General features: G+C 42.6%; 1 protein-coding gene across 1 annotated transcript; it reads left to right on the top strand.

Moving 5' to 3' along the window:
* The first annotated feature begins 3,166 nt into the window (after positions 1 to 3,166).
* LOC134608036 (intraflagellar transport protein 70A) lies at positions 3,167 to 65,430 on the top strand. Its single transcript, XM_063450665.1, has 19 exons — positions 3,167 to 3,260; positions 4,902 to 4,967; positions 7,555 to 7,764; positions 9,591 to 9,647; positions 11,217 to 11,352; positions 13,110 to 13,214; positions 21,194 to 21,322; positions 25,038 to 25,087; positions 27,294 to 27,446; positions 28,121 to 28,186; positions 29,724 to 29,777; positions 30,092 to 30,157; positions 32,965 to 33,041; positions 33,561 to 33,771; positions 52,188 to 52,259; positions 55,978 to 56,081; positions 58,120 to 58,198; positions 59,323 to 59,452; positions 65,259 to 65,430. The coding sequence occupies exons 1-19, from the start codon at positions 3,207 to 3,209 to the stop codon at positions 65,393 to 65,395; spliced, it is 1,956 nt and encodes a 651-aa protein (XP_063306735.1). The 5' UTR covers positions 3,167 to 3,206; the 3' UTR covers positions 65,396 to 65,430.
* The last annotated feature ends 66,593 nt before the right edge of the window (positions 65,431 to 132,023 follow it).

Genomic DNA, 132,023 nt, shown 5'->3' on the forward strand with positions numbered 1-132,023 from the left:
TTAACTTCCATTCCTCTCTCTTTAAAGGGGCACTATAGTCACCAGTGCAACTACATGCAGTGGCGTACACACAACCCATGGTGCCCCGGTGCTTACTCTGCGCGGGCTGGGGCCGCAACACATGGCGGCGGGCACCTGGTCGCAGGGCTGCGACCCATGCGACCGCGGTATGTTAGCCAGTGCATGCATAAACACATACACTTAAAGGACCACTACAGACACCCAGATCACATCAGCTCAATGAAGTGGTCTGGGTGCCAGGTCCCTCTAGTTTTAACCCTGCAGCTGAAAACATAGCAGTTTCAGAGAAACTGCTATGTTTCACTGAGGGTTAATCCAGCCTCTAGTGGCTGTCTCATTGACAGCCGCTAGAGGATTTTCTGCGATTCTCACTGTGAAAATCACAGTGAGAAGACGCTGAACGTCCATAGGAAAGCATTGAGTAATGCTTTCCTATGGGCGGTTTGAATGCGCGCGTGGCTCTTGCCACGCATGCGCATTCGGAGCTGAGAGGCGGATCAAGGCGGAGAGATCCCCAGCGCCAAGTGAGTCCGGCGCTGGAGAAAGGTAAGTGCTTAAGACACACACACACTCTCTCATGAACAGACGCACACATTTACTGACAGACACACACTCAGTGACAGACATACATACACACTCACTGACAGACACACACTCACTATCAGACGCACACAAACATACTCAGTAACAGACACACTCTAACACTAACACACACTCTAACACTAACACACACACACTAACACACTCACACACACACACACTAACATACACTCACACACACACACTAACACACACTCACACATTTTTTTTTTTATTATTTTTAATTTAATCCCCCCAGCCTCCTTACCTGTGGGAGAGCTTAGGGGATTCCCTGGGGTCCAGTGGTGTTGCTGGCCCTACTGTCACCCGGCTGGCGGGCGCGCGAGGGAGCACTCTCCCTGGCTTAGTGCTTCCTCTTCAGCTCCTTCGCACGCACGTCATCTTCCAGCTCCGGCATCAGTACGGTGCGCGAGGGAGCTGAAGAGAAAGCACTCAGCCAGGGAGAGTGCTCCCTCGCGCGCCCGCCCGCCAGCCAGCCGGGTGACAGCAGGGCCAGCCCCTGAGGTGGCCGGCTCCTGGACCCCCCAGGAGAAGAGGCTGGCCCAGTGACATACATACCTGGGACGCAGGGCGGCCGGGCCCCCTGGTGGGCCGGGCCCGGTCGCAGCCGCAACCCCTGCGACCCCGGTATGTACGCCACTGACTACATGTATTCCTGACCCTATAGTGTTAACACGACCATCTAGCCCCCCTGGGCCCCTCATGCCTCCATAAATATAATAAAAATCTTACTGTATTCAAGCCAGAAGCTGTAAATCTGCATGCTGTTAGACTCAGGAAAAACAAGCAGTATGCTGACATGTGATAGCCTGATTCAATCACAGTGCTTCCCCATAGGATTGGCTGAGACTGACAAGGAGGCAGATCAGGGATAGAGCCAGCATGATTCAAACACAGCCCTGGCCAATAAGCATATCCTCATAGAGATGAATTGAATCAGTGAATCTCTATGAGGAAAGTTCAGTGTCTGCATGCAGTGGGAGGATATACTGAATCACAGGATGCTCGTGCACAGCAGATCTGAGTGGATGGAGGCATATTATGCCTCCATCAACTCAGAAGTCCCTCTGGTTCACTCTGAGTGACTGCAACTGGAGGTGTTCCTAGCTTTCAATGTAAACACTGTATTTTCTCAGAAAATACAGCGTTTACATGAGAAAGGCTGCAGGGAGCTATAGTTCTCTATAGTTGTTCAGGTAACTATAGTGTCCCTTTAATTATTCAAGGCAAGCATTTATTGTCTCCATAATATGGATGTCAAAGGAACACTCCAAACACCATAACCTCTACAGACTTACCTCGAGTCCACCATGTGCCGGTCGCAGCCTCCTGAGCTAAACCCTGGAGACGACTCATTGGCTGATAGTGCCGGCTGGGCACTGTGGCTGTCCCTTTGTGTGATAGAAACCGATCATCTTCCTTGGAGCTAAAGGATGCCTCCTTCCTCAGTCACATTGATAATGCATTTAATATATCGCCATTATTAAAGGAACACTGCAGTCACCATAACCACTACACTGTAATGATAATGGTACCAGCAGTGCCCTGTCACCTGTTCTTTCCAGGGGTCTACTGGGTGATGGTCACTTCCACCAGCAAGCACTGGAAGCTCCTGCTATGAGCTTACATTAGCTGTCCTGAACTAAGCCCTGCAGTGCTGAACCCTCTTATTGCTGAGAACGTCATCTTATCGCTCTCAGCCAATGAGCTAAGCAATGCACCGTCTGACATAGTGCTTCTGGCTCTCATATAGGCAGTGACCCCATGTAAGAAGTCTAATTGATGTAGTGATTATGGTGCTTGGAGTTTTTTTTTAATGGTAAATTGTGTCCAACTTGGATTAAATAAACTGGCAATGAGTGCTGGACTGATTATCCACTAACCCTCTCAATATAATGCAGTGGCTTATACTCAATCTTCAGTTTCTTTAAAATCATTCCTAATTGGTTTGATATTAAATGGCACTAAGTGACTCTTCTGACTAAAGTGAATTTAAAATTCTAGAAACTAGAAAAAGCTATATATTTTTTTTCCACTACTGCAAATTTAGCCTAAAATGTGACATTCACATTTCACTCACATAAATTCCCTCTTTAGTACTTACAGCTTAGACTATAAAAGGACTGTCCATAAAACCACACATGCCAAGGATTGATGAGAGATATATATATATACATATATATATATTTTATTTTTTATACAGCTTAGGCCAAAATAACAATAGTCTCCCATCACTATTTTGGCTATTTTGCCTTAATATGAGCTATTAAATGTCTCCACATGCATTGAAATCTAGGAAAGGTGAAGTTCTGTTTTGACATCCGGATTGGTTGTCAAGACCAGTAGTAACATGAGTCGTACAGCGATCATACTGTGTGAGTTTATCCGTGTACGTTGTACAATAAAGTTGTTAAAAAAAAAAAAAAAAGAGCGACAGCATCCTAAGGCGTTCTAGTGAGCAGTATGGCGCCCGGATGCACGGAAAAGGCGTGGCTTAATATGACAGTATCCGTCTCGGTTACTATGGTAACTGCTAAGCGGCCTTAGTTACAGCAGACGTATAGCGGAGCGGTTATTTTATCAACATGGCTGCTTTGCAGATCAAGGATGGGGAGTACACGGCCACCATCTACAGACTGGTGAGCTCTCATTTAATATAGTGGGAGGGGGATTGGATTGGCTGGCTCGGTGTAAATGCAGAGTTTATCTGTGAAATAAAGAACAGACCTGACGGTGGTTTTCTGGCTGCCTGATCAGGGAGGGACAGACCCCAATCTTGTATAGGGGGATCATTAAAGGTGCACTATAGTTACCAGATCACGTGATCTTATTGAGTTGGTCCTGGTTCACTGTCCCCCTGCCCATTCCTCCTGCAATGTAAAGTACTGCAGGTTTGGAGAAACGGCAGCGTTCACATTGCAGGACTAGCACAGCTTCTAGAGGCATTTCCTGGATTGTTTTGCAGCTTGTGATTATACTTTTTATTGAACCTAAATGCAATAAAACCAAAACATTTAGATAGTGAATATTGGTCAGTATGGTTTTTTTTTACATGTTTTTTCACTGAACGGAAATCGCTATGTTATATGTTTTCAGCTCAGCTTTATAGGTCTAAAATGTGAATTCACACCAATCATACTTTAGTTATCCTTGTCAGGCTTTTTTTTTTGAGTTTTAAATACAAATTCTTAAATGCAAATGCAAGAAATGCATGACATATATGGGGGTTATTCAACGAACACCTAATGCAGTTAGTTGTAAACCGGATTGCAAAATATAGACCAGGAATGGCTTATTAGGAGATATTTGCAGCTCCTCTACAATCACAGTTTGGCTATTTTAACTTAAAGTTTGCAATTCATTTTTTCAGTTTGCTGTTTAGCAAAGAAACCCCTATATTTTTTATTTAAATAGTGAAACTGCACCTGTACCTGGCATCATTGTCCGACAATAAGGGAAGATTTTAGTGTTAGGAATGCAAAGATGTATTTCTGCCCACACCCCACCCCCACGTCCATCCATGAAAGGGTTAAAAAAAACTTTCATTCATTTACCTGATTCTGGTGCCGAGCTCCTCCGCCCCCACGGCAGCCTATGAGGGGATTTAATGTGCATGCGCGGTGAGTGCGCAATAGGCCTTTCACATAGGAAAGCATTGAATCAAGACATCCAACAGGGTCAGTCTTAGAGTTTCTCTAAAACTGCAGTGTTTTACATTGCAGGGCTAAGGGGGACAGGGACACTGCACCCAGACCACTTCAATGAGATGACGTGGTCAAGGTGCCTATACTGTCAATTTAAATGAAATATAATTGATAACACAAAATATTGCTTGTAGAAAAAAAAATGGTGGTATAGAAAAAGGTGTTTTTTAGAGGCATGTGATGGCATATTACCATGGACTTAGATTTTGATTTTACAAGGATATGATGGTATTCAGTAAAAGGGTGACCCAGTTAATCTAACCAAGCAAAACTTAATCTTGTCAACTAATGTTAATGTAACTGAATGGAGGTCATTTAAACACATTTAACACATTTTGCTGGTAGTTGTACTCCCAACACCACCTCTAAGTAGATCAATCAAGTAGAATGATTTTTTCCATGTTTAGTCAATAATGGGATGATAATACTTATTGGCCAATACCAATACTGCCTTACATTCTGCTCTAAAATGGTCATGTCATCCTCAGAGTGCACCACAATGATACAGTTTTAAATTTATATGATTTCATAACTTGCTTGATAGCATATACTATGATCAACATTTTTGTTCTGCAGATAAAAGAAGGAAGATATGGTGAAGCAATCCAAATACTTAGTCATGAACTTCAGAAACAGTACAGGGTAATTAAATGTTATTCAGTTGTTCTGGATTAAATTATCGAGATTGTCTACCTGTTTGTCTCTGTCTTTTGTTTAGTAATCTCTTTTTAAATCTCCACACAAAGATCTTAGATATACGCTTTCCAGAAGCCTAACTACTACTATTGCAGTCATTATTGTGCTTGGAGTGTTCCTTTAAACAGTATGACCGCTTACCGTCAAGTCACCTCAGGTGGCTCCTTGCGCCATAACTATTACATTGCACTGAGGTGGTTATGGTTCTTAGAGTTTCCCTTAAATCCTATTAAATAGGAATTTGTGGATGTAGGCAGGATTGGCTTCCTGCTCAAGATATTTGCAAAGATTGATAACTTAAAGGGACACTTCAGGAACCCAGACCACTTCTGCCCATTGGAGTGGTCTGGGTGCCAACTCCCACTACTCCTAACCCTGCAAGTGTAATTATTGCAGTTTTTTATAAACTGCAATAATTACCTTGCAGGGTTAACTCCACCTCTAGTGGCTGTCTATTAGACAGCCACTAGAGGTCACTTCCTGCTCTATAGCACAGGAAACCTGTGCTAGAGCGTCGCTGGACGTCCTCACGCTGTGCGAGGACCTCCAGCGTCGCTCAAATCCCCATAGGAAAGTATTGAAATTATTTTTCAATGCTTTCCTATGGGGAGCGCTAATGCGCATGCGCGGCCTTGCCGCGCATGCGCATTAGGTCTCCTCGGCTGGTGGGCGGGATCAGTCTCGCCCACCGGCCGGCGCAATGGAGAGGAGGAGCGGCGAGGGACATCGCCGTTGCCTCAGGTAAGTGACTGAAGGGGTTTTCACCCCTTCAGTACCTGGGGATTGGGGGGTGGGAGGGAGAGGGACCCTCCAGTGCCAGGAAAACGGATTGTTTTCCTGGCACTGGAGATTCCCTTTAACGAAAAGAGAAGCATTGGCTGGAATGTGGGAGATATTAGCCTATGACATTAATCGATTAATGCAAACAACAACAAAACAAACAGAAGAATACATCCACACAGCAGAAACACTAAATGAAGTCTCAATTTACAGCCAGCTATCCAGTATATCCAAAGTTAATTCTGAAACTCTGAAAATTTGCATATTATTTGTGTCAATTCAATAATAATTCAGCTTTTGGTTTTTTTATTTCTTCTTTTAAATTGTAGTAAAATTAGTGTTAATAATTCTACTGAATTTGTTTGTGCCTCTTTTTAGCCTTTAATAAACTACTTATCTCATCATCTTGCATGAGGTGATTTTTTACCTAATGTTGTTGTGAAGAAAAGATCCTTTTAATTTTAGAGTTTTATGGCCATTCGTGACCATTCGTGGCTCATTATCTACAAAGGGAACTGTGGATTGAGCGCTCTCTCTGGGTGGCCGCCGTTCGTATAGCCGAACGCCACGTGTGAGAGAAAATGGTGCCATCTTGTTTGCACGAAAGGAGGCATCGGGACTTGGTCGTCGAGTGTCTGGAACTAAAATCGGACACTTGACTTCCGGAATACTGGTAAAAACATATGAACGCCTGCTTCCTTTTCTCGAACAGCTAGGAGAGCGCTGTTCGGTAGTTTTGTTCCCACGATCAAGGGGAACAATCGCTCCTATGAGCCAGGGGGCTCAGTTTGTCCTTTTGTTTGTTTATTTGACTTTTTTTTTCTTCGAAATAGACCGACCACACAGCCTAAACACATGGAACTGTTTCTGGCAGGAGCCTCGTGTGCGATCGGTAAAATGGGACTTCCATAGAATTCGAAAACCCCTGAACTGATCTGGGTGATTTTTCGATATGTTGGTCACCCAGATCAGGGCCATCAGGGGATATTTATTATACTATGTGTTTTAGGGTACTTTTTCAAGTTTTGGGGAAAATATGTTTTTTCTGCCTGGAGATAACTGGGTTATCTTTTAGCTGACTCAGTTATCTCACAGGCAGAGAGGAGGGGATTGTCTGTTTACAGTGGGAGTTTTCATCTTTGTCACTGAACTATTATTGGTTGTAACCTTTGTGTCCCTGTGCCCCACAAGGTCCATGTGGAAGGTTCCCTTGCATGGGGACTTGCATAAAATCCTGTGTGGCATCAATAAAGATTCATTCATGTTGTACCCTTCATGAAGTCTAGGCTCATGTTTGGGTAGCTATCTACTTGCTGGGGAGAAACTACTTGGATGTTGCATTTGTCTGGAACTATTCCAATCTACACCCGAACTGCAACTATAGTCACTAAGGCTTAGCAGTTCGGGAGGAATAGGTGAACAAGGTACTTAAGATACCAGCTTTCGTAAGAGTTGTATTGATATTTATTGATCTTAAAGCAACACTCCAAGAAGTCAAACCGTTTTTGAACAATTGCAGGTCTTCTCTCAGGAGAGCTAAAGAAAGTTCATGCTAAGGAACTTCCGGTTCTCTAGCATCGATAGTAGAGATGGAGAGTGGTGACTAGCCGACTTCAGGTAAGAAGTCAAACGGTTCAAAACGGTTTTACTCCTTACTAGCTGTAGTGGTTATGGTGACTGGATTGTTTCTTAATAGTGAATGTATATCCGGTGCTGAAAACAACCTAACGTTCTGTTACATATGTCTTCTTAGTCAAGAGCTGGCTTGTCTCTTCTGGGCTATTGTTATTATCAAATGCAAGACTTTGTCAATGCTGCAGACTGCTATGAGCAACTTATTCAAATAAGCCCAGAAGTAGAAGAATACAAACAATATTATGCACAGTCTCTATACAAGGCATGTATGTATCCAGAAGCCATGAAAGCAACATTTCTTTTGGAAAGCCCTGAATACCAAAGCAAGGTAAATAATTTAATATAATACTTTTCTACATGCTTATATTGACATGTTGTTAAAATGTGTCAAAGTTGTAATCATGTAAGTTCTTATAATGCAATCTGTATACAGATTTAGTTTTTTTTAGACAACAATGAACTCATTTACTGCAAATACAGAAGTATATTGTAGAACAGAGATTGAATCACACGTTTTTCTTACACTGAATGTTGTATTTTTAAATCGTCTTATCACTCAGGAGACAGAAAACTATGGTGGCTGTGAATAAAATCTGAAAAGTGCTGCAAACATGGAAATCACCAGTGTAATGTTCCTGCTGGTTAAACTGGTTTTCATGGCGACTGCATCCACTTGTAGTAGTCTAGATCCCTTTTCAGAATATGACACTGTATATGTATAAAAAAAATCTCACAAAAGTGAGTACACCCCTCACATTTTTGTAAATATTTTATTATATCTTTTCATGTGACAACACTGAAGAAATGGCACTCTGCTACAATGTAAAGTAGTAAGTGTACAGCCTGTATAACAGTGTAAATTGGCTGTCCTCTCAAAATAACTCCACACAGCCATTAATGTCTAAATCGTTGGCAACAAAAGTGAGTACACCCCTAAGTGGAAATGTCCAAATTGGGTCCAAAGTGTCAATATTTTGCGTGGCAACCATTATTTTTCAGCACTGCCTTAACCCTCATCGGCATGGAGTTCACCAGAGTTTTACAGGTTGCCACTGGAGTCCTCTTCCACTCCTCCATGACGACATCACGGAGCTGGTGGATGTTAGAGACCTTGCGCTCCCCCACCTTCCGTTTGAGGATGCCCCACAGATGCTTAATAGGGCTTAGGTCTGGAGACATGCTTGGCCAGTCCATCACCTTTACCTTCAGATTCTTTAGCAAGGCAGTGGTCGTCTTGAAGGTGTGTTTGGGGTCGTTATCATGTTGGAATAGTGTGCTTCGGCCCAGTCTCCGAAGGGAGGGGATCATGCTCTGCTTCAGTATGTCACAGTACATGTTGGCATTCATGGTTCCCTCAATGTCTTCAGTAAACTGTCTGCGGGCTTTCTTGTGCATTATCTTTAGAAGAGGCTTCCTTCTGGGACTACCGCCATGCAGACCAATTTGATGCAGCGTATGGTCTGAGCACTGACAGGCTAACCCCCACCCCTTCAACCTCTGCTGCAATGCTGGCAGCACTTATACGTCTTTTTCCCCAAAACAACCTCTGGATATGACGCTGAGCACGTGCACTCAACTTCTTTGGTCGACCATGACAAGGCCTGTTCTGAGTTGAACTTGTCCTGTGAAACCGCTGTATGGTCTTGCCCACCGTGCTGCAGCTCAGTTTCAGGGTCTTGGCAACCTTCTTATTGCCCAGGCCATCTTTATGTAGAGCAACAATTCTTTTTTTCAAATCCTCAGGGAGTTCTTTGCCATGAGGTGCCATGTTGAACTTCCAGTGACCAGTATGAGAGAGTGTGAGAGCGATAACACCAAATTTAACACACCTGCTCCCCATTCCCACCTGAGACCTTGTAACACTAACAAGTCACATGACCCTGGGGAGGGAAAATGGCTAATCTGGCCCAATTTGGACATTTCCACTTTTGTTGCCAACGGTTTAGACATTAACATACTAGAAGTGGTATATATCATTATAATTATTATCCTGTCCAATTTGAGATGGAAGAAGCCATCCTGAGAGTAGTGCTGCCATGGCGCATCAATAGGAAAGAAACATTTTGGGAAGTATGAAGTAATATTCCACTTATTCATGACGTTTTAAAATTTTTCTTTAATTACTATTTCTTTTTGGTTTTGGCTAAATTTTAGGTGCTGAAATTACAAGCTTCTATTAAATACGGGGAAGAAGACCTTTCAGGAGCTAAGGTAAAGGGGCAATCTTCTGTAGAAATGTCTGCTTTCCCAACACTTAACTCATTGCACTAAAATGTAAATGTTATTTTTAACATTACTAGTGGTTCTGTAATTCATTTAATCTTGACATACATTTGAACTTTTAGACATTCTGCTTTTTATGAGTGCTTTTTTTTCATTACCATCACTGAAATGTCCATATCAATTGAATGAGAAACCATCAGAAATTATGAAATAATGGCCAGACATTGATCCATTTAATTGCTGAGGACTTTGGAAAACCAAGACTGGTCCTTTTGATGATAACCTGTTGTCCCATTCTCTCCAATTTGAGTTTGCACATTCACCCCTTACCATGTATACCCTATCAATGCCACCATTCCTAATACACTTACTTTATTTCCCTTTTTCCTTGTACTCGTGTTTTTCTTTCCTTTATGTAATTCAGTACAGGCTATACAGTTTGTTTTCCATTCTCCTTTTTTATGCTTGTGTCTCTCCCTCGAGGCATTTTTAATCCCTTTGCTCCCCCTTCTTCATCCATATTCTATTCCTCTCTTTGGCTTCTTTTCTTTTTTTTTGTTTATTTCATCAGGTGTTTTGTCTTTTTCCTCTAGCTCCACTCTAATTTGTATATACTTTTTCACTTCATTTTCTCTCTCTCTCGATCGAAACTTCAGCTCATGTCTCCTCTATATCTTCTCCCTTAACTCCTTTAACCTCTAACCATTTATTATGTCTTGCTCTATGCATAAAGCACCCCCAACAGCTCATCTTTTTTTCTTTTTTTATTCTGCGTTTCCCTCTGCTCTTGATGATCTAGGGTAGAAGAAACTTGTATGATGATTTTCTATTGCTCAAATATATTACTGCTCCCATTACTACAGCATCTTTTACAATAGTGGAAGCTGAGCTGGGAAATTTGTACTACGTCATCCCTCCCTGCCATCTATAAGAGGAGTATTCCTCCTACCCAGTAATATGTATATCTGCTCAATTTTTCTTTTTTAGAGGTGTGATAGCATATCATTTTGCACAAATGATTCACATCCCTTTCATGTTAAAAATATTTTTAAAATGCAAACATAAATTCAATGCAATTAGTGTATTAATCTTTTAAAAATACACTTTTTTTTTACAAGTTAACATTTAAGAGTTGACGATTTCTGGATAATATGTAGAAATGTACCCCACCTCCCAAAATTCTCACATCCAACATGACTTTCCTGGTTCATGACCCTTGTCCTGCTGTCCTGGGTTTTTACTACATTTGCAACTGCACATGGCCCTGGATAGGGATTTCTGCCCTGTCAACTGTCAAGAGTGACTCAGCAGCATTCTGTCCAATCCATGCCTGTTTGAATTTGTGGCAAAAAGATCATGTCAACTGTACATTGAACTCTGGGTTTACATATCTCCTTTGCAGTCATGTCTTCTAAGTTCTACCTCACACCCGCACATTGAAACATTTGCTTACTCTCATCATCATGCCCAAATTCTGGGAGGTTTATAATGTATGCTCAAACATACAGGCTCAGTAAAGAGTAATTTACAGTTTTGCTATTTCCTTTCTCATTTCAGAGCTTAGTAGAACAGATACCTTCAGATGATCCAGACAGTGAGATTAACATGGGATGCTTATTGTACAAGGAAGGACAATTCGAAGAAGCTTGCAAAAAATTCATCACTGTAATGCAAGTCACTGGCTACAAACAAGGTCTGATCACTAAACTGTATGTTGTAATAGGTTGTCATTTGTCAATATAATAACAAAATAATTATATGAACGTACACAATATTAATTATATGCACATGCTTTCACAAATGTCCAAGTATATCTTGAGTGAAAACGAAAACAACAGCGCTCTGAAAAATTGTTTTTATTACAATAAACAAAAATATACTTGCTGTGCAATATAGAGGAAGCATCACCAAACTTATTTTGGATATATAATCGGAGTGCATTTGTTGGCATTCTTTTTATTTTACTTTATTATTATTATTTTTTTTTTTTTATAAAGAATAGTCAGGGTTCTTCCATTTAGAATGCTGTAGGTGTGTGGGATTTTTTAGGTATTGTTTTTATTACCAACCTAAAGAAAAACTCCTATAGCATTTCTGCTTGCTGAAGTACTTTGGGAATTAACAGAGATTTTCCCCTTTCTCACTTCATAAAAGTATTGATTTCAAGCGATATCTGCAATAGGAATGGTGCTCTGACTGCATTGCTGCCTAGTACAAAGCGGAAGTAATGCTTCTCTATAAGACGCATTCAGATGCATCTCTGCATGCACCCTGCCTCGCAATGATTTCCCATGAAAAGCATTGGATTACCTGGGCGAATATTAGTAGTGGTGAGACCCTTTTGCTACTGGCAGCAGGTGGAATTATTAAGTTTATTAAAAATGTTTCTGTTTTTAACTTCCTTTAATCCTTTATGTATTTGAAGGTTTTTGCTGTTTCCACACTCCCTTTATGTTTTATACATATTGTGAAGCTTTTTCTGTTACTGAAAAATGTATATTGTAATTTTCCTACTGCTTGCTTATGCTTAAAGGAACACTATAGTGTCAGGAACACAAACATGTATTCCTGACACTACAGTGTTAAAAAACAGTTAACCAATTTTAGGTGGCTGCCCCCCTTTATCCCTGGGGCCAGCTACCTAAAATTGGTAAACTGGTTTTATTCCAGCGCTGCGTGGGTCTGCTGCGATTGACTCTGCCCCCACCCATCCACACCTCCTTGGCTGAGATAATCAAATTAGATGACCTCAACCTATCCAATGAAACGCATTGGAAGGCTATTGCGCATGCGGAGCAAAACGCAGCGCCGATAAGCACATCCTCATAGAGATACATTGAATCAATTAATCTCTCTGAGAAATGTTCAGTGCCTCCATGCAGAGCATGAAGACATTGAATATCAGTGCTGATTTAGGAAGCCCCTCTAGTGGTCGTATAAGTGACTGCCACTAGAGGTGTTTCTAGGCAGCAATGTAAGCACTGCCTTTTTTCTAAACTAGCAGTGTTTACATTAAAATTCCTGCGGGATTGACTATACTCACCAGAACAACTACATTATAGCCATTCTTTTTAGGTAGTGTTTACATTTTCATTTATCGGAAAGTTACATTGATAATTTTGATGCCATATGTATTCAGAATACACAGGACACTCTTGCTTGATGCAGGCTGTTTACAGAACAACAGTTTGTGCTTTCTATGTCCCATTTAGGTGTGGCAGTGAAATAGACAGATGTTACTGTATTATAGCTTATACTAAAAACTATCAGGACAGCAATTCTGCAGAGAGATTCCTCATTGCAGAATTCAATGTTATTTTATGTACCTCTTTGTAGCGTGCAAATACATAATGTTGTCTTTTAAATGTTTGTTCAGCAGTTTTATGTATTTATAATTTTGTGGAATTGTATTTATAATGCAGCTGTTTCCTCTATTTCTTGCTTTTACAGATTTATCTTATAACATTGCCTTGTGTTACTATAGTATGAAGCAGTATGCACTTGCTTTAAAGCACATTGCAGATATAATTGAACGTGGAATAAGAGAACATCCAGGTAAGTTCTAATTATAAAAGAAATGTATTCACAAGATTTAAACTGACAATTATATTATAGATGAATATTAGGTTGTCTTAAAATCCTACTTTACAAGAACTTGTAATCGTTTATTTTAAGCTATATAAATGATGTATAACTTATTTCAACCACGGTTCTATTTACTACCCTCCAGATGCAAAGATAATTCCTAGCAAATTTCAGGTATGCCCAGCCTTAAAGAAACATTCCCAGCCAGCACGATAGCACTATAGTTGTTATGGTGCTAGGAGTGCCCTGATTTACCCCGTTCCCTGTTTGTTTTGCAACTTACTTGTTGGGCACACTTGAGAGCTTGAAATTCTCTACTCTGAGCGATCAGATGATACTCTTAGGCAATTAACTGGCTCTGCATGGCAGGGCTTTGCTTAGGACAGCTATGGAAGCTCTGTGCATAGCTTGGCAGTCCTGGCATCATAACAACCACAGCTTGCTATAGTGGTTATGGTGCTAGGAGTGTTCTGTAACGAACCGCCTGTACCCAGTGTGGTACGTTCGTCTGAAGCTCTCCCGAATTCCTGCAAGGTTTGTGTGAATATAGCTCTCTCTCTATCGCATACCTAAACCAGTCGAGACTTGGTTTATTATGGCCAAGTTGCCTGTTTATATACACAGACCCCCAGCATTGGGGTCTCCAGCAAAAACATAGGTAAGCCCGCCCAGGTGTCTGTGTCTGGGAGATAAGTGAGTTTGCTTTTGCTTAAACTATTTATATCCCAGGCACTCGAGGTAAGGTACATAACACATAAATCACCCCAAAACACATACAATATAGCCTGGATCGGAGCACCCAAGTTGTCCAAATAGCGCTCAGATCCATGTAGTAATGCTGAATAACTACCGGTGTAAAGTTTTTACTGACCGCACACGTGGCTGCTGCCCAAAATAGTTCCATAAGAAAAGATGTAATGGCCAGTCAATTTTTGGGAGTTCCTATATGAATACAAACGAATGTTTACCCTGGCTCGTGGGGAGCAGGGCCGGACTGGGAAAAAAATTAGGCCCGGGCATTTTTCAATCAGAGCGGCCCCCTAAGTAGGGGGCGGGGCCAGAGAGGGTGTGTTTTGTCATCACTAATGACAAGCACGCCCCCCTCAAAGTGAGCATGTTGGTTCAATGCGCAGAGCCCCGCTAAAGAGCTCTAGCATTAGAAAAAGGCCCTGAATTTGTTCTGCGCAGCGCAAGCAAATTTAATAACATGCTTGCACTGAGTTGGCTTTTAAATTGTCTCTGGTGTCTCCACAAGTGGGATACCAGAGGACAAAAGGGCCAGGAAAGTGTATGGTGCATGTGTTTGTAGCCTGCTTGTGGGATTGCGTGTGTGTAGAGTGTGGTGTGGTATTGTGTAAATAGGTCAATTTCATTTGTGTTTGTGGTCTAATATGTGTGGCTAGGGGCTGTACAGAGTGTGTGTATATTAGGCATAGTGTTATAGGGGATGTAGCGAGTGTGTGCATACGGGCTGTAGTGTGTCTGTATAGGTGACGTAGTGTGTGTAAGGGTTGTAGAGAGGGTGTGTTTAGAGAATGTAGTATGTGTTTGCTGACAAGGAATGTATTGTGTGTTTAGGTGGTGCAGTGTGTGTGTGTGTGTAGGAGATCTAGTGTGTAAAGGACCCAGAGTGTGTATAGGAGATTGTGTGTGTGTAGAGGATTAAGAGTGCATATAGGGTAAGGGATCTAGCGTGTATCTGGAGTGTAATGTATGTAGTTGTGCTGTGTGAGGGGTGCTGTAGTGTGTGTGTGTGTGTGTGTATGGATGTATGTATGTATGCAGGGGCGGACTGACAACTTATAGGGCCCTCGGTCAATAGGAGATCAAGGGCCCCCCTCCTGGTGCAAGGTCTTTGTGCAGCTGTCATACAGATATGTGCGCGCTACCCAGCATGGCTGTGTGAGTCATGGCGTCCCCCAAACAGGGCCAGATATACTTTAAAGGGTTAATCCAACCAAAAACAGTGTTTTCATAAAACATTGTTTTTGAGTGGAGTACCCCTTAATAGCTTGCCTTACGCCCCCCCCCCCCCCTCATTAAAATAAAGACATAAAGCAAATTTAATTAAACACTTCCTCTGTGTTTGTTGGTGACATCACAAGCAGCATCCCCCACATGTTCAACCATACAAGCAGCCTCCAAACACATGTGTTTGGAGGCTACTTGTGTGGGATGCTGCTTGTGTTCCTGTATGTCAACATGTTGAATAAGAATTAATTGTTTGACTTGTTTTACTTATTGTACTGCGCTGCAGAATATGTTGGTGCTATATAAGTAATTGCAATAATTGCGTTTGTATGTATAAGGAGGATGTATGCAGTATTGCCATGCTGAGGATGCCTGTTGTGATGTTTGTGTGGGAATGCTGTTTGTGGGATTACGTGCATACAGTGAGGTTCCTTGTGGGTTTGTGTGTGTGTATGGAGCTGTTTGCAGTGTCGTATGTTAGTGGAGAGGGCTGGTTGTGTTGCAGAGAGTGTGTGGATAGGGGCTGTTGTGTGTGTGTGTGGGATAGGGGGTTTAGTAGGCAGCTGGCGGATACTTGGACTGTAGTGTATGTTTGTATGATACTAGAGGCTCTACTGTGTGGGGGAGATACAGAGGCTGCAGTATGTGTGTGGATAGTTACTGCAGTGCATGAAGAGGGATATGGGCTATAGTAGGTGCAGGGGGCATACGGACGGTGGGGGGATAGCGGCTGCAGTGGGAGCAGTGAGGGATAGGGGCTGTAGTGAGTGCAGGGAGGGATAGGGATGAGTGATGAGGACTGTAGTGGGTGCAGGAAGGCATAGGGGTGAGGTGGGTACAGGGAGAGAGAGAGGCTGAGGAGTGTACAAGAAGGCAAAGAGGCTGTGGTGGGTACAGGGAAGGATAGGAATGAGAGTGATAGGGCTGTAGTGGGTGAAGGGGGAGTGGGATCTGGGATGGTAAAGGGGCATAGGGGCTGTGGTGGGTGAAGGAGCATAGGGGCTCAGATGGATAAAGAGGGCAGAGGGGCTGTGAAAGGGGGCTCAGATGGATACAGGGGCATAGTGACTGGGATGGGTGAAGGGGGCACAGGTGGTGTTATGGGTGAAGGGGGCACAGGGCCTGGGATGGGTAAAGGGGGCACAGGGCCTGGGATGGGTAAAGGGGGCACAGGGGCTGGGATAGGAAAAGGTGGGCACAGGGGCTGGGATAGGAAAAGGTGGGTACAGGGGCTGGGATGGATAAAGGAGTACAGGGGCTGGGATGGATAAAGGGGGCACAGGGGCTGGGATGGGTGAAGGTGGCACAGGGGCTGGGTGAAAGGGGCACAGGGGCTGGGATGGGTAAAGGGAGCACAAGGGCTGGTATGGATGAAGGGGGCACAGGTGCTGGGCTGGGTGGGGGTGGCACTGGGGCTGGGATGGCTAAAGGGGCACAGGGGCTGGGATGGGTCAAAGGGGCAAAGGGGCTGGGATGGGTGAAAGGGGGCACAGGGTCTGGGATGGGTGAAAGGGGGCACAGGGCTGGGATGGGTGAAGGGGGGCACAGGGCTGGGATGGGTGAAGGGGGGCACAGGGCTGGGATGGGTGAAGGGGGCACAGGGGCTGGGATGGGTGAAGGGGGGCACTGGGGCTGGGCAAAGGGGGGCACAGGGCTGGGGTGGGTTAAGGGGGTACAGGTGCTGGGATGGGTGAAGGGGGTACAGGTGCTGGGATGGGTGAAGGGGGCACAGGGCTGGGATAGGTGAAGGGGGCACAGGGCTGGGATAGGTGAAGGGGGCACAGGGCTGGGATAGGTGAAAGGGGCACTGGGGCTGAGATGGGTGAAGGGGGCACTGGGTGGGTGAAGGGGGCACAGGACTGGGAAGGGTGAAGGGGGGCACAGGGCTGAGATGGGTGAAGGGGGCACTGGGTGGGTGAAGGGGGCACAGGACTGGGAAGGGTGAAGGGGGGCACAGGGCTGAGATGGGTGAAGGGGGCACTGGGTGGGTGAAGGGGGTACAGGTGCTGGGATGGGTGAAGGGGGGCACTGGGGCTGGTCTGGGTGAAGGGGGGCACAGGGCTGGGATGGGTGTAGGGGGCGCTGGGGTGGGTTAAGGGGGTACAGGTGCTGGGATGGGTGAAGGGGGCACAGGGCTGGGATAGATTAAAGGGGCACTGGGGCTGAGATGGGTGAAGGGGGCACTGGGTGGGTGAAGGGGGGCACAGGACTGGGAAGGGTGAAGGGGGCACAGGGCTGAGATGGGTGAAGGGGGCACAGGGCTGAGATGGGTGAAGGGGGGCACAGGGCTGAGATGGGTGAAGGGGGGCACAGGGCTGAGATGGGTGAAGGGGGGCACAGGGCTGAGATGGGTGAAGGGGGGCACAGGGCTGAGATGGGTGAAGGGGGCACAGGGCTGGGATGGGTGAAGGGGGCACAGAGCTGGGATGGGTGAAGGGGGCGCTGGGGTGGGTTAAGGGGGTACAGGTGCTGGGATGGGTGAAGGGGGCACAGGGCTGGGATGGGTGAAGGGGGCACAGGGCTGGGATGGGTGAAGGGGGCACAGGGCTGGGATAGGTGAAAGGGGCACTGGGGCTGAGATGGGTGAAGGGGGCACTGGGTGGGTGAAGGGGGGCACAGGGCTGAGATGGGTGAAGGGGGGCACAGGGCTGGGATGGGTGAAGGGGGATATTAGCTTTAAAAGAAATAATATTTACTTACCTGCTGTCTGCCAGGGTTCAGCAGATTCTGCAGGACAGGAAGTGATGTAACTTCCCCTCTTTCGGCCCCGCCTCTTCCCCTCACACGGGGCTCCGCAGACATTGCATGGAGGAGACCTGGCAGGAGCAGCAGGATCACTGCCAGGTCTCAGAAGGTGGGAGTGGAGGGGGGAAACAGAGAGGTATAGGAAGCAGGAGCAACCTATCCCTAGAATATGTTTGTTTCTGGCTGGGGAGATCTGTGATCTGATCTCTCCAGCCAGAGCATGGCTGTGCAACCTGCCGGGCCCCTGACTGCCTCGGGCCCTCGGTCCATGACCGATCTGCCCGAGTGGTCAGTCCGCCCCTGTATGTATGTATGTATGTATGTATGTATATATATATATATATATATATATATATATATATATATATATATATATATATATATATATATGGAAGTATTGTGTGTGAGGGTGTTTTTATCTGCCGTCACATTCTAGGTTTCTAATTTTCCTTGTCTTTTAACTCACTGAGGGTTATTTTATATATTATATAAATGTGTGCGCTGTGTGTCTGGGGGTGCTGTGGGGGGGGTTCCGTGCTGCCATGCTTCCTTCCCTGGTGGTCCAGTGGTGAGAGTGAGTTCAACCGCGGCAACGCTCAGACCTCGCGAGAGGACCCGGCGGAGCTGCTGGCTAGAGCTCCGCCGGTCCTCTCCTCCCTCCCACGCCGGCGGCCGCATCTTAGTGTCTCTGGGCCGGTGAGGGAGATCTTTGATCTCCCCACCGGCCCCCCAGGGAGGCACTATGCAGGGCCGGCACACTGATAGCGCTGGCCCTGCAGGGGCTGGCAGGGGAGATTCTGTGATCTCCCCTGCCGGCTTCGGCCCCACGGCCATCGCGGCCCACCGGGCGTTTGCCCGGTATGCCCGATGGCCAGTCCGGGCCTGGTGGGGAGCGAATGTTCCCCTCATTCAGGAGTGTCTTTTCCCTGAACAGCGGTCTCTGCTTTACCTAGGGTTCGCGAGGTAAGGCGTCCAACTTAGAGTTCCACACACTTGACAACCAAGTACTGCTGTCTGCACAAAATGGCCGCCATTTACTAGAGCACATATGTTCGGTTATACAAATGGCGGCCATCCAGAGAGACCACTTAAGTTAGTGGTTTCTTTGACGTTAACGAGCCAGGGGGGTGGTTGGTGTTCGGTTGTTTGAAAGTACCGAACTAGGGGAAATATATTGGATTTTATAAAATGGGGAAAGTTCTTCACATGTTCCTTTAAGGCTGGCATGGCATCATGTGGGTGTAGTTACATAGGCCTTGACTTAATTTCCAAACAATTTAATATTGTTAGAAAAGTTTCCAAAATCCATGATTTAGCTGCAAAAATTATCATAGACTTTGCTGGGTACACCTGTAGATAAATTATTTGGAAACTTTTCTCACTGTGTTGGATCAGTTGAAAATGGTCTCTCTTTAATAAGCTTTCCATTTTGTACAACAAGTTGGATATTAGGAAATGTGCAAGGGATAGTTTAAACAGGAGTAACGACTAGGAGGAAAAAGGCTGATAGAGGGGGGAAATGTAGGGAAATATGGGGAACAAAAAGAACAAGGATAAAGAGAGAATAAAAACAGAAAGAAACGAAGACTGAACAAATGGAGAAAGGATGCAGAAATATTTGGACCTCAAAGACTTCCTTTAACTCTGACTTGTCTGAATGGAACTAGGATGGAACTTTGCCTAGGTGTTCATACAGAGCTATCTCATAAAAATATATGATGAGGCCAGTGATTGCCTTGGGCCTTCAGGTACCCTGTGCAAAATGTAGTAATGCTCCTCTCCTATCATTGCTTATCATTGGTTATTTATTGTAAATTTGTAATACATCATGTAAACATACACTTTCTTTGTTGAGGGCTTACAAAATGAGGAAGTAGCTAAAAAATATCAGTCAATTCTAGTTTTTTCATTACTTCAAAACAGAGTGCTGAGCATATCCCATAAATCTCTGGCCAGCAGGGGTTTGAGTGGTTTGTGTAGTTCAACAATTGTCAGCAGTTTTGCTTATCAGATTGAGGGGTGTCCTCCGTTCATCAATGGTAAATTAATCTGGGAGAGGAGCTGGTGGGTACTGTTTTTTAGAGATGTGGGCAGCCGTCGCTAAGGGTTCTGTCTCTAAGATACAAATGTATAATATTTTGTCTAAATGACACTACCCCAGTGCAATTGTATTTCATGGGCATAACTCCTATCGACCTCTGTTGGAGAGGCTGTGTGCACCAAGGGTCATATATTCACATATGGTAGGGCTAGTGGAGGGAGATAGGGGATCTCTTAAGTGTGGTTTTATTCCTGTGCTTTTATTCCTTCCCATCATTATATAATGGACAAACTCAGTGTTGATGACTTGCTCCCATCCTTCCTTAAAGTGACACTGTCATGCCACACTTACCTTTGTCCTATTGTTTCCTCTTCCCTTCCTCTCTCAAAATCTGTTCTTTTCTTCCTATCTGATTTAGTTTTCTTTAAAATATAAGATAAAGTAGTGACTACTTTTGTCTTATGTATTTTTCCTACGCTTGACCTTGACCAAAGGAGGAGTTTAAGTCCGCTCCATTTCCTGTGTCAAGGTGAAGGGTGAGTACTTTCCTTGACACAGGAAATAAAGCTGACTTAAACTCCTCCTTTGATCAAAGAAGGTCAAGCATAGGAAAACACACAAGACAAAGTAGTCTCTACTTTGTCTTATGTTTTAAAGAAAACTAGATCCGATAGAAAGAAAGGAAGAACATATTCTGATAGAGGAAGAGAAGATGAAACCATAGAAGAAAGGTACGTTTGATGTGACAGTGCCACTTTAAGACATGGTACACATTGCTGGTTTACACCTCTGGCTAAGTACTATTAACTTTTCTACTTTTCAGAATAATTATCCTCTTTGGCTTTCCGCAACAGCCGACTATTTCCTCTCACTCTTTCTTCTCATGTTTTCCTTTCTCTCTTGCAGTTTATACTATATTTTGTGTACTTGATTTCTTTTTAATTGTATAAATAAAAATCAGTCAATATCTTACTGAAGCTCTGCGTGTACAGACTTCTTGCACCATAACCACTTCAAATCACTAGATTGGTTATGGTGCTTGGAGTAATCCTTTAACATACTATCAGTGTCTAGAAATCAAAGTGCACTTATGTGTAGTTCTTATTGTATCATTAAGTTATTTTTAGTTGCTTTTTAGTGCTGCAAACAATGTAACAAGTTCCTAGTGTTGTATTTTTCTTTTTATGTATAGAGCTTGGAGTTGGTATGGGAACAGATGGCATTGATGTCCGCAGTGTTGGAAACACTCTGGTGTTGCATGAAACTGCGTTAATTGAAGCATTTAACCTCAAGGCTGCTATTGAATACCAGTTAAAGAACTGTAAGTCATATCATTCTATGATCTGACAATAGTTAAAAAGGTCGTTTTTTTTTTGTTTTTGTTTTTTAAAGCACCATAGGAATTTCGTTTGATTACTCTGTTTATGGTACAGAGAGTACCCTGCAAACACTCTATGCCTAGTGATTTATAACTGCAGCAATTTGTAAAAAATATCTGCAGCTTTCTATCCCCATGTCCAAGAAAGCGTGTCCACTCTGATACAGCCTGTGTTGCATGCGAACACCATACATATACAATAATTCAGAAATTAATTACTAATGCATGTTTACTGAAGAGAATGTACTTTATTACATATAATGTTGATGGTGCCTTTTGGCATGTACTCTTCTGGTGGCCTAGTCAAGTAATATGAAATTAGTTTTTTTTAGTCTGGTACAGTACAATATAGTTAGTAGTTTTAAAAAATAAGGACCCATTTTTCAGACAAAATATCAGGAAAATTTGACAATTTACATCAGCTTAAAGCGGCACTGTCATGCCGAACTTACCTTTCCTCAATCTCTTCCTCTTCTCCCCCTCTCTCAGGATTTGTTATTCTTTTCTTCCTGTCTTCTTTAGTTTTCTTTAAAATCATAAGACAAAGTAGGGACTCTGTCTTATGGAGGATTCCTCCGCTTGACCAGCTCTGACCAGCGGAGGAGCAAAGTGTGCTTCATTTCCGCTGGTCAGAGCAATTTTCCCATGATCCCTAGCTTTCCTCCCAGTTCCCACAATGCTTCCTGTCAGTATTGCCGAACGTCCTGTCACTTAGACAGAATGCCGGCAAAACTGCCGAATTGCATCCTAACAGAATGAGAAGAGTTTCTCCATTGGTGTTAGGATGCAATTCGGTACTTTGTTCGGATCGGAATTTCATTCTGATGAATGAAACCCCGATCCTATTCATTGCTGTGGCTGCATCTTGCAGCCGCTTAGTAGATAACTCCCTAATTCCCACGGTATCAGGGAGCTATCTACTAAAAGGCTGAAAGACCTAAACTGGTCTTTCAGCCAACTTTACTAATACTAAGTAAAAATGAATAGTAAATAATATGCCCCTACTCGCTATACCGCGAGTAGGGGCATGTCTAGTAAGCAGTGAGCAGCCTGTGGCTGCTCACTGTAAAAAAAAAATAAATAAATAAAATATTGCCCCCCACCCCTAAACGAGATAATGAGGGGGGGAGGACCTACAGTCCTCCCCCCCCCCCGGCCCCCACCCCTGGGCGGCGGGTGGGGGCCATAATGGTAATAAGAGGGGGGGACCTACTGTCCTCCCCCCCCCCCGGCCCCCACCCCTGGGCGGCGGGTGGGGGCCATAATAGTAGTAGGGGGGGGGACCTACTGTCCTCCCCCCCGGCCCCCACCCCTGGCCGGCGGGTGGGGGCCATAATGGTAATAAGAGGGGGGGGGACCTACTGTCCTCCCCCCCCCGGCCCCCACCCCTGGGGGTCGGGTGGAGGCCATAACAGTAGTAGGGGGGGGGGGGACCTACTGTCCTACCCCCCCAGGTCCCCACCCCTGGGCGGCGGGTGGGGGCCATAATAGTAGTAGGGGGGGGGGACCTACTGTCCTCCCCCCCGGCCCCCACCCCTGGCCGGCGGGTGGGGACCATAATGGTAATAAGAGGGGGGGGGGACCTACTGTCCTCCCCCCCCCGGCCCCCACCCCTGGGCGGCGGGTGGGGGCCATCATAGTAATAAGGAGGGGGGGGGGCCTACTGCCCCCCCCCAGCCCCCACCCCTGGGCGGCGGGTGGGGGCACTAAGTAAATTCCCCCCCCCCCCATCAAGGTGACTAGGGGTGCCCAAGCCCCTAGTCACCCACCCCCCACCCAAATAAAAAATGCCCCTACCTACCCCCCTCACCCTAAAAAATAGTGAGGGGGGAATAAAATTGCTAACCTGTAAAGTAAAATTAAACTTGCCATTCGACGTCTTCTTTTTTCTAAAATCTTCATTTTTCAGCCCCAAAAAAGGCCAAATAAAAAACCATCATAGCCGTCGAACTAAAAATAAAATAAAAAACCCGAGCGCAAAAAAAAAAACCCGACGAAAAAGAAAAAACCCGAGCGCACATAAAAATAATCCATCTTCACCCATGGAGGGCTCCGCGCAGACTGAGCTCCGCAGGGCGGGGCAAGGCTTATAAAGCCTTGCCCCGCCCTGCAATTAGCCTAAGAACACTCTGATTGGTGGGTTTAAGCCAATCAGAGTGCTCTTTGTAATTTTACAAGCGTGGGAAAGTTCTTTGGAATTTTCCCACGCTTGTAAAATGACACAGAGCACTGTGATTGGATGGCTTGAAATCCATCCAATCACAGTGCTCTGTGTCATTTTACAAGCGTGGGAAAGTTCTTTGGAATTTTCCCACGCTTGTAAAATGACACAGAGCACTGTGATTGGATGGCTTGAAATCCATCCAATCACAGTGCTCTGTGTCATTTTACAAGCGTGGGAAAGTTCTTTGGAATTTTCCCACGCTTGTAAAATGACACAGAGCACTGTGATTGGATGGATTTCAAGCCATCCAATCACAGTGCTCTGTGTCATTTTACAAGCGTGGGAAAGTTCTTTGGAATTTTCCCACGCTTGTAAAATGACACAGAGCACTGTGATTGGATGGATTTCAAGCCATCCAATCACAGTGCTCTGTGTCATTTTACAAGCGTGGGAAAGTTCTTTGGAATTATTAATATTATGGCCCCCACCCGCCGCCCAGGGGTGGGGGCCGGGGGGTGGAGGACAGTAGGTCCCCCCCCCCTTATTACTATTATGGCCCCCCTCATGGTCCCCCCTCATTCCCATTATGGCCCCCACCCGCCGCCCAGGGGTGGGGGCCTGAGGGGAGGACAGTAGGTCCCCCCTCATTCCCATTATGGCCCCCACCCGCCGCCCAGGGGTGGGGGCCTGAGGGGAGGACAGTAGGTCCCCCCTCATTCCCATTATGGCCCCCACCCGCCGTCCAGGGGTGGGGGCCGGCGGGGGAGGACAGTAGGTCCCCCGTCCCCCCCTTATTACCCTTTTTTTTTTTTTTTTTTACAGTGAGCAGCCACAGGCTGCTCACTGTTTAGTGGACATGCCCCTACTCGCGGTATAGCGAATAGGGGCATTGGGGAGATTTTAATCTCCCTTGTGCTATTATGGGGGTCATATTGACCCCCATAGAGTGAGGAGGGGACCTGGGGGGGCTTATGAAGTGGTGGGGAGCACTGCTCCCTGCCGCTTCTGTCTTTACATATTGCAAGGAGGGAGCTGCACGCCGGTAGCTCCCTCCTTGTAATAAACCGAACAAACAAACGAACACTGATACACAGTGTTAGTTTGTTCGTCTGATTTTTTCTATTCATTCATTCGTCTGTCTGATGAATGAATGAATAGGTGAAATTCCCGTTCGCATGTCCAGATGTTTCACTGGGCATGTGCGGGAATCTCAGGGCTATCTAGTGTGGGAAGATGACGTGTCCCACAGGGACTTCACCTACCCACACAAAGATGGCGGCGCCCTGAATATAGATCGGGGCAGAAAATAAAGAATAAAAAATAGGTAATGTGGGGGGCATAGGGGCATTTGGGGGTGACTAGGGGGTCGATTGGATGTAGTTGAGGCGGGAGGGGGGTTAAAAAAAAAAACGGAATTCGGCATGACAGTGCCGCTTTAAACCATGGATGCCATATGAAGACATGTACCATAATTTACTCATTTATTGTTTTCAGATGAAGCAGCACAAGATGCTTTGACAGACATGCCTCCACGATCTGAAGAGGTAAGGAACATTGATTCAACTTAAGTGTGTTGATGGTCTATCATTATCACCTATCTAGCAGAGCTTGCTTCATGACCCTCATTACAGAAACACTGAATTACTTTTCATTATATTATTTTGAGATATGGTTTGAGGGTGGTCAGATTTTTAAAATGCATGCACAAAGTTGTGTTTTATGCTACATTAGTTAAAACAAGCAACGTATCACACTTCTTTTTGCAATTATGCAGCACGAGCAATAAATGTAAAATGTAATGGTAGGTTTCTCTGAAAAATTATATTATGATATATTATATGCTATTCTGTGATGTAGCCAGAGCCCGTTAGTTTAAAAGAAGGCTAGTGTTTTTATTGCCTTCTTTTGATGACATTACTTTAACCCCTTAAGGACCAAACTTCTGGAATAAAAGGGAATCATGACATGTCACACATGTCATGTGTCCTTAAGGGGTTAATCAGAGAGACAGAAATACTGGACGTGTTTAAATCTTAAAGGATCACTATAGTGTCAGGAAAACAAGCTCGTTTTCCTGGCACTACACTGTCATTAGGGCCCCCTTCCCGCTGGGCTGAAGGGGTTAAAACCCCTATAGCCACTTACCTTTATCCAGCGCCGGGCTCCCTCGGCACTGGTGACCTCTCCTCCCCCTCCGACGTCAGCTCCCGAGTGGAGGCGAATAAACACCCATAGGAAAGCATTTCTCAATGCTTTCCTACGGACGTTCTGCGTGCTCAATGTGATTTTCGCATTGAGCGTCGGGGAAGCACCTCTAGCAGCTGTCAAGAAGACAGCCACTAGAGACTGGATTAACCCTCAATGTGAACATAGCAGTTTCTTTGAAACTGCTATGTTTACATCTGAAGTGTTAAAACCTGGGAAACCTGCCACCCAGACCACCACATTGAGCTGAAGTGGTCTGGGTGACTATAGTGGTCCTTTAATTCTGACTAATTTTACTGAAGTAACACCATTCTAAGCTTTCTGCAAAGAGAATACATTGGGAATTACATATGTGGACCACATCCTTCTTTAAATTAGAAAATCCAGAAAAAAAGTTTGTTTTGATCTTCCTTATGCAGTATATTATAAAGTGCTGTAATAGTCTGTGTAAATAGTAACGTTATATTGCATCACACTGACGGAAATGCCATTTTCCAGAGTTATTGCATCATTTTAAGCGCTAGTGTATTAAAGTCACATTAAATACATGTAAGCCCCTAAAACTCGGTTTTTATGCCATTACTTGTAAACATTCAGTAAGAAAGGGTCAGTATCCCATCCTCTGTGTAGTGCACATCAGCTGCTGCCTATGTTCCAGACATTGGCTTAGTAACCTTTTCTGTAGAATACTTAGGAAACTAAGCCCCTCCATTACCCTTTTTTATAAGAAACAAGTTAGCCTGCTCATTGCCTCCACATCCCAAAATGTCACTCTTAAAGAGTTACTCCAACCATAAACCAGTGGTTTGGGCTAGAGTAACCCTTCATATCCTGGTTTCCCCTAGTCAAAGTTAAAAAAAAAAAAAAAAGTAAGAAAGCGAAAACCGATGACACTTCTCCAATATGCACAGAATTACATTAGCCAGGCTTGATGCTTGTGCAGAAAAGGGGTAAACACTGTATGTGCAGTGTTTACTAGTGAAACCCTGCACATACAGATTCTAATCACCATGACCACTTTAAATCACTGAAGTGGCCCTGGTGCTTGGAGTACCCTTTATTGGATATAATGCCACCAAAACTGACAACAGAAGCAATTTATAGTACATGTCATGGTGGCTACCAAGCTTAGTATTGTGCAAGTATGGAAACAGACTGAAGCTGTAGGAGTTCACCTATCAGCCCCCAAAGAACCCTTGGTTTATATCCGATTATACAATGCATATCTAGAAACCGTTTGACACAGAACCAGAGGACAGTATTGTGTATGCTGGCACCATAGCATCTACAGCAAGATGTACTGTCCCTTTAAATACTGTGGCTCCTTCAGAGTGGTCAATTTAAATACTGTTCCCGTTTAAAAAGTTGTCAATTTGTGTTGCACTACCTTATGTATACCAAGTTGTCCTGCTGGCGGTTAGAAGAGTGTGAAGTTGGTTGTTCACCCAGGGCTCTGCTCTTTCTGTGCAACAATTCTGCATGTGATATTAGAAGGCTTATATGTTTTAAATATCAGTTAACAAGGATTCACCTATTCATTCACAGGAGCTTGACCCAGTTACTCTTCATAACCAAGCTTTGATTAACATGGACGCCAAACCAACTGAAGGGTTCGAGAAACTTCAGTTCTTGTTGCAGCAAAATCCCTTCCCTCCAGAAACATTTGCCAACCTTTTACTTTTATACTGCAAATATGAGGTATTGTGATTGTAATCGAATGTCTATATTTTTTTAAGACTAATTTTAATATTTCCAAGTGGAATTGTTATAAACCTGACCATTAGGAAAATTTATGATCAAGCTAGCAGAATTTTTATAGTGTAATTCCAAAATGTAATTTGTTGAATGAAACATAAAACCAGACACTATATCTTACTGTAGGCTTGTAGTACAAGGGCTCAGATTTTTGTTAAACTATTTTCAAGACTTTTTTGAAAATAGTTAAAAAACAAACAAACAAACAAAATAAATAACATTGTAGCTCCAAATTGACACATGCTGTTTGTGATACAGTAGCTCTATGTTTCACTTTGGTGGAGCAGATGAGGTTAACAAATACAAATGTAACAATAATTTATATTGCACTGTGTAGAATGTCTGCATATGATATTGCAAGATGAGGGAATGGTCTTTAAGCAGCCTGTGACTGCCACACATATTAATAATCAATAAATGAATACTTTAAGGATATTGCAGTATTTCACATTTTCCCATAAGGTGTAAAAGTAATGAATATAAAATGCTGTTTTACTATACTCCTATATGCCTAGCACTTTGTGTATACAATATTGTTTTCACACTTCACATTAGGTAGCTTTAAACATTAAAAATGTACCAGCATTATTGGATTTCTCTTTCTGTTTTCCGTCCAGTACTATGATCTTGCAGCAGATGTGCTTGCTGAAAATGCTCATCTGACCTACAAATTTCTCACTCCTGTAAGTTTTTTCTTTTCTTTTTTTTTTTCTCTTAACTTTGTTTCATCAGAATATGACGTAAAATAGGTTTTTAGAACGCAATTATCCAGACTTTGTTATTGATTTCTTTACCAAGTTAAATGACATTAAAAAACACCTTCAATATTAAGGGGAAAAAATGCTAGTATAGAAAACCAAATGAATTGCCCCAGGGGTCAAGTCCTGGGGAATAAAGTGTGGGAACTCACCAAAGATGCCCCCCCCCCCACCCCTCCAAAAAAAACAAATATACTACATTCACAGACACTCACAGAAACACACAAATTCTTCATATTTTTTTTAAATTTAAAAAAAGTCCACCCAGCCTCCCTACCTGGAGAGCTGGCGTGGACCTGTCCCTGAGGTTCAGTGAGGCGGGTGCCTGTCTACCGGTCAGACGGGCTGTCTATTGATGCCCGGAGCCGGAATATGATGTCATATTCCGGCTCCCGGCATCAGCAAACGGCGAGCGAGGGAGAAGATCAGAGAGAACACAGCTCCCTCACCACGTCTGACCAGTAGACAGGCGCCTGCCGGGGGGGTCCACCAGATGGCCGTCAGGCCACCTCTTGGGCCACCCCATGACAGAGGGTACACGGGGGGGCGTTTGGGGGGGCATTTTATGCCGCTCCCTGAGTGCCTGCAGGAGCAATGGGAACTGCGTTCCTGCTGTGAAAAAAGTGCAGCAACGCCGTTCTTACGAGTTCCTGCAGGACTCAAGCCCTGAATTGCCCCCGCTTGCTGGTAGCATACAGGAGTTAAAGGCTGCAATCTCACTACACCATCCTTCTGCTCATATCTCAATGATGGAGGTTCCAAGTTTAAAAGATGTCACTCATCACAACTTGGAACAGCTTCCATCTGTCAAAACCATATTTTGCATGTGTCACATGACTAGGACCACCATGTGTGCATAAAAAAGGCAGTTAGTTTGTACTGCCCCCAGGCCAAAATTTACCAGACGTGCCTTGGAAAACTATATATGATCATTTTAGATATTCACTAACGAACCTTTTCACTGCCTATCGGCATGACTTGCCAGCATCAGCTATCTCAGTCTCACTTAGTATGCATCACAACATTCAGTATCTCCACCCTCTGCATGCATACACTGAACTTTCCTCATAGAGATTCATGGATTCAATTAATTTCTATCAGGAGATGCTGATTGGCCAGGGCTGTGTTTGAATTGTGCTGACTCTGCCCCTGATCTGCCTCCTTGACAGTCTCAGCCAATCCTTGACAGTCTCAGAACAACAATTCTGATGATGTCAGCAGACAGCTTGCAGGTCTGAGGCAGACAGTGGCAGAGCCAGTAGCTTCAGGCTTGAATACAAGTCAGATTTTACTATATTTAGGGAGGCAAGCGAGGACCAGGAGCGCTAGATGGCTTTAACACTATATGGTCAGAAATATATGTTTGTGTTTCTGACCCTATAGTGCTCCTTTAAGTGCTTTAGAAGAATATTGCGTCTGTGATTGTAAAAACTGTTGTGTGAACTTTGAATTTGTCTTTCAGTACTTGTATGATTTTCTGGATGCCATGATAACCTGCCAGACAGCACCAGAGGAGGTATGTGTAATTTATGTTTCTTGTGATAATATAAACTAGCTCTCTGAAATAAGTTATTATATTTTCCTTTACTAATAGATATGCTAAGCATAATTAAGAAACATACTCTTAATACAAACAGTGGTTCTGTTTGTACTGTTAATGGTAAAGAAATATAAAATGTGCATTCTAATTGCCTTTAGTGAATACCTGCCTTGCCATTTTGGATATTTTTCATGAATTTTGCAGTTTGGTAGAGAGCACTGTTTCATTTGTCATTTTACTAGAACTCCTCACTTCAATCTGCTAATATAATAATATTTTCATACCTGCAGGCTTTTATTAAATTGGATGAGCTTGCTGGAATGCTCATCGAACAACTGAGAAAATTAACAAAACAAGTATGTATAAAAAAATTATAAGGAATCACTATTTGACTTTTTTATTTAAAATATAGTTTTAATTGTTCTTGCTGTGGCATTCCCCAGTCCCCTCCTTTTTTGTTGTTGTTGTTTTTTTTTTGTTCTTTCTTTGTTCTTTTTAGATGTTTTCATCTACTGCTTTTGTTAACTTAATCAAACACAGAAGGTTCCCAAAAGCTCTAGCAGGCTATTAAGTTAAGCAATTCTTAATTAAACAAACTGTGCAATAAAGGAAGTTTAAACTTCTCTCTTAACAGGAAATGTGTAGGTCACATGCAGGGAAGGTGTAACTAGGGCTTGAAAGTGATTTCACTTCTAAGTAATACAGTTATTTAACTTCTACATGGCAGAGAATTGAGCAGTTAGACTGCAGGTACGTGCTATACATCAAAACCACTTAAGTAAGCTAAAGTTGTTTTGGTGCTTATAGTGTTACTTTAAATGCTACATATCTACATGTCTGTTTCTACCTGGCTCCTAAATAAACAATGTAAAAAAACAAAATAACTATATATATATATATATATATATATATGTGTGTGTGTGTGTGTGTGTGTGTGTGTGTATATATATATATATTCATTCTTAAAATACAGATAGATTCAGTATATTCTATAAAAAGATAAAAATGGGCTGCGCCAATAGACAATATAAAAAAGAAAATAGATTTTTGGAACAAACAAGAAATAAGTCAATGTGATAGTCCTCACAGATAATAGTCTCTTGATAGTAGACATTTTAGTCTTTAGTACAGCAAGGACTTTTCTTTGGGTAGGGAAGCTGTCTTTTTTTTCTTGTTGATGTATATAGAAAGACAAAAGCAGAAAGGGTGGAAGTAGTGTAATACGTCAAATCTAGTTATGTAATAAAAAAAAATGGCAGTATCACACTCACATTTTATAGAGTCTTAGCCTGCTCTAGCGTGTATAGTGTGCAGTGGTATAATCCCCACATTTAAGACCTATTGGAGGTGAAGACTAAAACGTCTACTATCAAGAGACTATTATTTGTGAGGACTATCACATTGACTTATTTCTTGTTTGTTCCAAAAATCTATTTATGTTTTTATATTGTCTATTGGCCCAGCCATTTTTTATCTTTTTATTTCTGTATATTCTCTAAAGGGTTTAGAGGGATTCACCTTTTAGGGTTGCTGCCCTTTTCTGTTAATTAGCGCTGAACCATTTTTTTTGTATTCTATTCAGGATATTCTATGTTAATCTTTTCACTGCTGTGTATAAACCTTTGAAACTAGCTGCTTTTTTGGTATGTAGATAGGTATATAGGTAGACATATATCTATCTCTACAAAGGTAACTTAAAATGATACTACTAAATAATGCACCAAAGACTTGTAAATATACAAGGGAATGGAAAACAAAAATATATTTACCCCTAGCAGCTGAATATCAATGTAGTTTGCCCATTAACAGATTCAATTTACAAGTGCACAAGTACATATAATATAAGAGTAATTCATCCATTGCTGTGCCACACTAATCCACACAAAAAATGCAGGTTGACTACATGATTAATGTAATAGGTTTACAGGTTTACTATTACATTAATCATATAATCAACAGATTGACTTCTGGACTGTAATAGCCTGCGAGCAGTCATAAAGTATGCTTTTTTTAAAATTTATTTTTTAAATATTATTTTATTGTATTAGTGTCTACCTCAAAAATGAAATTCTTATCTGGCAAACAATTACAACTAGTAAATCAATTTAACTAGTACTATGTACACATCATAAGTAAGAAGAATAAAATGTGAAGTTTATAAGCAGCTGATGAAGGCTAACAGATAAGTAAATAAAAATGTGCTTTGGAAAACTTTGTTCCATTGAAGTGTGACTAAATGCCTATTTGCCCATGATAGGTACCAATGGCTAATTTGCTGTTGATAATAGACTTGTGCACAATTGTGTTTCAGGTGAGTCGAACAAATCAAATACTTTTAATTCTATGTCCAAATGAATTGATGCGTCCAAGTTTTACCTTTGGAGTCTTTTTCATTGAATAAGACTCCAAAGGTAAATCCTGGATGAAACGACTCGTTCAAGCGTAGAGTAAAAATAATTTAATTTGTTCAACCTACCTGAAACACCTTTGTGCACAAGTTAAGTTGATAATACATTTGGTATAATATTATGTCATGGCCAAACTCTTAAAGAAAGTTGCTTCTTAAAGGGACACTCCAGTGCCCAAATACAAAATAGATTGAAAAATTACTGTTTAGTAGATATTCCCTAAATGAAAACTTACACAAAGTTAATTATATATATTTTTTTTCATTGGGGATGCAGCTTTTGCAAGCTCTCCCCTTCTAACCCCTCCCAGACTTTCTGTGGCTGTCCAATCACAGGCTTCCTAGTACAGCTCATTGAGAAGTCTTTGTAAGTCAGGTGCTCTAGACAATTGCTGCCTCTTGAGGTCAGCTGCATTGAGCTAACAAAACCAGGAAATTACAGGACCTGTTGTCTGCTTGAAAGCCAGGAGGTGTAACCAGGTTAATTTAGAAAAGTGTCAATTTGTATTAAAAACTGCACTTTTTGCAGAATAAAAAAAGAAGACACACTCTTCACACAAAGTCTTTCAGCAAGCTAAAGTTGTTTAGCGGGGGTCTGGAGTGACCCTTTAAACAGTTGTCTTGGATTAGTATATTGTTTGTTAAATAAATTTTACTTGTAAGGAATGCATGCTAAAAACTCCAGTCTCTGTTTTTATTAAGCTCACAATCTGTAATAGCATCTCTTTCTTTCATTGATGTCTTTGTTAAATAAAGGTACAAGAAGCAAGACATAACAGAGATGATGAAGTTCTTAAGAAAGCCGTGAACGAATATGATGAAGCCCTGGAAAAGTGAGTATAATATATTATGGTTTTGTTCTCTAATATTTGGCATTAGAATATTTCTTACATAACAAATCTACTGATTCAAATAAATTGTAATACTGTCATATACATAAGTATCTATATATATAGTGTGTGTGATTGCACTTAAGGAAATGTTTTTAACTTGCTGATGCTGATGAAATCAGTTCTAGAGATAACGTTTGTTTTTTTTAGCATTTACCTGAATAGCAGATTCTAGTTCCAGACATTTCACCTTTCCAAAGACCAATAATTGAAAAATACATGGCCTGTCCACAGAGCACCTAGGGACTAAGGAGGTTAAACACAGACTCGCCAATTAATACCTGGCAGTTTTTACGAAGTCATTATTTTACTTTTTTTTTTTAAGAGAGAGAGAATTAATGTTGTTTATCAGTACTAGTTTTGATGTAGTATTTTGTACCACATTTTTAGTTGGATAATGCAATAAATATAAATTTTCCATATATATATAATTATATTATTGACATACCCATTCATCTACAGATACATCCCTGTTTTGATGGCCCAAGCAAAAATTTACTGGAACATGGAGAACTACCAGATGGTGGAAAAGATCTTCCGTAAATCAGTAGAGTTTTGCAATGAACACGATGTCTGGAAACTGAACGTGGCTCATGTACTTTTCATGCAGGAAAGCAAATACAAGGAGGCCATTGGATTCTATGAACCTATAGTAAAAAAACACTATGATAACGTAAGTGAATTTCATATACATGTATTGTTTTCTCAAGAGCAGTGTTATGGAGTAGATGTATTTATATAAAGACATTATCCGTGATGCATATTGGCTTTGTTAAACTTTAGGTAAAAGTTAGGTAGATAAGTCCTGCTTTCTAATCTGTCCTGCCTTCTCTCCTTGCTGATGTGTTCAATTGCAATTACATAGAAACCTAGAATGTGACGGCAGATAAGAACCATTCGGCCCACCTCGTCTGCCCAATTTTCTAAATACTTTCATTAATCCCTGGCCTTATCTTATAGTTAGGATAGCCTTATGCCTATCCCACGCATGCTTAAACTCCTTTCCTGTGTTAATCTCTACCACTTCAGCTGGGAGGCTATTCCATGCATCCACTACCCTCTCAGTAAAGTAAAGTAACACTTCCTGATATTATTTTTAAACCTTTGTCCCTCTAATTTAAGACTGTCCTCTTGTTGTGGTAGTTTTTCTTCTTTTAAATATAGTCTCCTCCTTTACTATGTTGATTCCCTTTATGTATTTAAATGTTTCTATCATATTCCCCCTGTCTCGTCTTTCCTCCAAGCTATACATGTTAAGATCCTTTAACCTTTCCTGGTAAGTATTATCCTGCAATCCATGAACCAGTCTAGTAGCCCTTCTCTGAACTCTCTCTAAGGTATCAATATCCTTCTGAAGATACGGTCTCCAGTACTGCGTACAATACTCCAAGTGAGGTCTCACCAGTGTTCTGTACAATGGCATGAGCACTTCCCTCTTTCTACTGCTAATACCTTTCCCTATACAACCAAGCATTCTGCTAGCATTTCCTGCTGCTCTATTACATTGTCTGCCTACCTTTAAGTCATCAGAAATAATCACCCCTAAATCCCTTTCCTCAGATGTTGAGGTTAGGACTCTATCAAATATTCTGTACTCTGCCCTTGGGTTTTTACGTCCAAGATGCATTATCTTGCACTTATCCACATTAAATGTCAGTTGCCACAACTCTGAACATTTTTCTAGTTTACCTAAATCATTAGCCATTTGGGTTATCCCTCCTGGAACATCAACCCTGTTACATATCTTAGTATCATCAGCAAAAAGACATACCTTACCTTCAAGACATTCTGCAATATCACTAATATAAATATTAAAGATAATGGGTCCAAATACAGATCCCTGAGGTACCCCACTGGTGACAAGCCCAAGCTTCGAATATACTCCATTGACTACAACCCTCTGTTGCCTGTCACTCAGCCACTGCCTTACCCATTCAACAATATTGGAATCCAAACTTAAATATTGCAGTTTATTGAGAAGCCTTCTATGTGCAACAGTGTCAAAAGCCTTACTGAAATCTAGGTAAGCAATGTCTACTGCACCATCCTGATCTATTATTTTAGTTACCCAATCAAAAAAATCAATAAGATTAGTTTGGCATGATCTCCCTGAAGTAAACCGATGTTGTCTCTGATCTTGAAATCCATGTGTTTTTAGATGTTCAACAATCCTATCCTTTAACATGGTGTACGATTAATTAATATCCAGATTATTCACCAAACAAAAGTGGGTAATAGTGGTTAAATCCTTGGTTACTTTATTGTATAATTAAAAGTGCAATGCCGTGGAGTGACACAATACAGGGGAAAATAGAGAAACACCATACATGTTTCAAGCTACACTACTCTTATTCATAGACCTTTGAATAAAGAACAATATAGCTCTTTATCGCGTTCCACGTTTTTTTCACGTTTATTTTAAATCTTTCTATTTTTTTTCTATAAATCCTGTATTGTGGCCCTTACATTGTGCTCCGCATTTTATTATGCTATAAAGTAACCAAAGGTTTTAACCACTTTTTAAATGGCAGTATATATGTCCTGGATATTATCTCAGTACAGCCATATGATTCATATCTCTTGCTATTCAGAGAGGGGAATACCCCCATCCAGCGTGCACATGGTAAGACCTGCCATTTTATTAATCTGTCTTTAATTGGCTCTTGGTTATTGTAAGGAGTTAGTTAACATGGGTTCGCTTGTTACGGGTGATGGATAGGATTGCAGATTTAAACTTTGTATACATTAAATAATCCGTGGAAAAGTACCCATTTGGTGCAGGACATCAAAGTGTGACATCTGAATGCCTCTGGAGCAAATATTCCCAAGTTAGGTAGCCCCTGTTAAAAAATTAATTAGAACTGCCCCTTTTGCACGAATCCCCCATTTGTTGCTCTGAAGAAACCTTTACTCCCCCAGTGGGAAACATTTCTGAGGCAGAGGCTAGTGATCTGACATGAACTCTCTGCTTGTACTTTATAAACTGTTCAATAGTATTTTTCAGATAACTGACAGATTCTTAAATTCACTTCTGGCTATAATTCTGACATCTACCACTCATCCTTCCTGATTTTGTCAGGATATATCCTATAGACCGTTAACTGTTTTTGTTTATTTGTGCCCATGGTATTAGCTGGTGTGCTGAATTGTGGTGTAGCTTGGTGCAGTCGATAGAGTATGTAGTCTATCTAGATGCCCCATTATTTAGGGATATAGTATATAGAAATAGATATAACAGTAAAGAGGTGAAAGAGGTAGAAAACATACAAATTATGTGAGAAAGGAGAATGTCTTGTTGATTAAGGAAATGACTTACAGCATATAACAATTTCATGTTTATCTTTCTGTCTGCCTGTCCTTCTGAAGATACGGTCTCCAGTCAAGATCACAAAAATGTATTCCTGACCCTATAGTGTTAAAACCACCTTTTAGGTGGCTTGCCCCTCCTTGCTCTCCTCAAAATGTAAGAAGACGTACCTTATTTCCAGCGCCGTGTATGTCTGCTGATGCTGGCTTCGCCCCAATCCACCTCCTTGGTTTACATCATCAGAATTCCTATAGGAAAACCATTGGGTTGGCTGAGATCATTAAAGAGGTGGGGGCAGGGCAGTGTTTTTACAGCAAAAAGCCTGCAGGAACAGACTATACTCACCACAACAACTACATTCAACTGTAGTTGTTCTGGTGATTATAGTGTCCCTTTAAGTAAGATATAGAGGCCCTCATACATTACCTAAAGGCATCTGCCCTCTAGCAAAAAAGCTGGCTATGTGTTTTTTTTATGTGAAACAAATTTGCTAATCTAAAATAGATTACTCATTACAAAATATGAAAACATTTTTACAGTAAGAGATTGTGTGCCATTTACTGAAAATGGCTCTATTGCAGTTCTAAATTACATTCTAAACACAAATAATTTATTTTACTAGAATTTTAATGTTCTACATTAAAGAGCAGGATTGCAAGTTTGTCCTTGAACACTCTAACTCTAAAATATTTATTTTAATTGTTAGTGTTCCTGAGATGTAGATTATGCCCCCGTTCTTTTTAAATAAACAAAAATTTCCTTAAGTGGCTCTCTGCTTAACAGCAAACTGTAGTTGATGGTGTTTGGAGTGTTCCTTTGAGCACTCCTTTTTTTCTCATTAGTCACTATGTGCGTATGACTACTGGCTGACATCAAACTCAACTCAATCAAATTTACAGCACAAATGCCAAATTAGCATTCTTCATGACGTAAATTCCATGATTTTAAATGGTCTCTACATTTACACCAGGACCCGGACTGGGAAATAAATTTGGCCCGGGCATTTTTTAATCACAACGGCCCACTAAGGATGGGGTTGGGCAGAGAGGGTGTGTTTTGTCATCACCAATGACAAGCACGCCCCCTCTCAAAGTGAGCATGTTGGTTTAATGCTCTTGCCATGGCAACGCTCCAGATCTCACGAGAGGAACCTGGTGGAGCTGCAAGATAGAGCTCTGCCGGGTCCTCTTTCCCTCCCTCCCCAGGCAGAGGCCGCTTGTTAGTGATAGTAGGCTGATCATGGAATGAAGCAGGGCCAGCGCTCGGATAGCACGGGCCCTGTATGGACCAGCAGGGGAGATCCTGTGATTTCCCTTGACGGCTTCGGCCCATGGCCATCGTGCCCACTGGGCATTTGCACAAAAAATTTGGTCAGATTTTGTTAATGTTTTAAATATTCTAAATACAAAAAAACAATACTAATCCACTTTAAGTATTTAAATATGACAAAATGATGTTAGAAAAAGGAAAATAAACCTGTTACAGTTGATTTAATTTAAAAGGTGTGATACTTTATCACTGAAACAGTATAGTGCAATTCTTAAAGGTTTACTACAACTAATTTTTCCGTTTGGAATAATGCCCTATTAAGCAGTATTCTTTGGCCCCTCCCCTACTCCCCCACCTGGGAGCCTTTGATTGGACCATTTAATCAGCTTAGAGCAGATGTGCTCACTCTGGGCTGGAGAAGGGAAGAGAAGAGGAATTGGGGAGGAAAGTAAGAAGGGTGGTCAGGAGGAAAAAAAATAGCGAGGGGATAGCGAGGGCTGCAGTTAAGGAGAAATTGTAGAAACAAACTTTGTCTCGCAGGCGCTGCCTGTAATGGGAGAAGCAGATGTCTGTCGCCAGAACGTAGTGCTAGCTGACGACAGATGTAAAATATGCACAGAACTGACTTTAGGAAGTCTGGTACAGATTTCTGGGCTGCTTAAGTCACATGTGACTGGGTTGTATGTAACTAGGCCCCGGCACACAATTGCCAATAATTATGGACACTTCTAAAAGCATCTCTTTTGTATACCACTACTACAGCTCACTTTTTCACTAACCAGTAGGAAAAAAATAGATGTATGCCTGATTGTGTGGCACATGGACAGCCTCACCGTCTCAAATCTACATTCAATAAGTAGTGTGCACACCATTCATTTTGCAAAAGCTGGATTTATCCCTATATTAGCCCTGGTACTAATTATAATGATCCTTTCTTTTGTGTTTAAATATGGGTTTTGTTGTCATACAACAACAGAACTCAATGAACACAGATAACAGACTGTAGTGATTGTTATACATACAATATGAAGAGTTTAGGAGGAGAAATGGCCAAAGGGCAGTGGGTCCTATAGGACAGACCAGGGGTTAACCCTAAATAGTAAAGGAATTGGAAGAGAAGAACACAGTCTGTCCACACGTGTATGCGTACATACATCAATATCAAAGCAACAGTCTAGAAAAAATAAATAATAACTTTATTAAGTAACACAAAAATTGAACTATGTACAGAAAAAGTGGGGGAATGGGAGAGAGACATAAATATATCTGATGCAAAAGCACCTGGGTGGTTAAAATTATATATAGAAATAGAGCTATATATAAGTGCAACAGGTTTCTTAAATCATAGAAACCGCTAGCTGGGGCGCTCCAATAGAGACAAGGGCTACTATTGTGAGGGGTACCCACACTCCACGCAGAGGGGCTACGTACACACTATAGTGGCCGAGCACACGAGGGTGTTGAGACAAGTAGTGCACAAACAATGCCCAACCTTATGTCACAACTTATGATCTGCTTAGTAATACAGAATTGGTATTGTGTGACTAGGTAGGGTAAGCAGCTACATGCAGGCCCCCTATAATAAAACGAATATAGCTATGATAAGCTTACTGTACGGTGCCCTTACTTCTAACCGAGGGAGAGAGGGTTAATGGACTTGGTAATAAGTCTAAGTCAACTAAAGAGGATGTATAACTCCTCGGTACAATAAATTCTTGCCGAGAGAGAGAAAGTAAGTCTCCTCTGTCAGGGTGATGCGTACATCAATAAGTAGAGTCTGACTGAAAAAAACCCTTCTTAGTCTCCTAGGTTGTCAGTGATTTAAATGGAGTGGTAGTAGCACAGAATTACTTGTAATGATAATCGATTTCTGCAATATACGTTGGAGCAATATAGCTCAAGTTTTCCCCGAAAATCCTCCTCGGAGCAATGAAATTCTTGCCGGGAGAGAAAGGAGAAAAAATACTTGTTGGATACACTGAGCGGTCCACATAATATCTGTGAGCTCAGTAGCTACAAAGTAGGTTAAGCAGTTAACAAAGTATTAAGACTGTGAACTGCAGGGAATACAATGTCCCCGCCCTCCAGAATGTGAGCACTCCGTGCAGTGGGCCTAGTCAGTTTAAAACATCCGTCTTTAAGCTCTTCCTGATAGTAGTCAACCTGACGGGGATTACTCAATAGGGAAGAGTGTGTTCGTTAGTACACCTCCACTTGACACCATGCTGCTTTGGTCATATCCTAAGCCCAGAATGGTGTAGAGAAATGACTAGGGTATCGTATGTAACCGTATGGTAGTTAATGGTGTGGTAAGAGGCCAAAATCATTCCTCGTCATGTGATGAGGTGTAAAATGCAGTAGTGGAGGAAAAGGAAAAGTACCTTCTTGGGTACCCGGTATAGTAGAGAGGAGACCATAGAGGACATAGAAAGAAGTGTGTGTCCTGAAGTTTTTTGCAATCGTGCCCATGTAGTGCTCAAAACAGTACTGTATGGTTACGCCTTGGTCGGCAACAGCATCCTGTGAGTCAGTGCTAGCTTGTATATAATCGGGTAATGGGCTATCCGATCAAGATAAATGTTTAAATAACACGAGCCCAACTAACGTATTAGTAGAGCGAAAGGTCTGGACACCCAAGGGCCGGTGTCAGACGGTAACGTATGGGTAAGGTCACTCCAGCGTCTTGTCCAGGGTCTGAACAGCCAGAAGCAGGTGTCAGACGGTGACGTTTAGATAGGATCTCTCCAGCGTCTTGCCCGACGCGCGTTTCGCCTGGGAGAATGCCAGGCTCGTCAGGGGAAAAGAATTCCTGGGTGAATTCATTTTAAATAGCCCACCTCGTCCCCTGATTGGTTCCAGGGAATCTAAGGGGGAGGAGTTCGATTACGGTGGCCGGAAAGGCTCATTTCGTTAAGCAAAACCGTTTTCCAACTCGGGATAGGTAATCAGAGCCTTGTCTGGGTTGTCAGGATGAGATTAATTCTCCAACAGTTGTGGAGTGTAAATTTTTCAGGGTGCCGTAAGCATTAGCCTGATAGATGCCCATGGGTAGAGAAAGATAGTTTGGTGAAGATCTCTTATTGAGAAAAAAGGGGGGTTGTTCAAGAGGACATAGGACGGTCAACATCAATGGAGTGTAGCACGGTAGATGCCTGTGTGGGCTCCATGATAAAATTAGTTGTCACAACAGTTAAATATGTCATTATGGGGGCCGGGAGAGAAATGAGACATACTCTCAGCTCCATCAATATCAGAGGTATCCAGAGAAATGGCTGAGTGCCATTCAGAAGAGACGGAGAAAAATGTATGAATAAACATAAATAAATAGTTAAAAGAATTATAAATGTCATAGTTGAGGGAGAAGTTTAATGGATAAATGGGGTGTAATTAAACTCCTCATTAAGTCCATGGGGGGAAAGAGTCTTGAATGAGAAGATCCATTCAGATTCTTTCCGTAGTAGCACCTTATTGAAATCCCCTTTCCTCGGGTTAGGGAGTAGTTGCTCAATGGCTTGAAATCTGAGATTCTCAGGGTTCCCCTCGTGAAAATTTTGGATATGTCTGGCCACTGGTGTTGGTGTAACCTTGTTCCTTACTGAGGTTATATGTTGCAGGATTCTCCGTTTAAACTGTTAGAAGGTTTTTCCAATATACTGCATCCTGCAACTGCAGGTAATAAGATATATTATTTTTGTGGAGCTGCAGTTGACTAAGGTGTTGGTTTCGACGGAGACCTGAGTCTGAGTAGATGTAGCGAATTTGGAGGGGAGGATGTACTGACAGGCCTTACAATGTCCGCATCTATAAGTGCCTTTGGTCTCTGTTAGCCAATTCCTAGCTGATGGAAGAGGTGCCAGATGACTGCGAACGAGTTGATCTTGAAGATTACTCGGCCTCCGGGCTGTCAGTGGTGGATGTTCTGGTAGTACCTGGGAGAGCACCGGATTGTGTAGGAGTATTGGCCAGTGGTTTTTGAGAATCTTAGACATGGGAGACCACCCCTGGTCAAATGTGGCAATACAGCGAGGTGATTTCAGTTCCTCTTTTGGTCTGTTCAGTGTCAAAGTGGACTTCCTTTCCATAGCGCAGACTTTGTGGAAGGCATGTTTCAAAACCCTATTGGGGTACCCGAGTTCTTTGAAACGAGACCTTAATATTCTGCACTCACTGTAGAAAGTTTCATCTACTGTGCAGTTACGTCTCGCTCGCAGATATTGGCCATAGGGGATGGAGGCCTTAAGTTTGAAGGGGTGATGGCTCTCCCAATGTAGTAGACTGTTCGTAGAGGTTTCCTTTCTGAACAATTCAGTTTCAATTGTGCCATCCAGTTGTAACAGAATTTTTAGGTCTAGAAATACAAGTTCGTGTTCGTCAATGACACAGGTTAATTTGAGATTTATGTCATTGACGTTAAGTGCCTTCACGAACTCCTGAAAAAGGCTGACAGATCCTGACCACATTAATAGTATATCATCTATATACCTATGCCAACTTACAATGAAGTCCTGGAAGTGGCGAAACTGTGGCGTTGTAACCACACACTGCTCCCACCACCCCAGGAACAAGTTGGCATAGGTGGGCGCACAGGCCGTCCCCATAGCTGTCCCGGAGACCTGTAGAAAGAATTGCCCATTGAAGATGAAATAATTATGGGTAAGGATGAACTCGAGGATGGTCAGAATGAAATCAGTCTGGCACTTCGTGTATGCTGTGCCCTCCAAGAAGTGCCTACAGGCCCGAATGCCTTTGTCGTGGGGGATATTGGTGTACAATGCTACGACATCAAGGCTTGCTAGCTGGGTGTATGGAGGGACTATGAGGTCTTGGAGTTTAAGCAAGGTGGACTTAGTATCCTGTAGATAGGATGGTAATGTGGTTACCAGAGGGTGGAGGATTTTTTCTATGAACCTGCTTGGTGCTTCTGTTAGACAGTTGTTACCGGAGACAATTGGTCTCCCTGGAGGTGGGCTGGTGCCCTTGTGGATTTTCGGCAGGCAATAAAAAGTCGCAATAGTAGGACTCTTGTGAGGTAGGAGGAACCGTAACTCGTCTTTAGTGATAATCTGATCGTTCAGGGCATCGTTGAGGAGTATATTGAGCTCATCAATAAATGCCTTAGTGGGATCAGAGGGAAGAGCTCTGTAGTATTGATGATCATTGAGATGTACCATACACATCTCCACACAATCTACCCGGTTCATGATGACGATGTTCCCACCTTTGTCAGCTGGTTTGATGACAATCGTGGGTTGTTGTTTCAGGTCTTTTAGTGCCTGCCGTTCCATTCGGTTCAGATTGTTCAGAACTGGTGCTTGGTTTGGTATGGTTTCTAACTCTTTAAGTGTCATTTGTAAAAAGAGGTCCACATGCGGAGTGTCCACAAAATTGGGGGTGAAATAACTTGAGGGTTTGCAATCCGTAAGTGGTCTAGAGAGGTCATTATCGATTAAAAGTGCATCCAAAGTTTTGGAGAGTTCAAAGTCCTTTAAGGTGAGGCCCATATCATTGGCCGTTGCTTGGTCTTTTTTGGCGTGGAAGATATTCAGAGCCAGCTTGCGGCCAAACAAGTTAAGATCCTTTGACCAGTTAAACATGTCACAACTAGGAGTGGGCACAAAGGACAACCCTCGGTTCAATAGCGTTAAGTGGTGTTGTTCAAGATGAAAATTAGAGAGGTTAATTACTTTGTTAGAACTCATTATCTTTGGGTACGGTTCTGGGTTTTGTATGCCCAGCGATCCCTGTCTCTTAGACGCCCCCGTTGGTGGCGGGGCTGGTCCTGATCTAAAAAAGGATTCAGCGATGGATTGGTAGTTGCCTGGGAATTTGAGGTATCTGTGGGTATCGGAATGTCCAGAAAGGAAACAATTTTGGCAGTTGTTTTCAGGATACTCTTATTAGTCGTGTTTCTGTGTGCGCTTGTGTCTCGTGGACGGTCAAAGTTCCGATTAGATGGAGATTTCCGTCTATTCAAGGGTAGTGGGTCCTGGTCGGACCAATCGGTCTCACCTGAGGAGGAGCCTCGTCGGTTATTTTGTCGTCTCTGATACCTGGTGGTTTGTCTGAAAATTCTACCGTCTTTAAAGTCCTTAAAGTCTCTCTGAAATTTATTATGTTTTTTAAGTTTGAGATGGTTTCTGAAATTGTTGATATTCAGTTGGAGTTTATTCTCCATCTGAGTGTATAAACTGTCAGTTTTGTAGTTCTTAATCACTACAATGTCTTCTTTAAGTTTCGAATTGATTGATTCAAAGTTAACGGATTCCAGTTTCACCAAAAAGTCCATCAGTCTGGAGGAGCAGTCAAGGAGAATGGAGTTCCACTCGGCTAGCTGCTCCTCCGTCTGGACCTTATCTGGTAATAGGATCTCCGGGCGAAGACCTCTGGGGACCAGTTTCTGTGCTAAATATTGTTTCAAGCTAGTCAGTTCCCAGAGGCTTCTAATCTGATCCTGATACGTTTTTTGTATACTGAAAAAGGCAGTATTGATGTTGTCACTTGTCAATTCATTACTTGTCAGTGGGTTTGTTGAAAAGACATTCGTGATTTCATCATGACCTAAGTTGTGGTCACTTAATTGTTCTAGGAGGTCAGTCATTCAAATAGGATGGCAGCACCGTAGTGTCAGTAGGTGTTACAATGACTGTTATTTAAATAGGAATGATATCCAAAGTATTAGTAATGGCCTAGTGGTATTGAAACCTTGAAATAATATGAGTATAGGAGGAGAAATGGCCAAAGGGCAGTGGGTCCTATAGGACAGACCAGGGGTTAACCCTAAATAGTAAAGGAATTGGAAGAGAAGAACACAGTCTGTCCACACGTGTATGCGTACATACATCAATATCAAAGCAACAGTCTAGAAAAAATAAATAATAACTTTATTAAGTAACACAAAAATTGAACTATGTACAGAAAAAGTGGGGGAATGGGAGAGAGACATAAATATATCTGATGCAAAAGCACCTGGGTGGTTAAAATTATATATAGAAATAGAGCTATATATAAGTGCAACAGGTTTCTTAAATCATAGAAACCGCTAGCTGGGGCGCTCCAATAGAGACAAGGGCTACTATTGTGAGGGGTACCCACACTCCACGCAGAGGGGCTACGTACACACTATAGTGGCCGAGCACACGAGGGTGTTGAGACAAGTAGTGCACAAACAATGCCTAACCTTATGTCACAACTTATGATCTGCTTAGTAATACAGAATTGGTATTGTGTGACTAGGTAGGGTAAGCAGCTACATGCAGGCCCCCTATAATAAAACGAATATAGCTATGATAAGCTTACTGTACGGTGCCCTTACTTCTAACCGAGGGAGAGAGGGTTAATGGACTTGGTAATAAGTCTAAGTCAACTAAAGAGGATGTATAACTCCTCGGTACAATAAATTCTTGCCGAGAGAGAGAAAGTAAGTCTCCTCTGTCAGGGTGATGCGTACATCAATAAGTAGAGTCTGACTGAAAAAAACCCTTCTTAGTCTCCTAGGTTGTCAGTGATTTAAATGGAGTGGTAGTAGCACAGAATTACTTGTAATGATAATCGATTTCTGCAATATACGTTGGAGCAATATAGCTCAAGTTTTCCCCGAAAATCCTCCTCGGAGCAATGAAATTCTTGCCGGGAGAGAAAGGAGAAAAAATACTTGTTAGATACACTGAGCGGTCCACATAATATCTGTGAGCTCAGTAGCTACAAAGTAGGTTAAGCAGTTAACAAAGTATTAAGACTGTGAACTGCAGGGAATACAATGTCCCCGCCCTCCAGAATGTGAGCACTCCGTGCAGTGGGCCTAGTCAGTTTAAAACATCCGTCTTTAAGCTCTTCCTGATAGTAGTCAACCTGACGGGGATTACTCAATAGGGAAGAGTGTGTTCGTTAGTACACCTCCACTTGACACCATGCTGCTTTGGTCATATCCTAAGCCCAGAATGGTGTAGAGAAATGACTAGGGTATCGTATGTAACCGTATGGTAGTTAATGGTGTGGTAAGAGGCCAAAATCATTCCTCGTCATGTGATGAGGTGTAAAATGCAGTAGTGGAGGAAAAGGAAAAGTACCTTCTTGGGTACCCGGTATAGTAGAGAGGAGACAATAGAGGACATAGAAAGAAGTGTGTGTCCTGAAGTTTTTTGCAATCGTGCCCATGTAGTGCTCAAAACAGTACTGTATGGTTACGCCTTGGTCGGCAACAGCATCCTGTGAGTCAGTGCTAGCTTGTATATAATCGGGTAATGGGCTATCCGATCAAGATAAATGTTTAAATAACACGAGCCCAACTAACGTATTAGTAGAGCGAAAGGTCTGGACACCCAAGGGCCGGTGTCAGACGGTAACGTATGGGTAAGGTCACTCCAGCGTCTTGTCCAGGGTCTGAACAGCCAGAAGCAGGTGTCAGACGGTGACGTTTAGATAGGATCTCTCCAGCGTTTCGCCTGGGAGAATGCCAGGCTCGTCAGGGGAGACGGATGTTTTAAACTGACTAGGCCCACTGCACGGAGTGCTCACATTCTGGAGGGCGGGGACATTGTATTCCCTGCAGTTCACAGTCTTAATACTTTGTTAACTGCTTAACCTACTTTGTAGCTACTGAGCTCACAGATATTATGTGGACCGCTCAGTGTATCTAACAAGTATTTTTTCTCCTTTCTCTCCCGGCAAGAATTTCATTGCTCCGAGGAGGATTTTCGGGGAAAACTTGAGCTATATTGCTCCAACGTATATTGCAGAAATCGATTATCATTACAAGTAATTCTGTGCTACTACCACTCCATTTAAATCACTGACAACCTAGGAGACTAAGAAGGGTTTTTTTCAGTCAGACTCTACTTATTGATGTACGCATCACCCTGACAGAGGAGACTTACTTTCTCTCTCTCGGCAAGAATTTATTGTACCGAGGAGTTATACATCCTCTTTAGTTGACTTAGACTTATTACCAAGTCCATTAACCCTCTCTCCCTCGGTTAGAAGTAAGGGCACCGTACAGTAAGCTTATCATAGCTATATTCGTTTTATTATAGGGGGCCTGCATGTAGCTGCTTACCCTACCTAGTCACACAATACCAATTCTGTATTACTAAGCAGATCATAAGTTGTGACATAAAGTTAGGCATTGTTTGTGCACTACTTGTCTCAACACCCTCGTGTGCTCGGCCACTATAGTGTGTACGTAGCCCCTCTGCGTGGAGTGTGGGTACCCCTCACAATAGTAGCCCTTGTCTCTATTGGAGCGCCCCAGCTAGCGGTTTCTATGATTTAAGAAACCTGTTGCACTTATATATAGCTCTATTTCTATATATAATTTTAACCACCCAGGTGCTTTTGCATCAGATATATTTATGTCTCTCTCCCATTCCCCCACTTTTTCTGTACATAGTTCAATTTTTGTGTTACTTAATAAAGTTATTATTTATTTTTTCTAGACTGTTGCTTTGATATTGATGTATGTACGCATACACGTGTGGACAGACTGTGTTCTTCTCTTCCAATTCCAATATGAAGAGTTTACTCATTTTCACTGTTAGAAAACATTAGAGTGTAAGATTACGTGTCTCTCTAATTGGACTGTGGCATGCCATAAAATCATAATACAGTACTCAGGATACACTAGAGACCAAGGGGAGTGGACCGGCTTGTATGTGTGGGACACTGTATATATTGGGATGACTAATACACTTGCCAAGCATACTAATGGACTCTTACTATAAAGAACTTGTTACTCATTAAGAGTTCTAGGAGTTTAGAAAACATGTCTTGTTCTATGCAATTTAGGTATTTATCATATTAACTTCATTAAAAAAATCGAGTTAGAGCGAGATCTAGCCTTAAATGTATGATGAAGTATATAAGCCCATCAAGGCCGGGAATGATGCATAAACTCTATAGCAATACTGGGAAACCCATTACACATTGTGAGTAGTGAGGTGACCATAAAATTAGGTATTCTATTCATTTTCTGTAGTGGAGTAGTTTGCAATAGATGACTGCATACTATCTATGTGATGCAGTTTTCCCCGGGAGTTAATAGTACGGCATATTCTGTTGTTCAAATAGCATTCCAGATTTGTTTTAGGAAATTAGTGTTAAATAGATCAGTATTAAAAGGGAAAGGTACATATCCACCAATTTGCTTTCTTACAGTTTGGTGAATAGCCATGTGTGATCCGTATTTGTTAATTCATCCATTTTGCTTGAGAAAACTGCTTAAAGACAGAATGCATCTTTTTTTCAGGTATGCATGAAACATTCAGTAAAAATGCCCAAAGTCAATGCCAATGACTTAAAAAGAATTGTAAAGTTGTTAAATTCCTGGATCTACTGGGCAAAATTAAAGCTGTTGATCTTTGAAGTTGCCAGTCTTCCACGCATGATAGTCCAATGTATGTCTGCAGTATAACTCTTTACTTGCCTTCATAATAAAAGCCAACTGCCTGCCGTATAGATTGTCTGTCTGTCTGTCTGTCTGTCTGTCTGTCTGTCTGTCTGTCTGTCTGTCTGACTGTCTGTGAGGTCCAAAGTTATTTCATACTTTCTTCAAATATCTTTAAAGCAAAATTGGCCGAGTGTTTTTAAATAGTGGCGCTCTATCATAAAATCTACCGTGGAAAGCTTATTTTTGATAAAGGTGTGAAGAAATGTACATATTGTTTTCAAGATTGCCTTTAATGTGATATCAATGGCATATAAGCATTCTCCCAGTGTTGTCATTCATGGCTTGTTCAGTGCTAAAGTCAAATGATTTATTTGGCCAATGTTAAACAGTTAACTCATTATACACTCTGCAGTAAGGTAATTTGTTTTCATGGGCAATCACTGCCTTTAATATGTTTCTTGTTATATGGCTTTATTATCTCTAAGTTTATAAATTACTTCATTACTATTAACAAACATACTTAGTGACTGTATTTTTATAGTTTTCGATTCTGTGTTTTTCTTGTGTGCTTCATAGCTGGGACAGTGTAACATTGAGGAATGTGCTTGCAAGATGAGAGTTTCGGTAAAGAGAGAGTTTATTCCCAGTTTGTTGTTATTCCTCATTGCTTTGGTATTGCATGGAGTTGGTGTTACAATGCAGGAGAACTGTTACATTGCTTGCGTGTGTATTCAGTTGTTGAGTTGTCTCTCCGGAGTATGACTCCATCCATGGTTGTGCTAAATGTGTGAAAAAAGAAGCTAATTGCATGACTTCATTTGTATATCTTTTATACAGTTTCGTTTTATTTCTGCACTGTGTGCTTATACATTTTTTTTTCTTTTTGAACACTGATATTTCTAAAATGGGATATACAGTGAAGATTATGAGTTCATATGAATGAAGTATTGTTATGGGCAAATGCAAACATTACAAGTTTTAGAATGAAATGTTGTATTTCTGAAACTGTGTACTTTGTCTTTAAGAGATATTGCAAACGGACAAGGTGTTAGAAATGGAACATATTGTTTTTCATAGATGTTTCTTTAAGCAATAACCTCTTACCTATCTTCAGTGCATAATATGTTTGCGCCATCTTGTCCCAAATGAATTACAATAACAATAATGCATAAACAAGCTTCAAGGCTATGCTATGACTCTTTCAGTACACAATATACTGTGGTAACCTTAAGTAGATAAGGATGTTCAGACTTTAAGATGCCATCTTGACCTAAGTCAGGAAAATTTCCATGACGTATACACCCTTCAGTTATGGACTTGTATTTTTGCCAAGTTAAGGGAGGACCTAAAATGAATAAAGTGAAAAGGTAACTTTTTCATATATGAACTACGATGACCCTAAAATGACTACACCTAAGGTATAAATAGGTGTACTTTTAAATGTTATGGAACAGAGGAGAGACTTGGAGACAGACGCTGCTCCATCTTAAAACGACAGAGAGGCTGACATGATGACATGTTCAGAAAGGTATGTTAACCTATTAATGATATTTGCAAGCATTTAGTTTAATCTTATAAACTCTGCTATATGGATTTTATATGTCTTTATTTATATTTTTATATAATAAATATCTAAAAGACAAAACTTTATTTCTTCCAAGACAATCCTTATTTTATATTGTATTCTCAATTATTTATCTATGTTAAATAGAGGATCTCTTACTAACTATATAAAATTATGGCTAAGATATCTGTATGGTTAGCCCTATTAAGTTCTATGCTTTAAGACGTTATAGTGGTAAATAAGGGAACCGCGGTTACAATTGGCAACCACGAAGGGACATTGTACTTGGAAGCTTTAATTATAAAATAATAAATAACTACGTAACCTCTTATACGTAAGAGAAGACACAATACTTTGTCATGGCACAAGTCTTGAAATATCAAGAATCTATTGAGCTATTTGTAGCCCAGACTCAGAGAGAGATCATCATTAGAGATGATTTTAATGTGAACTTATACAAGGCATTTTGAGTTCAGGTGCCAAGTACATTATAATTAGCATACAATGCTGAAATTGTGGATCTTAATATCATAAGAGAACAAATATACATATTTGATAAACTCCCTAATGTGCCTAATACACCAGCATAGCATGGTCCATTAGTTCCAGGACAGTGGATTGCAGGCAGGGGGGGTATGTTCTCTTTGTAGCTACTTACTATGCATGCGCAGGAAAAAGATTAATGCAAGATGTTGTTAAAAGAAAAGTGATAAGACCGAGCAATGAAAGACTTGCTATTATATTACTAATAGATTTCAAAGTCTAATTCCAAGAATGCAAAGAAAATTGCATTATGGCTTAATGAAAACATTCATGACACAGAAGCGACAGACAGTACACTATATAAGAAAAGTTTTATAAAACAGTGATAATTTCCATATTGTCAGTTACACTAGCTGTTGATTAAAAATCAGGAATTATAACAGCATAACTATTTTTGGAGTCTGGAGTTTCCAGCCGCGGTAAAAGTATCACTTGGCTATTAGAATAACAATGAGGTTATCACTATATATTTCTATTATATACAAATCGTTTGAATAAAAAAAAGAAAAGACTTGCTAGTAATGACTAAAATCATTTGTAATCTATTTGCACATCTTGTACTAGTATTATCTTTGTCTAAAGTGGATATGTTTTTTTTTCTTATCTCCATAATGCAATTCTTCATAATGTTTCATTCATAAAATATCATGTTTTTAAGTTACAGCTTGCTGTAGTGGTTATGGTTAAGTCAGCCTTTGAATGACGTCCCATCTATTGTATGTCAAACCATTTTCAAGTGATGTGATAAAAACCCAGGCTTTCCTGGCACCCCAAACCCCATTGCCTACCTCACCCTCTAGCCCACACCTGCACATGTAAGCCAATCATAGCCGTCTAAGGTTTGATGGGTCATGAACACTTTTTTTTAAACTACTCAAACTATTTGACAAAAAAGGTCTAAGGAACGGTACTCAAAGATTGCTTTGCTTTTATCATATCCACTTCAAAAAGCTATATTAGTTATGATGCTTGGAGCATCCATTTAACATTCTGTCACTTTATTCAGGAGTTTAAGCTTATAATTGTACATTTTCCCTATTTTTGCACAATTAGAAAGGATGACAAAGATTGAATATAATTTATTATGGCAATAATAACCAAGGCAGATCTGCTGTAATGCTACAGTGTTGTTCCATTGACACGAGATACAAAACCTTACATTGCAACAGTATTCAGTGACACTAGATAGTATGTTATATTGACCGCAGTGACTAATTTTACAGAATTGTGATATTTAAATGGTTTGCTTCAAGCATCATAATCACTACAGGCTGTAGTTGTCATGATGCCAGGTTCCCTGGTAATGCGGCAAGCAGTTTTCCCTCTTACCTGGGTCCCCACTGGGCTTTGAGGCTCCTCTCCTCCTGGAGTGACACGATTCAGGCTTCTGCAGAGCTGAGTGAGCCACACTATTAAAGTAACACTATAACGTTATAGTGCGCTTCCCTCCTACCGGGTCACTTAAATTTGGCGCCCCCCGTGTCGGTGCGCCCTAGGTGACTGCCTTAGTCGCCTATAGGTCGCGCTGGCCCTGCTAGGAAGTGCCTATAGTGGCTGTCCGATTGAAAGCCACTAGAAACAGTCTTAATCTTGCAATGTAATTATTGCAGTTTCTTAAAAACTCCAAGGATTTACATTGCAGGACTAAGGGGGACAGGGACACTGCACCCAGACCACTTCAATGAGCATATTGGGTATAGTGTTCCTATAGATGTAATATTGGCCAAATAATGATTTATAGGTTTGTTCACTTTTGCAAACAATTTACTATCGGAGCAGACAGAAAATGTACATATAATACCCAATCCACAATTGTATGAAAACCCAAAATAACATCACAAATTAGACTGGTTAAGACACTAAAACATAAGTTATCTGTATGTGTATTCTACAATACATTTATTTTTTTTAGTGTACATCTAAGAAACTATAGCAGTTTTGTGTTTTTTTTTTTTTTTTGTAATGCTTACATAATTTATTAATCACAATAACTGATAATATTTTGTCTAATTCCCCTTTTTCTAGATCTTGAATGTCAGTGCTATTGTTCTGGCTAACTTGTGTGTTTCCTACATCATGACCAATCAAAATGAAGAGGTAAGTCTTCTCTGAATCAGTGCACATACTGTACTTGAGAACAATAGAATTTCGTGATTCTTGCATTTTCCAGTGAGTAGTCTGTGTTCTGATTATGCTTGTTTGGGTCATATATAACAGAGCTGTAAAGAAGTAGAAATTGAGCAATTATCTAACACAGGGGTGCCCACAAGGTAGATCCCCAGATGTTGCAAAACTACAACTCCCACGATGCTGTGCATCATGGAAGCTGTAGTTTTAATACATCTGGGGATCTACCTTTTGGGCAACCCTGATAGAACAGATCTAAACAGTAAAAGCATACTTAATATGTGTACTTTGCTAAACAACATTGAAAGCATTAAGATTGATAGGCCTGAATAAAATTGATATGCAAATGTTTAACTATTTCACTCCGTTTGACCGTTTGACATGTTCTTTATACATGTCTTAAGTTGTAACTTACAGTTTAACCACAGCCTTAAGTTTTATGCTTTAAACTGCCAACTCCTCTATTTCTCTGCCAACTCCTCTATGTCTTCAAAAATATTGCAGTTATCTCTGTTTGAAGTACGTGTACTAATTGCTATTGGTTGATATTACTGTTAATTGTATACACCCCTAGACAAGCTGTATTTTATATATACAATGTACTTCATTAAACCCATTGAATACTTATTTGATACCACATCTGAATGGTGTGATTCTTTGAGTAATCCCAGCTGGTTGGGGAGACATAACTGAGAGCAGAAACATTTTCGTTCGTGCAAAAGTCCATGGCAGTTACCTGGGTCCAGTTACACTGAGGTGTTTTCTGCCTGACAAACATCAATTAAGCTTTATCAGTTTAAAGGGACACTGTAGGCACCCAGACCACTTTAGCTTATTGCAGTGGTTTGGGTGCAGGGCCGGACTGGCCCACCGGGATACCGGGAAATTTCCCGGTGGGCCGCGGCACCTGGGGGGCTGGAGGGAGAGAGGGAGCCCTGCTCCCTATATTTTAATAATATTGCGGCCGCCGGCCGCATTGTCGGTGCCGCCGGGTGGCCAGTCCGGCGGCACACTCTGAGGATTTATACTTACCTTGCAGCCGGCGGCCCCATCTCCTGTGCTGACAGCTGTACCTGCTGTCAGTATCAGTGAGTGTGCTGGGCGGCCGCCCAAGCGATCCGGCGGCACACTCACTGATACTGACAGCAGCATAGCTGTCAGCACAGGAGGACTGAGGGAGGGGGCGGAGCTAACTACCAAGCTCCCTCGCGGTTCCCATAATCCCCAGCTCAGCCACATCATAGAGTAATCACTACTCTATGATGTGTAGATGCTAGGAATTATGGGGACCGCGAGGGAGCATGGTCGTTAGCTCCGCCCCCTCCCTCAGTCCTCCTGTGACAAGTTAAGCAGGCACACGGAAGGGGGGGCAAATAGAGGGGAAGGAGGGGGGGGGGCAAATAGAGGGGAAGATAAATAGAGGGGAAGGGGGGGCAAATAGAGGGGAAGGAGGGGGGGGGAATAAAGGGGAAGATAAATAGAGGGGAAGGGGGGGAGACACATAGAGGGGAAGGGGGTTAAATAGAGGGGAAGGGAGGTAAATAGAGGAGAAGGGGAGAGGCAAATAGAGGGGAAGGGGGTAGACAAATAGAGGGGAAGGGGGTAGACAAATAGAGGGGAAGGGGGAGACAAATAGAGGGGGAGGGGAGAGGCAATAGAGGGGAAGGGGGGAGACAGAGGGGAAGGGGGGGTAAATAGAAGAGAAGGGGGAGACAAATAGAGGGGAAGGGGGGTAAATAGAGGAGATGGGGTAGGAAAATAGAGGGGAGGGGGGAGACAAATAGAGGAGAAGGGGGAGACAAATAGAGGAGAAGGGGGAGACAAATAGAGGAGAAGGGGGAGACAAATAGAGGAGAAGGGGGAGACAAATAGAGGAGAAGGGGGAGACAAATAGAGGGGAAGGGGAGAGGCAAATGGAGGGAAAGGGGGAGACAAATAGAGGGGAAGGGGAGAGGCAAATAGAGGAGATGGGGTAGGAAAATAGAGGGGAGGGGGGAGACAAATAGAGGAATAATAGAAACACAGGGAGAGGGGGGGGGACACAGAGACTGAGGGGTAATAGAGACATAGGGCAAGGGGGGACAAAGAGACAGAGGGGTAATAGAGAAACAGGGGATGGGGGGACAAATAGAGGGGTAATAGAGAGACACAGGAGAAGGGGGTACAAAGAGACAGAGGGGTAAGAGAGAGAGACACAGGGAGGAGATGGGGAAGAGAGACACACAGAAGGTTTGTTGGGGTGACAAAGAGACATACAGTAGGGAAGGGGGACAAAGTGACACAAGATTTGTGGGAGGCAACGCTGGGCTGGGGAAAAAGAGACAGAGAGTAGCTGGGAGAAGAGAAAGAGGCACACAGAGTATGGAGTTAGAAAGAGACACACAGATGAGATTTGGAAGGGGAGAAAGAGACAAAGTGTCTGGGGCTAAGAACAACACAAAAGGGGCTGGGGGAAAGAGAAATACAGAGGCTGGATAAGGGTAAAAAGAAACACACATGGACTGGGATGAAGTAAAAGATGCACAAGGGTCGCTGTAAGAGAAAAAAAAGGAGACAATTGGAGACAAGATACACTAAACGAGGAAAAGGTAATAGAAGTAAATTGATGTGATCCTGACAGTAATACACACATAAATATGCATGTATATTAATGTGTGTATTAGTAACATAATTAAGCCTATAATATTTACACATATAGTAATATACATTTAAATATGCATAATACACACATAAATGTCATTAATATATGTGTGTGTGTGTGTGTGTAATGAGCACGTATTGGCCCAGTCTTGTTGCTAGTTGCATACTCATGCACAATAACATATTCAAAGTGAAGAGCGCACCCATAGAACTTCAAAATTAACCAGATCCCTTTATTTTTTTAGTTGTGCAACTGCAGACATTCAGCATTTCAGTACCATTACTAAAATGTCCTTAATAGGCCAAAGTAGTTGTACTGAAACATTGATTACATGCAAATGTACGTCTACTTAAAATAAAGGCGCTCTTTTGTTTATTTTGAAGCCCTATATGCGTTCCTTCGTTGGAGTAAGCGCTTTCAATTTCAAGTTATTTTTTCACCCTCTATATCAGCACACTATGCTGTTGCGACGCATTATTGGGCTGGTATAGAATTTTTTTCCAGGGCTGATTTTAGTTCCCAGTCCGGCCCTGTTTGGGTGCTGTCCTTTTTGCACTTAATGCTGCAATGTAAAACATTGCAGTTCCAGAGGCTGACGTCGGTGGGGAAGTAGAATGGGTGGAGCCTGACCCAGTGCCGATATTCCTTTCGTACTTCATTCATTTTGGGATTTTATAGATTTGGCTGGAGTTAAAAGCACCATGGCATGAATGATGGAGAAGCGAGTATGTCAAATGCATGTTGGCACATATTTGATTTACCTGTGGATGCTGAATGTGCTCTGCATGTGATGTTGGCATTATCATGTACAATATATGTCTTATGGCTGCTAGATATCCTAGAGTTTCAGTATGCATGTGTAATGGCTGCAGAAGGTTTGAGTCAAATTCGGCAAGCCTTGTCATCATGCTATATTTAGCTGCAAGAAAAGGTGGAAAAGTGTATTTGTCACTGCCTTCAGAAGACCAAAAAAGTATCTCATATGATTTAAGAGTGGTGCATTATTTAAGGTTTGTGCAGCATTTCTAACAAGCCTTTTCTTTTCAGGCTGAAGAACTCATGCGGAAAATTGAAAAAGAGGAAGAGCAGATTGCCTACGAGTACCCAAACAAAAAAATCTACCACCTTTGTATAGTAAATTTAGTTATTGGGTAGGTCATTTATTTGACGCAATACGTCATCACACTGGATTATAATTCATCCTGAGATCAAGACTGCCAGCCTTAATAGAAGTGTACATGCATCCATTAAGTGGGAGCTTTGTAGGAAGCCCTTTTTATACACCATTCATTTTAGGTGGGACAGTGTAATTATAAAAGTTAGCATAATCTTTAGCAAATCTGCCATATTCACTATTTGTTTACACATTAGTTTTTTATTGAAATCTGCACAACCATGGATGTCAGCAGGTGTTGGTAATTTTCCTGGTGATGTTATGAAAGTTTTAGGCTTCTACCATCTTAAAACCCTGTTTGTTTTTGAGACCTTTGCTAGTTAGTCTCTTCTTTGGTAAGTTACAACAAATTATCATTTGGATTCTGGTACAATAACTGCCTGGTCTAAGAATATTCCACTTTTTGGTCCTGATTTTGCAGTAATATTTCAGTTGATTTGGCAGTGTGTTTGGGGTCAATGCCATCAATTTCACTACTAGAATTAATGGTACATATTCTGTGCTTTGAAAGAAATTAACACATAGTAATGGCATTTTATTTCTGGTCTCTGCATATTGTTTCTGGTCATTATTTTATGTTTCTAGTCTCTGTTCACTCTGTATGAGGACTATTTATTTGTGCTTCACTCAGAAGTGTGTGTAAAAACAGCTCTGTCACCTTCAGGGTCTTTGCATATTGTACAAAGAACCCTGAAATTCACATCCCTGCTCTGTGTACAGCAGCCTGGAGGGTAAGCAGAAACGAGTTATACTTACTTGAAGCTCTCCTTTGCAGCCACTACCATATTCTTCCTTCAGGTCCTGGTACATCATCTGCCAGGAGCCACATCACTGCTGTATTCTTGTGCATGGATTATAATTCAGCACAAAGGTCAATGGAGGATCCAACAAGACTGCTGGTTCTTCCATAGAGAACATCAAGCAGTACGAAACAGAATGGCTGTCTAGTTCTGACAGCCATAGCTAGTGGTTGGCTATTTTAGCCAGGATTGGAAACGTGGTTTTCAATTCACCACGATCAGTATTTAAAGAATTGGCTCTAAAGAGTTAATAAACATATAACAAAGTGGCTGATGGTTTTCTAGTGGTAAACACCTTGAGGAACAGTTTCCATTTACTACTGGAGGGTCCACACAGAGAAAGAGAAGGAAACCTTTACAAACTGATAATCTAAATATGCCTGATGCAGGATACATGATATAAAAGTTAATATAGATCATATTGATCTGCTGGAAAACCCTTTGGCAATTGAGGTCAAAGTTTTCCCTTTTTTCCTTTTCTGAGGCGAATTATGTTTCATTGAAGTTTGTATTTTTTGTTACTTTAATTTGTCATAACATTAATAGGTATGTGAAAAAAGATGACTTTACTGGACTGGAGTCTTTTTCTTTTTAGATGACATAGGTGCTGGGCTTTTTTCTGTTCCATTCCCTTCTCCCTAAATTGCCCGTTTTTTTGTATTTTCGAAATCACATGTTTTAAAAAAATAAAATTATTAATATATTAAAATAACAAAGGAAAAATAGGGATTATGTCACTGGCATAATTTCAAGAGTCAACACAGGTCCATTGGAGTCCTTGTGTGTGCACATAATTTGATGTGAACACCAAAGAGAGTGTTAATTCCTGGTGCTGCCATTTTAGGAACACAAAGGTTAATTAAATGAAATTCATATGCTTGGTTTATGAGATTTATATTCAGCCTTTTCTATTTATTTATTAAGACACATAGGATATATTGTTCAAACGATTCCATATTTTTGGCTAAACTTTTAAAATGGTTTAATATTGTGAAAAATATTTGAATTTTTTAATATTTTCATATTTTTTGATATATTGATTTTTTTTTTGTATTTAGAAAATATAATTTTAAAAGATTTTCTAAAAATTATTAAATTATTTAAAAAGGTTATCTAACAATATTAAAAAGAGGCCTTAATTTTAACTTCCTGATATTTTTAAAATATTTACGAATGTTTTATTTATGCTTTCTTTCATTTCTTGTTTTGCAACAGAACTCTTTACTGTGCTAAAGGCAATTATGAATTTGGCATTTCTCGCGTTATCAAAAGCTTAGAACCGTATAATAAGAAGGCAAGTATTCATTTAAAAAAAAAAAAAAAAAAAAAATAGTTTCTCCTTGAAAATATATGTATCAATTAATTTAAAGCTTCAAGGTATTCACTCTAATTAAACCACAAATATCAGTTTATACAAAGTAAAATAAATCATGCTTTTAAAAAAGACAATCATTGCATTCAGATTGTCCAGTTGGTAGTATATTTATTTTTACATTTCATTTAAAGCTTTTATTTATTTTTTTCCTCGCAGTTGCACTTTGTGTATGCTGCTCTATATATTTGTAGCAACCACAATTTGGATATGTTAAAATATCATGTAAGAAGAAGTCTGTCCTGTAATGCATGGCTATGTCCCTTTATTTATTTGGGATAATGGGATTGCCCATTCTAAATACAAGGGTAGACCATATCTTTGATTCAATACATATAAATAAATACATATATATATATATATATATTTTTTTCTGATTTGGTAAATTTCATTTTGAAAGCACGAACTGTTATCACGGCTCAAATGTTTTTGTTTCACTTAGATATGCCAAGGGTCAAGATAAAATTTAAAATCCTAATGATACATATATTTATGGCAATCAAATTAGTAATGGCCAGAAATTGGAGAATTATGGGACCGTTAGATTGGCATGATATTTGCATACAAGTGGACTATCAAGGAAGGATGGAAGCTGGCATAGTAACAAATAAAGTTTCCAAAGAGAATTACGACGAGATCTGGGCCCCTTGGAATGGATACTTTAACACTCAAAATTAACCCCCCCTCCCCCCTAAATGTCAATCTCTCTAAGGCAAGGTAGTAACCACATGAGGAAGTGTATGTAGAGTCTTTTGAATGTATTTCTTTGTTTTTTTTCTTTTTGGATTATGTAACTAGAAAGGATGGGAAAATGAGTGAAAAGGGAAAGTAAAGAGGGAAGTGTATGTATATACTGTATGTATAATATTTAACTTTTGATAGTATATCAAACCTGCTTCTTTTTATTTGTCTCTTTGTAAGCGTGTTAAATGGATATGTATGTAATTTTTTATTATAATGAAAAATAAAATATTAATAAATATAAAAAAAAAAAAAAGCACAAAATCTTCCTTGTATTAATTTTGTAATATTGTATTTATTGCTAGCTGGGAACAGACACGTGGTACTATGCTAAGAGATGCTTCCTCTCTTTGCTGGAAAATATGTCAAAACACATGATCATGCTACGAGACAATGTCATCTATGAATGCATCCAATTTTTGGAACACTGTGAAAGTAAGTTACTCACACACTAACACACATTTCCCCAGAAAGGCAGCATTCACCTGAACATTCACACATCATAAAGATGCTTATAAGACTTGTTGAAAATACAATGCACTCCTTTCCAAACTAGCTTTCAAACTAATAATGTTTGTACAAATAATGTGCCTTAGGTAAAATAATGTGGATTTAGTGATATAATATGATCATGCATTATATAAGCCAACCATGCCAATGTGCCCAATATTTGGCAGGTTCTAGTCTGATGTTACCCAGTAACTTCTAATATATTATCCCAATGCGTGAGACATCTATCTTCTGGAGGAGCCAAAAAGACAGGTGCATAGAATGACTCACTAAACCTCAAATTTTAGTAAATTCGCAAATAGCAAAACTGAGGTTAAAATGTTGTGAAATTTTTTTTCAACTCCGCATTAGCTACAGCTTGGCTATTACCATCAGTTTTGAATTTGAGATTTATTTCTCAACAATTTGTTTTGGTGAATAGCCAGGACAGACCCACACAGAGTTATTTAGTAAAGTGGGAATTCAAAGTAAATTAAAAACAATTGGGCAAAAATAGAATACTTTTCCAAGCCAATTCTCAAAGCCAATTTTTAGTTTGACTATTTTTATCTCAAATTTGAAATTCAATTTGAATACAAACCAATTCTCACTTTAGTAAATATCCCTGACACTGTCATCCTGAGGGAAAAAAGAATAATTTAACACTGGGACCATGTGTTGTCCTCTCAGTACAAGCGCAGCAACCCAATGGCATACGTGGTTATGGGGTGCATGACTTATTTCTCTGTATTCCTCTTCTGCAAGACTAGTGGCAAAAGGTATATGAAGGAGCCCAGACAATTAAAGAAGTGCTATGATGTGGCCAGTTTATCTGCACAGGAAGTCAGTGTGTGTGATGGGAGCTATCTGTGACAAATGACAGTGTGCTTTCTTTTATGGAGTTTCTCTCTGTGCGTATCTTCATCTTTTAATTGTGATTTATCTGTGTTTGGAGCTGACCAATCACATCTTCTTGGCAGAGCTAGTGTCAAAGGGGAAGGGAGAGAAAGGTAACTGGTAGGGAAAGTAATTTAATGAGAATGGATTGATTGTGTGTGATGCACCTGAGCTGTTTGTGATGTGTTATGCCTTTACCTGTCATTCTAATAACATCATATATACTAGTTAACAAGTTAAAGTGGCAATGAGGTCTTTAAGGTATCTTAAAAGACGTTCTTCTGTTGTTTTTCCTTCAAGGTACTATTATACAGCCAATACTTTAAATACAGCGTTTTAGTGTTGTTTAGTATTATGTGTATTCTTTAATATCTATAAAGCACTCATTTAATTTAAGCCTAGACAAATAAGCCACAAATCTACCTTACAGCATTGTAGAGAACAATGGAATGAATGGTTCCTAAGGAGTACATTACATTAAAGAAATTATTTTGGGAAATTGACTACACAATCTGATTTATAAAACAATAAGCGTAATGAGGCTTTGGGGCTATAGGAGGTGCATACAACTATTACTTGGTGGTATACAATTTGGAACTGCAGACTACTGGATAAAAGTAAATATAATAATAAGACCCTTTGGGTAAACAATATCTTACAGCATTTCATGTTCAAAGAAAACCTTAAAAAGAACAGTATTCTTTATTTGTATCACAAAGAAGCATTCAAGTGTCTAAGGATTTTGAACACATTAGGAATATTTTACATAGAATCTTGATATGATTTGGATCTATCTCCTGAAATAAAGATAATCTGATTGAACAGATTATCAGAAACTGGCTTTTTAATGTCTTTGATACATTGATCTGATATTTACTGACTTTATTGTTAAATGTTTGTGATCATTTACATTTGGTAACTTTGGGAACTGTGATTCAGTTATTTCAAAACCACTTCTGCTTAATTTGTTTAGCTGTAGAATAGTTTGAACATTTATGATTGTTTTCATGCTGTATGAGTCACATTGTGTTAGGTTTCAGCTCACAAATGGGCACTGTGACGTTATCTTTAAAATGTACTGTTACAATCCAAAATTTATGATAGTAAGTATCTTGAGGCAGCTCCAAACCATACCACAATACTCCCACCATTATGCATCTTGGTTAGGATTAGGTTCTTTTGTTGAAATTAAGTATTTCTTTTTCATAAACCATAATATTTCTTGTTTATCCGTAATTATTCCACTTTCTTCTCAAATTTCCATAGTACATTTTTAATAAGCAATTTGGGACATACAGGAAGTCCCTCTCAAGTATGAGACAAGTGACAATTGGAGAGATAGTTTGTTCTGAAAAGTGGAACCAATAGACCCATCCCATTGGTAGCTCCTCCTATTTTACATTTGTGCACCACTTTTTAGAACAGAACATCTTGAGAGATCTCCTCAATAGTTTTTGAGAGATTAGTCCTTTCCCATCCTTCCATGCACACCGTGACTTTAGCATGTGCAAGAAATGCATACAGAACTTTAACCAATTCCATAAAGTTCTACGTGGTGACTTTCTGAAATATTTTATGAGTTACTCTTGATATTACTTTAGTTTGATGGTAGTTTCTTGAAACAATATCAGTGATGTTAGATATCCCCCTTTGTACACTATCTGCCTGACCATGGAGTGATGGAGAAGGACATCTTCATCAATACCTTTGTAACATTAAGCCCATTAGCCTTTGCTGAAGTTTTTTAAAATCTTTGGTGTGAAGAGATGTCTCCAATAGTCACAGCCGGGGGGCGGGGCGGGGCCGCCGAGCTGGATGGCAGCCACAAGCTTTAGCTCTGGCCCAAGATACCAAAAAAATGACTTAAAAAGCGGTCGTGAGACATCCTAAAGGGGACATCCCGGTAATTGAGTGGTGGCACACGCACCCTGCACCAGAAAGACACCTGTAAGGCACCGATTACGCACTGGGAGAGTGGAAAGTAGGCAATCACGGCCGCCCATGACCGGGAGCCTGGAAAGACGATGCGGCCCAGCAGTGCGGACGTCAAGTGAGCGACCCGAACCCGATTCCACGCGGACAGGCCCAGGCCGGTGGGGGTATCCTGGCCGCATGGTGACGACTTTCGCGGCAACGGAAGCCCCCGCAAGTCGATCGCCTACACTGGCAATGGCTTCCCAGGAACAGCCCGCCAGCAGATAAGTGCAGACGGAATATAAGCAGGCATGGAGAGGTCTACCTACCTTTATGCGGAGGCTTCTGCATGCGGCTCGAGGGGCCCAGACGGCTGCCGGCCCACGGACGGACACCCCGGGTGGCCTGCCCCCTGGTACCAGTTCTGGACCATGCATCTGGGTTTGAGGGAGGCCCGTAGAAGGATGTCCCTGGCGCAGTGAGTCCTGTGGGGCTAGAGGGCACCGACCCCCTCCGGTATACCAGTGGCCATGAGGGGGAGGTGCACCGGCTCTAAGTGTGAGGCCTGTACTGGGTGAGACTCGTGGGCCCAGGTGTTATCAGGCAGTGCGAGTGATGCTGGGGAGGTGCAGGGGACAGCGGGTGCTGGGACCTTTGGTGGGGGGTCTCCTAGACTGGCCTGGACCCCGAGTGCCCACGGCGGGGAAACAGGTCCTAGGGGAGGACAGACGGAGGACCGGCATCCTAAAAGACCTCACCGACCCTGTGTGCTGACAGCTTACCGTATTATAATTCGGCTCAATATCAAATACGCTGCCTATGTTGTGGGATCTTACTGCACAGGAAAATCTACGGGACTAACCATGCCAGCTAGCTTGTTTACAAATCTGAACGCTTACACCGTATTGTGATTTAGCTCAACAACGAACACGCAGTCTCTGCCATGAGACCCTACTCTACAGCTGAAAATTCCAGGACTATTCTTAGAAGCAAGCTCACGTGCAAATCCGGACTCTTGAGAAGTTCCACAACTATGCTTAGATATGCATAATGATTACTTAGGGGCTTTTATTCATGTTATTAGTTAATGCCGTTTTAATACGAACAAGTTTCATTATTATTATTATTATTTCCTGCTTCACGCCGCCCCCGGGGGCCCTCGTTTACTGTTGTTGAATACTGCATGCTAAACAACAAAAAGTATAACGCTTGCTCATAGTGAAGACCAGCTTCGGCTACTGCCTGAGCTATGTAGGCGCACCATCACATGCATTACCGCTACTTTAATGACCCATAAAGCGGTCTCAAAACACTGCACTATCCACAGGCTAAGGTAAATGGTAAAGGTCATGCCACCGCGCGCGGCGCGACATACAGGCCATCGGATACTCGCCATAATACACAGTTAACGCTAGCACTTTTTTCACGCATGGCCATCTGACATTCTGGCCACATAACCACTGACCGCTGATTTCTTGATATACTATCCATGCGCAGGCCGCTCGTCGCCATGCAGGCGGTATATGCACTGACAACAATCTGCTCATTAGGCCTAACTCACGCAACCGACTTTAAAATAAGGCACAGGTACACATGCACTATTATTCAGAATCGCTGAACCATGCCTTACTTCTTCCCAGCAATCAGCCTGACAGTCTGCAAACCACACACATGCTTGGGTAACATGCTGCTCCCATTATATTTACATGACATATTGTATATGTTCTAGCAAAAGCGACCGAGTACTATCCACGCTAATTTGCCCGAGACCCGTGTTCTGCATTGTATATGGTTAACAATAACATGACTAGGCAATAAGAACTGCTGATATTATACTGTAAAACTGTATTTAGCCTCTGCTGTATCACACCTTGCAACAATGAGCCTCTGCGTAGGCAATGTCGTACCAATACTCGCACCTTGCACTGAGCATGCAATCATACTGCATACAAAATAAAAATCCATTTAAAACAATAGTCACAGCCAAAGTTTAGTTGTGTTACCCAGATACTGATCACTACTAATTTCCAGCTCAGTGATTGAAAACTTGGTTTCAAAGTAACTTATTGAAAGAGCTGTATATCCTAGAAACTTGCATAATTTTTTACAAAGAGATCAAAGGATGAAATAGTTAATTTAAAGGTACACTATAGGCACCCAAACCACTTAAGCTCATTGAAGTGGTCTGGGTGCACTGTCCTGGGTCTCTTAAGCCTGCAAAGGTAATTATTGCAGATTTTAAGAAACTGCAAAAGCTACCTTTCAGGGTTAACTCCACCTCTAGTGGTCTATGAGGGACTTCTGGGCGGTTGGGTGACTTTTGGTTGCCTAGCTGACGCTGGACGTCCTCACACTGCATGGGTACGTCCAGCATCTACCAAAACTGTGTATAATGCTTTCCTATCGGGAAATCCTAATGCGAGCGAGGCCATTGCCGTGTATGCGCATTTGATCTGCCCCGCTGGCTGATTTCGGCCGGGGAAGTGCAAAGGCGGACTGGAGCCTGCGCTAAGGGACATCGGCGCTAGACCCAGGTAAGTGACATAAGAGGCTTTTACCCCTTCTTCCCCTAAGTGGTTGGGGGCGGGGGATGCGTGAGAGAAGGACAAAGCTATAGTGCCAAGAAAACGAGTTTTCGGGCACTATAGTTTGCCCTTAATAAAGAAACAAAAGTGTGATGTTTGTGTTATTTCCTTTGTTCATATTTTTTTTTCTCTCTTGCTGGAATCTAGATTCATTGAAAAACATTCTAATTAAAATTAGCAGAGAATTACAGAAAATGTTGAAAAGGTCACATATTTTCAGTACTGTACATAAAGACCAGAGACAGCTAATATATAGATTTTGAGGATCTTCCTTTGCCGTGAAGCTCAAAGTTAGGGTTTTATCGTTGTATGTGTTGACTATATGCTTTTAAGTTATACCTTTGTTTCCTTACCAGTTTATGGGAAAAGCATACCAGCTGTAATTGAGCAGCCTTTGGAAGAAGACAGGATGCATATTGGGAAGAACACAGTCACTTATGAATCCAGACAGCTGAAAGCATTAATCTATGAGATAACCTCCTGGAACATATAAAATCATATACTCTAGTTGGTTTCATTGCGAAACCTATTTGCAATCTTTGCTATTTTTGGTTTGTTTGTTTTTTTAAATCTGTTTGTTAACTATAGTGTAAATCTAAATGTAATTTTCTAATAAATTTATAAATATATATATTTTCAATTTTTTTTCATGTTAATCCTTAACCATGTTTTAGCATTATTGTTTCCAACTAATTTATGTATATTGTTTTTTTTTATTTAAAGGATAAAGTTATCTCCACAACTAATTGTTCCGTAGTGTCAGCATACATTTTTTTTTACCTCTGCCCCTCCCCCCAAAATAACCTTCAACTAATTTAATGGGATGTGTTTCTCTAGCTTAATTGCATTTATTTTAATGTTAGAATAGAGGTACTTTAATCACCCAACAATCTGTGCTGATACAGTTGGTTATGATGCGTCCCTGGTCCTGTCCCCATGCGAAGAAAAGCTTATAACCACTGAGAAAATCAATGCAATTAAAAGATTTATATCTCTGTTATGGACAGCAATGGAAGAGGTTTTATAAAACATAAACTGTGAGACATATTCAGATCTAAAAAAAAAGTGATCAAGGGATGTTTAGGCTCTGTTTCATAACACTGGGACTGTTTATACTGATGCTGCTAGGGTAAGATTTTGATTAGTTTTAAGTGGCTAGGGTTTACATTCAAAGCATTTAAAAGGCAGTTTCCTCTAATCCTACGTCCCCCAATACCAAGTCACCCTAACCTCCCTTAAACATTCTACAGTAAGTATACTGCTGCAGTCCACGTCATTATACTGCTATATATATATGTGTGTACTTTGCACTGTTATGAATCTCAGTCATATTAACATGGTGCCTTTTTACAGCACCATAATGGCTGCAGCATTTTTATGATGGTATTACAATAAAATAAAAAATGACAAAAGTAAAATTAAACCACAATACCCATAAAATGCTGGGCGCTTTGAAATTCAAATAAAGTGCTCAACAATGTAAGAACAAAAAAGTAAGGGATAAGTCAGCGCTAATTAACACACAAAATATCAAAAGGCAGCAACCTTAAAAAGGGCTTTCCTCAAGACCCCAAAAACAAATATAAAACAAGACAAAACAAGGAAGAGGCTGCGCCACAGATACAATATATACAGATAATATCAATAGTGGAGATTGTCCTAGTAAGAGATCTTTTTGTATAGGTGACTTAAAGTCATAGATGACAGTCAATATAAAGTACTTGATAGAAAATGAAAGATCCTCAGTTGAAATGATGAGTCTTAATCCAAATGCTCCTTTTGCGTACATAAAAGACAAAAAGCAGCCTGATAGACCATGCACTGCCCCAACATGACGACCCACCACAGGGTAACCACGGGGTAACGTGAGCCTACGAGCGACGCGACAGCAACCACAGCAGCCCTGAATCCCCGGGTGTCCCTGGCCCCACATAACAGGGCTTACGCTCCTAAAGTTGCTACTATCAGGGAAAAACCTTACTCCCCCGCCCTACCCTCCGAAGACACACAACACCGCTTCACCAACTGATAACCTACTTCACCTGCACTACACATTACCCAACGACAGCGGTTTTGGAAAACTCTTCTCTCCCGCACAGTATGATAGCTCAGCTCAGGTCCCACTAATAGTAAGTTTAATTATCCTAGCTTGTTACACTATATGTGCAGGGCTCTTTTAGCCGGTTCTTTTCCTGTTTTAAAACAAAATATACAAGTTATCTAGCGTTATACGTGATACGTTAAAATGTGCTCCTTGTCTAACATATTATCTGCTACATTAGAAAATGTGCAAGTTACCTACAATGCACGCTCAACCAAGCAGTGCAGGCACTGCCAGCCTGCTAAACAACGTTGTTGGCTTTGAAATCTATCCTATGTTAACCCATGTTTTACTGTTCCATCTAACCATGTACCACGTCTCCTTGCTACTCGACAAGTTATACCAACACACATAAAATGTTCAACCTCCTCTAATGCCTAACAAATGTAAAATTATGTTTTGAATAACTGCTTACCCTCGCTGCTGTGGCATCGTAAGCCTGATGTGACGTACCTTGCACAAATAAAATAAAGAATAAAAAAAATGACAAAAAGCAGAGTACAGCGGATAGTGCAATAAATGTGGTCAGAGATATAATATAGGTAGAAATAATTGGTAGTACACTCACATTTAAGCGAGTTATAGCCAGCTCGAGCAAAATAGGCGTACAGCGGTATAATCCCCACTTATAGGAACTCAGGAAAGGGATAGAAAGACAACTAACAGTATAAAAAGTTCCTGTGCATGAGCTCCACGTTCAATCTTTGGTGATAGCATATGGAGTTCCATGCTGCTTTTACAACTCTATGATGTCACTACATTCTGGTTACTATGATGTCAAAGTAAATTGTGTTGTCAAGTCACAGTGATTTGTTATGACATGCGGGACATGAGTAGAGAGGAAGCTGCAAGTATAAAGCAAATCATGAGAATTTGACCGAACGCTACAGGTAGGAAGGAATTTAAGTAGCTAATTTACTGTAATATTAGATTTAATGAGATTTGATGAACAAGATATGGAAGGTTTTTTTTTTTTATATTAAATAAAATGAAGAAAATGCGCACATTTTCTTTGTTTAGCCTTCAACATATATCATTTCCTTTGTTCTGATTTCTAGAGGTTTAATATTTTAAGGTTTAATATTTCACCAAGAGAGGGAGACATAGATCTTCAGACATTATGTGTGAGAAATTTCATGCAACAATGGTCATAAAGCAATAGTATAGTGCAATCTCTTTACAGTGTTAAATCTAACAATCTCTTAACAGCTGACCCCACACATTATGCACACATTACACAATTCCAAAAGAGGGGGGAAAACTTTTTTTCTTTTTCCATGTGGCTACAACCCGTAATATACACCATATGTGCAATTCTAGTCAAACCAGCCATTCATATAGCACCTGGGCTAACTGAGTCAGCAGATCTATAGTCTTAACATTTATATAAGCTCTGTATGCTGCTAGTAAAATGAACAGAAACAAGTCTCGGAATTTTAGCTACAAACAGCAACCCTTTGTTTCTGTTTGTATCTATAAGTAGTACCAACAACAGTTTAAAAAAAAAAAAAAGACTTCAGCATATTGTTATAAACACTCCACCACAATTAAACCTTTCAGTATCTCAGCTGAGAGATGGGCATAACTCTGCCCTGCGGCACTGAAAAGGTAAATTAACAATTTAATACATGTTGGAGAAGCACACACTTCTCTTTTGCCATCTCATGGGCCATGAGAAGCTATGGGAATAATATTAAAGAAGCCAGGAGATGACCAGTCTCCAGGTTTATATTCGGGTCCTGGGGGAACATGCAGCTTGCTAGGCCTCTCCTGGTATTACTGGGGTCCTGGTAAATGAGGAAATTTTTCCTGGCATTATTAGGTCCCCAGAGAAGAGGATGCTTGGTATCTCCTGGTATTGTTAAGATACTCACATCCCCCCCCCATTATATGATTTATTTGTAATAGAGTAGATCGGCACTCTCAGTGTAAGGCCCACGACCAATTATATGCTGAGGTCACAAACCGTATCAAATATTAATTTAGTGCACATTGCGCTGTTCTCTGCTGCAGCACTAAAAAGGTTAACTGTACTTGACTAATAAAATGCTCTGCCTGGTCTCACTTGGCATAGTATTTATCGCCATAAAATATTTTAGTTTTTTTTTAGTCTGTGAAACCTCAACACCATTTAATGAATAGCAAATGGCTTTATAATTTCTATGACTTCCTATAAAGCTCTCTGGCCGTAACCTTTTACTAACTGGCCTTGCAGCCAGTTTTTGAATAGCATTTTATGTTCCTCGCAATATTTGCCTGGAGTGGGGGGAGGAGGGGAGGGGTGCCACCACCCAAATGAGCCTGGTAGAACACTATACTACTGTGTTGTTGTTTTGTTTTGTTTTTTGATATGTGGCTGCTTTTAGAAGCAGCAGCTGATATGCAATAAAAAAACAAAACAAAAAAATCTTTGTTATCCTCCTGCCCCTTCCCCCACCTTTAGAGATATGGCGCTGAAGAACCCCACTTGCTGGGCTTCAGCCCCTCCTAACCCCACCCTCCCCAGCAATTACTATAAAGAAAGCTGTGATGGTTATGTTGTTTACACACTCCTTTTTTTAGATCGATACCTGTTCAGTCAGCATGACAGACTATGGGATTCACTCACTAAAATTTAGGCAGAAATATCTGATTTGGTAGATTCTCTAACTCAACTCTAGTCACAACTGAGATATTTTATCCTATATTTTACAATTCATTTTTCAAAATGGTATTTCGATTATAAACTCAATAACAAACCTGGCTTGCTTAACGTTATGGATATGATATGTCTCTAAAGTAAACGGGTAATCCAGGTGTGGACTCCTTGCTCACTCTGCCGAAAGGGGTTTTAGCAACGCTTCATTGACAAGGTCCACAAAGACCAAACCGATCTTCTGGGTTGCTGTATCTCTCATGCAGAGGGCACTGGTCAGCATTTTAGATCTGGACCGCCCTATTGGAAGGGATCCATCTGAAATGCTAATTGTTTAGGCTCTTTCTGTAATGGCACAAGATGATCTAAAACCAACTTTAGAACTGAGTGAGGACCCACTGAAGGCAAAGCTAATTGAGTTGTAGTCTGTTACCAATATTCTCTTGTTTTGTTTTTTAACCTTATGGATCACCAATTTTAGACCAGCTCTGAATTACGTTCACTTATTCATGAGAGATAAAAGAGATCATCTCAGTATATACTGCTTAACTGAAATGATAAGCTAGAGGATAGATACATATGATCATCTTTTAATATCCATCATGTTCAGCCAATTTATTATTGTATTTATATTACACAATACTCAACAGTCAAAAGGTTGTAGACCATATTTCCTCAGATGAGCAACATTGGAAACTAGCCCAACACTTGCAGTGCCGAAGATTAGAAATTAATATCAGTGTAAAGGTCTGACAAGTTTTCCTATGAAATATTTATGTCAGACTCCCCTCTTGACCCAAACATGAGAGACAATCCAGGACACAACTAATTGAAGGTATGATTAAATTTGTGGTGTAAGCAAAAGAAGATTATACTTGAGCAGTTTTGTCACAGTTAGCTGTGACACAAAAAAAACCCCAAGAATTACTATAGTAACCTCACATGCATCTTGAATTACAGGAGGAAAAGTGCTCTGCAATAATAACCTTTATTTATTCTATCCTTGGTGAATCACCAATGCTTTCTTGATGAAATAAAATATATTTGGGAGACTTGTTCTGTTTTTGCAGTAAAATCTGTTTGATGGAAAGAATATATTTAAAATGTAGGATTTTATTTTAATTATTCGTCCATTTTTATCTCTCCGATAGTACAGTAACTCTTTTATTACGTTTGGGGAATTTTTTTTTTTAACAAAAACTTACTTATATCAGCTTTAGATTTCATTTCAAAATCAGATATGGCACAATCAGGTGCACAATTAGGTGCACTTCATTGTGTAATGAGATTAATAACTAAACACTTAATTGCAGTGAAGTCAAAAATTGCTACATGACATCTAAGTTAAAGCAGTCAAGGTATGACAATAGCTGAGTTGGGGATTTAATTTTCCAGATTTGTAATGTTAGCCTAAATTTTGCAACTTGGTTTATAATTCACCATTAGCTGGTGTTCAGTGAGTAAGTCCCAATGTGTTTGATATAATTGATGTGCCACAGGAGGGGCCTTTTATTTCCCTGGGAATGGACACTTTAAGGATTATCTACTAAAATGTAGATTCTTTAGAAAAGGAATTCAAATTGAATTTCAAATAGATAGTAGCCAAACTGAAACCATTTGGTGACTTAGAGATATTTTACAATTTGGCTATTCTAATCTAAAAATTTAAATTCACTTTGAATTCACTAGACATTTCTGACAACCATCATGTGTTTCAAACCAGTACCTTCACATCACCATGTAAAGTATTTTAATTTCATTATCAAAAACACATGTATGAAATAACACACAAAGATAACGTGTATACATTAGTGTAATAAATTTACAGTATTTTGACAATAATAACTACATGTTCTTGTTTGTATAAAGGTAACAAATTGTTAATCACGCTATTACCAATTTTTTTTGTGTTTCGCTTCTTTATTTCTTCATATATAGTTAATAGTTAATATATTCAGTACCTCACAAAAGTGAGTACACCCCTCACATTTTTGTAAATATTTTATTATATCTTTTCATGTGACAACAGTGAATAAATGAAACACTGCTACAATGTAAAGTAGTAAGTGTACATCCTGTATAACTGTACATTTGCTGTCCCCTCAAAATAATTAAATACACAACCATTAATGTCTAAATCATTGGCAACAAAAGTGAGTACATCCCTAAGTGGAAATGTCCAAATTGGGTCCAAAGTGTCAATATTTTGTGTGGCAACCACAATTTTCCAGCACTGCCTTAACCCTCATGGGCATGTAGTTCACCAGAGCTTCAAAGGTTGCCACTGGAGTCCTCTTCCATTCGTCCATGATGACATCACAGAGCTGTTGGATGTTAGAGACCTTGCGCTCCACCACCTTGTGTTTGAGGATGGCCCACAAATGCTTAATAGGGTTTAGGTCTGGAGACATGCTTGGCCAGTCCATCACCTTTACCTTCAGCTTCTTTAGCAAGGTAGTGGTAATCTTGGAGGTGTGTTTGGGGTTCTTATCATTTTGGAATACTGGCACAGTATGTCACAGTACATGTTGGCATTCATGGTTCTTTCAATGAACTGTAGCTCCCCAGTGCCGGCTGCAGGGATGTATTTACCACAAGGCATTTGCCAAGGGAGGCACTTTTTTTGGGGGGGGGGGGGGGAGCAAAAAATGCCACCCCAAGCTCCCAGACAAATGCCTTGTTTGCCTCGTGTTCTGGGGCTGTCCACCTTACTGTGAGTGAGTGAGTGAGTGAGTGAGTGAATGTAGCTGTCAGTGTGTGTCTGTGAGTGAGTTAAAGTGTGTGTGTCTTTTAGTGAGAATAGATGTGTCTGTGAGTGTGTGTATGTTATTTTATGTGTATTTGAGAGTGTGTGCCTGTCAGTGAGTGGGTTTGTCAGTGTGTGTTTGTCAGTGAAAGTGTGTGTTGGTTAAACAGTGTGTGCCAATGACTGTGTATATGTCAGTGAGTGTATATAAGTGCATGTATCAAAGAGGGCATGTGTCTGTTAGTCAAAAAAGTGGCCTTAACACAAATGGGGGGGGGGGCAAATTTAGATTTTGGGGGTGCCAGAATTTAGTCGTGCCTATGGCAGCACAAATCCAAAATACACCACTGCCCGGCAGCACTCATGCAGACCAAGACCATGACACTCACACCACCATGCTTGACTATAGGCAAGACACACTTGTCTTTGTACTCCTCACCTTGTTGCCACCACACACGCTTGACACCATATAAACCATATAAGTTTACCTTGGTCTCATCGGACCACAGGACATGGTTCCAGTAATCCATGTCCTTAGTCTGGACATGGTTCCAGACATGGTTCCAGTAATCCTTGTCCTTAGTCTGCTTGTCTTTCTTCTGGCACGGCAGCCATCCAGAACAATTTGATGCAGTGTAAGGCGTATGGTCTGAGCACTGACAGGCTGATTCCCCATCCCTTCAACCTCTGCAGCAATGCTGGCAGCACTCATACATCAATTTCCCAAAGACAACCTCTGGATATGACACTGAGCACGTGCACTCAACTTCTTTGGTCGACCATGGCGAGGCCTGTTCTGAGTGGAACCTGTATGGTCTTGCCCACCGTGCTGCAGCTCAGTTTCAGGTTCCTGGCAATCTTCTTATAGCCTTGGCCATCTTCATCTAGACCAACAATTCTTCACATGAAAAGATATAATACAATATTTACAGAAATGTGAGGGGTGTACTCATTTTTTTGAGATTCTGTAGTTAATGCAAATATTTTCCCCATTTTTTTTTAATTTTGCTTTATTTTGTCATGTGTTTTCCATTTGTTAGACAGTGAATTATAAAAAAAATGTTTTTTCACATTTTTATTTCTGTTCCACATGCGGTTTTATCAGAAAGAAATGTAAGAAGGAAATTCATTGAGTGTTCCTGTTAAAAACACTTGCCCCTGAAGGTTTAAATGTTGATTTTGATATTTTTAACTTTTTATAAATTTGCATATTCTGTTTTGTTTATAATATGATACAAGTATACTAATGTTATTTTATTTTATTCTTACCCTATATTTACATATGCTCTTTTAAATCTTCATATATATTTTTCTGTGACATTTGCAATCTACCGTGACCTTTTTATATCTATATTTATTATAATTTTCTACTATCATATTTTAAAATGTATGCTAAAAAAAAGCCCTGGTCTGAGTAACCATATTTGCACTTGCTACTTGTTTTATGTTATGTTTTATGCTATATGTTTTATTCATTCATTCCCTCCTTCCACTTTCTTTCATTGCCCTCCCTAATATGGCTGACACATGTTTCATTGCCCTCCTTTATATGGCTTGTGACGGACCCGCTGGCACTACGACCGAGTACCTCCGTCAATCGATGCTCCTAGTGCTTGCCGAGGACTCCAAGCACTCCAACCGACACCATCAGCACTGCAGACAGTGGCGTACATACCAGGGTCGCAGGGGTCGCGGCTGCGACCGGGCCCAGACCACCAGGGGGCCCGGCCCACCAGGGGGCCCGGCCGCCCTGCGACCCAGGTATGTACCCACAGGGCCAGCCTCTTCTGCTGGGGGGCCCAGGAGCTGGCCACCTCCGGGCCCCCCGAGGCTGGCCCTGCTGTCACCTGGCTGGCTGGCGGGCAAGCGAGGGAGCACTGTCCCCTGGGTGCTCCCTCTTCAGCTCCCTCGCGCACCGCACTGAAACCGGAGCCGGAAGATGACGTCATCTTCCGGCTCCGGCATCAGTACGCGGCGCGCGAGGGAGCTGAAGAGGGAGCACCCAGGGGACAGTGCTCCCTCGCTTGCCCGCCAGCCAGCCGGGTGACAGCAGGGCCAGCAATACCACTGGACCCCAGGGAATCCCCCAGCTCTCCCACAGGTAAGGAGGCTGGGGGGGATTTAAAAAAAAAAAAACACGTTTGAGTGTGTGTGTTAGTGAGTGTGTGTGTGTGTTAGTGTTAGTGAGTGTGTGTGTTAGTGTTAGTGAGTGTGTGTTAGTGTTAGTGAGTGTGTGTTAGTGTTAGTGTTAGTGAGTGTTAGTGTTAGTGTTAGTGAGTGTGTTAGTGTTAGTGAGTGTGTTAGTGTTAGTGAGTGTGTTAGTGTTAGTGAGTGTGTGTGTTAGTGTTAGTGAGTGTGTGTGTTAGTGTTAGTGAGTGTGTGTGTTAGTGAGTGTGTGTGTTAGTGTTAGTGTTAGTGAGTGTGTGTTAGTGTTAGTGAGTGTGTTAGTGTTAGTGAGTGTGTGTGTTAGTGAGTGTGTGTGTTAGTGAGTGTGTTAGTGTTAGTGAGTGTGTTAGTGTTAGTGAGTGTGTGTGTTAGTGAGTGTGTGTGTTAGTGAGTGTGTGTGTTAGTGTTAGTGAGTGTGTGTGTTAGTGAGTGTGTTAGTGAGTGTGAGTGAGTGTGTGTGTGTTAGTGAGTGTGTGTGTTAGTGTTAGTGAGTGTGTTAGTGTTAGTGAGTGTTAGTGTTAGTGAGTGTTAGTGTTAGTGAGTGTGTGTGTTAGTGTTAGTGAGTGTGTGTGTTAGTGAGTGTGTTAGTGAGTGTATTAGTGAGTGTGTTAGTGTTAGTGAGTGTGTGTGTGTTAGTGTGTGTGTCTGTTACTGAGTATGTTTGTGTGCGTCTGTCACTGAGTGTGTGTCTGTCAGTAAATGTGTGCGTCTGTTCATGAGAGTGTGTGTGTGTATCTTAAGCACTTACCTTTCTCCAGCGCCGGACTCCCTTAACGCTGGGGATCTCTCCGTCCCCATCCGCCTCTCAGCTCCGAATGCACATGCGTGGCAAGAGCCACGCGCGCATTCAAACCGCCCATAGGAAAGCATTACTCAATGCTTTCCTATGGACGTTCAGCGTCTTCTCACTGTGATTTTCACAGTGAGTATCGCAGAAAATCCTCTAGCGGCTGTCAATGAGACAGCCACTAGAGGCTGGATTAACCCTCAGTGAAACATATGCTATGTTTTCAGCTGCAGGGTTAAAACTAGAGAGACCTGGCACCCAGACCACTTCATTGAGCTGATGTGATCTGGGTGTCTGTAGTGGTCCTTTAAGTGTATGTGTTTATGCATGCACTGGCATACATACCTCGGTCGCACGGGTCGCAGCCCTGCGACCAGGTGCCCGCCGCCATGTGTTGCGGCCCCAGCCTGTTCAGAGTAAGCGCTCGCGCGGGAGGAGGGGGGAGAGGGGGGGCCCGGATCAGTTTTCGCACCGGGGCCCCATGGGTTGTGTGTACACCACTGACTGCAGACTTATCCCATCCCCCAAGCATGAGCCAAGGCTTCAAGAAAAGGTCAAGCAGGTCTGTTTAATGAGCACACAGAAGCAACAGCACTCATGCAGCAAAACAACTCCTCCTCAGAGGAAAACAAAATGACAGTTAAAATGGTCAGACAGAGTTTGAAAATATGACAGTTATTAAGGGTTTAAACTGGTGTTCTAAGAAGGGAGGTGGGAATAAAACAGTCAAACTAAGTCATTAAAACAGGGGGTTTCTTCACACTCTGCATCCGAATGCATAGCAAAACTGCAGATCCATTGTCAGAGTATTTAAAGGGCCAGAACCAGTCTAATAAAATCCACTATGCCCAAATAACGTATTTAAAGGGCAAAATCTTCCAGGGGCCATAGTCGCAGGGCAGGAGGCTGGCAATTAGACCTCTCCAGGTACAAGTGGTGAAGGGCACTTTGTCACATGGCTAAAACATGTTCTATAATAAAGTTATAAAAAGAAAAAAAAAAGAAAAAAGTGGTCACGTGACCATGACGTCATTTTGGCGCCCAAATCAAGTAATTTGAGGCCTATATAAAGCTAGTGTTGTCAGGTACATGTTTTTATCCACTTGAGAAAGCCCTAAGGGAAGAAAAGCGCTGTGGTATTTTAATTGCTGTATTTTATTATAGGTATTTTGGCCACTTTCAACTTGTGAGTCAGCCATTTTACTCTTTTATTTATTTTTACCTTTATTTTTAACTGGCACCAGAGTTTTTATTGTTCCAGTGAGAATTTTACTCCAAATAATCCTTGGTGGGGATTATACCACTCAAGCGTTATCCATTGAGCAGTCTGCCTGCTCAATAAAATGTGACGAGTAACCACTTGGTATTTTATTATTTCACCTCTGGCTTTTATACAATAAGCATTATTATTGTTTCTTTTATATTTCATATGGTCCTCATACCAACAAGATATCAATCTACTACTAAAATTCTAATATCCCTTAAGTGGGGGTTGTACCACTGTAAGCCACACTATTGCTAGTCTTATAGCTCTGGAAAACGTGAGTAGGACCATATAGACCTCTTGCAAAATAGTACTTAGTACCTGTTGGGATATACTGCACCATTATTTGCTGTCCTTTTATTTTTTCATACAGATCTCTCGAATATCTCATGCCCATACCTTAAGATTGTGATTGACTTCGTATACAAGGTTTTATTTGGACTTTTTGCAGTATTTATCAGGCATAGACTCTTTTAGACTTACTTTTTGGACTCCTGAATATTATTCATTATCTATATTTCAAACTCTTTTTGTTTTTTTATCTTGTATGTATTTTCTCTTATGTAGTGTCTTGTATATGTGCTTGTATAGTTTATAATCAGGTTTTTTTCACATGTGGCGCCGCATTCCCCTCCACTCTGTAGGGTCTGTAAGGGAGCCCTATTTTTAGGTGTGCTGCCTTATATTTATCTCTGTAAGGTCTAGTACAGTAATACCTCGCTTAACGCTGTAGATAGGTTCCAACTGCTATGAGTGCTAAGCAAAACAGCTCTAAACGGGGCAGTTTAACATGGGGAAGATAGGTATAGGGAATCAACTTTGAAAAAAAGACACAACACCAATAGAATTTCAAAACTTTTAAAACTTTTTTTACTTGCTGTGAACTGCACACAGCAGCATAAATAAAAAGCTAAATAAACTAAGGGTTTTGCACCCAATAAATTTAAAGAAACAGTACTAAATCAAAGTAACAAAAAAAAAGTTTAAATGGTGGATGTGGAGGCTCCAGGGTCCTCCTCCTGCCTCATTTTTTGCCACAAATTGGTCAAGGGTCATTTGTCTATGCTTCTTGCGGCTATCCAGCAGATGGCGGTAGCAAGACACCCCTCCCAGCACAATGCGCCTTGCATTCCTGCTCCTAGTTGCATCAGGATCATTGGCCACCAGCTCATCCATTATGTCATTGACCTGTTGCAATGCCCTGTTTAGGAGCTCAGAGGAAAGCTCTTTTGGAGGCTCAGTGTCTGAGTCGCTGGTGTCATGAGGTTTCTGTGTGCCCTGTTCAGCCAGTTCTTCAAGGTCCTCATTGTTGAGGCTCTCACCTGAAGCCTGGACTAACTGTTCAATGTCCCGAGCATCTGTGTCTCCTAGTCCAGCCGTGGTCACAACGTCAACTATCTCCGCTATGATGGGCTCTGGTAGTTGCACATCCTCACACAGCTCTGGCCAGATCTTTTTCCACACAGCCTTGAGGCACTGCTGTGTCACCTCCTTCCAGGAAAGATCAATGTTGGAGACAGCCTTCATGATGTGGTACTGCTTCCAGAAGTCCAACATTGACTGCTTGTCCTCGTGGTCCGTGTGTTCAATCAGCTGATGGAATGTGCGGCGGAGATAGTAGGCCTTGAAGGTGGCAATCACCCCCTGGTCCATAGGCTGGATAAGCGACGTTGTGTTGGCGGTAGGAACAGGACCTCCACAGGAATGCAGGTGGGCAGCTCAGCCAAGTTAGTCAGGTGGCTCGGCGCATTGTCCATGATGAGCAGCGCTTTCTCCTCCAGTCCCTTGCGCCGACAATAACGCTGCACGGAAGGGCAGAAATGGTCAGTGAACCACTCTGTAAAAATATCCCTGGTGATCCATGCCTTCCTGTTTGCGTTTCAAATGACTGGCAAGCTGGACTTGCTAATGCCCCTCATTGCCTTCGGTGTCTGGGGGTGGTACACCAGCAATGGCTTTATACGGAAGTCACCGCTGGCATTCCCACCCAAAAGAAGGGTCAGCCTGTCTTTCGCCGCTTTAAAGCCGGGTGCTCTCTTCTGCTCCCTGGAGATGAACGTGCGGCTTGGCATCCGCTTCCAGAAGAGCCCGGTCTCATCCACATTGAAGACAACCTCCGGTGGATAGCTCCCTCTATCCACCACGTCTTAAAGAGGCTGGAAAAGCTCAAGAGCGTAGGACCTGGAGCGGGTGATCTTCTTGGCTGAAGAAGCAGTGCTGGTCGTCGCTGAAGTGCGGATCTTATCCTTGTTTTTGAGGATAGTGCGGATAGTGGAGGTAGGCAAATGGAGATCTGGCGCTCTCCTTTATCCAGGCGGTCCAGTACTTGGATCTTGACATCCAAAGGAATACTCTGGTGCTTGCCCTTAGCCTGCTCCTCTTTGCGCTCAGACATCTGTAAAACAGTATAAAAATACAATGAATGTAGATTTTCAATATGCAACACAATGGAACAATGACAATACAGTATTCTGTACTGTACCTTGCCAGCGGATGTTCTCTGCAAGATTTGGGGGTCCCTGATAACAATCACTAGATGTGACTCTATCTGCATTACCCCCCAGCCCCCTCCCCCAAAAATAATTGTATAATTAATAATTACATTATTAAAAACAAGGGAACAAAGAAAGTTACAGGAAACAAAGGGAAGAAAGAAACAAGGGGGGGAAATTGTATTAGACAGCTAATAATAATCACATTATTACAAACAAGAGAACAAAGAAAGTATTCTGTACCTTGCCAATGGATTTTCCAGGTTGGATTTTGCTGTCTCTCTCTCTCTTTCTGGCTCTCACTGGTTCTTTCTCCCATAGTGCCCCTGTTAACGCTGTAACGAGGCAGTCACATTCTTTTAGCGTTAAGCGGGTCGCGCATGTAAAAAAACAGCGCTATAGCGGGGTTTAGCGCTCTGCGAGTATCAGTACGGTAACAGCGCTATAGCGAGTCAGCGCTATGCGGGGTAGCGCTAAACGAGGTATCCCTGTATATTAGCGCTGATCCTTTGTACATATTTTTACATGCGGTTTTATATCTGTTCCACATTGTATGGCCTTTTCTTTTTTTAACATAGTCCTACCATTAGAGAAAATGAGTTGATTTGAGTTGATAGAAATAATATTAAGCTGTACAATTCTGGTGTGGACATTCTCCCTAGTCATTTTGGAATTTTGGTATTTACAATGCCCGAGCACTTAAAGTGGCCCCTTCTCCAGGATCAAGGCAATGCATGCTATACTGTGTATATGATGGCAATCTTTGCAATTAAAGTATAATTAGATAGATGGTAGGTGCCAATAAAATGGGGCACAACCTTTAATGCCCCTTTATGCCAAAAGTTTCCCTTTGCAATAATAGTAAAATATACATATACTATGTTTTGGTATTATTATTATTATTATTATTATTATTAATATTATTGTATTATTCCTGTAAATCATCTGCAAATTAAATGGCTGAAGGAAACAAAGGGCTCAGCTTTGGGTTAACTGGTTAGATGGGGGGAATTGCAGGTAGTATTTTTCCTAGATAAGCATTTTTTTACTTGTTGCCAACCTCTTCCTTTCAGTGCAAGTTCAATAAAAGAGCTATGATGATGAGAAAACTGAGAGGTTATATTATAAATTGCATGTGTAATATTTCTGGAATATTATTACATCTAAACTACAACAATTTCCCTTGCATTGGACAATAATAATCAAAAATATAAAAAATACATATCTGAAGAATAGCATAGGAACAGAACCTATAATGGGTATGACTCATTCATTGGCAACGTACCTCAGGCTGGCTGTGGAAGCAACCAATCTGAGAGACTGTCAGGACCTCGCTCACACACTCACCCACCTCGCTCTCCGATGCCGCGTCTCCCTCTTACTCCTCGAGGAAGCTGTGTCGGAGCACAACTCTCCAGACAGCGTGCTCGGCTCAACCACCCACAACAACCGCTCACATTCATGCAAACGCCACCTCTGTTTGTGCAAACATCACTTACCGAACACAGCAATACAGAGAGTAGAACTCCGTTTGTACGGACGCCCGTTACTGAACAGAACTCTGTTCGTGAGAATGCCGCTGTTTCTACATGCGACCACACAGAAGGTAGAGCTTCGGGAGAATCAAAGGGTGCGCACACCGAAACAGAGCCTTTTAAAGGTACAGGAGGTGGAGACCAGGGAGGGACTACAATAGACAAGACCATCCACTCTCCCTAAATTAACCCCACACACCCTTGATTCCTCGCTCAGTTGTACTGTGCTCCTGTCCTGCTGTATCCTGATCTTTGACCCTTGCCTGAACCATTGCTTTTGAACCTGTGCCGCCTGCCCTGACCTCTGGCTTCCCCGACTACTCTCTTCGTCGGATCCCCTTTTGTACTGTGAACTTGGTCCATTGCTTTCAGCACTCCTCTGCATCTTGGGCTCTGTCTACTAAATAGTGAACCCGACAGAGGCAATATAACATTGTTGTGACTATGTCAAACACTCCTTCTAACCAACTCAAGTCCTCTCAGATGTTAGGGGCTACAGGTAGAAATGGAAAAAGAGAGATGAAGTTTCAATAATACATGTAGAATCTATATTGGAGTTTTTATGATTCTGACAATAGTGCATCATCATATTTTGTTTTAAATGTAAAATATAGGTCGCTATTGAATGGCCACGACTCCAGATTAACTGGAACTTCATCAATGTTTTTAGATTTATGTCCACAAACACATCATGATGTTTGAGATGCCATATTAGTCCAGTAATGTAGATGCAACTTTATAAAGCATTGCGTTTTTTTTAATACATTTTTTTGGACTAACAGAAATTTGCTTTGATGAGCTTTCGGAAGTTCCCCCTTTATCAAGTCTATATAATTTTTGACCACAGTGAAACAAGAAAATTAAGATAGCTGTAATGCAGAGCAACAAAACAACGTTCCCAATGTGTCATAAATCTGCCTTGGGATGTAAGAATAGGGAAAATATCAGTAGCTTTCTGTGACGGACCGCCTGGCACCCCGACTGGGTACCTCTGTCAATCGCTGCTTCCTAGTACTTGCGAGCACCATAAGCACTATACTGGAACACCATAACCACCGTAAACCCCACGAACTGCCGCAGCTTGGTTTGGGCCTCGCTGTCTTCCACCCACCCTGGACCCAAGACCAGGATCCAGCTTCCAATGGGTAGACCTCTCCTAATCCAGAGAGTGTAGCAGGAACAGCTCTTATAAGAGCTAGTGATTATACTCAGGAGAGTATAGTGATTATATCAATCCCCAGAGTGAATGTAGTTCTCCAATTCCCCAAACATGAGCCAAGACTTTATGAAGGGGTAAATGAATCTCAGTTTAATGGGAGCCACATTTGGCCTTATATGACAATCCCCATGCAAGGGGTACGCCCACAGGGACTTTGTGGGGGACTGATTTGCAACTTCACAGACCAATAACAATAAGGTTATAAGGCACGACAATCCCAAACACAGCACACAATACATCCCCTCTGCCTGGGAGATAATTGGATCAGTAACTGTACTAATTATAATCCAATTATCTCCAAGCACAGAAAAAACATACTTTTTAAAAACACCCCAAAAGTACCCTAAAAATACATGAAAAACCCCACAAATGTTACATCCCGTTACATCCCCTGATCTGGGTGACCAAAATCACCCAGATCAGTTCAAGGGTTCAGGAATTTCCTGGAAGTCATTTATTTGACCGACCGCAGGCATGGTCCCATAGCCGAAAATAGTTCCATAGAATCGTGGCTAAGTGCCGCTGGGGAACCGACCAGGAACCGCAAAGTTTTCATGCCAAATATAGTTCCAGGGCATTGAAGTCTATTTGTGGTTTTGGTCCATGCGAACAAGATGGCCGCCACCTCGTGGTCGTCCGTAGGAATTGTGGCCACCCAGACGAACACTTAGACCACTGCGGTGGAAATTCCAACAATGTATCAATTAGACTTAACAAGCTCCAGGGTGCTCTCCGGTTCACGCGGTTGCTCAGTTACCGAACCATATAATTCCAATAGACAAACGTAGACTTTTATATCACAGTTTACAGGGTCCATAGTCTGTGGGTAGGAGGCTGTCAAGCAGGCCCCTCCAAGAACTCGTAGCAAACTCATCTGAAAAGGGGAGTTTGTCACACTTTCTTTGGGGGGAAAAATCGAGTAACAATATTGGCTTGTTTTCCCTTACCAAAACACTCTAAAAGAAGCTATACATTCTGGATAATTTTTTCTATAGTGACAAGTGGAACATGCTTTAAGCCAGTTGTTTTGCATCATTCAAGAAAAGAACGATTCTTGGAAGAGTAAAAAGCTAAACCATAAAATAATACAGCTATTACCATTTGCAGTCACAATAGTCCCAACACAATATTGTGTGTGCAAGGAGGATACTCTATATTAGTATACTAGAGCCATTTATTCGTATTTTGAGCTATATTTAAAAACCTAAAATTGTTTGTTGCTTTTAAAACAACTATGGTTAATGCAGAATCCCTTTCTGGTGGATTCCTGGGTTATATTAAACCCGGATGAACATAAATCAGTTTATACTTCACTATATTCCTAGAAATACAAACTGGATTATGGAGTAAAGTCTATCAATATTTCAAAAGCTGCTGCATGACTGTGCATTGACGTACAGTTTTGATTTATCAATTTATATAAATACTGAACACATTTTTTAAAATACTAATCCGTCTCTTTTACCAACCTATCTTTCTCCCCGACCTCTCTGTCACACATTAGCTTTAATGATGAAGGGACTTAGATCACGTTTTAAATGTATATATTTTGGAATCTTTGAAATCTAGGTACAATAATAATTGTTCTGGAAACTGGGCAAATGTGCTTTGATTGAATTATATCAGCATTCAGCAAAAAGAAACACCATCTCCCCAGGACTTGGGTGGCAAAATATTTAACTTTTGTTTGTAAATACAATATAAAATCATATAATCATATATAATGGATATAAATCATATTGAGGCACTGTGGGTTGCCTGCATTTTCTTAGCCACAAAAGCATATAGAATATCAGTGTTTACCCCATGCCTTTCATGCTACAAGATGTAGCTGTAAGGAAAAATGTTAGTGTTGTTTTCTGGTACATGCGCAGGAGCACAACACTGATGAGGGCTTCAGGCAGATGAAGTGTCAGGAGCTGAAGAAGAACAGGCAGGAAGCCCATGGCTATGGCCATGAGTGACAGGTTCATGTAAATAAAACTCACCTACCCCTGTAACTAAGCAGATCAGTTATATCATAAGATGTCATGAAATGGTCACATGAATGACCCTGAGTTTTAACAAAGAAAGATGTTTTGGGCAGTCCATAAAGTCCTTATATTGTGTTCAGCACAGAGCTGATGAAATTCCATCGATTAGCCTATATTTCTTGGCCAGTAGGCATTTATTACTTTCATGCATGATATGAATAATTTGCATTTCGCTGTCCTGTACCCGACACATAAATACAAGCATTAGGGTTGCGGAGAGAATGTTCAAGATTCCAATTTCAAAGCATTTATCCAGTCTTTTACCAGGTGTGTCCTGTTAGCTGAGAAAGTGAATTAAAAATGCATTACCATGGTAGAAGCATATAAAATATTATTATTAAACTTGTAATGTAATGCATTTTTACTCTCGCTGAATAAATTAGATCACCATATATTGAAATATATTTTGTTTAGAAATGAAAAAGAGCTGAAATCACAATAATTCCTTCCTGTTTCTGCATGTGGTATGCAAGCTGTCTCAATTTATAGCAAATCCTACAACTGTGCTATAGAGCAGCTATGTTATATAAAGTTTCGTGGGCAGTGATATCTGGCACACTCTATTGTTCTCTATCAATCCTAAAGAAACACATTTTATTTGTTCCCTGTGAGTATTTAAATAAACTCAGTTAATTCACGTCCGATAAGGTAGGATGATGCACTACCAGGTAATGTGAATGCTCTTTTCAACATCTTGAATAGTGTTGTCGCGAACCCGAAATGGGCAGGCGAATTTTAAAACCAACAGGGACTCTTTCTGGCCACAATAGTGATGGAAAAGTTGTTTCAAGGGGACTAACACCTGGACTGTGGCATGCCAGAGGGGGATCCATGGCAAAACTCCCATGGAAAATTGCACAGTTGATGCAGAGTCTGCTTTTAATCCATAAAGGGCAGAAATCACCTAACATTGACACCTGTCCTCAAAGCCCAGCCCTGATACACACTGACACAGAGCAGAATAGAGACTGTTCCCCCTACATAGGGTCACTTGGCAGATATGGATTGACACCTGTCCTCAAAACCCCTGATACACACTGACACAGAGCAGAATAGGGACTGTTCCTCCTACATAGGGTCACTTGGCAGATATGGATTGACACCTGTCCTCAAAACCCCTGATACACACTGACACAGAGCAGAATAGGGACTGTTCCCCCTACATAGGGTCACTTGGCAGATATGGATTGACACCTGTCCTCAAATCCCCTGATACACACTGACACAGATCAGAATAGGGACTGTTCCCCCTACATAGGGTCACTTGGCAGATATGGATTGACACCTATCCTAATGATCCCTGATACACACTGACACAGAGCAGAATAGAGACTGTTCCCTGTCCACAGAGACCATGATACACACTGACAAAGAGCAGAATAGAGACTGTTCACCGTCCACAGAGACCATGATACACACTGACACAGAGCAGAATAGGGACTGTTCCCCCTACATAGGGTCACTTGGCAGATATGGATTGACACCTGTCCTCAAAACCCCTGATACACACTGACACAGAGCAGAATAGAGACTGTTCCCTGTCCACAGAGACCATGATACACACTGACACAGAGCAAAATAGGGACTGTTACCCCTACATAGGGTCACTTGGCAGATATGGATTGACAAATCCCTGACAAACAGCTACCACATGCAAGGAAGGCAGCAAGGGCGCAAATGACCCACTCCCGACGCGGGAAGGTAGTGACGACAAATAACAATACAGGACTCTTTAGAGGCCCTGTAATTGTAATCAGTCCACTTGAAATCCTTTAACTTTGATCAATTGGAGGGAAGTCTGGTGCAGAGCCACTGACCCATGCGCAGGGCCAGCCTTAGGCCTTTGGGCGCCCTGTGCAAGAAATCTTCACCCTGTCACACCCATGTGCAAGAAATCTTCACCCTGTCATAGGGTCACTTGGCAGATATGGATTGACAAATCCCTGACAAACAGCTACCACATGCAAGGAAGGCAGCAGGGGCGCAAATGACCCACTCCCGACGCGGGAAGGTAGTGACGACAAATAACAATACAGGACTCTTTAGAGGCCCTGTAATTGTAATCAGTCCACTTGAAATCCTTTAACTTTGATCAATTGGAGGGAAGTCTGGTGCAGAGCCACTGACCCATGCGCAGGGCCAGCCTTAGGCCTTTGGGCGCCCTGTGCAAGAAATCTTCACCCTGTCACACCCATGTGCAAGAAATCTTCACCCTGTCATAGGGTCACTTGGCAGATATGGATTGACAAATCCCTGACAAACAGCTACCACATGCAAGGAAGGCAGCAGGGGCGCAAATGACCCACTCCCGACGCGGGAAGGTAGTGACGACAAATAACAATACAGGACTCTTTAGAGGCCCTGTAATTGTAATCAGTCCACTTGAAATCCTTTAACTTTGATCAATTGGAGGGAAGTCTGGTGCAGAGCCACTGACCCATGCGCAGGGCCAGCCTTAGGCCTTTGGGCGCCCTGTGCAAGAAATCTTCACCCTGTCACATCCATGTGCAAGAAATCTTCACCCTGTCACACACACACACACAGGCAGACAGCCATACACACGCACACACACAACTGCGACTGACTAGGTTTGTCACCTCCTCAAAAGGACGCATGAGCCTACAGGCATTGCGCATGAGCGTCCAGTAACGTGGCAAAAAAAATCCCAGCTCCCCAGAGGCTGTCCTAGCACCCCGGTCATACAAATATTCATTAACAGCTTTTTCTTGTTGGAGCAGGCGGTCGAACATTAGGAGGAGTGTTGAATTCCAACGTGTAGGGCTGTCGCAAATCAAGCGCCTCACTGGCATGTTGTTTCGCCGCTGGATATCGGCAAAGTGAGCCATGGCCGTGTAGGAACGCCTGAAATGGCCACACACCTTCCTGGCCTGCTTCAGGACGTCCTGCAAGCCTGTGTACTTATGCACAAAGCGTTGTACGATCAGATTACACACGTGTGCCATGCACGGCACATGTGTCAACTTGCCCAACTTCAATGCCGCTATCAAATGTTTTCCGTTGTCACACACCACTTTGCCGATATCCAGTTGCTGCGGAGTCAGCCACTTTTCCACCTGTGCGTTCAGGGCGGACAGGAGTGCTTGTCCGGTGTGACTCTCTGCTTTCAAGCAAGTCAAACCCAAGACAGCGTGACACTGCCGTATCTGGGATGTGGAATAGTACCTGGGGAGCTGGGGGGGTGCCGTTGATGTGGAGCAAGAAGCAGCGGCACAAGAGGACTCAGCCGAGGAGGTTATGGAAGAGGATGGAGTAGGAGGAGTAGAGGAGGTGGCAGCAGGACTGCCTGCAATTCGTGGCGGTGTCACCAACTCCTCTGCAATGCCACGCATTCCTTGCTTGTCAGCCGTCAGCAGGTTTACCCAATGCGCAGTGTAGGTGATATACCTGCCCTGACCATGCTTTGCAGACCAGGTATCAGTGGTCAGATGGACCCTTGCCCCAACACTGTGTGCCAGACATGCCATGACTTCCTTTTGCACAATCGAGTACAAGTTGGGGATTGCCTTTTGTGAAAAGAAATTCCGGCCGGGTACCTTCCACTGCGGTGTCCCAATAGCTACAAATTTTTTGAACGCCTCAGACTCAACCAGATTGTATGGTAAAAGCTGGCGGGCTAATAGTTCGGACAAGCCAGCTGTCAGACGCTGGGCAAGGGGGTGACTTGGTGACATTGGCTTCTTACGCTCAAACATGTCCTTGACAGAAACACATGACTGCGGGCAGATGAGCGGGAACTGCTCAAGGCGGGAGACGGAGTGGCAGATGGTTGAGAGGGGGCAAGAAGGACAGCAGTGGTTGACGTGGCTGAAGATGCTGGACCAGGAGGAGGATGGCGGCTTAGAGTAGGCGTGCTGCTTGTACTTGTGTTGATCCCATAGGCGTTTGTGATGTGAGATCATGTGCCTACGCAAAGCAGTTGTACCTAGATGGGTGTTGGACCTCCCACGACTCAGTTTCCTTTGGCACAGGTTGCAAATGGCATCGCTGTTGTCAGAGGCAGACACACAAAAAAAATGCCACACTGCTGAGCTCTGCAATGACGGCATTCTGGTGGTGGACACAGCATGCGTTGATTGGCGTGCTGTCGGGCTGACCCCGGGTGCCGATGCATGCTGTCTGACTGTGCCACTAGCTCCTTGCGACGACCCCCCCCTGCTTCCAACTCGTCTCCTCCTCCTCCTCTCTGTCTCCCCATCTGAACTTTCGCCCTGTTCTTCTTCTTGCCGAGCGGGCACCCACGTGACATCCATGGACGCATCGTCATCATCAACCGCTTCGCTTGTATCTGACAACTCAGAAAAGGAAGCAGCAGCGGGTACAACATCATCATCATCACACCGTACCTCCATGTGTTTAATGCTGCCTGCCTGAGACATATCCCTGTTATCTACATCCTCTAGCAATAATGGTTGCGCATCACTCATTTCTTCAAACGGGTGTGTGAATAACTCCTCTGACATACCAAGTAAAGCGGCTGTGGTGCTAGTTTTGGTGGTGGCGGCAGGCGGGTGAGTGCTATCTTGAGAGGTGCCTGAAGCTAAGCTGGAGGAGGATGGTGCGTCAAGGTTCCGAGCGGAGGCTGTACAAGATTGGGTGTCCTGTGTTAGCCAGTCAACTAAGTCCTCAGAACTTTTCAAGTTCAGGGTACGTGGCTTCTGAAAACTGGGCATTATTCTAGGGCAAAAGGGAATCACAGCACCACGACCACGACGGCCCCTGCGGGGTGGCCTGCCTCTGCCTGTCATTTTTTTGGGGATTTGTGGTACTATGCGTGCAAGCAACTGTGAGACCAGATATGATTGGCAATGTGCACTGGAACAGTTCTGCAGAGCACACACTGTAGGCCTGAGACACCCGCTTGAAGACAAGTAACTGCTATTCAATCTATAACAGTGAAAAACTAATTTTGTTTTTAAAAGCACGCTATAGAGACACCAGATATGATTGGCAATGTGCACTGTGTCATGTTACATGATATTGTTTTATTATAATGTACTGTTTCTTTAATGTGCATCTTAAGTTTGTCTCTTGGGCCACTCCATAGTTTGCATGATGCTTCAGATTCTCCCCTCCCCCTTTCCTGTTCCAGTGTATTCTATGCTGTACATCTATATGTGACTTGTGATATCTCTCCTACCTGTATGGAAGAATCATTCTTTTACCTGTTGTAACTGCACATTCTACAGATCATACGACGAATAAACAGCGCCAGATCTTCTTACATGTGAGTTGTGACTGAGTAAACTATCTGGGAAGGTGATTTGGTATGGATAATCTCATCAGGGCAATGAGCGCCATGTGCTCCTGAAAACCACATTCATAGCCTTTGCAGCCGTTCCAGAATAGTAAAAGAACGTATCCAGCAGCTTGTACAGAGATTGCTGTGTCACAGGAAAGATCATAGTGAAGTGTAACTGTGTGTATTGTATGAGAAGTCTGCATTCAACCCCAGCACAGCTTGTTACAGCCCCAGCACAGCTTGTTACAGCCCCAGCACAGCTTGTTACAGCCCCAGCACAGCTTGTTACAGCCTCAGCACAGCTTGTTACAGCCTCAGCACAGCTTGTTACAGCCCCACACAGTATACAGACACTCTTCACTGCTACAGCCAAGCCTGTGTACTTCAGGCCATCATGAGTGGAAAAGGCTCAGTATGTGATGAAACACCACAGCATGCACCACATGGAGAAAGCCAGGATGAGGACCCAGAGCCCAGTGCATTGCCTAAACGCTCTGTGAAACCCACTTGGAAGGTTAAAGAGAACTATGAATCCATGAGAACTGAACTAGCAACCAGTTTGAAGCAGATTTGGGATAAAATCCTCACCCACATTGATGTGATTTTATGTCCCAGCCATAAGGTACTGCAACTAGAGGGCGCCATAAAGCATCTCTGTGCTTCATATGAACTGTACCAGACTACAAGCAATAAATATAAAACTATTCTGCAAAACATTAACACTGAGGAATCATTAGAGCAACTTAACAATGTCCAGCTTCTTAACATGGAAAGAGAAAGCTTTATCCTGCTAACTAAAGCAAAGGCAGAAGCAAAATTAACGCAGCCACAGGACACTGTATCTCACAGATCCGTATCCACCAGACATTCTAAAAGTTCCTCTAGATCCCGAAGTTCAAGGCACTCAACGCTTAGTGAACAGCTTATAAACGCCCGAGCCGAAGCAGAGGCTAGAAAGTACAGGCCGCATATGCAAAAAAGAGAGCAGACATGGAGGCTGAGGCTGCAGCAATGCAAGCCGAAGCGGCAGCAATGGAAGCTGAGGCAGCACGTCAAAGGGCAGCAATTGAAGCTTTAAAGGTACAGAGCAACTACGAGGCAGCTGCAGCAAAACTAAAGATTTTGGAACAAGCTATCGGTGCAGAGGAAAATGCTAGTGAAAGGGTCACCATCAAGGCAGATATGGAAGATCCTTTCGAACGCACTAAGAACTATCTTCTAAACCACAGCAGCGAGCACTCAATTGCCTCCATTCTTCACGACAACGCAAGGACTTCACCACACCACCAGGCAAAAGCTGTTCCAGCAACTTCCTACATGCAAAACCACCCCAGTACAGCGCCTGACTGTCATGCTGATTCTGCATATGTCACAGAATTGCACACCAATCTGCAAGCAAGTCACCAACCTCCTGCTAATAGTACCGTTCCAGACTTTAACCCAACAACTCAGTTGAACGCCCTTGCTGCACCATATCTTCCGTCTCTTTACAACAATACCATAAACAACGCAATGCACAACATCCAACCAGCGACCTCCTACGTAAAGTCAGAGACAACTGATACAGCAGAGTTTGTAAAGTATATACTTCGAAGAGAGCTCACCAAGTCAGGCCTAGTAAGCTTCGATGACCATCCTGAAAATTACAGAAGCTGGAAAGCTGCCTTCAAAACTACCATAGGTGATCTTGGTATTTCTGCTGCTGAGGAGCTGGATCTGCTGATCAGGTGGCTTGGCCCACAATCTACAGAACGTGTCAAGAGCCTCAGGTCAGTCTACATCGACAATCCAACAGCAGGTCTCACCGCTGCATGGGAACGTCTAGAACAGAGTTATGGTAGTCCTGAAGCCATAGAGAATGCATTGCTTAAACGATTGGAAAATTTCCCAACGATATCCGGTAAGGACAATAAAGAGTTCCAGAGACTCAGTGACCTTCTTCTCGAAGTCCAGCTTGCCAAAACCGACCCTAAACTACCGGGCCTCAGTTACCTGGACACTGCTCGAGGAGTTAACCCTATCATTTACAAGCTTCCGTATAGCCTACGTGATAAGTGGATCCAAATTGGGTCAAAATACAAACGGGAAAACAAGGTTTCATTTCCCCCTTTCTCCTACTTCTGCGAATTTGTCAGGAACATTGCTGACACCAAGAACGATCCTAGTTTTGCATTTGGTGAGTTCAGTACTCCCTCACTGAAAGGTGACAACCTACAAATCAGCTACAAGAACCGTAGAGGTCCCGTGTCTGTTAAGAAGACAGACATTATTCCCGCTCCCACATCAGCTCCCGCCTCAAACAAGAGCGGCAAGATCGAAAACCCAAACCAATTATGTCCTATCCACAAGAAGCCACATCCCCTCAAAAAATGTATCGGTTTTAGGAAGAAGCCCCTACAAGAACGAAAGGAACTCCTAAAGACCTTTGGGGTATGTTATAGATGCTGTGCTTCCACTGATCACTTTGCCAAGGAATGTAAAATCCCTATCAAGTGCATAGAGTGCGGTTCCGAGGACCATGTTCAAGCTCTCCATCCACTCGAGCCCAACCCTTCACAATCTGCAAACCTTTCTCCCAGACCAAATCACGATGGGAAGAGTACAGATCAGGTGCCTAATTCCACTATGATATTTTCCTCATGCACTGAAGTCTGTGGGGAAGACCACTGTGACAAGTCTTGTGCTAAAATATGCCTAGTGAACGTTCACCACAAGGATCAGCCAGAAAAGACTTTAAAGGTGTATGCTATCTTAGATGATCAAAGCAATCGATCACTTGCCCGACCTGAACTGTTTGATCTATTTTGCATAAGAGGAGAGGTTCACCCTTACACCCTAAGCACTTGTAGCGGCACTACAGAGGTCTTTGGAAGAAGGGCACATGGCTTTATTGTGTCCTCTCTAGGAGATAACTTACAATTACCCTTACCTACACTTGTAGAGTGCAACCAGATACCAGCCAACAAAGAAGAAATACCTATACCAGAAGTTGCCTTCTACCACCCTCACCTAAAGTCAATAGCAAGTGAAATCCCACCACTTGACAAAGATGCTAAAATCCTTCTTCTGCTGGGAAGAGATATTCTAAGGGTCCACAAGGTGCACAGGCAGGTCAGCGGACCCCCAGATGCTCCATTTGCCCAGTACCTGGACTTGGGCTGGGTCATCATAGGTAATGTCTGTATAGGCAAAATGAAAAGGCCTACTAACATTTCTTCATTTAAGACAAATGTATTGCCAAATGGTCGTAACACTCACTTTGAGCCATACCCACATCACTGCTGGGTAAAGGAGAAGGTAACTATCTGCAAGTTGCAACACGGCAACACAAACCTTTCCCACACATACGATGACAGTTTTGGCTCTACAGTTTTCAATGCAAGCAGCGAAGACAACATGTTAGCTCCTTCAGTAGAAGGCAAAGAATTCCTTAAAGTAATGGACAACAAGTTCTTTCAGGAAGATTCCAATAATTGGGTAGCACCCCTACCCTTTCGCCTCCCGAGAGAGAAGCTGCCGAACAATCTACATCAAGCCATTAAAAGGTTCTCTCTGCCAAAGCAATGGCATTATATTCCAACTGACCTTAATCCTGCTGATTATGGGACAAGAGCTATATCCCCAGCAGCTCTCCATAGCTGCTTGTGGCTGACGGCTCCAAGATTTCTTCATGAAAACTCCTACTCAAATTCCACCGACGTCGCCTTTGAACTAGTACATCCTGATGATGATAAAGAAATCAGGTCTATGAACACCACATTGCATACTTCTACAAGTCCAGAACCAAAACTCAAGTCACACCGTTTTGAACGTTTCTCAACCTGGTCATCAGCTGTTAGGGCTGTTGCTTATTTGATTCACGTTGCCCATTGTTTTAAAAGGAGCTCAATATCAGAGTGTCATGGTTGGCATATCTGTACCAACCATCTTACCGCAACGGAAATTGAGCGTGCCGAAAGGGTTATCATTCGCTGTGTACAACAAGAAGTGTACATGGAAGAATTCCACAGATTCAAAGGTGGAATACCTTTATCAAAGGATAGTTCACTATTTAATCTAAACCCTGTGGTCGATGACAATCAGTTGCTGCGAGTTGGAGGTCGAATAGAGAAATCTGACCTGTGCAGCAAGGAACAAAACCCTATCATCATACCAGGTCAGCACCACATCGCCACTCTTCTAATCCGACACCATCATGAACTAACACAACACCAAGGTAGACAATTTACAGAAGGCGCTATCAGGTCAGCCGGCTTGTGGATTGTTGGAATGAAAAGATGTGTTTCTTCCCTGCTTTTCAAATGCGGCAAGTGTCGCAAGTTAAGAGGTAGACACCAACTACAACAAATGGCAAGCCTGCCAGCTGATCGTTTAAGCACAGATCCACCCTTCACCTACGTTGGAGTTGACGTCTTCGGTCCGTGGACCGTGGTAACTCGAAAGACTCGTGGTGGAGCAGCCAACAGCAAAAGGTGGGCCGTGTTGTTTACTTGTCTCACCATACGAGCTGTACACATCGAAGTGATTGAGTCAATGGATTCTTCTTGTTTCATCAACGCTTTACGAAGATTCTTCTCCATCCGAGGACCTGTCAAGCAGCTAAGATCCGACTGTGGTTCCAACTTTGTTGGAGCCTGTAAAGAACTTCAACTAGACAATTTCTTAGCAAACAATGGATGTACTTGGCTGTTTAATCCACCACATTCTTCACATATGGGAGGATCCTGGGAGCGAATGATTGGGATCGCTCGAAGAATTCTCGATTCCATGTTGCAGGACCGCAAGTCTTCACTATTGACTCATGAGACTTTGAGTACCTTTCTCTCGAAAGTATCCGCCATCATTAATGCAAGGCCTTCAGTACCGGTATCTTCTGATCCCGATTCTCCAGTGATTCTTATCCCAGCCACACTCCTTACTCAGAAGGTTGGGACTACTGTGATATCTCATGCTGAGATCGACCAGAAGGATACCTACAGGCATCAATGGAAACAGGTGCAACACCTAGCCAACGTGTTTTGGCACCGCTGGAGAAAGAAGTACCTGCATATCCTTCAAAGCCGTTACAAATGGCAAACACCCAAGCCCAACCTCAAAGTAGGCGACCTTGTTCTTCTGAAAGATAGAGAAGTCTGTCGCAATGAGTGGCCTATAGGTCTCGTAACAAGCGTAATGCCCAGCGATGATGGAAAGGTTCGAAAAGGTTGAGATTAAGAAAACCAAAGGAGGTTTAGCTCGGACTTTCTCACGACCAATCACAGAATTGGTACTTCTTCTCCCAAGTGAGTGACTTATGCAAGAGTACAAGACTGTATGGTTCTATGGCGGGGAGAACGCCATAACTGTTAGCTACGCCACTGTTGAAGCTCCATGGCTATAAACTGTAGACTACAGGACTTTAGCCATCTGTTATTGGACTTCATGTTTTATTGTTTATTTACTGCATACCTTCTCTGTTTTGCAGGTATCTTGTATTTATGGTATACACACCAGTATTATTTTCCAATGTTTTCTTCACTTACAGGTTCAAGTTGGACTTTTAGACATTTAGACTTATCTTTATATATATATACCGTATATACTCGAGTATAAGCCGAGTTTTTCAGCCCATTTTTTGGGCTGAAAAACCCCAACTCGGCTTATACTCGAGTCAAGGTCTGTATTATGGCAATTTGCATTGCCATAATACAGACTGGGGGAGAGGGGGGCTGGCAGAGCTGTAACTTACCTGTCCTGCAGCTCCTGTCAGCTCTCTCCTCCTCTGCGCCGTCCGTTCAGCACCTCGGTCAGCTCCCAGTGTAAGTCTCGCGAGAGCCGCGGCTCTCGCGAGACTTACAGTGTAAGCTGACAGAAGAGCTGACCGGACGGCGCAGAGGAGGAGAGAGCTGACAGGAGCTGCAGGACAGGTAAGTTACAGCTCTGCCAGCCCCCCTCTCCCCCCCACTGAACTGCCACTGGACCACCAGGGAAGGAGAGCCCCCCTCCCTGCCATGTATCAAGCAGGGAGGGGGGACGAAAAAAAAAAAAAATATAAATATAATAAGAAATAAAATAATTAAAAAAAAATTAATAATAATAAAAAAAAAGGGGTATAAGGACCACTATGGGAGGGGTATAAGGACCACTATGGGAGGGAGGGGGGGGGGGTATAAGGACCACTATGGGAGGGAGGGGGGGGGGGGTAAGGACCACTATGGGAGGGAGGGGGGGGGGGGGTAAGGACCACTATGGGAGGGAGGGGGGGGGGGGGTAAGGACCACTATGGGAGGGAGGGAGGGGGTATAAGGACCACTATGGGAGGGAGGGGGGGGATAAGGACCACTATTGGAGGGAGGGGGGTATAAGGACCACTATGGGAGGGAGGGGGGGTATAAGGTCCATTATGGGAGGGAGGGGGGGGGGTATATGGACCACTATGGGAGGGATGGGGGGGGATAAGGAACACTATGGGAGGGAGAAGGGGGATAAGGACCACTATGAGAGGGAGGGGGTGGGATAAGGACCACTATGGGAGGGGAGGGGGAAGTAAGGACCACTAGGGGAGGGGAGGGTAAGGACCACTAGGGGAGGGGTGAGTCAGGACCACTGGGGGAGGGGTGAGTCAGGACCACTGGGGGGGGGGGAGGTAAGGACCACTGAGGGAGGAGGAGGGGAAGTCAGGACATATGGGGGGGGAGGGGGCGGCAAAAAATTTTTTTGCCTACGGCGGCAAATATCCTTGCACCGGCCCTGCACACACTGCATTCATGCACACACTGCATTCATGCACACACACGCTGCATTCATGCACACACACGCTGCACTCATACACACACGCTGCACTCATACACACACGCTGCACTCATACACACACACATACGCACACACTGCATTCATTATACACACACTGTAAATAAATATTCAATTAATATATTTTTTTTAGGATCTAATTTTATTTAGAAATGTACCAGTAGCTGCTGCATTTCCCACCCTAGTCTTATACTCGAGTCAATAAGTTTTCCCAGTTTTTTGGGGTAAAATTAGGGGCCTCGGCTTATATTCGGGTCGGCTTATACTCGAGTATATACGGTATATATAATAGGCTTTGAAATCTAAAGATTTCAGGCGGGGAGTGTCATGTTACATGATATTGTTTTATTATAATGTACTGTTTCTTTAATGTGCATCTTAAGTTTGTCTCTTGGGCCACTCCATAGTTTGCATGATGCTTCAGATTCTCCCCTCCCCCTTTCCTGTTCCAGTGTATTCTATGCTGTACATCTATATGTGACTTGTGATATCTCTCCTACCTGTATGGAAGAATCATTCTTTTACCTGTTGTAACTGCACATTCTACAGATCATACGACGAATAAACAGCGCCAGATCTTCTTACATGTGAGTTGTGACTGAGTAAACTATCTGGGAAGGTGATTTGGTATGGATAATCTCATCAGGGCAATGAGCGCCATGTGCTCCTGAAAACCACATTCATAGCCTTTGCAGCCGTTCCAGAATACACTGGAACAGTGCTGCAGAGCACACACTGTAGGCCTGAGACACCCGCTTGAAGACAAGTAACTGCTATTCAATCTATAACAGTGAAAAACAAATTTTGGTTGTAAAAGCACGCTATAGAGACACAAGATATGAGTGGCAACTGTCAAAGCACGCTGGCACAGGTCTGCAGAGCACACGCTGAAGTAGGCCTGACACCAAGATGCTTGCAGACAACTAACTGCTCTTCTATTACAGTGAAAAAAAAATATTTCTTTTAAATCGAAAGCTTAACCAATTGTTAAAACAGATATGAGTGGTGGCACTGGGCAAATAGGCACAGTATCCAATGTGAACCTCACACAGAAGCTGGCAGGCAGGCAACTGCTCTTCTATTACAGTGGAAACAAAATTTTGGTTGTAAAAGCACGCTAAAGAGACACCAGATATGATTGGCAACTGTCAAAGCACGCTGGCACAGGTCTGCAGAGCACACGCTGAAGTAGGCCTGAAACACAGACGCTTGCAGACAACTAACTGCTCTTCTATTACAGTGAAAAAAAAAATATTTCTTTTAAATCGAAAGCTTAACCAATTGTTAAAACAGATATGAGTGGTGGCACTGGGCAAATAGGCACAGTATCCAATGTGAACCTCACACAGAAGCTGGCAGGCAGGCAACTGCTCTTCTATTACAGTGGAAACAAAATTTTGGTTGTAAAAGCACGCTAAAGAGACACCAGATATGATTGGCAACTGTCAAAGCATGCTGGCACAGGTCTGCAGAGCACACGCTGAAGTAGGCCTGAAACACAGACGCTTGCAGACAACTAACTGCTCTTCTATTACAGTGAAAAAAAAATATTTCTTTTAAATCGAAAGCTTAACCAATTGTTAAAACAGATATGAGTGGTGGCACTGGGCTAGTGGGCACAGTATCCAATGTGAACCTCACACAGAAGCTGGCAGGCAGGCAACTGCTCTTCTATTACAGTGGAAACAAAATTTTGGTTGTAAAAGCACGCTATAGAGACACAAGATATGAGTGGCAACTGTCAAAGCACGCTGGCAGGGTTGTGCAGGGCACACGCTGAAGGAAGGCCTGACAGAGCCGCTTGAAGGACACTGACTGTCTGCTATTAGCTTACACTGGAAACCTTTTTTCTTTGTAAAAGCACGCTAAAGAGACACCAGATATGATTGGCAACTGTCAAAGCACGCTGGCACAGGTCTGCAGAGCACACGCTGAAGTAGGCCTGACACCCAGACGCTTGCAGACAACTAACTGCTCTTCTATTACAGTGAAAAAAAATGATTTATTTTAAATGTAAAGCTTAACCAATTGTTAAAACAGATATGAGTGGTGGCACTGGGCAAGTAGGCACAGTATCCAATGTGAACCTCACACAGAAGCTGGCAGGCAGGCAACTGCTCTTCTATTACAGTGGAAACAAAATTTGGTTGTAAAAGCACGCTATAGAGACACAAGATATGAGTGGCAACTGTCAAAGTATGCTGGCAGGGTTGTGCAGGGCACACGCTGAAGGAAGGCCTGACAGAGCCGCTTGAAGGACACTGACTGTCTGCTATTAGCTTACACTGGAAACCTTTTTTCTTTGTAAAAGCACGCTAAAGAGACACCAGATATGATTGGCAACTGTCAAAGCACGCTGGCACAGGTCTGCAGAGCACACGCTGAAGTAGGCCTGACACCCAGATGCTTGCAGACAACTAACTGATCTTCTATTACAGTGAAAAAAAATGATTTCTTTAAAATCTAAAGCTTAACCAATTGTTAAAACAGATATGAGTGGTGGCACTGGGCAAGTAGGCACAGTATCCAATGTGAACCTCACACAGAAGCTGGCAGGCAGGCAACTGCTCTTCTATTACAGTGGAAAAAAATTATTTATTTTAAATCTAAAGCTTAACCAATTGTTAAAACAGATATGAGTTGTGGCACTGGGCTAGTGGGCACAGTATCCAATGTGAACCTCACACAGAAGCTGGCAGGCAGGCAACTGCTCTTCTATTACAGTGAAAAAAATGATTTATTTAAAATCTAAAGCTTAACCAATTGTTAAAACAGATATGAGTGGTGGCACTGGCTGTGCAAATGGGCAAGGCATCCAACCTGCCACAGAAGCTGGCAGGCAGGCAACTGCTCTTCTATTACAGTGAAAAAAAATTATTTATTTTAAATCTAAAGCTTAACCAATTGTTAAAACAGATATGAGTGGTGGCACTGACTGTGCAAATGGGCAAGGCATCCAACCTCACACAGAAGCTGGCAGGCAGGCAACTGCTCTTCTATTACAGTGAAAAAAAATATTTATTTTAAATGTAAAGCTTAACCTATTGTTAAAACAGATATGAGTGGTGGCACTGGGCAAATAGGCACAGTATCCAATGTGAACCTCACACAGAAGCTGGCAGGCAGGCACCTGCAATTACATTACACAGGAAAAAAAAAAAAAAAAAAAGCAGCCTGATGTTATAGCCCTAAAAAGGGCTTTTTGGGGTGCTGTCCTTACAGCAGAGATCAGATGAGTCCTTCAGGATTGTAGTGGACACTGAATACCCTAGCCTAGCTATCAATTTCCCTATCTAATCAGCAGCAGCTAAACTTTCCCTCCTCTCACTAAGCATGCATCTTCCGAATGAATCGAAAATGGATGCTGGGAGGGAGGTTGGAGGGTGTGGAAGGGAGGGAGTGCTGCTGATTGGCTGGAATGTGTCTGCTGACCGAGAGGCACAGGGTCAAAGTTTGCCCAATGATGACGAATAGGGGGCGGATCGAACTGCGCATGTGTCCGCCCGCCGCGGCGAACGCGAACACGCTAAGTTCGCCGGGAACTGTTCGCCGGCGGACAGTTCGGTACATCACTAATCTTGAAATGTTTTCTGTTCTTTTTTGTGGCTACGATAACAATAGGAAATTTAGTCTAAGGCCAAGGAAAGGGTTTTTACAGTAAGAACAATAAGGATGCGGTATTTCCTGCCTGAAGAAGTGGTTTTATCAGAGTCTATACAGATGTTTAAATAGCAATTGGATAAATACTTGCAAAATCATAATGTTCAGGGATATGCTTTTAATTAGTAGGGAAATGGCTTCTTGATCCAAGGGGATATCTGACTGCCATTCTAGGGCCAAGAAGGATTTTTTTCCCAGTTAGTTGCAAAATTAGATGCGCTTCAGACTGGATATTTTTGCCTTCTTTTGTATTAACAGCAAAAACAAAGTGAGAAAGGCTGAACATGTAGGATGCATTTCTCTTTTCAGCTATGTAACTATGTGATAGTGACTGGTAAAAAATAAAAAGTATTGGAATATATTTTAAAATAAATACTTAAGGAGAAACCCATATTCCATCTTTCCAGACTCCTAAAAAACTTTACCTCATTGGGCGATTGCTCCTCGGCACATTTGGGATAATTACTGCGCACGTGCCAATACCTTCATTATTATTTTTATTTTTAATGTGTTGGGTGTGAATGGTGCTTGGCATTTACTATTGTAAAGGAACACTCCAAACGATAAAAGCAAAAATCTATTATTTTACCATTGGAGAGTTCCTTTAAAACTTTTATTTTTAGTATGCTATTACCTGTATAATTAGTCACATGGTGAGCATAACCATGCTTGCTTCTTTTTTCTGCTTACAATAGATAACTAACAGAAAAAATAGATGTCTTATGTTTGAAAGAAATCCCACCTGGTAGACCTGGTAAATGTACATTTCCCATAATTCCTATCGAATCTCAGGCAGATTCCAAGAATGAGTCCTACTTAAGTCAATATAGCGTCGCTTTCTGATTTAATGAGATTTTCATAAAAAAAAAAAAATTATGTAGAAATAAATCAATTTTAAATAAATTTGCATTGATAGTGGTGAAATCGCAAAATTCCAAATCGCAGATGTAAGTAGATCTTATATGCATTTTAATTTCTGGAAAAAAAAAATCCCAACTCATAATAAAGTTCCCTTTATAAGTATTTGAACAATGTTTGACGAAAAACTATACATTTGTCAGGGCTTCAAAATTTTTCCTCTACCACTCGCCTTTGGCAAGTCCAAATTCAGCCCTGGCGAGTAGAAATTCAACCCTGTGTGCCGTGGACCTCCGAGGTTGCAGTGGCAAGTAGGTTTTAAACCTGGCTGTAGCATAGGATCTGAAAATGTAAGCCCTGCAGTAAATGCAAGCTTGCACAGAATATTGTGATTTAATTAATAAGGAGACCACTTATCATTTTCTGCCCACCTTACATTATCAGGAGCATTGCACATCTACCTCTAATTTCCTCAAGTCCGTCTTCTCTGTGTCATGTTACAATGCTGTTCATATCCTTGTGCATTCTGGGAATATCTCCAGTTTCCTAAAACATCCCTTTGTTCCATCTTTCTCAACAATGGTCACTGACAGAAACAAATATGACAGGGCAGAGTGTCACATAAATCTTCTGGGCATCTGGGTGACAGCAAAAAAGCATATTGTAGCATATTGCCATTTACATACTAAACAACCAGACACCTTATTATTTATTACTAGTTTTTTTCTCTATGTAAGTTCCAATTGTATTTTTCCAAAATGATAAAAATTTGCACACAACTCTCTATTATATTGTCTCTCTAAACAAATCATTTTCAAACTATAAAGCAGTGTTTCTCTGAAAAAAAAGTGTGTAAAACTACTTTTAGTTTCTGCTTCAAATATTGGTAATTTTTATAACCAGCTTTTTAATAGAAAAATATTTGAACAGCTGGTGCTCATACATTATTAATATTAAATGGAATAAATTTTGCATAATTAAGCCAGTGATTTTCCTATATATTACACAAACACCGTATAGGTTCTGAAATATTTTCAAAGCAACGATTGTAAGCTAAATTGGGACTGAATGCATCCATACTATTTTTCAAGCAAATGATTATTTTAAGTACTATTTGCTCATTGACTCAAATTGTTAAACACTCTTGCTGGAGCCACATTAAAAAGTAAAAAAAAAAAAAAAAGCCTATGGGCTATTGCTGCTCATTTGCAGATAAATGCTGCATCCAATTGGAATGGGGCCCATAAAATAGCAGGGTCGGGACCTTTCACTGGTCTCCCCTGTCCCCCTAAACAAGAGGGGTCTGAAATTCAACTGTGAGATATCCAAACCCCAAACCAAGTCCAGTGGTTAGGGACTTGCTAAAAACCCGTAAGTGGTGGTTGGGAGCTATTATTTAATAACTGTGGCAGGCAATCCTTCTTTCTTCCAACCCCCAACCATAAGCGACAGGTGGGGGCTCTAAAATTGAATGGGAAGGACAATGTCCCCCATTCCACAACCATGGGCCTGGCTATCTAAAAATAAAGACGGGGTAGACATGCCAATGTCCATCCCTTACCCCTCCACCTATGGTCTTTAGTTGTGGGTATAAATCACATAAGGAGTATGTGGCTATGTCATTGCATGGCCTTACTGCAGAGTGAAGTGCAGGGCCCCCCATGCCATGTTTTTTCTGGTTCTGACCACTTGGTCAACTTAATAGATTAACACAGAAAAATGACAGTCTGGTTAGGGAGATCTCACTCCATCCAGCCTAACTATCCACATCTGCTCCACTTCAAATTTCTACACCCATGGGATGGAGTCTAGCAATGATGGCTTCAGAAATCAGACCTGGAATATGGGTTAGCTGCAACTGCAAGACAAATTGGGAAGCAGTACCAGCAATATCTGTGGATGCCATTGAATTGCTCTAACTGCCTTTGAAGATATGCTGCCTGTGGCGATCACCCCATGAGATGAGGGGTGTTCACCGCCAGAGACTGATACCGGAGAAACTGACGGAAGCCAAGCACAGAGAAGTGGACACAGGTTTTTCAGGAAGGAAGAGATTCTTTATTCGATTCACCGACCGGGGCTCAGAGGGACTAATGTCACCAAAATACAACAAGATCTGAGCCCAGAACTGACTGTGTAAATGCATAATATAGACATATAGCTCCTCCTATAGTTAACTCTACCCACATATACTCTTTACCCAATCAGCTGAACAAAGCCTAACTTCCCTTACCTGTTAGACCACATGGCTCACCCAGAACAATGGAGGAGGGGAAGTGTTTTCAGTTTCTGCATTCCTGCACTTGCTCAATACAGTGTTGATTGTATCTTAGCTACGTGTAACTGACTAACTGATACACCAACATTTACACATATGCCACATGGCAATCTTGTCCTAGTAAATTTATTTTTACTGAGATTCCACCACATTCCCCCCTTTGATGCTTCTGATATTTCACAATTCCAGATGCATCACTTAACCATAGTTTGCTTACACCTCAGGTTGCCATGAATCAGAACAGACCTCGTAAGCATCTTAGCATCATTACAAATTCCTTCAGCACTCCTCATTCTGAATATATTCTCTCTGGGCTAAGGGTTCATACTTGCAAACAGCCATTACATGCGCAGCTGTTTTCCTTTCTGTCGTGCTCTCTATGACACTCTGTATGGACCTAATTACCAATGGAACCAAACATGGTAGAAAGAGACACACTATAATCAACATGACTCCTCCTACCAATGTCTTGATCCCTCCAAGCTGCTCGTACCTACTTCCAAACCAACTACTAGAATTGTACCCGTTCCAGGCTTAAGTCGGTACATGCGTCAGTTTAGCCATGTGGCTTGTGAGATCAGCCACTGCCTGCCCTTCATCATCTATGTGCAGACAACAGTTGCAGAGATTGAACTTTCCACATACACCTCCTTCTATTTCCACTGGAAGTGAATGGAGGACTTTATCAACAGCCCAACTGGTTTACCTGGTAAGAAGGCTATGTGCTTTACAGAGGAATCCATAATTGCCTAATGGTAGAATGAGGCTTGAATCCCTGTATTAGAATACAATAACACTTCATGGGCATACAGTTTGGCTGTTAACCAGTTCCCTCACATATTACATCCCTCCTATTGGCAATGAAGCGCGCTAAGGTAGCCAGTGCCACTCATTATCTTCCCAGCTACCTACATTCAAGGATGCTAGCTTCTTTTTATGATTCACATCATAAACTTTAACTCTCAAGGTCTCTCCTGTTTCAATTGGCAACAAGAAGAAGGATGGTTTGAGCATACCTAATACACATGCCCCTTCCCAGTCCTGTGGTAACTCCGAATAGGCTTTCTTACCACAGATCCAGTACAAATTTGCTGGGGCTTTCCAACTAGATGTAGCAGATAGGTCAAACCACACATCCTTTAAATTGGTATAACTTGCAAACGGGTTAGGTGGTTCTGAGACATTTGAAGCCGACCACCAGGTTGTATTCTTTGTAGTATCATCATAAGCTTTTTGCCCTAGACAAGTTAGTTCTCCTACAGATGTGTTAAACATTATTCCTTTTCTTGCTATGCAAACATAACCTATAATGGAGGTCTTTAATCGCCACTCAGATTTACCTCTAACACTCATTTGATAATCGGCTTGAGAATCTGTTCAATTGTCTCAGAACCAGAATACATTACCTCCTTTGCTTCCCAGGGCCATTGGTCTCCCATGTTAGTACCTCCACACACATAGCAGTTGGTTACATTAAGACTACCAGCAATAATCTCGGCTAGATCAATAAACAAGTTCTTAGCATTATGGGGGATCTTATTTTCCACACTCATCTCCTCATAGAAGGAATGAAAAACCTGATGAGTCTGGGTTGCCACAGTATCGGTCTCTATCCCTATAAATAATATTGTCCCAGGATCCAAACCCGTCCCATATATCTGGAACCCAAATAAGTTTCCGAACCTATCTATAAACTGTTCAGGATTATTAATAAGTATATGGACTGGGTTACACTCCATAGACTTACAATACGGTTTGGTAGGCAACTTAGTAACAATCATATCCTTATCTACTGTCTGTCCCCAAGTTGCCCACCCCACACAAGACCAATATGGGCAATAATTATAATCCCTATCTGGGCATTTTGGACTTACGTACTTATTTTTACTACTGGGACAAATATACTTATCGTTAGACCCATACGTTCTCTCCCACTTAAGATCCCCGCATACATTCCACGGTTTTCTACCACTTGATATCGCCTTACATGCATCAAATAGCAGAACACCCGAAGAATGTACGGTTTCTAATACTGTTTTATTTATTAGGGTCCCCTGTGAGTCTCCATTCCGGAGGGTCAACCAAATTGTACGGGGTTGATACTCTGGATTGAAGCACTTAGGTTCGCCTACTCCTAAATGGCATACACTATACTCTATACCTAAGTATCTACACCTTGATACATATCCTTTACATTCATATTGTGAATGCCAAATTAGGGTCTGGGAAATATGATTACCTGTTATAGTAGTCTTAATGCAAACCTCACAGCTAGGTGTGTCGGTACCTCTACCTTCCTGAATAATAAAAAAACATAAAAATACACATTATCAAGAGCACTTCTTTCAACGTCTTCATCCTCAGTCTTCGTCCGTGCGATGGCACCTCAGCTTCCAGGTGTAAGGGCTGCAAGGAATGGAGTTCTGCAGGTCCTCTCTTCCCTTCACAGAGGTCCCTTCGAGACACCCTGGCTATGTCACGTGGGTGAGTGGTCTGGCTTTATTATGGCCGACAAAACACTCACTTACTGATCTCTTTAAACACACTTGTAATCCCAATATCTCCTCGTTACTCCGACTGAGTCATGCGCTTTAACCGGATCTTGCAAGGATTCTCTGGATCTATGGTAGCTTGTCAGGAATCTGCCGCTGTTTTTTTTTTTTTTTTTTTTTACCCTAGAGTGATGAATCCACGGAGTCACTTCTACAACCTTTACAACTGTTGGGGTAGATAAAAGAACAACATAGGGACCTCTCCACTTGGAACCTAATGGAACAGTGTTCCATTCTTTAATCCACACTTGATCCCCTGGATGGTAAGAATGAACAGGTGGATAAATATTCACAGGTAATCTATCTTGTACCCATTTCTGTACCTCCTCCATAGTTTTACCCAACTCTACAACCTGCTGCCGGGTAATTCCTTCTCCCAACTGACTCAAATCCCCCCTTAAGTTACCAAGTATGGAAGGTGGATGCCCATACATAATTTTTCAGCAGTACCCCAGAAACAAAAGAAAACATCTTTGAGGTCTAGGAAGGTATAGTAGGTTGCCCCACCTGGTATTAAAGCAAGCAGATTATAGGGGATGGGTACCACTGGGTGTATATTGACTACTGCATTATTAACTGCGTTTAGATCTTGTACAGGATGATACTCATCTGATCCCGGCTTCTGAACAGGTAATAATGGAGTGTTCCAAGGGGAGGTACAGAATTTTAGGATGTCATACTTTACACACTTATCCACATAGGTTTGTATATTTTCCTTAGCCCTTTATAATATATGGTACTAACTAAGGCTAACAGGATACGCTCCAAGCTTTAATTCAATGTGTATTGGTGGAATATTGTGAGCAAGTCCTGGAGGATTATTCTCTGTCCATATTCTTGAAATGTCAAATAAGGATTCATCACTCTTAGGGTCTGTATTTGTTACTATAGAGTAGAAGTGCCATTCTTCTTCCCTTTGCACCGATACTGATATTATGCCTGGTGATCTATTAAACTTCAGAGACGTTGATCCGTTGGGTTTAAAAGTTATCTGGGCTTGAAGCTTTGATAATTGATCTCGTCCTAGAAGCTGAACTGGACACTCCAGCATATATAGGAACTGGTGCTTAACAAAATGGCCTCCTAGAATACAAGTATGACTCCTGAGAATTGGTCTAGCAGCGCTTTTCCCAGTAGCTCCTATCATAGTTATAGTCTTCCTGAAGGAGGAGCAATTAGGTTAGTTACCACAGAGTACTCAGCACCAGTGTCAATCATGAAAGAGCTCCTCTTTCCCTCTATTGATACATCGACCATAGGCTGCACTCGGCTAAAGGGGGATGGAGCCCAGTCGGTATCAATAGTCTTCCATGACAGTGTCAGCCAGACCGACAAAATCTCTATCTTCTCTATCCCTTAATCTCTGGGTAGGGGAATAGTATCTACTTCCCTGAACACCTCCTCTGTTACTACTGTCATTCCCTCCAAGACTTTCTCTATAGCCACCTCTGTAACCATCTTGTAACCTTCTCTCTTGTCTTATCTATAACTTGCTTTATATTCCCTCTGTGGGCAGTCACTTTTCCAATATCCTTCCTCTCTACAATACGCACAGTGATTCCTACTTCCTCCCTTACTCAGCCTATTCTCAACTCCTCTATTCACCTCCCTTCCCTTTCTCTCTACACTTATGATAGCTACAGCTAGCATATCTGCCTTCATCCTCATTTTACGTTCTTCCTACTGCTTTGTTTCAATCTCCCTGTTCATATACACCTGACTTGCAATTTCCATTAACTGTGATATGGACATTCCTACAAATCCCTTTAACTTTAGCAATTTTCTTTTGATATCACCTTGGGTCTGGCTGACAAATGCTGAGTTGTTCATTCGAGAGTTCTCAGGGGCCTCTGGATTAAAAGGAGTATATAATCTATATGACTCCAGCAATCTCTCATAGAAAGCACTAGGTGACTCGTCTGCTTTCGTAAAGGAATTATGGGTCTTCCAATTAAACAGATCAGTCATGGTGAACGGGACATAAACAAATACAGGGTCTGCCAACTGTAATTGACCATTAATATCAATGTGTGGGGGACCAGGGGTAAGCTGCAGTGGCATTTGTAAATGTCAAAGTTGGAGGCCTTATCTTATAGTTAGGATAACCTTATGACTATCCCACACATGCTTAAACTCCCTCACTGTGTTTACCTCTACAACCTTAGCTGGAAGGCTATTCCATGCATCCACTACCCTCCCAGTAAAGTAATACTTCCTGATATTATTTTTAAACCTTTGCCCTTCTAATTTAATACTGTCCTCTTGTTGTGGTAGTATTTAAATAAAAAAACACCATCAAATAAACAGATGACTCAATAAAACACAATAGAAAAAGACAAAGAGTATGCATGGCTAAAAAAAATTAAAAAAATAAAAATACCTAAAAACTATAATTTTGAACCACATAATTAATTTGGTCTATTGGACGCCCTGATCTGTGTACTCAACTAGAGGCAGCAACTTTCGAAGTCCAGTACAACCTATGCTTGGCAGAGGTCATACTGCAAATAGGACTCGTCTGTATCAGATAAAAATAATCTGCAATAACATAAAATTAATTGTTTGTATTGAAACCTCAAAATATGCCTAAAAAATGTAATTGGCTATAAACTTTGCATAAACCCATTAATACTTCTGCAATTAGATGGCTTTTAGTACTCCGCTTTCTTAATTGGCTTTTGTAAGAGTTTAGACTTGGGAAGCGGCTGTTTAACGATATTTGTACACTGGAGAGCTTTCAACACAGTAAGCTAGCAAGAGACTTATGTATTACATTTAAATATGCACAATGTGTTTTTGTAATTATGCATTTTAGTACAAATGTTCAAATGAACATTTACTTTTTTTTTTAATTTAAACTAGCTGGTATTTTCTGATGGTATGAGAATCTTTATATTATGATGGTAAAATATTGTTCAATGGGTCAATGTAAAATGTTCTGTAAGCACCTTATTTCTGATGTTCCTTAAAGTTGTTTTAGTAGGTCGCTTTCCTTTAAATTGGATTTCTCGATCAGTTAAGAGATCGGTGATGTGCTTTTGCCTCCCTAGTCTCATTCACTCAATATGTCATACATCTTCTTACAGCAATCGCCAAGAATATGAAAGTGTACACAATATATATAAAAATACCCTGCACTTTAAAAAGGAACTACAAGGGAAAAAAACAAAAATAGAAAACAATACAACACAGTGGATATGTATAAAAAGTAATTAGACACACTAAAAGGCATTATGTGATAATGCACTCACATGTACTAGAGCCATAAATAATTGGTTTAATATTAGGGCGTGTAGTCAACATACTTACAGCATACATACAGAATTTATGTAGACACCAATTCTGGTGCTTGATGCTTGAGTGCCTTAAAAATGACATGCCATTATATAGAGCTATTTAGTAATGGCTCTAGGAAATGTGAGTGCATTGTCACATCATGGCTTCTTGTGTTATCAATTAGTTTTTTGCAGATATATTGTAAAATATTGTTTTTCTATTTGTGCTTTATCCCTTCTAGTTCTGTATTAAAGAGAAGGGGAATTTTTATATATAGTATAATTTTTTTTTCTTTCTGAGTATTTCTTACATTGCTGGGGTTTTAGAGTGGTTACACCTATGACTAATTTTAGCTGCACATATCTTGTTTTTTTAATATGAAAGAGCTAATTAAGGGTTAACAGCAGGGCCACCATCAGGGCATGACAACTGTGACAATTGTCACAGGCCTGGCGGTCCTGGGGGTCCTGGAGGGCCCGGCCCACGGCCGGATTGCTAGAGCGGGCCGGGACTCGAGGAGATGACGGATTTGTCGGGCCGGCCCGAGTCCCAACAGTAGGGGGGCCCAGCAGCTTAGCGGATCCCTGTGACTCCTGTCTGCAGCTCCGCCTCCACGGGTGCAGAGCTGCAGACCATGATTGAATTCCAGCGAGCTCAGCCAATCAGAGCTCGCAAGACAATCTCCACATGGTCTGACTGCAGCTCTGAACCCGTGGAGGCGGAGCTGCAGACAGCAGAGCATGGACCATGAGGGTGCTGCTGCAGGAAAGAAGATCATCAGGGACAGGGAGTCACTTCACTCAAGAGGTAAGTTAATTTAATGTCTCACTGCCATCCTCCCTTCCCCCCATCACTGCCACCCTCCCCTCCCCACTCACTGCCACCCTCCCCTCCCCCACTCACTGCCACCCTCCCCCACTCACTGCCAGTCTGCCACCCTCACCTCCCCCCACTCACTGCCACCCTCACCTCCCTCCACTCACTGCCACCCTCCCCTCCCCCACTCACTGCCAGTCTGCCACCCTCCCCTCCCCACTCACTGCCACCCTACCCTCCCCCACTCACTGCCAGTCTGCCACCCTCCCCTCCCCACTTACTGCCACCCTCCCCTCCCCACTTACTGCCACCCTCACCTCCCCCACTCACTGCCACCCTCCCCTCCCCCACTCACTGCTAGTCTGCCACCCTCCCCTCCCCACTCACTCCCACCCTCACCTCCGTCCACTCACTGCCACCCTCTCCTCCCCCACTCACTGCCAGTCTGCCACCCTCCCCTCCCCACTCACTGCCACCCTCACCTCCCCCACTCACTGCCACCCTCCCCTCCCCACTCACTGGCACCCTCCCCTCACCCACTCACTGCCACCCTCCCTTCCCCCATCACTGCCATCCTCCCTTCCCCTCATCACTGCCACCCTCCCCTCCCCCACTCACTGCCAGTCTGCCACCCTCCCCTCCCCACTCACTGCCACCCTCCCCTCCCCCACTCACTGCCAGTCTGCCACCCTCCCCTCCCCACTTACTGCCACCCTCACCTCCCCCACTCACTGCCACCCTCCCCCACTCACTGCTAGTCTGCCAACCTCCCCTCCCCACTCACTGCCACCCTCACCTCCCTCCACTCACTGCCACCCTCACCTCCCCCACTCACTGCCACCCTCCCCTCCCCACTCACTGTCACCCTCCCCTCACCCACTCACTGACACCCTCCCTTCCCCCATCACTGCCATCCTCCCTTCCCCTCATCACTGCCACCCTCCCCTCCCCCACTCAATGCCAGTCTGCCACCCTCACCTCCCCCACTTACTGCCACCCTCACCTCCCCCAATCACAGCCATCCTCCCTTCCTCCATCACTCCCACCCTCCCCACTCACTGCCACCCTCACCTCCCCCACTCACTGCCACCCTCACCTCCCTTCACTGACTGCCACCCGCCACTCCCCCACTCAATGCCAGTCTGCCACCCTCACTTCCCCTACTCACTGCCATCCTCCTTTCCCCTATCGCTGCCACCCTCCACACTCACTGTCACCCTCACCTCTATCCACTCACTGCCACCTTCACCTGCCTCCACTCACTGCCACCCTCACCTCCCCCACTCAATGCCAGTCTACCACCCTCACCTCCCCCACTCACTGCCACCCTCACCTCCCACACTCACTGCCACCCTCACCTCCCACACTCACTGCCACCCTCCCTTCCCCCCATCCCTGCCATCATCCCTTCCCCCATCACTGCCACCTTCCCCTCCCCCACTAAATGCCAGTGTGCCACCGTCACCTCCCCCACTCACTGCCACGCTCACCACCCCCACTTACTGCCACCCTCACCTCCCCCACTCATTGCCACCCTCCCCTCCCCTCCCCTCCCCACTCACTATCACCCTCACCTCCCCCACTCACTGCCACCCTCCCTTTCCACCATCACTGCCATCCCCCCTTTCCCCCATCACTGCCACCCTCCCCACTCAATGCCAGTCTGCCACCCTCACCTCCCCCACTTACTGCCACCCTCACCTCCCCCACTCACTGCCACCCTCACCTCCCCCACTCACTGCCACCCTCCCTTTCCCCATCACTGCCATCCTCCCTTCCCCCCATCACTGCTACCCTCCCCTCCCCCACTCAATGCCAGTCTGCCACCCTCACCTCCCCCACTTAATGTCACCCTCACCTCCCCCACTCACTGCCACCCTCACCTCCCCACTCACTGCCATCCTCCCTTCCCCCAATCACTGCCACCCTCCCTTCCCCCCATCACTGCCACCCTCCCCTCCCCACTCACTGCCACCCTCCCCTCCCCACTCACTGCCACCCTCACCTCCTCCACTCACTGCCACCCTCACCTCCCCACTCACTGCCATCCTCCCTTCCCCCAATCACTGCCACCCTCCCTTCCCCCCATGACCGCCATCCTCCCTTCCCCCATCACTGCCACCCTCCCCTCCCCCACTCAATGCCAGTGTGCCACCCTCACCTCCCCCACCCTCTGCGACCCTCACCTCCCCCACTTACTGCCACCCTCACCTCCCCCGCTCACTGCCACCCTCACCTCCCCCACTCACTGCCACCCTCACCTCCCCCACTCACTGCAACCCTTCACTGACTGCCACCTCCCCTCCCCCACTCAACGCCAGTCTGCCACCCTCACTTCCCCCACTCACTGCCATCCTCCCTTCCCCCATCACTGCCATCCTCCCCTCCCCACTCACTGCCACCCTCCCCTCCCCCACTCAATGCCAGTCTGCCACCCTCACCTCCCCCACTAACTGCCACCCTCACCTCCCCCACTTAATGCCACCCTCACCTCTCCCACTCACTGCCATGCTCCCTTCCCCCATCACTGCCACCCTCCCCTCCTCACTCACTGCCACCCTCCCCTCCCCCACTCACTGCCACCCTCACCTCCCTTCATTGACTGCCACCCTCCCCTCCCCCACTCAATGCCCGTCTGCCACCCTCACTTCCCCCACTCACTGCCATCCTCCCTTCCCCCAGCACTGCCACCCTTCCAACTCACTGCCACCCTCGCCTCCCCCACTCACTGCCACCCTCACCTCCCCCACTCACTGCCACCTTCACCTCCCCACTCACTGCCACCCTCCCCTCCACACTCACTGTCACCCTCCCCTCCCGCACTCACTGCCACCCTCCCTTCCCCCATCACTGCCATCCTCCCTTCCCCCATCACTGCCACCCTCCCCTCCCCCACTCAATGCCAGTCTGCCACCCTCACCTCCCCCACTCACTGCCACCCTCACCTTCCCCACTTACTGGCACCCCTCACCTCCCCCACTCACTGCCACCCTCCCTTCCCCCCATCACTGCCATCCTCCCTTCCCCCATCACTGCCACCCTCCCCTCCCCACTCAATGCCAGTGTGCCACCCTCACCTCCCCCACTCACTGCCACCCTCACCTCCCCCACATACTGCCATCCTCCCTTCCCCATCACTCTCACCCTCCCCTCCCCACTTACTGTCACCCTCACCTCCCCTACTCACTGCCAACCTCCCTTTCCCCATCACTGCCACCCTCCCCACTCAATGCCAGTCTGCCACCCTCACCTCCCCCACTTACTGCCACCCTCACTTCCCCCACTCACTGCCACCCTCACCTCCCCAACTCACTGCCATCCTCCCTTCCCCATCACTGCCACCCTTCCCTCCCCACTCACTGCCACCCTCACCTCCCCCACTCACTGCCACCCTCACCTCACCCACTCACTGCCACCCTTACCTCCCTTCACTGACTGCCACCATCCCCATCCCCACTCAATTCCAGTCTGCCACCCTCACTTCCCCCACTCACTGCCACCCTCACCTCCCCCACTTACTGGCACCCTCACCTCCCCCACTCACTGCCACCCTCCCTTCCCCCATCACTGCCAACCTCCCTTCCCCCATCACTGCCAACCTCCCTTCCCCCATCACTGCCACCCTCCCCTCCCCCACTCAATGCCAGTGTGCCACCCTCACCTCCCCCACTCACTGCCACCCTCACCTCCCCCACTTACTGCCATCATCCCTTCTCCCATCACTCTCACCCTCCCCTCCCCACTTACTGTCACCCTCACCTCCCCCACTCACTGCCACCCTCCCTTTCCCCCATCACTGCCACCCTCCCCACTCAATGCCAGTCTGACACCCTCACCTCCCCCACTTACTGCCACCCTCACTTCCCCCACTCACTGCCACCCTCACCTCCCCAACTCACTGCCATCCTCCCTTCCCCCATCACTGCCACCCTTCCCTCCCCACTCACTGCCACTCTCACCTCCCCCACTCACTGCCACCCTCCCTTCCCCCCATCACTGCCATCCTCCCTTCCCCCATCACTGCCACCCTCCCCTCCCCCACTCAATGCCAGTGGGCCACCCTCACCTCCCCCACTCACTGCCACCCTCACCTCCCCCACTTACTGCCATCCTCCCTTCCCCATCACTCTCACCCTCCCCTCCCCACTTACTGTCACCCTCACCTCCCCCACTCACTGCCACCTTCCCTTTCCCCATCACTGCCACCCTCCCCACTCAATGCCAGTCTGCCACCCTCACCTCCCCAACTCACTGCCACCCTCCCTTCCCCCATCACTGCCACCCTTCCCTCCCCACTCACTGCCACCCTCACCTCCCCCACTCACTGCCACCCTCACCTCCCCCACTCACTGCCACCCTCACCTCCCTTCACTGACTGCCACCATCCCCACCCACCCTCACCTCCCCCACTCACTGCCACCCTCACCTCCCCCACTTACTGGCACCCTCACCTCCCCCACTCACTGCCACCCTCCCTTCCCCCCATCACTGCCATCCTCCCTTCCCCCATCACTGCCACCCTCCCCTCCCCCACTCAATGCCAGTGTGCCACCCTCACCTCCCCCACTCACTGCCACCCTCCCCTCCCCCACTTACTGCCATCCTCCCTTCCCCCATCACTCTCACCCTCCCCTCCCCACTTACTGTCACCCTCACCTCCCCCACTCACTGCCACCCTCCCTTTCCCCCATCACTGACACCCTCCCCACTCAATGCCAGTCTGCCACCCTCACCTCCCCCACTTACTGCCACCCTCACTTCCCCCATTCACTGCCACCCTCACCTCCCCAACTCACTGCCATCCTCCCTTCCCCCATCACTGCTACCCTTCCCTCCCCACTCACTGCCACCCTCACCTCCCCCACTCACTGCCACCGTCACCTCACCCACTCACTGCCACCCTCACCTCCCTTCACTGACTGCCACCATCCCCTCCCCCACTCAATGCCATCCTCTCCTCCCCACTCACTGCCACCCTCACCTCCCCCACTCACTGCCACCCTCACCTCCCTCCACTCACTGCCACCCTCCCCCACTCAATGCCAGTCTGCCACCATCACCTCCCCCACTCACTGTCATCCTCCCTTCCCCCCATCACTGCCACCCTCCACTCCCCACTCACTGCCACCCTCACCTCCCCCACTCACTGCCACCCTCACCTCCCCCACTCACTGCCACCCTCACCTCCCTCCACTCACTGCCACCCTCCTCTCACTGCCACCCTCCACTCCCCCACTCACTGCCACCCTTACCTCCTCCACTCACTGCCATCCTCCCTTCCCCCATCACTGCCACCCTCCCCTCCCCACTCACTGCCACCCACACCTCCCCCACTCACTGCTACCCACACCTCCACTCACTCACTGCTACCCACACCTCCATTCACTCACTGTCTTCCTCACCCACACACAAAGTCATCCCCTTTACCATGCCACACTCACATCTATCCCTGCTAATCCTGTATCACACTCCCCTCCAACAACGTTGCCACACTCACTCTATCACATTAATACAATTAATACAATCCAATCCTGTCACACTCAACACCCCTCGCTCTGCCACACTCATCGTGTCATAATAACCCCTCAATCCTGTCACACTCCCTCCTCCAACCATGCCACACTAGCACCAAATGCTGTCACACTCACTGATTCACACTTCAACCATGTCACACTGAATCTGAATATTAATGCTCCTTAAAGGGACACTCCAGGCACCCAGACCACTTCTGCCCATTGGAGTGGTCTGGGTGCCAACTCCCACTACCCTTAACCCTGCAGCCTTAACCTCCAGCGTTGCTGAAATCCCAATAGGAAAGCATTGAAAGCATTTTTCAATGCTTTCCTATGGGGAGGTGTAATGCGCGTGCCTTTACCCCCTCAGCAACTTGGGATGGGGGGGTGGGAGGGAGAGGGGACCTGCAGTGTTTTCCTGGCACCGGAGAGTCCCTTTAACCCCTTAAGGACACATGACATGTGTGACATGTCATGATTCCCTTTTATTCCAGAAGTTTGGTCCTTAACCCCTTGCACTTTTTCGTGAAATTTATACAGTTTTAAAAGTTTAAATTTTTACCTTGTGTGGTTAGCCATTGGTACTCAGGACTGGTTCTACATGATTTGAGTATGTATTTGTTTTTGATATTATTGTCTAATATATTATTGCATTTGTCTATTCATAATAGCTTAACTTGTTTTTTTTTTTTTTGCCTTCTTTTGGATCAAAAGCAGGAAGGATAGGTAGAAAAGTTGAACCTGATATGCCTAGGTTTTCTTCAACCTAAATTACTATGTAAAAATGGAAATGTAGCTTTCTGACACTACATCTTAGTGTACCATCATAGAGTTTGAATTAGTGTGGCCACAAATTTAAGGTTCCGAGTTATGTATTGGTGATTTCACCAGCATAATTCTGCAATTCAGAGATCTATTCACTAGACAGGGAATTTTAATAGATTTTCTAACTCAAGGGCAAAATAGTTTACCTACTGCAAGAAAACTGCAAATTTGTCTTCAATATTTCAATTCTCTAATAATTACTTAGCTATTCCCAGCTTAGTTAATAGACCTCACTGTTTCAAGATTAAGTTAGGTTAGGGTCCTGCTCAAAGAGTCTACCTTGACGTGGTGGCAGGCTTACTATTTTTAGGACAAACTATAGATGAATAGACTCCTTTCTATTAAGAATGATCATATCTGAAACTAGACCTGGATAAAATAACTATGCAAGGGAGGGGGCGTGGTTAAGTAGGGGGGGGGGCCCAGACCATTTGTTCTATTAGGGGCCCGAAAATTTCTGGTGACGGCCCTGGTTAACAGACATATAGTTTAAGTTCCAGGTTTTTTTTTTTGTTCAGAACAATTGCCTCCATCCATAAGGGATTACGTAAAAAGATCAGTTATAGTACAAAGTGGTAGTTATGGCCTGATGGGGGCTGAAAACCAGCCCAGGAATTAATTTCCTACCGGCCCTTTCCCTTCTAAATCTTGCAGAGTGCAAGCAAGTTTCAATTTAGGGAGCCATTAGTCATTAGTGTTTCTCTCCCCACTTTTACTCCTGCCTTGAAAGAGAGCAGAGCCATCAATAGAATGGGCCCATGTGGACGCAAGCTAGGCTGATTGTCAGCCTCCTAGCAGACCACACTCAGGGCAAACTGTAGAGGAAGCGATTGTCCTAGCGCCCTCAGAACAGCATTAGTGCATCTAATCAACCTTCCTCTTAAATGTTATCTGTCCAACTTGAGTTTCCTAAGTGATACCTGTGTGCTGACTTTACCAAGAAATTAAAAAGAATGTATCTTTTATTTATGTAAAGGAGTAATTATTTCTCTCTCAGCTCTGCCTTTAACATTGAATTTATTATCATGAGTAGGATTTGAGTTCTTTTTTGTCCAATAGATCTTGGATTGTAGTTTACTGGTGTGAGAACATGGTAAGATAAGCACTGTATATGAATTAACAGAAGGACATCCATGATCCATGAGACATTCATGTTAAAAATGTAATACTACCTGTTCATTTTCTAATATTAGTCTATTTCTCAGTTTATCGATTGAATGTTACTTTTCAAGATATACCAACATTTGATAAGTGCATGATAAGAGTATTTATAGAATATTGGCAAGAAATATGGAACTTTTGCATGAATTTCTTAGTGAATATGAAATATTATCTAGCAAATTTAGAGTTTTAGACCAAATATAGGTCAAAATTACCTACGTGAGTTAATAGACCTTATATCTTTGTTTAGAAAAAAATAATGCAAAACATAAACGATTACTTTCAATAGCTGACAGTAAAACAGTCACTATTAAACATTGTAAATATCAACAGAAGGCAGTTGTTTGCTGCTAAAAATATCTGGTGCACAAAAAAGACGGTTAATGAGATGCTGCCTTAGAAACACTAGCAGAGTTGTTTACTACCGTGAGATTCAAAGTGAATTTAAGGTCAAAGTAGCCAAACTGAAAGAATTGTGGACTTAAAGAATTCTTTTAGGTTACCTATTTTGACCTTAAATTTGAAATTCAGTTTAATAAATGAACCTCCAAGGTTTCTTTGCTACAGGTGTATTGCTACGCTGGCTAAATGATCAAACGTTTCCAGCAAATTGAGAAAAAGCAGCACATCTGGTAATATGTTAATTATTGAAGATTTTAATTAACTGACATGAATTGGGATAGAGAAACTAGTAGTTCAGCAAGGGAAACCAGGATTTTTTCGAACCTGTTAAATGACACCTTCATGTCACAATTGGTAGAAGCACCAACTAGAAATGATGCATGTCTGGATCTGGTCACAAAGAACAATGTTTGTCTTTTGTCAAACTTTCAAGTAGGGGAGCACTTGGGAAATAGTGATCAAAATATGGTCTCTTTTGAAATAAACTCAAAAAAATCACATGTACATGAAGTATACTAAAACATATAATTATAAAAAGACCAATAAATACAAGATAATGGCAGATTTACAACTCATTAACTGGCAAAAACTCTTTAGTGAAAAAACACCTAGGATAAATGGAATATCTTCAAACAAATATTAGAAATATACTCTTTTCTTAGCCTGGTACAACAAAATCATGGAATCAGAGGGATGATTAGTGTTGGAAGTGCAGGTGGGAGGTAGGTACCCTTCTTTGCCTAGGGTGGAACTGTTCTATGGTCTGCCCATTCTGGAGGTCAATACACACAATCATAAAGAGGCTTACAGATAATCCACCTCCCCTAAGCCACCTGTTACATTACACTAAGCTTCGCTCTTCTATATACAAAAAGTCCTTGACTATAAGGATTCTAAATGTGGCCAAATGCTTGGTATCTCTAGTTTAGAAGAAGGAGGGCCGTCCTCTTACCCTTTGGTTCCAATGAATGGTGGAGCTCCGCTCCGTGGAAGAGCTCATATTTAATACCAGTGAATAATTAATCCCCAATATACATGGATATCTGGACCCATTGGATACTATCGACAGATTCTCCTGCCTTCTAGGCTCTTCTACATTAGAGTAGATAACTTCCTTCTGCTGTGTGGGGCTTAGACACAGTGAGGTGGTCACTTGACTGACAACACAGGAGTAGGGTCATGACTTGTGTGTAATACACACTCCAGATCTGAGAATTAGACTTGGCCTAATGGAGGAAGGGCTAAGGGGGCTCGCATGTAAATGTTTTTGCTCTTAGGGATGGGTTGTGCATATCAATACATCTAAAAATACCCCACAATTTCATCATCACTCTTATATGGTGTTATACAAACATTGTTTTATTTCATCATCACTCTTATATGGTGTTTGTAGCGGCACCCCGGTGTAGTAGGGGTTTACGCCGCTGAGAAGGTGTCCTTTCCCCCAAGCACGAAGTTAGCTAAAGCATAACAGGTTCCCCATAATCACGACATCCAAGTAATAGCCATCCCCTCCAAGCACGAGACGAGACTCTGTGTTGAGGGTCAAAGTAGGAATAATGTTTATTCTGTAACTCGGGCTTTTATGCCGTACAACAACTCCTCCCCGTATCCGGAGGAGATAATACATTTACAGTGGGAGTCACTCCCACTGTACCGAGCAGAATATTATACAATTATTACAAGTTTTAATAACACACATAATATGCAACGAAAATACAATGTGCTACGTGTATTAGGGAACGGAGATCTAGGGGAACAACATACGTGAAAATCCCCTAGATCGGTTGAGCCGTTCGCCAGATACACGTTTGCACCAATTACGCAGGAACTATACAATATAAACGAAAACTCTCTTTTGGATCCGGTGTCTCTATTTCGGTACTTTGGATCCGTTGACTAGCATGGACGTACGTTGTCGGTAAGGGCGGCATTCGTCGTGTGGAAAGTTCGGTCATTAGTCCATGCGGTCAAAATGGCCGCGACCCATTGTTCTCTCCACGTGGCGCTGTATACCGTACGGATCCACAAGTACCCGAAATCCACAATAATCCATATGCAACGGCAATTCTCCGAGATGGTATCTGTTACTCCCAAAAGGGGTCTGTCACAGTGTTATACAAATATAGTCATGTGTTTTTTCCCTTCTTCTCCTCACCTCCTCTCATTCTGCGTCACTTAGTAGAGAGGGACAATTTATTTATGCTGGGTTCATGTCTCTTGTTCTTATGCACATTTGGAGATTTGCAAATCTCTTATATTGAAATGCACCTTTACTATTTGTGAGACCTGTGGAAAAGTAAAGCAAGAAATTAAAAATAAGAAAAGGGCATATAAAACATTTAAATGAGACAAATCAGTGGCATCCTATATAAAAACAGTTTAAGGAAGCTAATAATACCTGTAAAAAGGCGATTAGATAGACAAAAATAGAAAATGATAGCCAAAGAGAACAAAACCAATCCCTAAAAGTTTGTAAAGTATTTAAATTCTAAAATAAAAAAGGAGGTACACAAAAATCAGAGATGGGTGTGTTAGTAAATGATGATTAGCAAAAATGGCATTCATTTTATATAATTATTTTCCTTCCATATGTATCAAAGAGGAGCCTATGGCAAGAGATATGTAAATGATTATTACAAAAGAAATTGCCGAAAATTTGTGATTGGATGACTCAAGACAAGCTGCTGCAGCAATGAAAGAATGTTAATACAAACAAAGCCCCAGGACTTGATGGTATTCACCATACGTTCTTATGGAGCTAAGTGTGGGAAACACAAAACTTCTGTTTTAAATTGTTCAGAAATCTTTCAATAACTGTACCAGAGGAAAGGCAGATATGGTTCCAATATTTAAAAACATATATAGACATGTGAGCTTAACTTCTGTGGCTGGAAAAGTATTTGTAGGGTTATTAATTGATCATTTTCAAGAATTCTTTGGAAACATGAAGGGTGGTAGGGTATGTTTGTATGTCAATGATGAGTTAAAGTCAAATCTTAGGCATGTGGAGTGTGACAAGGAAAATGTGGAAGCTTTATGGGTAGATATCTGCTGGGGCAAACAAAGGGAAAAAATGGTTGGGCTATGTTATAAACCACTTAATGTAAATATTAATGAGGAAGAACAGTTGTAAGTGCAAATTGTGAAAGCTGCAAATCTGGGTAACATGTTAATTATTGGAGATTTTAATTACCCGGAAATAAATTGGGATAGAGGAACTACTTCAGCAAGGGGAAGCAGGTTTTTAAATGTGTTAAATGACGCCTTCAGGTCACAACTGATACAAGCTACCAACTAGAAAGGATGCTTGTGTGGATCTTGTTATAACCAAAAATGTTGATCTTTTGACCAACATTCAAGTAGGGGAGCATTTGGGAAATAGTGATCACAATATGGTAATTTTTGAAATAAACTCAAAAAAGCAAAAGCATATTGGGGTATACTAAAACATATAATTTCATTAAAATTAGGGCAGCACTACAACATATTGACTGGCATAAACTCTTAAGTGAAAACAACACTGAGGATAAATGAAAACTATTGAAACAAATGTTAGAAAGGTACATTTCTCAGTATGTACCATTGGGAAATAAATATAAAAGAAACAAATGGAAACCAATGTGACTTAGTAGAAAATAAAACAAGAGATTAAAAATAAGAAAAGGGCATTTAAAGCATTTAAATCGGACAAATCAGAGATTTTGTAAGATATAAGGAAGCCAATAATGCTTGCAAAAAGGCAATTAAAGTGGCTAAACCAGAAAATTAGAAATTGATAGCCAAAGAATGCAAAACCAATCCCAACATTTTTTTCAACTACATCAATTCTAAAAAGACAAAAATGAAAGTGTAAGTACACTGGAAACTGAGATGGGCAGGCCCGGACTGGCGATCGGGCAAACCGGGCAAATGCCCGGTGGGCCGCGATGGCTGTGGGGCCGAGGCCGGCAGGGAGATCACAGGATCTCCCCTGCCGGTCTATGCAGGGCCGGCACTATCTGAGCGCCGGCCCCGCTGTTTTCAATGATGGGCCGGTGGGGAGATCAAAGATCTCCCCACCGGCCCACATAGAGAATATTCCGGCTGCCACCAGGGAGAGAGAGAGGGAGCCAGGAGAGGACCCGGCGGAGCTCTATCATGCAGCTCAGCTGGGTTCCTCTCGCAAGATCCGGAGAGTTGCCATGGCAACGACCGGATCTCGCGAGAGTGAACTCTAGCCCGCAGGCTAGAGTTCACTCACCCACTGGACCACCAGGGATAGTGCTTGAACCCCCCTCCCAGATACCACCATGCCGGTCCCCCCCTCCCAGGCTAAAAGGTAAGAAGGAGGGGGGGACATAATGCCTACATTTTTTTTGTTTTTATCTACCCCCCAAACACACACAATCCCTTCTAACAGGTATACACAGCACTCTCACACCCATCATCCACAGCACTTTCACACGCAGCACTCTCACACACATCACACACAGCACATCACACACAGCACTCTCACACACATCACACTCAGCACTCTCACACACATCACACTCAGCACTCACACACAGCACTCTCACACACATCACACACACACATCACACACAGCACTCTCACACACAGCACTCTCACACACACATCATACACAGCACTCTCACACACATCATACACAGCACCCACACACACAAATCACCAACAGCACCCTCACACACCACACACCACCCTCACACAAATCAATCACACACAGCACCCACACACACAGCACCCACCGCACCCTCACACACATCACACCTCACACACACATACTGCACCCCTCACATACACACAGAACCCCCCCGACACACTGCACCACACACATACACAATACTTACAAACATATTTATATATATATATATATATATATAATATTCACACACACACACACACACACACACACACTATAGCCTGTATGCACACTTTTGCTACATCCCCTATACACACATTCTCTACAGCCCCTAGCCACATATGCATTACATTACACCACAAACACAACACGACTAAAACCGACCTTATGACACAATACCACACTACAATCAGCTCACTCTGCACACACACAATGGCAGGCTCCAAACACATGCACAATACTCTTTCCTGGCATTTTTGTCTCCTGGTATCCATTTATAGAGACACCAGAGACAAGTTGCAAGGAAACACAGTGCAAGCATGTTATTACATTTGCTTGCGCTGTGCAGAACAAATACAGGGCTTTTTTCTCATGCTAGAGCTCTTCAGCAGAGCTCTGCGCATGGTCTGCCCTGGAAGAGCATTGAACCAACATGCTCACTTTGAGAGGGGTCGTGTTTGTCATTAATGATGACAAAACACACTCTCTCTGCCCCGCCCCCTTCTTAGTGGGCCGCTGTGATAAAAAAATGCCCGGGCCGAATTTTTTTCCCAGTCCGGCCCTGGAGATGGGTCTGTTAGTTATTGAAAACCAGGAAAAGGCAGACATTTTAAATAACAATTTTTCCTCAGTATATATTAATGAGGATCCTATGGCAAGTGATCTGTAAATTATTGCTACAAAAAAATGTGCAGATAACTTGTGATTGGATGACTCGAGACAAGGTGCTACAGCAGTTAAAGAAAATTAATGTAAATAAAGCTCTGGGGCCTGATGGTATTTACCCATGAGTACTTAAGGAACTAAGTGGGGAAATAAGTGAACCTCTGTATTTAATCTTTGAAGATTATTTTGTTTCAGGTATTATACTGGAGGATTGTATCAAGGCAGATGTTGTTCCTCTATTTAAAAAGGGTTCAAAATCCTTGCCTGGAAATTATAGACCTGTGAGCTTAACTTCTGGGAAATCATTTGAAGGGCTATTAAGGGATAATATTCAGGAATTCATTAATCAATAATCAGCCTGGTTTTATGAAACATAGGTCATGTCAAACTAACCTAATTGCATTCTACGAAGAAGTAAGTAGAAGTATTGATCAGGGTATTGCAGTCGATGTGATCTACTTGGATTTTGCCAAGGCATTTGATACAGTTCCTCAAAATAGGTTAGTCTTCAAACTAAAATAATTTAGTCTAGATGAATATTTCTGTTCTTGGATAGAACGTTGGTTTAAGGATAGAGTACAACAAGTTGTCATTAATGGTAAATTTTCAAGCTGGACAAAAGTGGTAAGTGGTGTCCCTCAGGGTTCTGTTTTGGAACTGCTTCTATTTAACATATTTATAAATTATCTTTAAATAGACATTGAAAGTCATGTTTTAGTGTTTGCAGTGACACAAAACTTTGTAAAATAATAAAATGTGAGCAGGATATTGCTTTGCTGCAGAGGGATTTAGATAGATTTGGGGATTGGGCACTAAAATGGCAGATGAAATTTAATGTAGAGAAATGCAAAGTTATACACTTCGGGGTCAACAATGCACAAGCAACTTACACCCTAAATGGTAGTGAATTAGGGATAGCAACACACGAGAAGGATTTGGGAATTGTTATAGACAACAAATTGGGCAGCAATATGCAATGTCAATGTGCGGTTGCTAAGGCCAGTAAGATTTTGTCATGTATAAATAGGGGCATAAATTCTTAGGATGAAAATTTAATTTTGCCTCTTTATAAATCGCTGGTAAGATCACACCTTGAATACGCTGTGCAATTTTGGGCACCTGTTCTAAAGAAGGATATCATGGCACTAGAAAAAGTACAGAGACGAGCTACAAAATTGATAAAAGATATGGAGCATTTTAGTTATGAAGAAAGGTTAAAAAATTCAAATCTCTTTAGTTTGATAAAACGAAGCCTCAGAGGAGATATGATAACATTATACAAATATATTCGGGGCCAATACAAACCATTATCTGGAAATCTATTCATAAACATGGTTATACATAGGACACTGGGTCACACATTTAGGCTGGAAGAAAGGAGTTTTAATCTAAGACAAAGAAAAGGTTTTTTTACAGTAAGAACTGTAAGGATGTGGAATTCTCTGCCTGAAGAGGTGGTTTTATTAGAGTCCATACATATGTTTAAATCACAATTGGATAAATACTTGCAAAAAAATAACATACAGGGATTTAATTTATAATTAGTTGGGTAATAGCTGCTTGATCTAAGGAGATATCGGATTGCCATTTTGGGGCCAAGAAGGATTTTTTCCTAGTTTGTTGCAAAATTGGAAGCACTTCAGACTGGGTTTTTTGCCTTCTTTTGGATCAACAGCAAAAACAAATGTGAGGAAGGCTGAACTTGATGGCCGCAAGTCTCTTTTTAGCTATGTAACTATGTAACTATGTAACATTGTTATTATTAGCAAAAAACAGCATGGTTTTATGAAACATAAATCATGTCAAACTGAATTAATCACATTGTATGAAGAAGTAAGTAAAAATATAGATCAAGGTGTTCCAGTGACTGTCATACACAATGCACAATACACACAATAGTTTAGTTTAAAATAAAATAAATTGGTCTAGATGGAAATTCTTGTTCTTGGGTAAAACATTGACTTAAAGACAGAGTAGAGAGAGTTGTCATTAATGGTAAATTGTATTGCTAGGCAAAAGTGGTAAGCGGTGTCTATCAGGATTCTGTTCTGTTTCCTCTCATTTTCAACATGTTCAGGGCCGGCGCTGCCATAAGGCGGCCCAGGCGGCCGCCTTAGGGCGCACCGGCTCTGGGGGCACAAAATCAGGCTGACCGGAAGGAGTGGAAACGCACTGCGCTCCCCTCCAGCCGACGACCTTTTGTAACGTGGCCGAGCGCAGCACAAATCTTCCCGCCTGCGGAGCCCAGCCTCCTACTGCCCACCCACCACCTACGTGGCGTACATACCAGGTTCGCAGGGGCCCGGGCTCAATGCTTTCCTATGGACGTTCAGTGTCTTAGAATAGCGGAAGCTCCTCTAGAGGCTGTAAGTGAGACAGCCACTAGAGGCTGGATTAACCCTCGGTGAAACATAGCAGTTTCTCTGAAACTGCTATGTTTTCAGCTGCAGGGTTAAAACTAGAGGGACCTGACACCCAGACCACTTCATTGAGCTGATATGATCTGGGTGTCTGTAGTGGTCCTTTAAGTGTGTGTGCATCTGCATGCACTGGCGTACATACCGCGGTCGCAGGGGTCACAGCCCTGCAACCCCTGCGACCAGGTGCCCGCCGCCATGTGTTGCGGCCCCGGCCCGCACAGAGTCAGCGCGAGGGGGGGGGGAATGGATCAATTTTCGCACCGGGGCCCCATGGGTCATGTGTACGCCACTGCACCTACCCTGGTGTCTGACACAGGCTGTGTGGAGGGGGCGGGGATATGAATGACATCATATCCCTGCTCCCTGTGTACCACACAGTGCGGCTGGCGCCCTGTGATGGGGCTGGGCTGCAGGACAGGACTCCAAGGAGCCGGACAGCATGCACCCAGGGGACAAGATTGAACTGATGTAAGTATGTAATTGTGTATGTCTCTGTATGTATGTATGTCTCTGTATGTATGTATGTATGTATGTCTCTGTATGTATGTATGTATGTCTCTGTATGTATGTATGTATGTCTCTGTATGTATGTATGTATGTATGTCTCTGTATGTATGTCTCTGTATGTATGTATGTATGTATGTAGTTCTCTGTATGCCTGTATGTCTTTGTATGTACAAATGTATGTTTCTGTATGCCTGTATGTCTCTGTATGTACAAATGTATGTGTCTGTATGCCTGTATGTCTCTGTATGTACAAATGTATGTGTCTGTATGCCTGTATGTCTTTGTACGTATGTGTCTGTATGACGGTATGTCTTTGTATGCCTGTATGTATGTATGTGTCTGCATGCCTGGATGTCTCTGTATGTATGTTTCTGTATGTCTATGTATGTATGTATGTATGTGTCTGTATGACAGAATGCCTTTGTATGTATGTCTTTATATGCCTGCATGTCTCTGTATGCATGTATGTCTCTGCCTGTGTGTCTGTATGTGTCTGTGTCTGTATGTCTCTGTATGATTATTTCTGTGTTTGTATGACCCTTATTTTAAACGAGGGTGGGGGGCACCAAAATGCATCTTCGCCTGTGTAACTAAAAATCCTAGCACCGGTCCTGAACATGTTCATAAATTAATCAGCATTCAAAAGTCATGTGTCAGTGTTTGCAGATGGCACGAAATCTGGTATGTGAGAAGGATATTACTTCTCTGCCTAGGGATTTAGATAGATTAGGACACTGGACAGTCAAACGACATATACAATTTATTGTAGATAGATGTAATGTTATGCACTTTGGGGTAGAGAATTCACAATACATTTACACCCTAAATGGTAGTGAATTAGGGATAACAACACATAGGAATGATTTAGGAGTTATTATAGACAACAAACTAGGCAACAATGTGCAATGTCAATCAGCAGTTGCTAAAATCATAATTTTGCCACTATTAAATTACTGGTAAGACTACACCTTGAATGTGCTGTGCAATTTTGAGCATCTGTTCTAAAGAACGATATTATAGCACTAGAAAAAATGCAGAGAAGGCTACAAAGGTTTTAGTTATGAACAAAGGTTTAACAAATTTAAATTTGTTTAGTTTGGAAAAAACATGGTGCCTCAGTAGGTATATGATAGCATTATGATATATAGCATTACATTATAGAAGTATTTTCACTGACCATATAAATCAGGAAGAACGGATTCTTTAAGAATAACATGGATGTGGAATTATCTGCCTAAAGAGGTCTATACATATGTTTAAACAGCAACTGAGTGAATTATTGCAAAAACATAATATTCAGGGATCTAAATTCTAATATCTGAGGTAACGGCTACTCAGTCCAAGGATATCTGACTGGGGTCAAGAAATAATTTTCTTCTAGTTTTTCCTAGTTTGTTGCAAAAAAAGTTAATTTTTATTTTTTGAATCAACAACAAAAACAGATGTGAGAAAGGCTGAACTTAGAATGCGACGGCAGATAAAACATATAATAGTTGAACTGGAAGTGTTTTACAAATCAGTTATGCCCCCGGTTCAGCTAGTTTGGCCTTGAATGTCAAGTTCTCTTTGAATTTCCAGCAATTCTCACGGGGACAGGTTGAGGTAAACTCACCTCCCTGCACCCAGCGGTGCAGTTACCCTCAGGGTTATTAGCAAATTATGCTACAAACACACATATATTTACCACAGATTAAATGGATATATTACAAAATTATCCTGGGTGCATAATAATAATAATAATAAAGTTGCTCACTTTTTGTTTTAGAAACTACATAAATTAATTACAGCTCTTATATAACCTTTATCCACAATAGAACAGTACAGTAAAAAAAAAAAAAATAATAATAATAAGCCACTTCAACACATATAAGAGAAAAAGGAGAAAATGAATGAATAAGGAAAAAGTAATCTCAAAACAAGTCCCATATAATTCAGGGTTAGAGATTAAAAATCAACCATAATACAGGTACTACGATCCGATAAAGTGCAATATTTGGTTGTATTGAGATAAAGTTGGATTTAGTTCATCTTACACTTTGTTAAATTTAGTGGATGTAATACTGAGAGTTTTCTAGACTATTTTTTATTTTATTTTATCTTTAACTTTTGGATTATATTAGACCATTATGCTGACATACTTAGATTTTTACCTCACTTCAGTTCCTGCATACACAGATATTTTCCACAAATACAATGTACACTTTGGTAATCTCACAAATCTTGTTACATTTTGTCTATGTATTTTGTTCTGGAATTTTAGTAATAAATAAAATTCTATTTAGGCTGAAAAAAAAAAAAAAATATTCGGCCCATCTAGTCTGCCCAATTTTCTAAATACTTTCATTAGTCCCTGGCCTTATATTATAGCTAGGATAGCCTTATGTAGGTCCAGACTGGGAATGCAAAGTAGCCCTGGAAAAAAATGTATACCAGCCCCATAAGTCACTGTGCCACGGTAGTGTTTGTGTGTGTGTGTGTGTGTGTGTATGTATATATGAAAATATATATATACACATACATACACACACACACAAACACTACCGTGGCACAATGACTTATAGGGCTGGCATACATTTTTTCCATAGATTTTATCTATATATTTATAAAATATATATATAAAATATATAAAAACTCACTTCTTCAAGAAAGCATATCAATTAAACTGTCAGCAGGTTTTTATCCCCCACCCTCCATGACTCCTCTCCTGCAACTGTCAAAAATTACCTACTACGCCCTCAGTGAATACTTTTCTAACAACTTACTTTGTACCCCTACTTTTACCCTTTGTGTCACTATACCCCATTCCCTCAGGAATGTAAGCTCATTGAGCAGGGCCCTTCACCTCTCTGTTCCTGTACGTCCAGGTGTCTGGTTACAATTACATGTATGCTAGTCCAACCATTGTACAGCGCTACGGAATCTGATGGCGCTATATAAATAATAAAATAATAATAAATAAATATTAATAATATGTTCATGACACACATACATGCTTACTAGAGACATGCTCACTGATACACACATATATGCTTACTGCAGACATGCTCACTGACACACACATACATGCTCACTACAGACATGCTCACTGACACACACATACATGCTCACTAACACACACATTCATGCTCACTACAGACATGCTCACTGACACACACATACATGCTCACTGCAGACATGCTCACTGACCACACACATACATGCTTACTGCAGACAAGCTCACTGACACACACACACTTGCTTACTACAGATGCACTCACTGACACACATACATGCTCACTGCAGACATGCTCACTACAACACACATGCTCACAACAGCAGGCACACATACATACACACACACACACACACACAAGATTACTCTCACTCACAAGCTGCAGTGTAATTGAAGCCTACCTGGCACTGCAGGCTGCTGCTGTGGAAGCCTTGGCAGGTGAGGACTTTTATCCTGCAATCCATGAACCAGTTTTGTAGCCCTTCTCTAAACTCTCTCTAAAGTATCAATATCCTTCTGGAGATACGGTCTCCAGTACTGCGTACAATACTCCAAGTGATGGACGCATGTCTTTTGTTCCACCCTGTATTTGTTTGCTATTAAAAACTCTGCATCTTTTTAAATGTACGTTGAATCATTATATAATTACATGATTTGTAATGACATAACTGAGTGGATCCCAAGAAGGAGTTATTCAAAAATCTGCAACTGGAGATGTTAATTTATTCTGAAATATTGAGCTAATAGTGAAACAGTGTTAAAATCAGACCTGGGGCTTTTCAGGAGCTCACTCTGGGCTCCAGCCTGGGTCAGCTCCCCATGAATGCCCCTACTATACTAGATGGTAAAAACGACCAACTGTAAGATGCAGCTATTTGCACACTTAGCTAGACACCTGCTTCAGATAGTTTAAAAGACAAGTTATCAAATGCTCCTTATTTAAGTACATTCTTAAAGAATGACTATAAAAATGGTTCTGGGTAGCTTCGATTGTTACAAGTCAGGTGTTTGGAAAGTTTCTTGGATTTATTCACTAAATAGTGAACTGAAAAACAAATTGCTAAATTTATTCTAAAATAGCCAAACAATAGTGAATAAACCATTGGGCGCAAGTTATTCGAGTGAAATATTCAAACACAAATGCACTGAGTGAACCATATATAGCAGTGGTTTCCAACCCAGTCCTCAAGTACCCCCTAACAGTCCAGGATTTAGGGATTACCCAATTGTGTCTAATGTGTTTTTAGAAAAAATAAAAAAAAAACACTTTAGACACAACAGGGTAATCCCTAAATCCTTGACTGGTAGGGAGTACTTGAGGACTGGGTTTGGAACCCCTGATATATAGAATCTTGGTGGAGTTGCTTAATGTATGTTTTTGCTAAATTTGCGAATAGTAAACTCTCATTGGTGGTAGGTATCAGTGGAGGCAGATGTGAGAAGCATGCAGGAGCAAGACCATGGAAACCTGTTAGTCAGTCGTTTGTTGCCATAATGATCTGCTGGTTGTTGGTATTAACAAATACTTTATGGCCCATGGCAACATAGAAATGAGCCCAATGAGGAGGCTACAGTCTGAAAGAGTCAATCGCTTTTAAGGCTTTCATATTTTGAGATTTTGTATAAAAACAAAACAAAAATAATCAGTTTTAAAAGCATGTAACCCTTGCAGTGTGATTATTCTACACAACACTTTGAGGAATTTAAATCCCCCCCTCTCAATTTGTCTCTTAGAAGATCACCAGCAACCAAGTTGCTCAATGAGAATGAAATTAAGTAGCATGCATTTTTCAAGTTTCAATTTCTTCTTTTCTTGATATGTGACTTTGTCAGCAATCTTGGAAGCACAAACTATCAATTATCCCCCATGAGCCTCATAAAGCTGCATTGTGTTGGATGGCAGGTTGACGTTTTTAAGGTAGCTGTTCCCAAAGTGCAGTTTCAGGATATTACAGAAATGGTATGAGTCAGCCATGTTCACTTGCCCAGAAATAAAAGATTTAGATATGAATGGATTTAGAAATGCTTATTTTGAGCATGTTTTACCCTAAAGACTTGGAAATCCATTTATGGCATGAGATGCTTGACGTACCATTGGACTTTCAGAGTTTACAGAGCAGAAAGTTCTAGACTGGTCTAGAATGATCTAGACTGGCTCATGCCATCATGTAAATTTTGCATTACTTGTCTGTAGCCCTAGGAGTGTGCAGCACAGATCATTAGGCTGTGCAAATGGACCAATTACTGAAGCATGATTAGATAACTGTGTTGCCCAGCCCATATTTTCTCTCCAGATTTGTCCTCTCTTTCTCTTTTATATATACATATACAAACATACACACACACACACAGACACATGTTTACATACGTCTTTTGCACCACTGCCCCATAAGTTCCTCCCCGCAAACTTGGCCACCAGATCCACAATTACTTCTGCAGCTGCTTTCACTGGCACTGCAGCTCCTTCTAACAGAGCTAGTTCAAGCATTATACTTTCTTGTAGCTCCCTCAAGAAGCAACAAAGGGGGAGCTCAGCAAAGTGTACTTTGTGGGTGTCATCAGAGCCGGCACTCTTTACTGAAGAGCTAGAACAGAGTAGCAAAGTAGTGTCCCCATTGCACGGCCAGTGCAAGACATTGTGCTGCCCCCCCCTAACAAAACAATGCCCACAAAAACATGCCCACATTCATTAAGTTATCTAGGGTGTATAGTGAATACAGTGTCTGTGTTTGTGAAGGGGATGCAGTGTGTGTATTGTATGCAGTGTGTGTAGTGAATGCATTGTGTGCGTGTGTATAGTGGATGCAGAGTATGTAGTGGATTTAGTGTCTGTTTGTTATGGATGTAGTGTGTATAGTGAATGCAGTGTATGTGTTTGTGCATTGCATGCAATGTGCGTAGTGGATGAGTGTGTGTGTGTAGTGTATGCAGTATGTGTGTGTGTATAGTGTATGCAGAGTATGTGTTTGTGTAGTGGATGCAGTGTGTGTAATGGATACAGTGTGTGTTTGTGCAGTGAATGCAGTGTGTGTAATGGATGTAGTGTGTATAGTGGATGCAGTGTTTGTATAGTGGATGCAGTGTGTATTTGTGTAGTGGATGCAGTATTTGTGTAGTGGATGTAGTGTGTGTGTTTGTGTAATATATGCATTGTTTGTGTAGTGGATGCAGTGTGTGTGCTTGTGTAGTGGATGCATTGTTTGTGAAGTGGATGCAGTGTGTGTGTTTGTGTAGTGTTTTGCAGTGTTTGTTTAGTGGATGTAATGTTTGTGTAGTGGATGCATTTTTTGTGTAGATGCAGCAGTAG

This window comes from Pelobates fuscus, chromosome 4 (genome assembly GCF_036172605.1).
Source record: "Pelobates fuscus isolate aPelFus1 chromosome 4, aPelFus1.pri, whole genome shotgun sequence".
NCBI lineage: Eukaryota > Metazoa > Chordata > Amphibia > Anura > Pelobatidae > Pelobates > Pelobates fuscus.

Coding starts and splice junctions, on each gene's coding strand:
- LOC134608036 (XM_063450665.1), top strand. CDS start 3,207: ATGGCTGCTTTGCAGATCAAGGATGGGGAGTACACGGCCACCATCTAC. Junction 27,447..28,120: donor TTTTATACTGCAAATATGAG/GTATTGTGATTG, acceptor TTTTCCGTCCAG/TACTATGATCTTGCAGCAGA. Junction 33,772..52,187: donor TAAAAAAACACTATGATAAC/GTAAGTGAATTT, acceptor CCCTTTTTCTAG/ATCTTGAATGTCAGTGCTAT.